General features: G+C 42.0%; 21 protein-coding genes across 31 annotated transcripts; 10 read left to right on the top strand and 11 right to left on the bottom strand.

The window, feature by feature from the left end:
* Positions 1-29680: 29680 nt before the first annotated feature.
* LOC117895556 (mpv17-like protein) lies at positions 29681-45743 on the bottom strand. 3 transcript variants are annotated; one of them, XM_034803265.1, is made up of 4 exons: positions 45739-45743; positions 42074-42078; positions 30334-30446; positions 29681-30208 (listed from the first exon to the last, which is right to left on the bottom strand). In XM_034803265.1, coding segments are annotated over exons 2-4 (336 nt in total). In that variant the 5' UTR covers positions 42076-42078; positions 45739-45743; the 3' UTR covers positions 29681-29987. The 3 variants fall into 3 exon arrangements, with proteins under 3 accessions (XP_034659156.1, XP_034659154.1, XP_034659155.1); XM_034803263.1 differs by lacking the exons at positions 42074-42078; positions 45739-45743 and adding exons at positions 32400-32491; positions 32567-32753; XM_034803264.1 differs by lacking the exons at positions 42074-42078; positions 45739-45743 and adding an exon at positions 32567-32743.
* On the top strand, positions 33698-34943 carry LOC117895550. The gene is made up of 2 exons (XM_034803253.1): positions 33698-34356; positions 34410-34943. Exons 1-2 carry the CDS (start codon positions 33833-33835, stop codon positions 34825-34827), a joined length of 942 nt encoding a protein of 313 aa, XP_034659144.1. The 5' UTR covers positions 33698-33832; the 3' UTR covers positions 34828-34943.
* Positions 39480-40212, top strand: LOC117895555 (tctex1 domain-containing protein 2). The gene has a single exon (XM_034803261.1). It carries the CDS (start codon positions 39614-39616, stop codon positions 40172-40174), a length of 561 nt encoding a protein of 186 aa, XP_034659152.1. The 5' UTR covers positions 39480-39613; the 3' UTR covers positions 40175-40212.
* A 3153-nt stretch (positions 45744-48896) lies between the features above and the next one.
* Positions 48897-50505, top strand: LOC117895548 (DDB1- and CUL4-associated factor 13). Its single transcript, XM_034803251.1, has 3 exons — positions 48897-49044; positions 49101-49815; positions 49883-50505. Exons 1-3 carry the CDS (start codon positions 48975-48977, stop codon positions 50433-50435), a joined length of 1338 nt encoding a protein of 445 aa, XP_034659142.1. The 5' UTR covers positions 48897-48974; the 3' UTR covers positions 50436-50505.
* Positions 50506-50599: 94 nt separating this feature from the next.
* LOC117895552 (sugar transporter SWEET1) lies at positions 50600-53177 on the top strand. Of its 2 annotated transcripts, none has more exons than XM_034803258.1 (3): positions 50600-50904; positions 52465-52870; positions 52935-53177. In XM_034803258.1, the coding sequence occupies exons 1-3, from the start codon at positions 50735-50737 to the stop codon at positions 53052-53054; spliced, it is 696 nt and encodes a 231-aa protein (XP_034659149.1). In that variant the 5' UTR covers positions 50600-50734; the 3' UTR covers positions 53055-53177. The 2 variants fall into 2 exon arrangements, with proteins under 2 accessions (XP_034659149.1, XP_034659150.1); XM_034803259.1 differs by lacking the exon at positions 50600-50904 and adding an exon at positions 51324-51454.
* Positions 53178-53308: 131 nt separating this feature from the next.
* Positions 53309-54415, bottom strand: LOC117895549 (deubiquitinase OTUD6B). Its single transcript, XM_034803252.1, has one exon. The coding sequence runs from the start codon at positions 54355-54357 to the stop codon at positions 53401-53403; it is 957 nt and encodes a 318-aa protein (XP_034659143.1). The 5' UTR covers positions 54358-54415; the 3' UTR covers positions 53309-53400.
* A 4035-nt stretch (positions 54416-58450) lies between these two features.
* LOC117895557 (MAPK regulated corepressor interacting protein 2) lies at positions 58451-62495 on the bottom strand. Its single transcript, XM_034803266.1, has 4 exons — positions 62019-62495; positions 61702-61801; positions 59409-59524; positions 58451-59330 (listed from the first exon to the last, which is right to left on the bottom strand). The coding sequence occupies exons 1-4, from the start codon at positions 62068-62070 to the stop codon at positions 59071-59073; spliced, it is 528 nt and encodes a 175-aa protein (XP_034659157.1). The 5' UTR covers positions 62071-62495; the 3' UTR covers positions 58451-59070.
* A 4449-nt stretch (positions 62496-66944) lies between these two features.
* On the top strand, positions 66945-67799 carry LOC117895558 (protein Z600). Its single transcript, XM_034803267.1, has one exon. The coding sequence runs from the start codon at positions 67406-67408 to the stop codon at positions 67649-67651; it is 246 nt and encodes an 81-aa protein (XP_034659158.1). The 5' UTR covers positions 66945-67405; the 3' UTR covers positions 67652-67799.
* A 75-nt stretch (positions 67800-67874) lies between these two features.
* Positions 67875-68769, top strand: LOC117895554 (gonadal protein gdl). Its single transcript, XM_034803260.1, has 3 exons — positions 67875-68075; positions 68132-68426; positions 68497-68769. The coding sequence occupies exons 1-3, from the start codon at positions 67918-67920 to the stop codon at positions 68638-68640; spliced, it is 597 nt and encodes a 198-aa protein (XP_034659151.1). The 5' UTR covers positions 67875-67917; the 3' UTR covers positions 68641-68769.
* Positions 68770-68892: 123 nt separating this feature from the next.
* Positions 68893-70682, top strand: LOC117895551 (peptide methionine sulfoxide reductase). Of its 4 annotated transcripts, none has more exons than XM_034803256.1 (4): positions 68893-69048; positions 69662-69843; positions 69980-70240; positions 70300-70682. In XM_034803256.1, the coding sequence occupies exons 1-4, from the start codon at positions 68998-69000 to the stop codon at positions 70532-70534; spliced, it is 729 nt and encodes a 242-aa protein (XP_034659147.1). In that variant the 5' UTR covers positions 68893-68997; the 3' UTR covers positions 70535-70682. The 4 variants fall into 4 exon arrangements, with proteins under 4 accessions (XP_034659147.1, XP_034659145.1, XP_034659148.1 ...); XM_034803254.1 differs by having other exon boundaries at positions 69662-69855; XM_034803257.1 differs by lacking the exon at positions 68893-69048 and adding an exon at positions 69151-69262 and having other exon boundaries at positions 69662-69855.
* An 8413-nt stretch (positions 70683-79095) lies between these two features.
* On the top strand, positions 79096-80760 carry LOC117893584. Its single transcript, XM_034800257.1, has 2 exons — positions 79096-79315; positions 79360-80760. Exons 1-2 carry the CDS (start codon positions 79257-79259, stop codon positions 80066-80068), a joined length of 768 nt encoding a protein of 255 aa, XP_034656148.1. The 5' UTR covers positions 79096-79256; the 3' UTR covers positions 80069-80760.
* LOC117893586 lies at positions 80222-89144 on the bottom strand. The gene is made up of 2 exons (XM_034800258.1): positions 89140-89144; positions 80222-80743 (listed from the first exon to the last, which is right to left on the bottom strand). Exon 2 carries the CDS (start codon positions 80614-80616, stop codon positions 80224-80226), a length of 393 nt encoding a protein of 130 aa, XP_034656149.1. The 5' UTR covers positions 80617-80743; positions 89140-89144; the 3' UTR covers positions 80222-80223.
* A 1033-nt stretch (positions 89145-90177) lies between these two features.
* On the bottom strand, positions 90178-90772 carry LOC117893587 (protein midgut expression 1). The gene is made up of 2 exons (XM_034800259.1): positions 90615-90772; positions 90178-90444 (listed from the first exon to the last, which is right to left on the bottom strand). Exons 1-2 carry the CDS (start codon positions 90665-90667, stop codon positions 90246-90248), a joined length of 252 nt encoding a protein of 83 aa, XP_034656150.1. The 5' UTR covers positions 90668-90772; the 3' UTR covers positions 90178-90245.
* A 751-nt stretch (positions 90773-91523) lies between these two features.
* On the top strand, positions 91524-92817 carry LOC117895122. The gene has a single exon (XM_034802531.1). The coding sequence runs from the start codon at positions 91679-91681 to the stop codon at positions 92780-92782; it is 1104 nt and encodes a 367-aa protein (XP_034658422.1). The 5' UTR covers positions 91524-91678; the 3' UTR covers positions 92783-92817.
* An 86-nt stretch (positions 92818-92903) lies between these two features.
* Positions 92904-94961, bottom strand: LOC117895125 (BAG family molecular chaperone regulator 2). 4 transcript variants are annotated; one of them, XM_034802535.1, is made up of 5 exons: positions 94811-94960; positions 93983-94435; positions 93634-93654; positions 93440-93582; positions 92997-93373 (listed from the first exon to the last, which is right to left on the bottom strand). In XM_034802535.1, exons 2-5 carry the CDS (start codon positions 94201-94203, stop codon positions 92997-92999), a joined length of 762 nt encoding a protein of 253 aa, XP_034658426.1. In that variant the 5' UTR covers positions 94204-94435; positions 94811-94960. The 4 variants fall into 4 exon arrangements, with proteins under 4 accessions (XP_034658427.1, XP_034658426.1, XP_034658425.1 ...); XM_034802534.1 differs by having other exon boundaries at positions 94743-94954; XM_034802536.1 differs by lacking the exon at positions 94811-94960 and having other exon boundaries at positions 92904-93373.
* Positions 94962-97363: 2402 nt separating this feature from the next.
* LOC117893182 (probable chitinase 10) lies at positions 97364-98224 on the bottom strand. Its single transcript, XM_034799675.1, has one exon. The coding sequence runs from the start codon at positions 98219-98221 to the stop codon at positions 97364-97366; it is 858 nt and encodes a 285-aa protein (XP_034655566.1). The 5' UTR covers positions 98222-98224.
* Positions 98225-98968: 744 nt separating this feature from the next.
* Positions 98969-99974, bottom strand: LOC117895123. The gene is made up of 2 exons (XM_034802532.1): positions 99246-99974; positions 98969-99180 (listed from the first exon to the last, which is right to left on the bottom strand). The coding sequence occupies exons 1-2, from the start codon at positions 99882-99884 to the stop codon at positions 98983-98985; spliced, it is 837 nt and encodes a 278-aa protein (XP_034658423.1). The 5' UTR covers positions 99885-99974; the 3' UTR covers positions 98969-98982.
* A 2-nt stretch (positions 99975-99976) lies between these two features.
* LOC117895127 lies at positions 99977-100594 on the bottom strand. Its single transcript, XM_034802538.1, has one exon. The coding sequence runs from the start codon at positions 100588-100590 to the stop codon at positions 100030-100032; it is 561 nt and encodes a 186-aa protein (XP_034658429.1). The 5' UTR covers positions 100591-100594; the 3' UTR covers positions 99977-100029.
* A 69-nt stretch (positions 100595-100663) lies between these two features.
* Positions 100664-101296, bottom strand: LOC117895128. Its single transcript, XM_034802540.1, has one exon. The coding sequence runs from the start codon at positions 101267-101269 to the stop codon at positions 100763-100765; it is 507 nt and encodes a 168-aa protein (XP_034658431.1). The 5' UTR covers positions 101270-101296; the 3' UTR covers positions 100664-100762.
* Positions 101297-101338: 42 nt separating this feature from the next.
* LOC117895124 (probable chitinase 10) lies at positions 101339-102582 on the bottom strand. Its single transcript, XM_034802533.1, has 2 exons — positions 101759-102582; positions 101339-101698 (listed from the first exon to the last, which is right to left on the bottom strand). The coding sequence occupies exons 1-2, from the start codon at positions 102314-102316 to the stop codon at positions 101489-101491; spliced, it is 768 nt and encodes a 255-aa protein (XP_034658424.1). The 5' UTR covers positions 102317-102582; the 3' UTR covers positions 101339-101488.
* Positions 102583-110813: 8231 nt separating this feature from the next.
* LOC117895121 (cyclic AMP response element-binding protein A) lies at positions 110814-125588 on the top strand. Of its 2 annotated transcripts, XM_034802530.1 has the most exons (7): positions 110814-111676; positions 120657-120867; positions 122686-123200; positions 123264-123495; positions 123571-123716; positions 123777-123920; positions 123990-125588. In XM_034802530.1, the coding sequence occupies exons 1-7, from the start codon at positions 111623-111625 to the stop codon at positions 124182-124184; spliced, it is 1497 nt and encodes a 498-aa protein (XP_034658421.1). In that variant the 5' UTR covers positions 110814-111622; the 3' UTR covers positions 124185-125588. The 2 variants fall into 2 exon arrangements, with proteins under 2 accessions (XP_034658421.1, XP_034658420.1); XM_034802529.1 differs by having other exon boundaries at positions 110815-111676; positions 123264-123716; positions 123990-125587.
* Positions 125589-132170: the final 6582 nt, after the last annotated feature.

Raw genomic sequence — 132170 nt, 5'->3', positions numbered from 1 at the left:
GATTCAGAGGTTGAACACGCTCTGAAGGTATGTATAGCAGGCCGCTCGGCAAAGTAGAATACTTTGTCGTTAGCACCGCTTAGCAAAATTGGGAGGTTAGTCCCAGGCTATCCGATGTGGACTGCCAGGCTAGCCCAGACGGACTGCCCCGATTCGATCCGGCGATCCTCCTTATATTGCCGGCGATCAGCTGTTGGAATTCGGGATTATGGGTTCGCACTAACGCGTTCTGGGCCCGGCTGTTTAGTGTGGCCGTTAGTCCGCGGTTGGATTGGCGCGCGCGCCTCTTTTGTTTGAATTTGAATGTGTAATTAGATGTGAGCTATATTTAAAAATAGCTTGTGACGCCTGCGCTTTGTGTTGCGGCGCTGGGCGTCACATACATATCTTCTTGAAGATACATTGTAGCCAGTGGATAGGTTGGTCCCCAGCCTTCTGAAGTTGAGCTGGGATGACCTTGTCTGGGCCTGGCGATTTGAACGGTTTGAAGCTGTTCACCGCCCAGCAAATATTCCGTTTTCTGAGTAGGTGCGCCATCAAGGTGACTGGGCCTTCACCGGGGCGTTCAGGTGGTTCGGTGGTTGTGCCCGCTGGGAAGTGGGTATAGGAGGATGTAGGATGTGTAGGGACTCCTTGCTGGAGTTGGTTCACGCACCATCTGTACTCTTGATGTATCCCACAGAGGTATTTGTTTTCGATAAGATCTTGCGCAGCCTTGCGGCTTCTGCCGTCTCTTCGATTTCGGTACAGAATTTTTGCCAGGAGGCTCTTTTCGCTCTCCTAGTTTATTATACCCGGTACTCGAAGAGTAAATAGGGTATATTGTATTTGTGCGAATAACGGTTGTATGTAACGCACAGAAGGAAACGTTTCCGACCCCATAAAGTATATATATTCTTGATCAGCATCAATAGCCGAGTCTATGTCTGTCTGTCTGTCTGTCTGTCTGTCCGTCTGTCCGTCCTGATGAGCGCCTAGTACTCAGAGACTATAAGAGCTAGAGCCACCAAATTTTGCATCCAGACTTCTGTATGCTCACACTGTTACAAGTGTATTTTAAAAATGAGCCCCGCCCCCTTCCGCCCCCGCAAAAGGGCGAAAACCTCCCAAATCTACAATTTTGAAGATAACAGAAAAAAAACGCCATTCCTTAGGGAATGACCATATCTGTCAGATCACCAAATTGGGATCCGATTGGATCAGTTTGTGGCCTCTGCCTCTGACACGTCTCTACGCCTGCCTCTGCCGCGACTCTGCCCTGACTCTGCAGTGTGTGTCTCTAGGGGAGGGTGGCGAGCTAAAGGAGCGTGTTGGCGTGAGTAGTGTTGTTGATGTAGATGACAGATGAAGAAAAAATGTAAAATTTGACAAAACACCGCTAAGGTGCAGTTGTTGTACTGAGTGCCGGGTATAAAAGTTGTGACGTGTAAGAAGCGTCTCACACGTCACTTTTCGTTTTGAGTTTGCAAGGGGCCATTGGCATACGTATTTCCTTCTTATCTTGAGTGGGGGGGGAGTGTAGTGCCAGATCTGGCCAACTCGTCTGCTATGCAGTTGCCTTCAATGTCCTGGTGTCCCGGGACCCATATTAGGCTAATAACATATTGCCTTGCCATCTCATGTAGAGATTTGCGACAATTTGCCACTGTGGTCGAATTCGACGAAATCGCGTTTAGTGATTTCAGTGCCGCCTGTCTGTCACTATAGATGTTGAGGTGAGTAGCCGCGACTGAGAAGGCATCTCTTGAAGGCATCTCAGCGCTTCATTTATAGCAATGACTTCCGCTTGGAAGACATTGGAAGGCGGAATGAATGCCTCATATTTAGTTGCCCGGAGTAGATTCCCCCGCCAACTTTGTTGTCTCGCTTGGATCCATCTGTAAAGATGTTTATGGCCCCCTTTGGGCCAGGTGTGCCCTCGAGCCATTCCTCTCTGGGGGGGGACTATAGCCTCGAAGGGGGTGGCTGTGTACTCTCTGGGAACGCAATAATCAGTTCTACGAGGTACTATGTTAGTGTCCCTAAAGATCGCCGAGTGACCATATAGTCGTGACGTCCAAAGGTCCGAGTCTCGCAGACGTATTGCTGCCCTTACTGCCTATTCCTTCCCTGCAAGGTCTATGCCCTGCAGGCATAGGATGGCATTTAGTGCATCATTTGGTGTGGTGCGGAGAGCGCCATTGATGCAAAGAGTGGCCGTTCGTTGGACTTTTACCAGTTGAGCGGTGATCGTCTTTTTTGACAGAGCCGGCCACCATAATGTGACTCCGTAGAGCAGTATTGGTTTGGCTACAGCTTGGTATATCCATTGGACTATACGTGGGTTCATGCCCCATTTTATTCCGATGGCTTTTTTGCAGGTGTATAGGGCCATTGTGGCCTTCTTCAGTCTTTCTTTCGTGTTTAGGTTCCAATTTAACTTCCTGTCTATTACCAACCCAATGTAAATGGCATTGTCGCTAAAGGTTAACATTTGTTTAGTGGTGGGGGGTAGAGTGGCGGAGTTTTGTAATTGTTAGTGAACAGTACAAGTTTCGTTTTCGAGGCATTTACACCTAATCCGCACGATCTTGTCCATTCTGATAATCGCGCAAGTTTTATGGTCATAAGATCACAGAGTGTTTGGGGGAATTTTCCCGTCCCACTACTTTGCGACGTTGTTAAAGGCTCCCTCAATATCGAGAAAAGCTGCTAGGGAGTATTCCTTAAGGTGTAGAGCTTTCTCTATACCTGAAATCACTTCATGTAGGGCCGTTTCCGTGGATTTACCTTTCCGGTATGCGTGTTGTGAGTCTGACAGCATCTGAGGGTTGATGATTGTCGTCAGATGTAGTCCGACTAATCTGTCGAATGTTTTTAGAAGAAAGGAGGTCAAACTAATCGGTCTGAAGTCCTTTGCCGTCGAGTAGGAGGCTTTTCCCGCTTTCGGGATGAAGACAATTTCTGGCTTGAGCCATGCCTTAGAAATCTTTCCTACCTTTAGTACTTGTGACGTCGCTTCGGACGGGGTATGCTCGCCGCGCCGGGTTCACAGAAATTTATTGGTTTCTGGATGTGGTAGCTGAAAGAGAGGTTTCCGTAAGCTCAATAATTAGGCGAGGATTAGGCGGTAAAAGTAGTGTCGTCTTTATTTGTCCTTGAGTTTACAAAGTATTGGATGTGGAGCCCTTCGGTGGGCCGGGCGGCGGTCTTCCTTCGGCTGGATGCGGCTACTCTGCGCGGAGATAGTGATGTCGAGATGTTGGACACGCTCTAAGGAGAAGATTTGTTGCGGAGGTTGAACACACTCCGAGGAGAAGATTCGGTTGTGGAGGTTAAACACACTCCAAGGAGAAGATTTGGTTGCGGAGGTTGAACACACTCCGAGGAGAAGATTCGGTTGTGGAGGTTGAACACACTTCGAGGCGAAGATTCGGTTGCGGAGGTTGAACACACTCCGAGGAGAAGATTCGGTTGCGGAGGTTGAACACACTCCGAAAGAAGATTCGGTTGCGGAGGTTGAACACACTCCGAGGAGAAGATTCGGTTGCGGAGGTTAAACACACTCCGAGGAGACGAGTAGCAGAGGTGGAGCCCACTCTGGAGAAGATTCCGAGATGGGAGACCACTTCTGGCGAGGATTCCGGGCTTGGAGCCCACTCTGGCGAGGATTCCAAGGTTGGAGTCCACTCTGGCGAGGCTTCCGAGGGGCAGGGCGCGCTCGGAAAGGCTGGCACAGAGGTGGAGCACTCTCGGAGAGGATGATTCAGAGGTGGAGCACGCTCTGGTGGGGATTTTCGAGGTAGGAGCCCACTCTGGCGAGGATTCCGAGGGGCAGGGCGCGCTCGGAAAGGCTGGCACAGAGGTGGAGCACTCTCGGAGAGGAGGATTCAGAGGTGAAGCACGCTCTGGTGGGGATTTTCGAGGTAGAAGTACACTCGGGGAGGAGGATTCAGAGGTGGAGCACGCTCTGGTGGGGATTTTCGAGGTAGAAGTACACTCGAAGAGGAAGATTCAGAGGTTGAACACGCTCTGAAGGTATGTATAGCAGGCCGCTCGGCAAAGTAGAATACTTTGTCGTTAGCACCGCTTTGCAAAATTGGGAGGTTAGTCCCAGGCTATCCGATGTGGACTGCCAGGCTAGCCCAGACGGACTGCCCCGATTCGATCCGGCGATCCTCCTTATATTGCCGGCGATCAGCTGTTGGAATTCGGGATTATGGGTTCGCACTAACGCGTTCTGGGCCCGGCTGTTTAGTGTGGCCGTTAGTCCGCGGTTGGATTGGCGCGCGCGCCTCTTTTGTTTGAATTTGAATGTGTAATTAGATGTGAGCTATATTTAAAAATAGCTTGGGACGCCTGCGCTTTGTGTTGCGGCGCTGGGCGTCACATACTTATCTTCTTGAAGATACATTGTAGCCAGTGGATAGGTTGGTCCCCAGCCTTCTGAAGTTGAGCTGGGATGACCTTGTCTGGGCCTGGCGATTTGAACGGTTTGAAGCTGTTCACCGCCCAGCAAATATTCCGTTTTCTGAGTAGGTGCGCCATCAAGGTGACTGGGCCTTCACCGGGGCGTTCAGGTGGTTCGGTGGTTGTGCCCGCTGGGAAGTGGGTATAGGAGGATGTAGGATGTGTAGGGACTCCTTGCTGGAGTTGGTTCACGCACCATCTGTACTCTTGATGTATCCCACTGTAAGGAAGCTTTCTGGCTGGGGTACATATCTCAGTCACGCCAGGGTCGAAATTACAGCAAAATTTATAATTTGCCGGGACTCCGAGCGTTTAGGGGGAGGAAAAGGTTCGCTAGGGATCGCTATTGGACGATAAAGGAGGGGGAGGAATACTCGGGGACGTCGATCAACGTCTACAAAGGCCAAGACTAACGCCGGACGGCGCTTTGATGGGCCCGAGAACTCCCTCGATACTACGGGAAAGGGGGGGAAGAATGCTCGGAGACGTCGGTCAACATCCGCAAAGGCCGAGACTATCGTCGGTCGGCACTAGGGGGCCCGTGCATTCGTTCAAACTACTGGGAGGAGGAGGTGAGAAGGAAATAAGGAATACCTGGAAAAATGCTACTACAAAAGATAGCAGAGATGTACAAGGAAGGCCCCAATATACCCTCAACACCCCAATATTAACACGCGGACTATCTGTCTGCAAACTAAATTCTTTATTTGTCACTTTTGCCTACCTACCGCACCGCCCAGCTTCCCCCTTACTCACAGTGTGAGACTCGCTTACCCTGCCTGCTCGAGTCGCCGTCTGGTGCCACGTTAGCGATGGATGCGTTGAGTTTCCTCGCCGGCTTGTCGTCTGTACTGGTCCGGTCGCGGCTATCTAGTCTCTCTCCTGGTCCTGTTGCTTTTCGTGTTCCTGGCTCTGGTCCCGCTGCTCACGTTTTGTCTCGCTGTAAGCACTTCACTACTTTTTACTTTTTCTCCGCAGACACGTCTGTCCAGTTTCAGTTCTCGCGATCGACTTCCTTGTCTTTTAATTTGCAGCCGGGCTCCTGGGTTTTCTGCCGGTCTTCTGCTGGCTTTCCGTCGGCGTCGGCGTCGGCGGCTCTGCGCTTTCGTTTTCTCTAGCCAGCGCTGTCGCTCTCTTCTCTCGGGTCGGCGGATCGGTCCGTTGCGTTCAGCGTCGGTGGCTCTCGGTCCCGCCTGGGGGCTGCCTGGGCGGCGACGTCGACGTCGGCATCGGCAGCTTCTCGCCTTTGCTTGGCCAGCAAGCCTTGCGATTGGCTGTCCGCACTCTCCCTGGCGGTGTCGCCTGCTATCCGTTCGCGCTTTACTCCTATCCGCTAATAACCGTTGGGCCTCGCTGCCGCTGTCATAAGGGTGCTCGCCTGGGCTCCTACGCTTTCGTTCTCCCTCTAGTATGTACCGCAATCTCGGCACTAGAGATGCCGCATCTCACCAGTGATGCCCGCGTGATCGCTCTTTCCTACCAAATGATAACATGACTCACGGACCTTTGAGGCAGTTCGTGCCGTGTAATAGAAAATTATAAATTCCAGGGGGGTAAATTCAACTTAAAAGTAGGGAACTAGAAATACTTAGCCTAAGATAATAGAAAACAAATGCCTTCGTGGCGACGGACCTTAAAGCTAAAGAAAAGAAATTAAATATCCAAAAACTAAATGCGTAAGTGGGTTCATTCCCAGGACGGCGCCGTCTACTGATTATATATGATACATGGGGGGGAACGGGGCAAAAATGTGGGGGAGCGTACGCTCCTTCACACGCCCTTCCTACTTCGGGGGTCCAAATCAGTCCTACTGCGCGGGGTCGGGAGCGTGGCTCTCCTCCTGGCGTCGGGGATACTCTGGCGTCCGTGGGGTCCTCATAGTGACGGTGACCTGGCGACGTCTGTTGATTTTTACACGGAAGGCGCGTCCGTCGTAGACCTCCAATCGGCGGATGCCTAACCGGGCCGTGGGGCTCCGCAGATAGACCGTTATGTCCGATATCAGTTCTGCGGGCAGGAGCCGATCGTGCGAGTCTAACCGCCAATGTAGCGGTGCTTCCGCCCAGGTCCCTTCGTGCTGCAACACTGGGAACCCGGGGTGGAGTCGGAGCAGTTCCAGCAAGTCCGCTGTGGCCACGAGGTTCTTGGGTATGCTGCACTCGGACCCCATATCTTCTAACTCCGCGATCCCGTAAAGGGCGTGTGGCATATGGTCGTCGACAGGCGGGATAGGCGGCGACAGGACGCAGTAGTTCGGCTCGCCGGGTGCTGATGCTGGCTCCCGTAGGCTGGGTTCGGCCTCTCCGGTCGACTGGGTTTCGACCTTGCGGGGCGCGGCTAGCTCCCAATCAGCCCACATTGTCGCCTCCCAATCCTCCGGGCGGGGTAGGGTGTCGGCGTGGGTATCGGCGTTGCTGTCAGAGGCGTAGGCTAACAGATGGTCAATCGATCCGGCATTGCCTATCGAAGGGGTCGTGGCCTCGTCCTCCGGGCCGGTGGTCGCGTTGTCATCATCGATTGCGGGGTCATACTCCAGGGTCCATCGCCGGTTCAGGGCTACCAGGTCCCTATGTGGCCTTTGTCGGCATCCTGACGTCGCGAAACGCCCGTCAGGCTCCACCTCCTCGGACGAGTCTCCTGCGGCAGCGTTTATGGGCTGCCTGTCCAGCCAACCTTGCACCGAGAGTAAGCGTTGCTCGAGGGGGAGTCGGTCGTACCTGGTGACACCGAGCCGCTCCACGCGGAATAAACGTGCTTGTCTCGACGTCGAGGGTCCCGTGGGGTCGAACTGCCAGTGAGTCGGCTGGGCCTGGTGGGGTACTGTCGTCGATGGGTTCCGGGCTCCTTCTGTGTGTCCTCGAGCGTTTCCCGTCGCGTCATCATGTGCTCCTAGGGGCCGGGCCATGCTACCGTCGCGTTGTCGCTTCATTTCGGTCAATTCCCTATAGGGAGAACCCCTAAAGATTAGTACTTTCCTACCTCAGCGGGTTTATGTCATACCCTTCCCCCTATCCTGCTTGGGCGGTGCGCTTGAGAAAGTTTTACAATGGTTGTGTTATCCTATCTTAACTAATCCCTTAAGGGGATGCATACGTAACTTACTACTTGTGCGTTTCGCCCCTTGCGGGACGAGGACGTTATGGCGGCGCGCCGCCATAAGTGGCCCTTGCGAAATTAGTAGCTCCTGTGCATGTCTCCGTCGTTGTCGGGGCTTCTTCGTTGTCTTCATTGCCGTGGAAAGCCTTTAGGTCTGCTAGGCTCGCGGTCTTCCTTTGTCGTCCTGGGTGCATCTGGAGTTTGACTATATTAGGGGACAATAATTTGATTACCCTGTACGGTCCTTCGTATTTCGGCGCAAGTTTCGCCGCGAACGCGTCGGCTGCCTTGGATAGGTGGTGTTGACGTAGGAGAACCAGCGATCCTAGTTCTGGTCGCCACTCGCGTCGGCGTAGGTCGTATGTCTTCTTCTGTGTCTGGGTCGCCCGTTGGGTGTTTTCTCGTACTACTTTGAAGATGTCCTGTAGCCGGGTGGCCTTGTCTTGCGCGGCTTCGGATTCATCTCCCAACCCCGGAGTTACCTCATCGTACAAGGAGCCGGGTAGCCTCGGTTCTCTACCGAATACCAGGAACGCCGGGCTGAAGCCGGTGGTGTCCGATGTGCTACTGTTCACTGCTAAGCTCAGCTCCGGTAGCAGATCATCCCAGGTACGTTGGTCTCCCTCGATGTACTGTGCGATCATTGTCTTGATGGTCCTATTGGCTCTTTCCGTCGGGTTTTGCTGGGGGGTGTATGGGGCGGTATGCTCCAGTTCCATTCTTGCCAGTTCGCAGAACCGGCGAAATGACCGACTCGTGAACTGTGTGCCGTTATCACACACGAACTTCCATGGGACGCCGAATCTGCTGAGGATCCTCTCCCTGAACGCTTTCTCTAGGTGAGCCGTGGTGGCTTTCCGAAGGGGTACCAATTCCACCCACTTGCAGAAAGAGTCGAAGAAGACGAGGAGCATCGTGTTGCCGTGTTTGGAGCGGGGCAATGGGCCGACGAAGTCCGCGCAAAGTATATCAAACGGGCCTTTTGCTTGTCGCGTGTACATCCGTCCTGCGGGTTTCCGTTGACTCACCTTGAACTTCTGGCAGTTTTCGCAGCGTTGCACGTATCGGGCTACGTCTCGGTAAAGTCCGGGCCAGTAATATCGCTGAATCACGCGGTTGATCGTCTTTCGTATCCCTTGATGTCCTGCGGTCGGATGGTCATGGCATTCTTGAAGTACCCGCTGGCGGTGGTCACGGGCGACGCACAATTTCCATTGGTGGGAGTCCTCCTCGTCCGGTCGGTTTCCTGGTCGCCGATATATTTGGCCGTTCTCGACTATGAATTCACTGCACTGCTCGGGTTGCGTCTGGATCCGTTTCAGTAATCTTTGTATCCACGAGCACTTGGGTGGTTCCTCTTGCGTTCGTTGTAGGGCTTCGACGGGTTGGCGAGAAAGGGCATCTGCTACGATGTTTTGACTCCCTCGTCGGTAGTGAACATCGAAGCGAAACTGTTGCAGCTCTAACGCCCATCTGGCTATGCGTCCGGTCGGGTTGTTGATGGAATTCAACCACTTCAAGGCGAGGTGATCCGTGATGACGTCGAAGTGGTAACCTTCTAAATAACACTGCAACTTCCTTATCGCCCAGACGATAGCTAAGCATTCTTTCTCTGTTGCCGAGTAGTTCTCCTCTTCTTTCAGGAGGCGGCAACTCGCGTATGCTATGACCCTCTCTTCTCCCGAGATCTGCTGTGTCAGGACGGCTCCAAGCCCGTATGCACTTGCGTCGGTTTGTAGGGTGAATCGCTCTGCGAAGTCGGGGCAGGCTAGGACTGGTGCTTGCGTCAATTTCTCCTTCAGTTCCTCGAATGCTGCTTGCTGTTCGCTGGTCCAGGCCCACTTATTATCTTTCTTCAGGAGGTTTGACATGGGCTGTACAATGGTAGCGAAGTTTGGAACGAACCTGCGATACCACGACGCCATTCCTAGGCATCGCCGTAGTTCCTTGACTGTGCTCGGGGGAGCTAACTTCCGGACTGCTACAATTTTCTGTGGGTCTGTGTGTATACCCTGCTCGCTGATGACATGACCCAAATATACGATGCTCCTTTGGAAGAAACTGCATTTGTCTTTGTTAAATCGGAGGTTCGCCTCCCTCAATCTCCGAAACACCTCTCGTAGGTTTTCGACATGGTCCTCTAGAGCTACTCCAATCACGATGATGTCGTCGAGATACGCAAAGGCGTGGGGTTCCATACGGGGTCCGATGACGCTGTCCAATGCCCGTTGAAACGTTGCTGCTGCAGAGTGAAGTCCGAACGGCATGACTTTCCAGTGGAAAAGGCCACGACCAGGAACGGTGAACGCTGTGCACTCCCTACTTCCCTCCGCCAAGGGGATCTGCCAATATCCGTTCTTGAGGTCCAACGTCGAAATGTAGTGTGCGTTGCGGAGTCTCTCGAGGATGTGGTTGATTCGAGGAAGCGGGTAGGCGTCCGGCACGGAGCGAGCGTTGAGTTGCCGGTAGTCTACACACATGCGCATATCCCCGGTTTTCTTTCCTACTAAAACGATAGGGGCACTATGAGGGCTCTTCGAGGGTTCGATGCGTCCGTCCAGGAGTAATTCGTCGACCTGGGCGTTGATGATCTTCTGCATTGCCGGATTTTTAGGGAAATACCTCTGTTTTATGGGTTTGTCGTCCTTCAGGATGATCGTATGCTGCGTTATGTGAGAGACGTTGCTCAGTCCTTCAAACTTCGCCAGCTCGCATCGCAAGAAATCGGTCACCCATGGTGCGAGCGAGGGTTCTCCGGCTGGGGGCTTCCGCGACGGGAGGTCTTCAGGTCTCGTCACCGTCATGATGGCCAGGTTCACCGTGCCGGTGTTCGTCGATTTCGTCCTACGAAAAGGATTGCGCTGTCGGGCAGCGGCGGCGTCGGCCAAGGGCGTTAAGTGGTAATCCGGGGAGTCGCCGAGGTTCGTGTTGTTAGCTTCGCATTCTCGGAAGACTACTATAGCTTCGTTACTGCATCTAGGTAAACCATCGTCAGACCTTGGGTACGTCGTCACATCGTCGTTGCGGTGTCCAATGTGGGGAAAAATTGGCTGCGTTGTCCGGGTGAGGTTGCTGGGTCGTGTGTGGTCAGGGCTGCGGTGCGTTGTCCTGGTCGTGCTGCTGGGTCCGGTGTGGTCGAGGCTGGGGTAAGTGGTCTGGATACTGCTTACTGAATACTGGCTTGAGAGTCCATGCTTCCTGTCGTCGTCTTGGTGATGTCGGTGGGTAGGCGGACTGGCCCTGGGTGTATCCAACGGTGTCGCAGTTGCCTCCATCCGTATTCCTGTGCTCCTGCTTGTCTCTGGCGATGAGTGGGGGGAAGGCAGACTGGCCCTGGGTGTATCCAGCGGTGTCGCAGTCGTCTCCATCCGTATTCCTGTGCTCCTGCTTGTCTCTGGCGTTGAGTGGGTGGAAGGCAGACTGGCCCTGGGCGTATCCAACGGTGTCGCAGTTGCCTCCATCCGTATTCCTGTGCTCCTGCTTGTCTCTGGCGATGAGTGGGTGGAAGGCAGACTGGCCCTGGGTGTGTCCAGCGGTGTCGCAGTCGTCTCCATCCGTATTCCTGTGCTCCTGCTTGTCTCTGGCGTTGAGTGGGTGGAAGGCAGACTGGCCCTGGGCGTATCGCAGCCGTCTCCATCCGTATTCCTGTGCTCCTGCTTGTCTCTGGCGATGAGTGGGTGGAAGGCAGACTGGCCCTGGGTGTATCGAGCGGTGTCGCAGTCGTCTCCATCCGTATTCCTGTGCTCCTGCTTGCTCCTGTTGTCGAGTGGGAGGAAGGCGGGCTGGCCCTGGGTGTGTCCAGCGGTATCTCAGTCTCCTCCGTCTTTGTCCTTTTGGCGTTGGGTCCGGCATGGTCAATGTCCTTTTGCGTTGTCCTGGTCGTGCGGCTGAGGTCGGTGTGTTCGTGGTCCGATGGTGTCGTCAGGGGGGCCTTGCTGGGTTTGGCGTGGTCGAGAGTGGGTTTCGTTGTCCTGGTGGCGTTGCTGGGTCCGGCGTGTTCGTACCGTAGTGAGTGCGTCGTTCTTTGTGGGCTGTTGGCTTTAGCGGGGTCGCATCGAGGCGAAGAGGTCGTCATGGCCAGGGGTGTACTCGCGAGGGGCTCGGTCGAGGGTGGCTCATCACGGAACGTCACCGTGCGAATCTGAGAAGGTGGCGACGGGGGAATACTGTTGAGGTCTCGTGTCAGCTGTAAATACGCTCGTCCGCATTGTAGTACCGCTTGGATCCCGCAAAGGAAGTCGAGTCCTAATATGACGTCGTCCGCCACTACGGGTAGCGCTAATAGGGACACCGGTGTTACTTGTTGATCCAAGCGTACCTCGACTGTCACTGCATGCGTCACCTCCTTCGTGCTCCCATCCGCCAGGCGGACCCTGGTCCTTACGTCCCGTACTCTTCCTTCCACTCGCAGCGCCTTCACCATTCGATGGCTGATAAAGGATCGTGTCGCCCCCGTATCCAAGGTTGCGGACAAAGGTCTTCCGTCGATGGTCACCAATGCTGCGATCCTCCCATTTTCCAACCTCAACGGGTGTGTTACTCCTGGGAGCTCTGGTCGTATGTCTCCACTCGGTTCCCTCCCGGGTAGAGACTCGATCCGTTTCCCGACACCTCTTGGCGGCAACAGTCGATGGTCCGGATACCTCGACGACCACACTCCCAACAGAACAGAACTCGTCGATTCCGGCAGGCACTGCTGAAGTGACCCTGTTCTCCGCAATTATGGCAGGCCCGGCGTATGTCCAAAGGTTTGTTCCCGTCTTGAGCCATCGCGCGGCTAGTCGTCTCGGCGCTTCGCGAAGGTCCGAGCTCCTCTGGTCTGTCCCGTTGTATGGTCGGCGATCCTGGTCCTGTATGCGATGGCATTCGGGTCCTCGTATCCGTGCGCTGGTTAGAGGGGTAGGCCTGTCCGCGATCCCTAGTCACTTCGTATGCGACTATCAACTGGGTGAGTTCTCTCAGCGTCGTGAACTCGTGTCTCCTGGTAAACAGCTGGTATTCAGGCCTGAGATTTTCATAGATCCTGTCTAGCTCGTTGTCCGGTGTATACTGGGCTCGCTGCATCATAAGGCGGAGGTCAATCAGGTAATCCTGAAATGCTTCGCCGGGTCGTTGGTACCGGCTTCGAATAGTGTCCTCGAGGCGTTGAAAATAGCGAGGGGGCAAAAAGAATTCCAAGAATTCCTTTCGGAATTCGGCCCAGGGCTTCCCTTGCATCTGGAACGTCCTAAACCATCCTTCTGCCTTGTGGGTCAGCAATCCTGAGATGACTCGAGGTAGTTGCTCCGGGCTCCCTCCGTAAGCTTCCACGCGCTCTTCCAACCGTTCGATGAAAGCCAATGCATCCGAATGTCCGTCGAACTTCAACCCCCAGTTACACAATTTGTCGGCCAATGATGCGTAGGAGATTTCTTCTCTGCCAGATCTTGAAGCTTGGAATTCCTTGGCAGGGTGGCGCGAGTATATACGTTGGCCAGGCCTGTAATCCGACATGGCTTCTTGGTGCTTGCTATCGTTAAGCGGGGTACTTCCGGCTATTCGAGGCACTTCGGGAATCACTATGGACAAAGGTTGCTCTAACTGGATACACTCTTTCTGCTCTCCACGGCTGGGCCCCGATGCCGACAATGCTGTCCACTGCGTCCTCGGGCTAGGTGCACTAGTATATTGCGTCCCCAGCTCCTCAATCCGCCTAGAAATCTCTGCTGGATGACCGGCGCGGGATATAAAAGCTGATATGCGACTCCGTAATTCCTCCACCGTGCCCGTCTCACCGAGGCCGAATTCAAACGCGATGGGCTGCATGCCCATGCCGAATCGTTGACCGATGAGCCTAAAAACTTATATTTCGAGGGAGTGGAAAGTCAATGATTAGGGTAGCGGCAGCACTTTTCCTGTCCGAAAATCGCACTGAAGAAACCGTGAGCGGATACGCTGATGCCTCGTGAGGGATTCCTTGTATTTAATCTCGGCACGGGGTATCCAGGTCACTATAGATTAACCGCACAGCACGATTAAGCAGCGTACGGCTCGTAGATGATGCTCCTTGGCTGATGCTGCTCCTTGGTATCCTGTGCGCGGTTCCTTGTTATCCTTAATAGTTGGTCCTTGGGGCTCGGTCCCGGCTCCTGGGCTTCGTTGGTCCTTGAGATGATGCTGGTATTCGGGGCGGAAATATTGATCCTCGCTGTCGTTGTTCCTGGTGAAGGTCCTTGTCGTTGATCCTGTCGGTAAGTCGTGTGTCCTCGTTGTGTTTTATTTCCTAGCTCCCTGTTCAGTGTCGACTGTCTCGCTTGAATGCCGCGGGCTAACTCCCTCCTTGTCGCGGGTCCGCGATATAAATATCGGACGCCCGGTCTGCTTCTCTCGACCCTTCGTTCGTCTCCCTCTCTCGATTGCTCTGCTTATGTGCTGCCGCTCTGCTGCCGTAGCGCCTCTGCTCGGCGCTCGCGGGGTGATCACGTGTGGACGCTATGAGGCCCTCTCTCCTCCACTGACGCTCTTCCGCTGCTGCTTTGGGGCAGTTCGTGCCGTGTAATAGAAAATTATAAATTCCAGGGGGGTAAATTCAACTTAAAAGTAGGGAACTAGAAATACTTAGCCTAAGATAATAGAAAACAAATGCCTTCGTGGCGACGGACCTTAAAGCTAAAGAAAAGAAATTAAATATCCAAAAACTAAATGCGTAAGTGGGTTCATTCCCAGGACGGCGTCGTCTACTGATTATATATGATACATGGGGGGGAACGGGGCAAAAATGTGGGGGAGCGTACGCTCCTTCACACCACAGAGGTATTTGTTTTCGATAAGATCTTGCGCAGCCTTGCGGCTTCTGCCGTCTCTTCGATTTCGGTACAGAATTTTTGCCAGGAGGCTCTTTTCGCTCTCCTAGTTTATTATACCCGGTACTCGAAGAGTAAATAGGGTATATTGTATTTGTGCGAATAACGGTTGTATGTAACGCACAGAAGGAAACGTTTCCGACCCCATAAAGTATATATATTCTTGATCAGCATCAATAGCCGAGTCTATGTATGTCTGTCTGTCTGTCTGTCTGTCTGTCTGTCCGTCTGTCCGTCCTGATGAGCGCCTAGTACTCAGAGACTATAAGAGCTAGAGCCACCAAATTTTGCATCCAGACTTCTGTATTCTCACACTGTTACAAGTGTATTTTAAAAATGAGCCCCGACCCCTTCCGCCCCTGCAAAAGGGCGAAAACCTCCCAAATCTACAATTTTGAAGATAGCAGAAAACTAAAAACGCCATTCCTTAGGGAATGACCATATCTATCAGATCACCAAATTCAGATACGATTGGATCATTATTATAGCCACAACGAAGAAATTAATTTTCAGTGGCCAAACCCACCCCGTCCCGCAGCATTAACACTCTGCTTCGCGCTGTTTATGGCCTCTGCCCCTGACACGTCTCTGCCTCTGCCTCTGCCACGACTCTGCAGTGTGTGTCTATAGGGGAGTGTGGCGAGCTAAAGGAGCGTGTTGGCGTGAGCAGTGTTGTTGATGTAGATGACAGATGAAGAAAAAATGTAAAATTTGACAAATAACCGCTAAAGTGCAGATGTAGTACTGAGTGCCGGGTATTAAAGTTGTGACGCGTAAGAAGCGTCTCACACGTCCCTTCTCGTTTTTTGTATAGAGCAAGGCTGGTCTTGTAGTCTGCCCATAGTACGTCTTCGTTCCTGTTTTTGGCTTTATTAGCCCTGCAGCTTTCACGTAGGACCACCAAGGGGGTTTCTTCTCGGTTTGATAGGGGGACACTAGGGTAAGGTCTATGACCTCCTGGCGGTTCTTTTTATTATTTGGTGCTACAATCAGCTTGTAGGACGAAGGACTACGTCGCTAATCCACAAACCTTGTCTCCAACCACCCAAGGCTTCTGGATTATTTTTTAGCTCAACCTTCTCTCCATAGATTTAAATTAGCAATGCCGTAAACGACGCCCATTTAATGCACATGTAAACAAAATACAGAACACCGAGTTCTTTAGGTCAAAATGTAGTAAAAAATACCTCACAAAAATCAATATTTTTGTATTTCAAAGCTTTACCCAGACGGTAGGCCAAAACCACTCAGAGCTTGGATCCATTTTAAAGCAGTATCAATCAACTTTTCAGATAATCAAAGTTCTTTACAACCATATCTAAGACAATTCAGTTATGTGAAAAAAAACAAAAGCTACCTCTAAAAAACCTTAAACAAAAAATTACAAACTTTAAAAATTCTTCCAAAGAAAGTTCTGCCACAGAAAATAAGCCCGAGTTTTGAAAGTCAAAATTTCATTTCAGACGTTAGGCCTAAACCACACAGAGTTTGGATCCACTTTATAGCAGTGTCAATAAACTTTTCAGATAATCAAAGATCTTTACAACCAGATCTAAGATACTTAAGTTATGTGGAAAAACAAACCGCTACCTCTGAAAAAACCTTAAACAAAAAATTACAAACTTTAAAAATTCTTAAAAAAAAGTTCTGCCATAGAAAATAAGCCCGACATTTTTGCATTTCAAAGCTTTATCCAGACGGTAAGGCAAACCCACAAAGTGTAAAACACTTTTTAGCTGCATCGATCAGCTTTTCAGATAATCAAATTTCGTTACAACGAGATCTCAGATACTTAAGTTATGTGAAAAAACAAACCGCTACCTCTAAAAAAAACCGTAAACAAAAAATTAACTACTTTAAAAATTTGTAAAAAAAAAATTCTGCAATAGAAAATAAACCCGACTTTTCCCGAGTTTTTAAAGCCAAAATTTCGTAAATAATATAGCACAAAAATCAACATTTTTGCCCAACCACAAAGTGATTGAATCTACGTTTTAGCTGCATCAATCAGCTTTTCAGATTATCAAAGTTTTTTACAACCAGATCTAAGATACTTAAGCTATGTGAAAAAACAAAACGTTCTGTGTACATGTGTACGTTGTGTGCGTTACGAATATTGCTGCGACTACATATACAATACACCTATGCACTCTTCGCGTACCGTGTACAAAAACCTTCATACTTCCCAGAATTTGGCAAAACATAGACAAAAGACAAAACTTGAAAATGTTCTCGAAAACATTTTATTTACATTCAACCCAAAAAATTCAACAAACGCAAGTCCCAGAAAGGAAAAACTGTGGTAAAAAAAAAAGACGAAAACAAATTTTAATTATTTTACAAAAAACCATTCCGAAATATGTAGGTAAAAATAACAAACAATAACACAAAATCCAAAGAGAAGCCCGTCGCAAAAGGCATTCGCTACTTTGGAAGACTACGAGTAACACCATTTACAGATGAAGCCACAATGAAGAAATTAATTTTCAGTGGCCAAACCCACCCCGTCCCGCAGCATTAACACTCTGCTTCGCGCTGTTTATGGCCTCTGACCCTGACACGTCTCTGCCTCTGCCTCTGCCACGACTCTGCAGTGTGTGTCTATAGGGGAGTGTGGCGAGCTAAAGGAGCGTGTCGGTGTGAGCAGTGTTGTTGATGTAGATGACAGATGAAGAAAAAATGTAAAATTTGACAAATAACCGCTAAAGTGCAGATGTAGTACTGAGTGCCGGGTATTAAAGTTGTGACGCGTAAGAAGCGTCTCACACGTCCCTTCTCGTTTTTTGTAAAGGGCAAGGCTGGTCTTGTAGTCTGCCCATAGTACGTCCTCGTTCCTGTTTTTGGCTTTATTAAAATTAGCCCTGCAGCTTTCACGTAGGACTTCAATGTTCTTCGACCACCAAGGGGGTTTCTTCTCGGTTTGATGGGGGGACACTAGGGTAAGGTCTATGACCTCCTGTCGGTTCTTTATATTATTTGGTGTTACAATCAGCTTGTAGGACAAAGGACTACGTCGCTAATCCACAGACCTTGTCTCCAACCACCCAAGGCTTCTGGATTATTTTTTAGCTCAACCTTCTCTCCATAGATTTAAATTAGCAATGCCGTAAACGACGCCCATTTAATGCACATGTCAACAAAAAAATACAGAACACCGAGTTCTTTAGGTCAAAATGTAGTAAAAAATACCGCACAAAAAATCAACATTTTTGCATTTCAAACCCTTATGTATATATGTCCTAGACGGTAAGCTAGATCCACAAAGTGTTTGGGTCTATTTCTTATCTGGCTTAATCAGCTTTCCAGATAAACAAAGTTATTTAAAGTTATGTAAAGTTATGTTTTACAAATTCCATAAAAAAAAAAATTGTCATCAGAACATTTCCATGTCCCATATTTCTCATAAAAAATGAGTTTCGTTCCTAGAGGAAAATCGAGTCGGGAAGTGTAATCAAAGTTATATACAACCAGATCTAAGATACTTAACTTATGTGAAAAAACAAACCGCTACCTCTAAAATAAAACCTTAAACAAAAAATTACAAACTTTAAAAACTCTTCAAAAGAAAGTTCTGTCATTGAAAATACGTCCGACTTTTCACCTATGCTTAAAGTCAAAATTTCGTAAAAAATACCTCACAAATATCAACATTTATTCATTTCAAAGCTGTATATTTCCCACACGGTAAGGCAAAACCACAAAGTGTTTGAATCCTTATAGCAGTATCAATAAACTTTTCAGATAATCAAAGTTCTATACAACCAGATCTAAGATACTTAAGTTATGTGAAAAAAGAAACCGCTACCTCTGAAAAAACCTTAACCAAAAAATTACATACTTAATAAATTCTTAAAAAAAAGTTCTGCCATAGAAAATAATCCCAACTTTTCCCGGGTTTTTCAAGTCAAAATTTCGAAAAAAATACCTCACAAAAATCAACATTTTTGCATTTCAAAGCTTTATCCAGACGGTAAGGCAAAACCACAAAGTGTAAAACACTTTTTAGCTGCATCGATCAGCTTTTCAGATAATCAAATTTCGTTACAACGAGATCTCAGATACTTAAGTTATGTGAAAAAACAAAGCGCTACCTCTAAAAAAAAAACGTAAACAAAAAACTACCTACTTTAAAAATTTGTAAAAAAAAGTTCTGCAATAGAAAATAAACCCGACTTTTCCCGAGTTTTTAAAGCCAAAATGTCGTAAATAATATAGCACAAAAATCAACATTTTTGCCCAACCACAAAGTGATTGAATCTACGTTTGAGCTGCATCAATCAGCTTTTCAGATTATCAAAGTTTTTTACATCCAGATCTAAGATACTTAAGCTATGTGAAAAAACAAAACGTTCTGTGTACATGTGTACGTTCTGTGCGTTACGAATATTGCTGCGACTACATATACAATACACCTATGCACTCTTCGCGTACCGTGTACAAAAACCTTCATACTTCCCAGAATTTGGCAAAACATAGACAAATAAAAAAACTTGAAAAAGTTCTCGAAAACATTGTATTTACATTCAACCCAAAAAATTCAACAAACGCAAGTCCCAGAAAGGAAAAACTGTGGTTTTAAAAAAAAGACGAAAACAAATTTTAATTATTTTACAAAAAGCCATTCCGAAATATGTAGGTAAAAATAACAAACAATAACACAAAATCCAAAGAGAAGCCCGTCGCAAAACGCATACGCTACTTTGGAAGACTACGAGTAACACCATTAACAGATGGGAATAGAGTTAAAAGTTTTCATGGACAATGAGATATAGCCCGGCGTACATTGCTGGCTCTGTTGTTGCTCTTGTCGTCGCCGCTTGATAATAAATGACCGACCATTAAATTGCAATTAAAAACTCAAATGGACGCATAAACTTTGCCCCAGCAAGCCAGCCGATCAGCTTAAAAATTAGCTTGTGGCCAAAAGACCATTAATGGAGCAGACGGAGCACAGAGTGTTACCAGCAGGAGTAAGGACTGGGTCCATCCATGGGCAGGATAATAACCCGAATAAAATTAGATTAAACAGTATGTTGTGCCTTCTAAGAGCTTCAATACCAGTAGCTTGGTAGCTACACATACATAAAGAAACTCGACTAAAAATGTGTGCATGGAGCTGCTCAAAGCGAGAACTTTTCTTACACAATTCACATAGTGTATGTATTATCACTAAGCAAACAACACATAGAGACTGCAAATCAAGTAAAAACTGGCTGCCTAATCAGTATAGTGGATCGGCTCCCATTGGCTTCGGCTCTTGGTGAGAGAGCCTTCGGCTGAGAGAATTTGGCGTTGGCTCTCTTGAATATTGAACCCAAAGCGACTCTCGCAAAAACAAAGTTTTGTTTCGTCTTCAAGTCTGCTTCGCAATTTCATGTGTGCGGTGACACATACATATGTACATACATACATGATGACAATGCGTGTATCCATTCTCGACTTCAATTTTTAGCGTTTGAGACGTCTGGCATTTTTCTGTTTTTCTGAGATCACATACCCTTTCTTTCAAACTTGCGACTTTATGAAGCAGCTTGCCCCAAATAAAAATAAATTGATTTTGTGTATCCCCTCTATGCTCATATATTTCTTAAATACATTTAGGACGAAAGGGATAAACGGTTATAAACATCTAAATATGTATACATATAACAACAATTGACTTGGCGTTGCAAAATATTTTCCATTAGAGTATTCAGCGTACACTGTGTGAATAAACATAGATAGACACACACGAGACTGCGAAAGCGACTTGAAAAGATAAACAAATAAATTCTTTTTCGGCACAGCTGCCATGACTCCACTTATAACTCTGTTTATTCACACAGTGTACGCTGAATACTCTAATGGAAAATATTTGCAACGCCAAGTCAATTGTTGTTATATGTATACATATTTAGATGTTTATAACCGTTTATCCCTTTCGTCCTAAATGTATTTAAGAAATATATGAGCATAGAGGGGATACACAAAATCAATTTATTTTTATTTGGGGCAAGCTGCTTCATAAAGTCGCAAGTTTGAAAGAAAGGGTATGTGATCTCAGAAAAACAGAAAAATGCCAGACGTCTCAAACGCTAAAAATTGAAGTCGAGAATGGATACACGCATTGCCATCATGTATGTATGTACATATGTATGTGTCACCGCACACATGAAATTGCGAAGCAGACTTCAAGAGGAAACAAAACTTTGTTTTTGCGAGAGTCGCGTTGGGTTCAATGTTCAAGAGAGCCAACGCCAAATTCTCTCAGCCGAAGGCTCTCTCACCAAGAGCCGAAGCCAATGGGAGCCGATCCACTATACTGATTAGGCAGCCAGTTTTAACTTGATTTGCAGTCTCTATGTGTTGTTTGCATAGTGGCCATACACAATACGTTCATATGTATGTGTACATATATGTACATTTGAATGTATGTATGTATGCACATATGTATGTACATATGTGAACGTACTCGTAACACGTAGGGCCATATGGCGGCGATATACTGCTTCATGCATGTCTTGGTATTGGAAAACCCTTTGATTTTTTGCCGCACCGCTGCAAACACCAATTTGGCAAATCCTTTCAGAATCAAAATTAACCGCAGGCGAAATTTTTCCGAAAGTTTCGCAGAAACGAGCTGCCTGCCTGCGCTACTAGTAAAAAAGTTGTTTAACATTTTTCAGAAATTTTAACGAGTGTGTATGTTGCGTCAGTTCAAAAATCGTTCGACGGTAAAAGGTTAAATTAGCGTTAAGTGTGGTACTTGTAGATTTTCTTTTTGCTAAAGTCCTTCTGCTGTTCCCATTCTGTTTCTGTTTGTGTTGCTGTAATTGCTAAGGTGGCTGTTTCTGTGCGCAGGTGCTTAAGCACTTTGCGAACTGTATTCAATTTGTCTGCCAGCCTCTGCACATTACGAATACACCGTCTGTTACATGCGCTTAAAAGTCAGACCAATACTTGCAGGCTGTTGCTGTTGTCTGAGTTGCCGCTATATTGTAGTTGCTGCTGCCGCTGCAGCTATTTGTGTAATGAAAACTTTTATAACGCCATATGCATGCTATTAAACAGCTCGCACGCACACGCAAGCATACGAGCAAAAAACGAACGAGCGCCTATGCAATCAAGCTCATTTATACTCATTAAGCGCTTATATGCAGTAATGAGGGAGGCGCATGTATGGGGTAGAGAGACCTAGAGAGTCTGTTGGTTCCTCTGTCCGTCTTGTTGAGCGCCTGGATCTCAGAGACTATAAAAGCTAGAGCCACCCAATTTTTCATTCAGATGGCTGTAAGCTCACACTGTTACAAGTGTATTTCACAATTTCGCCGCGCACCCTTCCGCCCACTCAAATCGCGAAAATATGCGGTATCCACAGTTTTGAATCTAAAAGAAATCTAAAAACGAAAAAAAACGAGAAGGGACGTCTGAGACGCTTCTTACGCGTCACAACTTTTATACCCGGCACTCAGTACTACATCTGCACCTTAGCGGTTATTTGTCAAATTTTACATTTTTTCTTCATCTGTCATCTACATCTATAACACTTCTCACGCCAAAACCACGCTCCTTTAGCTCGCCACCCTCCCCTAGAGCCACACACTGCAGAGGCAGAGGCCACACCCTGCAGAAGCAGAGTGTAAATGAGAGAACGTACAAAAAACAAAACAAACGAGAAGGGACGTGTGAGACGCTTCTTACGCGTCACAACTTTTATACCCGGCACTCAGTACTACATCTGCAACTTAGCGGTTATTTGTCAAATTTTACATTTTTTCTTCATCTGTCATCTACATCAACAACACTACTCACGCCAACACGCTCCTTTAGCTCGCCACCCTCCCCTATAGACACACACTGCAGAGTCGCGGCAGAGTCAGCGGCAGAGGCAGCGGCAGAGGCAGCGGCAGAGGCAGAGGCAGTGACGTGTCAGGGGCCAGGCCATAAACAGCGCGAAGCAGAGTGTTAATGCTGCGGGACGGGGTGGGTTTGGCTACTGCAAATTAATTTCTTCATTGTGGCTATAATAATTATCCAATCGGATCCCAATTTGGTGATCTGATAGATATGGTCATTCCCTACGGAATGGCGTTTTTAGTTTTCTGCTATCTGCAAAATTGTAGATTTGGGAGGTTTTCGCCCTTTTGCGGAGGCGGAAGGGGGCGTGGCTCATTTTTGAAATACACTTGTAACAGTGTGAGCATACAGAAGTCTGGATGCAAAATTTGGTGGCTCTAGCTCTTATAGTCTCTGAGTACTAGGCGCTCATCAGGACGGACAGACGGACAGACGGACAGACGGACAGACAGACAGACAGACAGAGACTCGGCTATTGATGCTGATCAAGAATATATATACTTTATGGGGTCGGAAACGTTTCCTTCTGTGCGTTACATACAACCGTTATGTGCACAAATACAATATACCCTATTTACTCTTCGAGTACCGGGTATAAAAAGCTGCGGGTTGAATAACAAATTAATTTCTTCATTCTGTCTGTAAAAATGATAAAACCGGATCTGATTCGGTTATCTGATAGATATGGATATTCCCTACGGAATGGCGTTTTTAGTTTTCTTTTTTTGAAATACACTTTTAACACTGTGCATACAGCCATCTGGATGCAACACTTGGTGGCTCTAGCTCTTATAGCCTCTGAGAACACTGACAGACGGACGGACAGACAGACATGGCTAAATCGACTCGGCTATGGATGCTGATCAAGAATTAAATATTCTTTATAGGGAGGAAACGTTTCCTTCTGTGCGTTACATACAACCGTTAATCCCCACAAATACAATATATACCCTATTTACTCTTCGAGTACCGAGTATAAAAATGAGCTAAGTTTGGGATGCCCACTACTCACTTTGTGATTTGTGCACTCAGTGAAGAGCATTGAACATTTTTATTTTCTGAGACAAACATGACCTAACTATGTGTGTGACCTCTCTTTAGGGTGAAGAAGAATCGATCCTCTGGGATGAAGTGGAAAATATGCCCTTAATGCCTACTCTCCAGTGTATAGGGAAGAAAAACACAAATGAGAAACCAAAAGAAGAGAACACTATTCTACGGAAGAAGAAGGAAATTCCTCGCGACTTGGTGTCTTAGGTGGCGGTGGTGTACATGCATATGTACATACATATGTATGTCTCTGGCTCTATCTAAAGGTAAAATTAAATGTAGCAGGAAAAAGGATAAAGGTATCAATGCGTGCATGGGCTTCCTGTGTCTGCTCCTCAGCGCCAAGCTTGATTATGCGTTTGCATGCACATAAAAGCAAAAGTCAAACACTGGACAAACCTCCACCCCTCCTAAAAACCTTTTTGGAACTTTTTTTACGCACGCATATTTACAGGAAAAGGACAGGAAAGCCTTCAAAGCCATGTCGGCTTTTGGGTGCTGATAGCGGGTGTTCCGGGCTTCTCAACGCAAAATCTAGGTGTACCTTTTCAGCATTTATTCGAACAAGGTTTCCGTTGTAATTGTTCAATATTCCATTCAGAGGGTTATTGTGCAAGAAAATGTCAGTACCGTGTGTACGCCATTTATAATTAATCGAACTGATATACATATGTACATATGTAAGTATGTACACATGTACGTATGTAGGTAATCCGTAATTGCTACATTTTATTTTCTATTGGCCATTTCACGCACTGATACGGAAAGATGAAATATCAAAGTACGATGATTGAGTGAGTGTTTTTTCAAGTACGGTTGTTTTTTTGGCGAGCTCCAGGATTTCCACACAAAATATCCGTGCAAAGCCTGCAAATCGAGGCAGAATTGCTTCACGAACGGAGTTGCCGGACAGCAGAGGATCGAAGTGAGGCTACCAGATGGTTAACCGGTTAAAAGCTGCGCGTGGAATTCAAAAGCCTAAGTCAATAGCCCATAGCGGCAGTTATGGAGGAGGAGGAAAAGTTGGCTTTCGAGCGGAAGACGAGCCTGCAACGTTCCCCACCGCAGGGGCAGACGCCCAGGGGCATCTGGCCGAGAGAGCATGCGATGGAGAAAGGGGCTCACTTATTCCTCGAGACTGGTTCCTCGCAAAAGGAGGCAAAAAAGATAAGGCAGCTGCCGACACTGACCGGCTCAGCCCCGGCAGAAGCCCCAATCAACCCGTTTGACTTCAGCGGTGCCACTTGCGAGAAGACTGTGTTAGAGGTGGTGAGCTTTGTAGAGAAGACAATAGAATTGTCGAAAATGTTGAGGGACGCTCGCTACCTCAACAAGGATACGAAGGAGCTAGCGCAGAAGGTAGTGCGGCTGCAGAAGTCTGCCCTACACATCTTCGACTCGAAATGCCGGAAGAAAGTGTGAGCCGAGAACAAGGACGAGGAGACCCTACAAAAAAACGGAGAATAAAGGAGTGTTGAGAGGTCCCCAGGATCACGCCAAAGCCACCCCTCAGAGTCCCGACGGTCGAAGACAGCTTCCCCATTCAGCGAGTGGACGGAATTCAAGGCCAAGACGCACAGTCGACAGCAACGACCGCGTGCAGATGCCATAATAATTAAGGCTAAAGACAATATAACATCACGCTAAAGTGCTCCAAGTGCTTGGCGCTGGGTCATTTCTTGTTTGTCGGCTAGTTCCCAGAAACTAGAAGAGCTCGAGCCACCGAATTTTTCTCTGCTTCTGCAGTGTGCGGCCTATGCCTCTGCCGTACCTCTGCAGTGTGGCTCTAGGGGAGGGGGGCGAGCTAAAAGAGTGTGTTGGCGTGAGAAGTGATGTAGATGACAGATGAAGAAAAAATTTAAAATTTGACAAAAAACCGCTAAGGTACAGATGTAGTACTGTTTGTTGTCGCATCGTTTTTCTAAAATTAGAAAACTACTTCAAGACAATTTAGATCTTATCTTTAGATGTACACTACTGCTATAGCCGCTATATAGTTTTTATAACACCATGTATATCTCAGAAAAAACCCATTCGACAAGGTAACACAGTTTTAAAATTTTAAGCACCCGACGGAAATTGTTCTGACCAGAGCTTGTCCGAGATACTCTGCAGTCCAGTCCCACTCTAGCCCTCAACAAGGGCCATAGCAACCCAAGCCGCTTAACTGCCAAATGTAAATATACTCCAAGCCAGGCATGGCATAAACCAAGCAAAAAATATAAAACTTTCTCAATAACAACGAGACCAAAAAAAGAGCCACCACCAACAGCTTCTGCGTTGCGAGAATCTGCTCGGTCCAAGGACCAGGCGAGGAAAATGCGCATTATTTTCAGCTTTTCAGAGCCCAACCAACAACCAAGCGCGGAAAAGGACCCTTGCTGCGGGGCCAACATTGGGAACTTCAAAACTTTAGCCATATCCCGCGGCTATGAACAACAGCAATCAATTTTCACATGCCGAGAAACAAATGTGCCGCACCAGGCTTTCCCAAAGCCCATCCTGTAGGCAGAGGGGTATTGGCGAGTGACAGAGGTATGTATCAGGGTAACATAGCAACATGGCGCAGAGGGCTAGAGAGAGGGAAGTAGATGAGATTTATAATGCGCCATCGAATCAGCCTAATGGAAGTATCATCTAAGGAGTGGAAGGGGCATGGAAGTTATTTTCGTTGCACCAAAGACAATATAATAGATGCAACTATTATGTTGTCTTTATACTTAACTATTATATTATCTTTGGTTGCACAATAAGAAAATACAAAATATAGACGCATTCATTCATTTTTATACCCGGTACTCGAAGAGTAAATAGGGTATATTGTATTTGTGCACAAAGTGGATGTACATATGTAACGCAGAGAAGGAAGCGTTTCCAACTACTTCATATATTCTTGATCAGCATCAAAAGTGGAATTACATTGACCCTGAATTGAAGCCACAATACTTTTAAAGTAAATTGACTTCATCCCCGCCATCTACCACCGGACTCTTTCTCACCCTCGCATCATCAATAAAGTTGGAAAATCAGTTTTCCGCTGGTCAGCAGGCTGTCGAAATGTAAAGCTGAGTGGTGTGGGAAGATGGTCACCGGCATACTGGTAATGCGAAAAGACTACGGAATACTTTTTTAAGATAAACGGAAACAAGCTAAGATGGAATTAATTTTCCGCTTTGAACAAACAAGCGGATGTAAATGAAAAAAAAACAGTAAAATATATATTCTTACCAAAGCAAGAGAAATAGCAGTACGGGGAGCCAGAACCAGCGGCATCCTAGAGCAACCAGGGAAGGCCACGCCGCCAAAGTTAAAGTCAAGGGGAAAAGTTTGTACAGAGGAAAATGAAGTAGCTAAAGAGGAGGCGTCGTCACAGCTGAGACTGTGCTTCTTGTTGTTTTCCAATAAGCTGAAGATGAAGATGGTAGAAGGTCGCCCAGAAGGGTGTCTGCCAAGTTTAGTCTGCCCAAGGGCTGGTCCTACGTTATGTGCTGTTAATGACTGAGAAGAAGTTTAATTGTGGGTCTCGCTAGGCAGGGTCTGCACTTTGGAGTCTTTCAAGAGAAGTGGAGTTAAGCGTCGCTGGGGAGAGGAATGGGCGTGGGCATGTGATAATGCTGCATACACACATATTGACAAATTGCCATTTAAATAGACAGAAATAAGTTAAACGCAACTACACACGCGCATTATGAATGGGAGGAGTAGAATTTGATACTAAGCAGTGGGCCTTCAAAAACACGCCATGTCTAATTGGTTTAGCACTGTTCTTGGTGAGGGGTGGACAGTGGAGGCCATGGGCTAAGATCCTAGAGATGAGCAATAATTAGGAAAAAGATATTGCGCTAAGGGTACATATAAATGATACGAAACATATGGGAATATGTGGATGCATAGGTGCCTGCTTAGAGAACTAATGACGGAAACCCTACTACTCTTCTGGTATATTCACTAGATCCAAATGGATGATCACTAAAATCACAATCATACGTCTATCTTAAATGTAACTTCTAGTATTAATAAATTAACTGCCTACTGACAATAAATTTTTGTCGATCAATTTAATCAATTCAATATTTTAATTGAAACTTCTGAATATACTGACGTCATTGAAGGCACAAAACATTTTTTACAATGTACTTGACACAATTTTTGACACGTGTGTCCCACTCTCATGTCCGACTAGATCTGCGAAACCTCCTTGGTTCACCAAAGAGTTATCCAGTCTTAAGAGCCTAAAATCAAGACTATTTAAAAAATCTCAAGAAATTGGTTCTCCCTCTTCTCTTTCTAATTACTTAATAGCTCGGTCAAATTTCACTCTTCTTAATGCTCAATGCTATAGGAACTTCGATGCAGGATACGTTTTTCACAGGACCCTAAACAGTTCTACAGCTTTGTAAACAGTAAGCGTAGAACGTCCGCACATCCATCCTTGCTATCATTTTTGAATATGTCGGCAAACAATGATCAGGCAATCGCCGATCTTTTTGCACATTTTTTTCAAACCACCTATTTCCAGGAAAGCTACCCAGGCCATATGTATCCATATAGTTTACCAAGGTCGAATGGCATTTTCTGCCCTTTGTTTAATGAAGGCTCCTTACTTTATGAACTTAAATTAGTTAAGCTGGTATATTCACCGGGCCCTGACGGAGTTTCCGGCTATATACTCAGGTACTGTGCCGAGTCTCTGTGTGGACCTTTGCTTAACCTGTTCACTCTATCCATAAATTCTTCTATCTTTCCCCCCATCTGGAAGGAATCCTTTATAATTCCTCTCCATAAGAAAGGTAGCAAGTCTGACGCTAAAAACTATAGAGGTATATCTAAGTTATCCGCTATTCCTAAAATGTTCGAGAAAATTTTAACTCCGCACTTGCAACATCTTTGCAAATCACTTATATCTCCAGCTCAGCATAGACTTATAAGGCGACGATCAACAACCACTAATCTTTTAGAGTTCACCTTCTTTGTCATTAAAGGATTCCAAGGTAACTTGCAGACGGATGTTATTTACACTGACTTCAGTAAGGCATTCGATTCTGTAAACCACTCTCTTCTTGCACAAAAGCTCGACCTTCTAGGGTTTCCGCCCAATCTGTTGAGATGGATTTCTAGCTACCTGTGATCTAGGTCTCAAAGGGTCCTTTTCAAAAACTCCTTATCTTTACCTGTTATGGTTTCTTCTGGAGTACCACAGGGTAGCCATTTAGGCCCCTTACTTTTTACACTCTTTATTAATGACCTGCCTTCTGTCTTAACAAATTCTCGAATACTTATGTATGCGGATGATGTTAAGCTCTGTGTCCAGTATAAGGACATTTCATTTCACTCTCGCTTGCAATCTGATCTCAATAGCTTTCAGTCATGGTGTTGTGCAAATATGTTACACCTTAATGCCTCGAAGTGCAAAGTAATGACTTTTCATCGCTCCAGCCCCTTACTGGCACCTTACACCCTCTGCGGTAGTTCTCTTGAGAGAATCTTGGTTTGATGATCAGTTGATGATCTTGGTGTTAAACTAGACCCCAAGTTAAAGTTTTCTGAACACATTTCTACCATGGTAAATAAAGCCATACGTGTGCTTGGGTTTATAAAGAGGTGGTCAAAGGAATTTGATGACCCCTATATAACGAAGACTCTCCATATCTCGCTTGTTCGTCCGATTTTAGAATACGGCTCATGTGTATGGTGCCCTCAGTACAACATACATCAGGACCGTATTGAATCAGTACAGAAAAACTTTTTATTATTTGCCCTACGGGGCCTCAACTGGGATGCAACTGTGAGACTGCCATCCTACCTTAGTAGACTTCTTTTAATAAATCTTCCATCATTAGTTAGTCGTAGAAAAATGCTTGGTTTAATTTTTATGCACAACTTGATCAAGGGGGATGTAGACAGCCCTGACTTGTTGAGCCGCGTAAACTTTACGATTCCCATTAGACCCACTAGAAACTATATTCCTTTGTTCCTTCCAATGTGTAGATCGAATTATGCCTTGCACGAGCCCTTTAGAGTGTTATGCTCGGATTCTAATTCCCTCTATCGACTCACTCCCTTCCTCTTCTTAAATCTCTTATACTAGCCTACCTCTCCCGTAGTTAATTTAATTTTGGACTTTGATCATTTTGCTTGCTTAGCTATAGTTGCTCTAGTTTAGTTGTGTTTAGTTCTAATTTTCCTCGAATATTAGCCTAACATCTATCTTTCCTGCATGCTCCCGACCGGTTCGGTTAATCGCGCCGCGCGTCATGCGGCAGCGCCCCTCGGTCGGTTGGGCGGGAGGAGGGCTGCGTTCTGCTGGGTTCCGCGCGTAACAGGCTTTGGCTTGGTGTCGCATTGGCCACTTGATGGTGCAGTCATTGCATATCAACGTCCAGACAAACTGAAATATACCTCTGTTCTCATTATTAAAAACTGAAATTTATTATTTTTTGGATCCAATCATATTTTTCAATGTTGATGGAAACAGTTATGCACACACCCATCCCAACATAAATATGGGGCTAAAAAGTTGAACAAGATGTGCGGAGCATAAGTATTAATTAATGGCGTTCCGAAAAATTGGTAGTCAGGTAAACCACATACAAACATAGCTCCATATATGTATGTATGTATGTACATATGTATGTAGCTATGCATAGAGCATGGCTAATATTCCCAGTAGTTTCCAGGTCTGTCTTTATTTGGTGTGACTTCGTTTGAAGTTGTTTATATTATTGTGGACAAACTCTGTCGCTTGATCCAGCAGAGAATATTAACCCAAATCAAGCCGCAAACGCCCATATAGATGACACGAAAGCGTGGAGCAACCAGTGAAAAATTCAGAACCTGAGCAGGCAGCCAGAAAATGCAAGAACGTACAAAAGTCGGCAGGAACTTCTCTCGCAATTCCAGAAAAATATCCTCAGAGCCCTCCATGATGGACATGCCTGAAAGATACATTAATTAAAGTTAATAATAAGTCTTTTGAATACTATTTAAAAAGGTAATGCACTAGTATTGGGTGCACTACCGTACCACACGTTGGCTGCCTGCCTTGGAAAATTATGCTTACCCGCATAAAAAACTGTCAATAGATAAGGCGTTAGTATAAATTGATCCAGGACCAATTTCCTAAAAATGATGGTCTTGGTGGTACCAGGAAAGGTTTTATCTAACCATTTATACCTAAAACGGGGGTTTACAATAACATATTATTTCAATTATTTTAAGGGATTGTACAATATTTTCAGAAGAACCAAAATGCTAAATGTGCGTGCATGTGCAGTGTTAATAAAATTAATAACATTTAATTGTGTTCTGTTTCAGTGATTTATTGTGGATTCACCTGATTTTCCATATTTATCCACTTATGTACATATATTATGTATGTATGTACATATGTACATACAATTATTACAAGTCGGATAGCTGCACTGGAAACGAGAAAACAAGAAAAACGAGACACAAAAAAAACGTACTTATTAATTTTAGTGCTTGCGCTGAGACGCCTCATCAACTGAAAAGAGTTCTAGAGCAAACCAATTGATTCCAGAACTACTTGTACAGAAGGCAAAAAGTGGGCAGAAAATCAAAAGACATTTCGATCATGGTATACAGTGGACTGTACTACATACATACATATGTACATATGTACATGCAAAATTATCAAAGTTTCTGAGAGAGTAGAGTATGTCTGGCTTAAGAGAGAAAAAACGAGAAGGGACGTGTGAGACGCTTCTTACGCGTCAGAACTTTTATACCCGGCACTCAGTACTACATCTGCACTTTAGCGGTTATTTGTCAAATTTTACATTTTTTCTTCATCTGTCATCTACATCAACAACACTGCTCACGCCAACACGCTCCTTTAGCTCGCCACCCTCCCCTATAGACACACACTGCAGAGTTGCGGCAGAGGCAGAGGCATAGGCAGAGACTTGTCAGGGGTAGAGGCCATAAGCAGAGTGTGAATGCTGCGGGACGGGGTGGGTTTGGCCACTGCAAATTAATTTCTTCACTGTGACTAAAATAATGATCCAATCGTATCCCAATTTGGTGATCTGATAGATATAGTCATTCCCTACGGAATGGCGTTTTTAGTTTTCTGCTATCTTCAAAATTGGGAGGTCGATTTGGGAGGTTTTCGCCCTTTGCGGAGGCGGAAGGGGGCGTGGCTCATTTTTGAAATACACTTGTAACAGTGTGAGCATACAGAAGTATGCATGCAAAATTTGGTGGCTCTAGCTCTTATAGTCTCTGAGTACTAGGCGCTCATCAGGACGGACAGACGGACAGACAGACAGACAGACAGACATAGACTCGGCTATTGATGCTGAACAAATATATATATACTTTATGGGGTCGGAAACGTTTCCTTCTGTGCGTTACATACAACCGTTATTCGCACAAATACAATATACCCTATTTACTCTTCGAGTACCGGGTATAAAAACACCATGGATGGATTTGATCTTAAGGTTCTTTTAGACGATGAGTCTGTATCGCAGATTCATGTGTACGCGTGACGCTCACAATCTCATTTCACGCATAACGCATACAATCTCAATGATTCATAGAATACTTAATCGGTTTAGATATTTGCGCAAAGTCATGCGCTCGGAGCTTTCGGCTATGTCTCTCTCGTTCTGCCCTTTCCTAAGATCCACGTTCATGCCAAACGATTTAACTCGTGAACAAAGCGTGAGTCCACACATACATGAAAGCTCTACGCGATTCAGACTCAGCGTCTAAAACGAACTTTAAATAGCAAAATATACCTAAATACCCGTAATATACCAGAGCCGATTCACAAGAAGTTCGCGCGTGCAATTCAAATTGAAATCAATTATTAAACATACAAAATGTATGTACAAAATATTTTCTTGTAGAAGCGAATGAAAATATGAATAATAATTTTTATTATTAATATTATTGCTTGTGCTCTGGTGCTGGATGGGTGGTGCTCTAAAGAGAGGCAGAGCATATGATGAACGTGCTGAAAAGCTTTCCAAATAGTAAATAAATTGATAAAGTCCCGAACAAATGGGACAGTATGCACATGTAAATATGATATGATAATACGTAGTGGGGGTTGTTATGTACACACGTATTCTAATTCAGATGCTATTGGACACAAACCAAGCATATAATGTTGGGGCATAGACAGCGGTACCCATCACTGCATATCTTCCTATCGTTACATAATCGATTTCCTCACGCTCTGACGCAGGCTACAAGACACATACATAAATCTTATTAGAAATTCCACTCCTTTCCCCAATACCGCCCGCGACACAATTGCTTACCGCCAGCCAGCGTTTGGACAGAATCTGCTGCGAGAACTCGGCCCCCACATACAGGCTTCCGTAGATGGCACTGTTGGTCACAAATGGGTAGCGACGCAAGATTCCACGAGCTCCAGCAATCAAGCGAGCCATCGTCAGTATATTTCTTCGACCAGCCGCGAGCGCAGTTGAAGCTCAACTGTTTCAAAAGACAGTTGGCGAGCAAGAGAGCGAACAGAGAGCGTGCTAGAAAGCAAATGCATTGAGAGCAGGAAATTACATAAAAAAGTTATTTGAGTCAAAACACAAGTCCATACATACATACATATGTACATATGTATGTATGTACATATGTATGTACATATATGGCGCTCGTTGATTCGGAAAAGCTTGACAATGCAGTTAACTTTAGTAGCTAACCCAACTGTGAGAGCTGCTTAACACATAATATATGTAGATAAGATTATTAATATGAATAGATAATAAATAGCAATTCCAATAATAAATGCAAGCTAGCTTATTTGTAAATTCATACATATTGTAATACTTACATACATACATATGAAAATAACTCATTTATTATTTAAATAAATAAATTGTATGCAATCTTATCGTATTCTTATGACGAAATGGGTCTCCCGTGCTTCGCATCTAGAATAATCGATTACATTTGTTCATTCGGCGCACTGGACTTTACATACATGCAATTAGTTTTCTGAACATTCGACATTATTGTGACTATAGTTAGTTTATATCATTAAGATATTCATATTGGAGAAAACCTCCCCCATGAGATCCACCTCTATCAAGGTCATGCAACTTTAAGTCGCTCTCCCTCGCTCAATCGAACAGAAAAGAAAAAGTAAAAGACGGCAAAACTTTTTGCATAAAAATGCAGTAAGTATGAGTGTATCAAGTCTTGGAAAACCCTTTTTGCCTAATGGCAATTTACGCACGACTAACAATCGCACTGCACAGTGGAAGTGGGAAGAGAAGGAGAGCATGGACTGTCAAACATATGCGGAGCCTACAAGAAGGAGCCTCAGAAACGTCAACTTTGATTGAGTGTCCGGGAAACTGGAGGCAGAGGTGTTAAAACTGAAACCAATTTAAAAGTTGTGCTGAACCATATGGAAAGTGAGCTGAAGGGGAAAAGCCTTACTGTTTGTGTGTGTTGGCCTAAGTAGGCACAGGCATCACGTGCTGACAAACCAGATACAGTCAACATTCACGCACTGACATATACCAAAGTCACACAAAGTTAGGTGGCAAAACGAAGTGCCCAGTATGAACCTGAGTGCCATAGTCAGGAGTCTGCGCAAAAACTTAGGGCTCGACCCCTCGAGTGCCACGAAGCAGCAGCCAGCCAAGTCTGAGCAATGTCGAAACTCTACTTCCGCGTGCAGTTCCAAATCCCCTTCGAATTTCCCCAGCGAGGACGAACTCGAAAACACTTTTGGTGAAGATCGCCTGCTCCTTTCAGTTTGCAAGCTCAATCAGCGCCGTCATCCCTTCAAAAAGATGATCGAGCAGATCCTCTATCAGGTCAGTGAGCTGCAGCACACGTTCTACGAGGATCAGAGGCAGGAATTCAAGCTGCGCTTGGCCCTAGAGCGACAATCAGACAGAATACAGGAGCTCTACTTCTCCCTGGACACAGAGAAGCAGCGCAATAGCCGACTGGTGCAGCTGCTCCGCGGCATGGAAACCTCGGGCGAGAGCGACTCGGAGGAGAGGACGCCAAGTGGGTACCATGTGAAGTCCATTGGAAATCTATATGAGTCTATTAGTCCACTGCTCATGCAACAACGGTATGTTAAGCCTGAATACATCCACTATCCCAAGTGATCGTTGTGTCCCACAGCTATGATGAGCTTTCTGTTTCTCATCGCCAGAGTCGCCGACAGCTTGCCAGAAAGGAAAAGGACCATAGACTTCTTAAATGCGAGACGGAGCAACTTCAAGCCAAATACGACCATCTCTTCGATGAGTACCGCAACGAGCAGCGACGCGTCGAGACGCTCTGTTCCCGGTTCATGCAAATTCACTCAATAAAAAAGAAGCAGATTCACAATCTCAAGAAATCATTGGGCCATGCCAGCGACTGCATCTACCATGCCCAAGTGGCTATCGAGGATTTTTCCCAGCGGAAAGGTTCGTGTATTGCTATTGAACCCTTTCATAACTTTCAAAATACTCTGGACAACTTTGTGGACTCATTTCGGAACTGTGACTGTGAGCGAGAAAAAGATAAAGAACAGGAGTTGCCCCTCGGACCTTAACTCTGGAATGGGCCGGGAAAAAATAGTGAAGCACCGTCATTCTCAAACCGAAAATATCGCATATCCTACAGGCTTGAAATTGTTGTTAGGCGTTAATCCCTTAGTGTTGGGTTAATAGTGATACAAAATTCTTGAATTCGACTAAATGTAAATATACCATAAAAATGTTCTTGCAAAATAAACTGTAGGAACTGTAGGTAGACTACATCTCTCAACACTTTTTCAATACATAAATTTCAGTCACCTCAACGCGGTTTTGGAGATTTACAAAATGTTGTCGACTTCTTTACATAGTCAAAAGATCTACCCAACCACTTCTACTAAACGGGAAGGGACGTTTGAGCCGCTTTTTACGCGTCGCAACTTTTATGTACTCAGCTAGTAAATGTACCTTATTTTTTTGTCATTGAGAGAGACTTCATGACTACTTGAGAGACTAAATGAAGCTACCGAACTCCTGCAGAGTGAGCTAAGCCTAATTGAAGACTGTCTTCTTCGATGGAAAATTAGAATCAACTCCCTGAAATCCGTCCAAATAACGTTTTCATTAAGACCAGGTTCCAAAATGTTACACTTAACTAATTCCACAAAGTACCTGTGTGAAGTATCTCGGCTTGCATCTCGACCGCAGATTAACATGGAAAAACCACATTAAAGCAAAATGTCAACAACTCAGACTTAAAACACTAAAATTGTCCTGGTTGATAAGTCGAAAATCAGAAACCACTTTGGAAAACAAAATTCGCCTCTACAACTCCATACTGAAGGCTGTTTGGACCTACGCTATACAGCTCTGGGGGACTGCTAGCAATTCAAATATTGAGATACTTCAGCGTTACCAATCAAAAACTTTGCGACACATCGTCAATGCTTCCTTTCTAATGCAAATATCCACAAAGATCTTAATATTCCAACCATCAAAGAAGAAATAAAAAAAACTAGTGGGAAATACATCGACAGACTCCACAACCACGAAAATAATTTAGCCTTAAGTCTATTAGACAATAGCTTAACAGTAAGAAGACTGAAGAGATACCACATTCTCGATCTCCCTGACAGATAAATCCAATAAACAGAAAAGATGTTATATATAATAGCAGGAAAATAATATAGCGGAAATATTAATTACACAATTTACTTATTGTTTAAACGAACAGATCTATATTATTAAAAGAAAGTCGTATTTGTTACAATACTTATAACTCGAGAACGGCTGGACCGATTGCCATGGTTTTTGATTTGTTGGATTTGTTTCCGCCCCGAGTAGCAGAATACATATTAAAAACAACTTATGGCCTGTTTGTTGCGGCCTTAAAGCAAAAAATTTATTTTTTTCTGAAGACATCATGTGTGTTGTTTTATTTATTTGTTTAATTTTGTATTAATCATTTTAATAACAATGCCAAGTCCTAGAAGATCTAATCTTTCCCAGCGAAGCCGTAATGCAATTAGGCAACGGAATATCGCGAGTCAATTATCTTATGGAGAACGAGAAATTGCAAGAGAACAGCGCCGCGTTAGTATGGAGCAAAGAAGGGCCTTACTTCGTGCTTCTCAAACACAAGAGCAAAGAGAGAGAAATCGTCGAGCTTATCGTACAGATGAACAGAGGAATAATTTTCGAAGTGCAAGAAGAAATGGTTCAAGTATTGATTTGAATCGAGCAGCGTTTCTGTATGATTGCACCATCGACTACAGCTTGCATCGTTTAGTTTGCATTGGTCCAATGGACGTTGTTTGCCAGCATTTTGGAGCATTGAAGTTTGCTGGTGAAACGCCTGGTTTGTGCTGCCTTAGTGGTAAAGTGAAATTGCCATTATTGGTCCCGCCACCAGAGCCATTGTGCTCCCTGCTTTATGGCGTAACCAGACTTTGCTCTTGATCGAAGATACATATGTGTTACCTCATGTGCGGCAGTTTGTTAGTTAGGTTAGGAATGCCAGCGCCAGATCGCGGAATGAATGACGAATTGAATAGAGAATTGGAACGTGAACGTGAATATGATGCACATGAACTAATCCAATCAGTTCAAACGAATGTACCTCTGTTGAATCCTAAGCAGAGGGAAGTCTATGATACACTGATTAATGCAATTGATGATGGAAATGGCGGCCTATTTTTTTTGGATGGCCCCGGTGGAACTGGGAAGACATTCCTCATGTCATTGCGGTAGCAATTGCTTCTTCTGGAATAGCGGCCACATTGTTAGACGGATGCCGTACGGCTCGCTCAGCGTTAAAATTGCCATTAAACCTTCAAACTACTGAACAACCGACATGTAACCTTTCGAAACACTCCGCAATGGCCAAAGTTTTAGTAGCATCAAAAATCATCATATGGGACGAATGCACAATGGCGCACAAACGCGCATTGGAAGCACTAGACCGAACATTAAAAGATCTGCGCAATGACTCGAGATGTTTCCGATTTCCGACAAACACTACCAGTCATTCCAAGATCTACTGCTTCAGACGAAATAAACGCTTGCCTCAAAGCATCAAATCTGTGGCGATATGTAAAGAAACTTCAACTGTCTGTAAATATGAGAGTTGCATTGTTGAACGATCTATCTGCTGATGATTTCTCGAAGCAATTGCTGACTATCGGTAATGGCCGTGTTCCTGTTGACAAATCGAGCGGTTTGATTTCATTTCCTCCAAATTTTTGCAATTTCGTATCATCAAAAGACGATTTTATCAACAAAGTATTCCCGGATATCATTGCTAACCACAAAAATACTAAATGGTTAAGTGAGCGAGCAATTTTGGCCGCTAAAAATAAAGATGTAGATGACCTCAATCTTATAATTCAAAATCAAATCGTAGGTACTCTGTATTCATTCAAATCTATCGACTGTGTAACAAACGAAGAAGAAGCCACTAATTATCCAACTGAATTTTTAAACTCCTTGGATGTGCCTGGTTTACCACCGCACAATCTAAAACTTAAAGTTGGCTCGGTAGTCATCATGCTTAGAAATTTAAACCAACCAAAACTGTGTAATGGAACGCGTTTTGTGATAAGAAAACTGATGAGCAATGTGATTCACGCGTCGATACTTAAAGGAAAATTTAAAGATGAGGAAGTTCTTATTCCAAGGATTCCGATGATCCCAACGGATATGCCCTTTGAGTTTAAACGAATTCAATTCCCGATTCGTCTTGCCTTCGCCATGACGATCAACAAATCACAGGGCCAATCCTTGACTATTTGTGGCCTCAATCTAGAAAATGCATGTTTTTCTCATGGTCAATTGTACGTGGCATGCTTACGTGTCGGCAAACCATCCGCTTTATTTGTTCTTGCGCCTGACCAAAAAACAAAGAATGTCATTTACCACAAAAGGCTTGAATGAAAATCCTATTACCATCGCATTGGATCATTGCAACCTATAGAAGATGCACAGCATAAATTCTTGAAAATATACTTCATGGGCAATATGGAACAAGAAGAACTTGACAGGCGTCAAGGGATCAACACAGCTACGAAGAGAGCAATTCTCCAAGATCTGCAGCAAATGCTTCATGAACATCATGCATTGGTCAGGCTGTTCAAGACTGCTTTAGAGCGCATGCCAAGTGATTGCAATTCGGTCAAGTCAACTAAATACATTTGCAAATATGTCACGAAAGGGAGCGACATGGCGGTTTTTGGTATCCAAACATCCAATACCAACGATGAAATCACGCGCTATCAAGTTGGTACTTTTTTGTTTCTATCTATATAAACATTTTGTATCATTGTTTTACTTTTATCAAAGCCTAAATTAGTTCAGCTAAAAAGTAACACGACATTCATTGACTGTTAGGCGGTGCAAAGTTCGCCGGGTCAGCTAGTTGTAAATAAAAAGAGAGAGAAAAAAAAGAAAAATTTGTTTGTCGAATTTTACATTAGACATTTTACATTTTTTCTACACATTTTATCTACCTCTACACCTCTTCTTACGCCAAAAAGATTTTTTAGCTCGCCCCCCTCCCCTAGAGAAGCACACTACACGAAGCAGAGTTTGGAATGAGAAAATGTGCAAATAATAAAAATAAAACTGCTGGGCGGGGTGGGGATAGCCACTGTCATATAGTCATTCCCTATGGAATGGCATTTTTAGTTTTCTTTTATCTTCAAAATTGTGGATGCCACAGAATGCTATAGCCCTTTGTTTGGGGCAGAATGGGGCGGGTCGAAATTTAGAAATACACTTGTAACAGTGTAAGCATACAGAAGTCTGGATGCAAAAGTTGCTTGCCATATCCCTTACGGTCTCTGATCACTAGGCGCTCATAAGGACTGACGGACGGACATATCTAGATCACCTCGGCTATTGATACTCATCAAGAATATATGTATATACTTTGTGGGTCGGAAACGCTTCCTTATGTGTGCTATTTGTTACCCACAAATACAATAAACTCTATTTACTCTTCGAGTACCGGGATTAAAAAAAGCATTGAGGAGCATTGCCATTCACAATTTTGTAGTATCGAAAATACCGAAAAACTTGCAGCCAAATGCATTTTTACTAATCATCATACCCATCATGATCAAGGTTTTAAAACCATTTGAAATCAAACATTTTAACAATTCGGTATTATACATGGTAATTTTCTCCAGTTTCAAAATAACCTTGTTATAACCAGTTTTATATAACCTTTTTAACATACAAGGCCAGGACTCTTAGACGTATCTTTCAGTCGCCAATGATCGGATACTATCGTCGAAAAGAAACTTTCAACACCGATTTAATTCGATCCGAAATCATCCGAAGAGAAATCTTACAATAAAAACAAAAATGTCGCAGAATAGGCCCAAGACTGGCAGTGTGACAGAAAACAAATGGGAGGAACAGACACAGGAGTCTCAGGGAAGTGGAGACGTTTTGACCGAGGACAACCCCGATGCGTCTCCCAATGCGTCAATTATCGTTGAACAAGCTGATTCAGCTGGTGGATGTGCAATACACGATGAGATAAGACCTGCAAAGGACGTGACTATTTTCAGTGGCTACAATATGGGGCCTGCTTTTGGCAACAAGTTTCCTTGTCCATACATACGCTACATACTGCAACGAGTGCTTACGGAGAGACTGACTAATAAAACGTATGCTGCTGCAGATGCTGTCAAGTGGACCCGCGAAATAGCCGACGATATCAATATGAAGATGAAGGGACAGGGTCAGTACCCACGTTACAAGCACGTGGTCAACGTAATGCTCTATCAGCAGAATGGTGGTGGCTGTTTCTATGGGGCTCGTGCTATATGGGATCTACTCTCAGATGATTATGTTACCCAAGTCTTTGACGGTAGTAACTTTGTTTGTATTGCGAGCGTGTTCGGTTGTTATACATATTAATTTAGGCACAGATGCAATAAACATTAAGAAGTAACGTACATAAGCTGAAAAATTTTTCAAATGTTAAGCGTGGACACGCAAGGCAGCTGCGATATTTTGGCTGCCCAAACAATGTGCGCCCAGAATGTCGTAGTAAAGGCTGACAAGCCAAGTTGTGCTAACCGGTTTTCAAAGAGTAAATTGGAGGACAATTTTGTCAGAAATGGTTTTTTCTAAAAACTTCGTGCCATTTGTCTATTTGGAACACTCATACCTTCATTTGCTGTTTTTTTATCGGATCAATTGACAAATTAAATTTCGGAGCCATTTTTAAATGTCCAAAGCATTCTTGGATTGAAAATACTGAGAATTGAGTATTTACTAGAAACCGTCATTACTTGCCAAAAATGTTGTACTGAAAATCGCCTTTTCAGCATGAAATATTGATTTTTCGAGGAGTATATTCATATAAAACTGAAGGTACATGTTTATGTTTAGTGTCGATGGTAATTAAAAGCATCTTAATTGTCCTTTTCTGGCATCGAAACCCACTTTTTAGTATTTTTAATTACAGTTTTTGTGTTAATGATTTTTTTAGAGATAGCGGTTTGATTTAACTTGTATCTTAGATTTGGTTGTAAAGAACACTGACATTCTGAAAAGCTACTTAATGCAGCTAAAAATTGCAAAAATGAAAATGGTCAACAAAGTTTAGCTCAGCCGACTCCACATAAGCAATACCTTAAGAAACGCCAAATTAATGACCCTGTATACAATTCCTGAGTTTTTAAATTCAAAATTTCGTAAAAAATACCATACAAAAATCATCGTTTTTCATTTAAAAGCGTAGTATTTCCCAGACGGTAAGCTAAAACCACAAAGTGTTTAGGTATAGATGCATTAAAAAAGTTTATTAAAATCAGATGTAAGACACTTAAGGCACTTTAGGAAAAAAAGAGCTACCTCTAAAATGAGCCTTCGTACGCGTTACAACTTTTATACCCAGTACTCAGTCAGAGTATTTGAACCTTAGTGGTTTTTTTCGAATTTTATATTTAACATATTTTCTACATCTGTCATATATGTACATATGTACATCTACATACATCACTTCTCCCGCCAACACGTTATTTTAGCTCGTTATCCCCTACCCCAGTGACACACACTTCAAGAGGCAGAGTGTGAGAGCGAGCGAGGGCGAGTGAGAGCGAGAGCCCCTGGATGGGGTGGGGGTAGCCACTGCAATGATCCAATCTAATCCCAATGCGGGGATCTGATAATTTCATATGTACATACGTACATTTGTATGTACATATGTATGTACATATGTATGTACATATGTATGTACATATGTATGTACATATGTATGTACATATGTATGTACATATGTATGTACATATGTATGTACATATGTATGTACATATGTATGTACATACATACATATACATACATATATTAATTCTCTACGGAAGTGCGTTTTTATACCCGGTACTCGAAGAGTAAATAGGGTATATTGTATTTGTGAGGAATAACGGTTGTATGTAACGCACAGAAGGAAAAGTTCCCGATCCCATAAAGTATATATATTCTTGATCAGCATCAATAGCCGAGTCGATTGAGCCATGTCTGTCTGTCCGTCCGTCCGTCCGTCCTTATGAGCGCCTGGATCTCAGAGACCATAAGAGCTAGAGCCACCAAATTTTGCATCCAGACTTCTGTATGCTCACACTGTTACAAGTGTATTTCAAAAATGAGCCCCGCCCCCTTCCGCCACCGCGGAAGCCATTCCGTAGGGAATGACCATATCTATCAGATCACCAAATTGGGATCCGATTGGACCAATATTATAGTCAGAATGAGGAAATTAATTTGCAGTGGCTAAACCCACCCCGTCCCGCAGCTTATATTTGTTTTTTGTACATTCTCTCATTCACACTCTTCTTCGAAGGAGTCACTTCACACCATAAACCCGCATGTATTAAAATAGAACGTAGAAACAAATATTAACACCAATATGATAAAATATTTTAATTTGAATAATAATACACTGCGCCCAACAAGCTCCATTCCACATACACATACACATACACAGACCCAATCATTCACTCCAGCCTCATTCGCACTTTATATACATATTTATTCCCGGAACACTTAGTCAATTCACACTTATCACATATATTTTCGTTTGACTTAATATTCCACAAAACAAATCGAATCACATGAAATAAAATTAAAATAAATAAAACAAAAAGAAGAACAACAAAAAACAATATTTTAGAATAGTTTTCCGTTAAGTTCCGTTTAGTTCATCAATGTAAGCGGAGTCTATTTTCCCCCACCCGAACGACACACCCGTTTTCCAATTTATACACGTACAATGCAATGACTACTACAAAAGCGCTCTTTTTAGTTTAAGTTAACGATTTAAACTTGCATTTAAATTTATACTAGCTGACCCGGCGAACTTCGCAACGCCTAACAGTCAATGAATGTCGTGTTTCTTTTTAGCTGAACTAATTTAGGCTTTGACGAACGTAAAACAATGATACAAAATAATATGTTTATATAGATAGAAACAAAAAAGTACCAACTTGATAGCGCGTGATTTCATCGTTGGTATTGGATGTTTGGATACCAAAAACCGCCATGTCGCTCCCTTTCGTGACATATTTGCAAATGTATTTAATCGACTTGACCGAATTGCAATCACTTGGCATGCGCTCTAATGCAGTCTTGAACAGCCTGACCAATGCATGATGCTCATGAAGCATTTGCTGCAGATCTTGGAGAATTGCTCTCTTCGTAGCTGTGTTGATCCCTTGACGCCTGTCAAGTTGTTCTTCCATATTGCCCATGAAGTATATTTTCAAGAATTTATGCTGTGCATCTTCTATAGGTTGCAATGATCCAATGCGATGGTAAATCTGGCCTTGAATCTGTAAAGTCAAAACCATAGGTATAGTAAGACTTTCTTTTATATATATAGAAAGGATTACCTTAAATGTCGGATTATATCTGTGTTCTTCGATAATTTCCGCCCCAAATGAAGTCATTTGGAAACAGACATTGTATTTTTGAGTGTTCGCTAGAAAATGCCGTGATTCTAGTGGTTCGCCATAAAGCAGGGAGCACATGTTATGTTTGAGAAGCACGAATTAAGGCCCTTCTTACCTCCATATTAACGCGTCGCTGTTCTCGTGCAATTTCAAATAATTGACTCGCGATATTCCGTTGCCTAATTGCATTACGGCTTCGCTGGGAAAGATTAGATCTTCTAGGACGCGGAATTGTTATTAATGCAAAATTAAACAAATAAAACAAATATTAAATATGAATAAACAAATACAAATGAAAAACAAATGAACAATTGAACTTTTTAGACAAATTTCTGAACACACACATGATGTCTTCAGAAAAAAATAAAGTTTTGGCTTTAAGGCCGCAACAAACAGGCCATAAGTTGTTTTTAATATGTATTCTGCTACTCGCGACGGAAACAAATCCAACAAATCAAAAACCATGGCAATCGGTCCAGCCGTTCTCGAGTTATAAGTGTTGAACCAAATACGACTTTCTTTTGTAAATATATAGATTACAGCCGTGTTTGTTTACCTTAAATTGGAGATGCCACCTTGGGCGAAAAAATAGAATCCGTGCGAATTTTCTTTTGATGTCAGTATTTTTATGTTAGTATTTATTTATTTCGCAAGGTAATAGTCAGTCGAGGTGAAAATGTTATAGGAATTAAGTAGATTTATAAAATTAAATAAATAAAGAATTATATTGGAATATTTGAAGAGAACAATGAACATGGAGTAGAAATCCTTACTTTGGGTGGGACGAGAGAGTGCGGAAGAGTGGAACCGAATTTTTTGTAATGGGAGCTGTTACGAACCTGTTTTGGTGTTGGGGCAAGGCCGACTAGCCAGTCATCCCAGGGCCGAGTTTTTCCCAGGCCCCCAGGTCGCACAACAAACCAACTGTTCGGACATCTCGAACAAATACCAAAACAAAACGACAATTCGAACAAAAATGCAAAGGACTTTTCTCTACATCTAACGGACAAACATCTCTACGACACAGACGCGGACAAGTCTGAGGTGCCGATGGTCTACCTCCTACGTACCCTACCTGAGATCCGACTCAGAATACTCGAATCTCCTTTTCATGTGCAGCGGCCTTCCCCCATCTCGCCGTTGTGGTCCAATTTCAACCCAAATCCAAGGAGGCCAGCCTGTTCTATATTTTCCGTAAGAGTTTTCCAATAGTAACCGTTTTGCTTGGATTCGGTTAAAATTCTCTGGATTGTCCGGCCCGTCAGTCTGTTTTTCTTCTTCCCGATTTGGTCCCGATTTTCTGTTCCGCGGTCACACACAAAAACGCTCTAACGCTGCCGATGTTTATGTTCTACTAACTGCACGCTCAGCGTAGCTGCCCTATACAGTCCCTCTCACTGCAGCTGATCCCATCTCTTCTCTTGAACTTGGTTCAAGGGCATGGCATGGCATTTCTTTCAGGGTGTGGGTGAGCTGGCTCGTGGATCCCGCAATCTTTTCGAGCCTCTCTTCGATTTCCCTTCTCTCTCTCTCTCTCACCGGCTAAATCTATCACCTTGCCCCTTCGACTATCGCCCTGCCAACTTCCAAAAAAATACTTCTACATCCAGTATTTTGCCGATCGATTTCCTTCGACTGCAACAGAGCGCTCAACAGTTTGAACGCTCAAGGAAGGGAGGAACTCGCGATGGCCAAATATGACACCAACTGACCCCGCCGAATAGAGTGCCAACGTAGTCGCGTGAAAATAGATCTGTCCGTTAAGCCTAGTACTCAGATCGAAACAAAAACTTGCAAGCAAAATTTGCAATATATTTTGCTAGCCGCAGAGTGTGACCAGAGGTGAAAACCGCATTCCGTACGGTTACACTTCTCAGGCAGCTGTGTTGTTTTGTTTACCTTTTTGAAAATGTGTGAATAAAACAATGAATGCAAAATGGATCCATGCAGGAGATTATTTTAGTGAGACTGGCGGCTCTTGCAAGATCGGAGGAGGAGGACAATCAACGAAATAAGCGACGACAACTTTGATTAAACCCATATCTGCAGGAAAGAAACCAGGACGGTCGTTGTCCATACATTTGAGTATTATCCATATATATAAAAGAAAGTCGTTTTTTGTGCAACACTTACATATAACTCGAGAACGGCTGGACCGATTGCCATGGTTTTTGATTTGTTTCCGTCGCGAGTACCAGAATACGTATTAAAAACAACCTTTGGCCTGTTTGTTGCGACCTTAAAGTCAAAACTTTATTTTTTTCTGAAGACATCATGTGTGTGTTCAGAAATTTGTCTAAAAAGCTCATTTGTTCAATTGTTTTTCATTTGTATTTGTATTTAATATTTGTTTTATTTATTTGTTTAATTTTGTAATAATCATTTTAATAACAATGCCGCGTCCTAGAAGATCCAATCTTTCCCAGCTAAGCCGTAATGCAATTAGGCAACGGAATATCGCAAGTCAAATGTTCGAAGGCCAACATCATTTGAATCACTGCGAACTGTTAATGGTATCGTGTGCCCCACATTTCGTGCAGCATGTCAAGAGCTAAATTTGCTTGAAAACGATACTCATTGGGACACGACAATCGCTGAAGCAATTATTTCTGCATCTCCAAGTCAGATACGCACATTATTTGCTATCATCATTTCAACATGCTTCCCATCGAACCCACTTGACCTGTGGAACAAAAACAAAGATAACATGTCCGAAGATATTTCGCATCGAATTCGCGTCAGCTCAAGAAATTACGATCTTGAGGTGAATGAGGAGATCCATAACCAGACTTTGCTCTTGATCGAAGATATGTGTTACCTCATGTGCGGCAGTTTGTTAGTTAGGTTAGGAATGCCAGCGCCAGATCGCGGAATGAATGACGCATTTAATAGAGAATTGGAACGTGAACATGAATATGATCCACATAAACTAATCCAATCAGTTCAAACGAATGTACCTCTGTTGAATCCTAAGCAGATGGAAGTCTATGATACATGGATGCCCCCGGTGGAACTGGGAAGACATTCCTCATGTCATTGATTTTGGCCACTGTATGTGCGAGATCCGAAATTGCGGTACAAACCGCTTCTTCTGGAATAGCGGCCATATTGTTAGACGGATGCCGTACGGCTCGCTCAGCGTTAAAATTGCCATTAAACCTTCAAACTACTGAACAACCGACATGTAACCTTTCGAAACACTCCGCAATGGCCAAAGTTTTAGTAGCATCAAAAATCATCATATGGGACGAATGCACAATGGCGCACAAACGCGCATTGGAAGCACTAGACCGAACATTAAAAGATCTGCGCAATGACTCGAGATGTTTCCGATTTCCGACAAACACTACCAGTCATTCCAAGATCTACTGCTTCAGACGAAATAAACGCTTGCCTCAAAGCATCAAATCTGTGGCGATATGTAAAGAAACTTCAACTGTCTGTAAATATGAGAGTTGCATTGTTGAACGATCTATCTGCTGATGATTTCTCGAAGCAATTGCTGACTATCGGTAATGGCCGTGTTCCTGTTGACAAATCGAGCGGTTTGATTTCATTTCCTCCAAATTTTTGCAATTTCGTATCATCAAAAGACGATCTTATCAACAAAGTATTCCCGGATATCATTGCTAACCACAAAAATACTAAATGGTTAAGTGAGCGAGCAATTTTGGCCGCTAAAAATAAAGATGTAGATGACCTCAATCTTATAATTCAAAATCAAATCGTAGGTACTCTGTATTCATTCAAATCTATCGACTGTGTAACAAACGAAGAAGAAGCCACTAATTATCCAACTGAATTTTTAAACTCCTTGGATGTGCCTGGTTTACCACCGCACAATCTAAAACTTAAAGTTGGCTCGGTAGTCATCATGCTTAGAAATTTAAACCAACCAAAACTGTGTAATGGAACGCGTTTTGTGATAAGAAAACTGATGAGCAATGTGATTCACGCGTCGATACTTAAAGGAAAATTTAAAGATGAATAAGTTCTTATTCCAAGGATTCCGATGATCCCAACGGATATGCCCTTTGAGTTTAAACGAATTCAATTCCCGATTCGTCTTGCCTTCGCCATGACGATCAACAAATCACAGGGCCAATCCTTGACTATTTGTGGCCTCAATCTAGAAAATGCATGTTTTTCTCATGGTCAATTGTACGTGGCATGCTTACGTGTCGGCAAACCATCCGCTTTATTTGTTCTTGCGCCTGACCAAAAAACAAAGAATGTCGTTTACCACAAAGTGCTTGAATGAAAATCCTATTACCATCGCATTGGATCATTGCAACCTACAGAAGATGCACAGCATAAATTCTTGCAAATATACTTCATGGTCAATATGGAAGAACAACTTGACAGGCTTCAAGGGATCAACACATCTACGAAGAGAGTAATTCTCCAAGATCTGCAGCAAATGCTTCATGAACATCATGCATTGGTCAGGCTGTTCAATACTGCTTTAGAGCGCATGCCAAGTGATTGCAATTCGGTCAAGTCGATTAAATACATTTGCAAATATGTCACGAAAGGGAGCGACTTGGCGGTTTTTGGTATCCAAACATCCAATACCAACGATGAAATCACGCGCTGTCAAGTTGGTACTTTTTTGTTTCTATCTATATAAACATATTATTTTGTATCATTGTTTTACGTTCGTCAAAGCCTAAATTAGTTCAGCTAAAAAGTAACACGACATTCATTGACTGTTAGGCGGTACGAAATTCGCCGGGTCAGCTAGTAAATCATATAAATATGTGTTCATATATGGAAACCCATTAAACGATACCCTTTGCATATTCCGCACTTTGAAAATATGACAGAGAATTTGCATATGGCTGTGAATAACATCTGCAGACTTCTTTGATTGGTGGAGCAGCTAGGCCGTGCCAATGAATATGTGCGCCCGTGGCAAAGTTGTAAATCGGCGCCTCCAAGCACCCTTCCTATTCAAAATTGGATAGCATCGAACCCAGATTGTCGCCATCGCCCCTTGGCACGACCCTGTGGAGTAGCACTTGGTCCCAAAAGGAAAACAACCTCAAACATTTTGTTAACAGCCCAGCCGGGTCTGTGTCGTATAGCATACCTATATATATGGTTAGTGGTACTGCCTGGCGTACAGCCGCTAGAAAGTAACTTGTGCGCGCAAAAATTTCTTATCGGTTCCATACGAATATCATCCCTGATTTGTTTTGCGACCCCTTTTTTTCAATCTGAGTACTAGGCTTTAGACGCTCTAGTTTTTTTTTTTTTTGATATTTAATCGCTACAGCGAAATTGGTTGGTCGCAGAGATGAGTCCGCATTGACCAGGTACTTCAGTTTTGTGTTGAATATTATAAAAAGTTACTGAAAATTTTGAACTCAAAAAAGAGTTGTTTGCCGAACGAGCACTAGAATTAGGATGAGTATTTTTTTTGTTAAATCCGTCCCCTGGATATCGGTTCAAAAACACCCCTGACTTCCCCGAGAGCACTAACCAAATAGTATAAATAGTATTATACTATTTGGTTAGTGCCGGGAACGATAGACCAGGGCGGCAAAAAGACGGTTCATAACAACATATGCATTTGTATAAAAGTTTTGACATGTTCCAGTGTCTCATATCGTTCCTCATCGACTTTTTGGTATATTTACGGTATTTTTTGACATTTAAATGTATGTTTTGAAATATTTCAATACGACAGCGGTACGGTAACACTGGTCACGTGCGCACATGTTTGTTTTCATTTTCGATTGGCGGCCTAAATAAATGCAAACATGAAGGTCAAAATGATGAGTCGCAACCCGGACAACTATGTCCGGGAAACAAAGCTGCAGCAGCACAAGCGTGAGTACACAACTAGTATCAGCAGGCGCCTTAATAAGTTCTTCCGGAAAGTGTAGTGCCCCGCAACTATGATCCATCACTGCATCCACTGGAGGGTCCCAGGGAATATGTGCGTGCACTAAATGCCACCAAACTGGATCGCGTGTTTGCCAAACCTTTCGTCTGCAATTTAAGTGGACATCGCGATGGCGTTTCCTGCTTTGGAAAACATCCCAAGCTGCTGTCCGCGCTAGCTACCGGAGCCTATGACGGCGAGGTGCGTATCTGGGACTTGGCGAATCGCTTGAGTGTACGGAGCTTTGTCGCCCACAATGGATTTGTACGAGGAATCGCATATGCGAAAAATGGAGAACGTATCTTCACCGTCGGTGATGACAAAACCATTAAGGTTTGGAACTCACTGGCACCGGAGGTAGGCGAGGAAGAAGAGCCGGTCAACACAGTACAAAGTCGATATGGTCTGCATGGCATTTCACACAACCGCAAGGACAACAGCTTTGCGACGTGTGGCGAGGTGTGCGCCATTTGGGATGAGCAGCACAATGATCCTCTGAAGACGCTTAAATGGGGAGTGGACACTCTGCACACGATTTCGTACAATCCCGTGGAAACCGATGTGCTAGCCTGCTGTGCGAGTGATCGTAGTATCATCCTGTACGATCAACGCGAGGCTCAACCGCTGCGCAGGGTAGTATTAACCATGAAGAGCAACAAGCTGGCCTGGAACCCCATGGAGGCGTTCAACTTTACAGTGGCCAACGAAGACTGCAAGTAAGTAGTGGGAGGGGGACGGGTCGATTGGGGAGTCGTATAGACTTAATAACTTGTTCCTTTTCAGTCTCTATACCTTCGACACGCGTAAACTTCAAACTCCTCTAAAGGTGCACTTCGATCACGTTTCCGCTGTAACCGATGTGGATTATGCACCCACAGGAAGAGAATTTGTCTCGGCCAGCTATGACAAGACAATACGTATCTATCATGCCCATCAGAGTCACTCCCGTGACATATATCATACCAAGCGCATGCAACATGTGGTCTGTGTTGCCTGGTCGTTGGATAATCGATATATTTTCTCCGGCTCCGATGAAATGAACGTGCGCATGTGGAAATCTAACGCATCGGAGAAGTTGGGAATCATTCGCCCAAGAGAGCGTTCCAATTTCAACTATCAGGAGGCTCTCAAGGAGAAGTATGCTGCCCATCCGCAAATCAAACGAATTGCACGCCATCGTCAGGTACCGCGGCATGTTCTCAATGCCCAGAGAAAGATGCGAGCAGTCAAGGAGAAGGACCAAGTGAAAGAGGGGAATGTGCGAAAACACTCTAAGCCTGGGAAAGTACCCTACGTCAGCGAGAAGAAGAAGCATGTACTGAAGGAAGAAGTCTAAACACGTTTATAAACCATGTAGTTAATAATGAAAAGAAAGCGACGAATAACGAAATATGTTTTGGAAACGATAAGCTCAAGCGGGCGATAACGATAACAGCTGGGGGAAACGTGTCCAAATCTGGAACATTTTTGTTTATAAAAGGTGGACAGCCCTGCCAGTGGGAGCTCATTGTTACGGTGCCAGTCGGTCGTTAAGTTTTTGTTTTCGTTGTTGATTTGTTTACACTCGCGTAGACTCGCCTCATTCGGTCCGCTCGCAAAACTCGTTTACGTTTGGCACATAAAACCCAGTTAAACATGGAAGCACTGGGCGATCTTTTGGCTCCCCACAGCGAGCTCATTGCCAAGGTAGCCGGCACAATTACTACCCTGCAATTTCTATCCGGTATAGCGCTGCTTAACGACATCCGTAAGAAGGGCAGCAGTGATGTTTATCCAGTCGGACCGTTTTTAGGCGGCGTGGTACTGTAAGTACTTGCCCTGCACTGCACGCACTGCCGTCGAGGAGTGCATCTGTGTATGCATTGATTATATTTTATGAATTGTCGCCATGACACTGCAAAATCGGTTCTCTCAAGGACGTAACTAAAATCGCTTTACTTTGTACTCAATAAGACAACAATTGGCGATTACATCACACGCAAATGAGAGCGGAACAACGCTTCGATCATCTGTCAGTAGACCATTACAATTAAAATAACTGCTTTTGACCTTGTCATACAAGAATCTGCCATTGCTTATCAATGGCAAGACCCAGCCAGCACGTACCTCTTATCTAATGTACATAGGTATAATTGTAAAATTCTGACTTAGTATGCCGATCTGCCAGTCTGCTCAATGGGGGATAGTGGGGATATGAGACAAGCCCCGATAAGCGACTCGCCCTCCCCACGTGCACGGAATGAGAAATCAGAAATCACATTTTCTGTGCTCGTTGGTGTTGGTACACGGTAGCCGCAAACCATGCAACAGTTGGGTAAATACAGCTGGACTGTTGCAAAGTTATCTATCGGCAAGGTAAATGTTGCTTTAGGACCGGTTTCGTACAATTTCAACCCACTCGAAATTATTTCACCACCGTGGAGGCATTTGTGATATCATGGTAATGCTGATTATTTATGTAGCCAACTTTTAGCAGAAGAGACTGATAATTTTTCATAAAACAAAATATCTAGACTAGATATTTTGACTAGATTGTTTTTCTCAGTAAAATGCATTCAAATATCTATATGTACATACATAAATCTCCGGTTAGTCGTATACGGACCAAAACCACATAATCTGGCTCCAATCGGATCATTTTTATAGCATAAACAAAGAAACTAATTTTTATCTATAAAACAGCCCAGCAGCTTTTTTATTTTTTGCACATTCTCTCATTCCAAACTCTGCTTCGTGTAGTGTGCGGCTCTAGGAGAGGTAAAAGAGCGTGTTTGAGTGAGAAGTGATGTAGAAGTTGAAATGATTTAAAATTTGAAAAAAACCGATGTTATACTGAGTACCGCGTATAAAAGTTGTGACGCGCAAGAAGCGTCTCACACGTCCCTTCTGGTTTTATTTTTGGCCCATTCTCTCTCACTCTGCTCCGTGTAGTGTGCGACTCTCTAAAAGAGCGTGTTGGTGTAAGAAGTGTTGTGGATGTAGATGACTGACGCAGAAAAAATGTAACATGTCAAATGTAAAATACGAAAAAAACCACAAAGGTACAGATGTCTACTGAGTAACGGGTATAAAAGTTGTGACGCGTAAGAAGCGTCTCACACGTCCCTTCTCGTTTCGAGTTAAACTAACACTATATTTCAAGATTCTGGCTATGTATGTATGTATGTACATATGTATGTACATACCTGCATTACATACAAAATGCCTACATAAATATGCAAAATTATTCGTTCTCGAATTTCCTGAAAGAGGTTCCGGTTTGAACTTGGTTGATTAACGGAATTACACAATTTTAAGTTGATTCGTAGAAAGACCGAAAATGGTCTACACTTCCATTAATCCAAACCCATTTTGTTACATTCCAGAACAGTGCTCAGTTTGAAGCTGGCTACTATCATGAATGATGCTGCCATGATAAACACTAATTTAATTGGATTGGTTATTAACTTTGTGTTTCTTGGCGGATTCTATTACTATGCCTCCAGTGGTAGCAGGGGAATAATCTGGAAGCAGTTTGGATACGCTTCCCTATTTCTGTTGGTCTGCACTGCATATGCAAACTTCGAGGATCCTAAGAAGATTGAGTTCCGTCTAGGAATGCTAATCACTGGAATCCTCGTCTGGCTGGTAGGCTCACCCCTGCTACATCTTCCTAAAATAATTGAAAAGAAGAGCACCGAGGGCATGCCCTTTCCTATTATATTGTCTGGTAACCTGGTGGCAACCTCCTGGATGCTGTACGCTATATCCATAAAGAATACTGTGATGGTGGTAAGTTGAGAGCGGAACGGTTTTAATAAGATCAATTATCTATTTGATGTACGATACATTTTAGCTTCAAAATTTGTTGCTTCTGGTCTTGGGTGGAATTCAGCTGTCAATGTTTGCCATTTACCCGAATAAGCCAACTGCCAAGAAGCCGGCCGCAAAGAATGAAAGTAAGAAGGAGAAATAATTGTGCGAGCGGACTAAATATGGAAAAATGCAAAACCGATTACCAATTAATATGTAGCTAGGACTCAGAAATATTCGCATTGCATATTTCTTGAATTTACACTAATTCAGCATCACAAAATCAGAAAACGTAATTTAATAATTTTTTTTTTTTATGTATATACATACATACATACATATAAGTATGTATGTATGACCGGCCGTCATCAGCCCTGAAGTCGGCTCTGTACATACATAGCTACCAAATACTTGCAATTTTTGACAATAATTCAGAACTTCCAACGCATATTTATAAATAAAAATATTTAAAGTGTTACAAATTCAATAATTATCTGGCTCTTCCATGTCTAGATTTCTACTGGCACTGTGGAGTTATAGTGGGCACCCAACTGGTACATATGACGATGGAAGCATAGTACCAGGGGTGCACCGCCAAATTCCTCTTGCCCTAGCAATGTAGGAGCTCCATCGGCTTGGATGACTTCAATTGGAACCTTCAGTAATGAGGACATTGCCTTCAGTTCGATATGTCCACCCCATGCATGGTTCTCGTCTATGTCTTTGCAGTATTGCTCGAACTGCTCTTCATTTAAAAGATCTCCAGACTCCGGATGTGTCATATAGCTAACGAATGTGTCCTTTTGGGCGCGCACATAGTTGGCCGTTTCCTTCCGCAGCTCTTGCACACTGTGGCCGGGCAGAGAATTTACATTTAACTGATGGAGCACAGCATGGTACAAGCAGTCTCCATCAGAGGCTATGGAGTGCAGGGCCAGCTGTCGACCGGCCAATTTTGCTGTGATCTGTTGAAGTTCGACCAATTTTATGGATGGTCCATCATTGGCTGCATTCTGGAGCTCCACGCGGATTTCCTCCTCGCGTTCGCGGGCCTCTCGTGCTTTCCTGTCGCGTCGCTTTTGGGCTTTAGAGACACGCTGCGTGCCTGGTTCCAGTCGTTTCTCTTCGTCTTCCTTGCTTTTGGCTGGTTGACATGCTGCAGTCGGCACTCCTGCAAAGTGTTGATTCTTGGACAGCTCAGACGCGTCTTTGCTGTTGTCTGCCTGTAGCTCGACTTTTTGACGCTGCTCCAGCTCATTCTCAAGGCGTGACATCTCATCCAGGAACTCCTTGCGCTTAGTTTTGTTGTTCTTGGGCGCATTCTTCTTCATTGCCTGCAACTTGGCCTGAAGTTCTTTGCGCTCACGGCGATGGCGAGAGGCAACATCCTCTAGATGTATCTCTTTTAACTTTGGTTCCATCTTAAATATTTCCAGCCCTCCCTTTGCCATCATCGCAACCTTCATTTAATTATAATTTTAAATAATTTAATTTAATTTTTCATTTAATTAAGGAAACTGTTTCAGTGTGACCGCGTAATTATCTATCAAATATACCGATTGACCCTCTGAGATATACCGAAATATACCCTCAAAATATACTGTAAATATACCGTAAATCTTAAATCATTTTTCTCAACTTTGATCTTCCGTTTAATATTACCAGCTGGTTAGGAATCTCAGCTTTAAAACTGCAATTTTTCTTGAATCATCATTCAATTCAACACATTCATGGCTTATCTTTTTTGGGTTGATTGCAAAATAAGGTTACAACTTAAAAGGTCAACAAAAAAAAATAGCATTAAATGTTACAACACAGATTGATTTGTTTTTGCATTGATTGGAGCCAGAGATTTCAAAAAATTTCCTCAATTCAAGGATATATATCCCTTAAGGATACTAAATGTTTATCTATCAGCGATTTGCTGCTACGAATGTTGCTGTATTAATATAACTTATCCTTCTGCAACTCATCCTGCTGATGGCGCCTTTAGAATCATTCCCATTATCTCGAATTTTCTGTAGTTTATGCGGCTGATTTTGAGGGGAAGTCTTCACGACATTGAAAAATATTTCTGTACCATCTTCCTGATACCACTCACCTCAACCTTATTTCCATCGCATGTTACTGTTTTTTCGAAGACCTCTTGCCAATTACACTTCTCGACTGAATCGAAATTTTTTTCCTCAATGAACCAAACCAACTTTTTCTGATAGATTCGGGCATTAAAATTTGTAATGAACTAGGGTTTTTTACTATGGCAGAACTTTTTTTTAAGAATTTTTAAGGTCTGGTAATTTCTACTTAAATTATTTTTTTAGGGAAGCGGTTTGTTTTTTTACATAACTTCAGTATCTTAGATATGGTTGTAAAGAACATTGCTCATCAGAAAAGCTGATTGATGCAGCTAAAAAGTATACCCAAACACTTTATGGTTTTAGCGTACCGTCTGGGAAATATTAAAGCCTAGTACTCAGATCGATAAAACAAACTTGCTAGCAAAATGTGCAATATATTTAGCTAGCAGCAGGGTGTGACCAGAGGTGAAACCCGCATTCCGTACGGTTACACTTCTCAGGCTGTATTTGTTTTGTTTTGTTTACCTTTTTGAAAATGTGTGAAAATTGCATAAAAGGTTAATAAAACAATGAATGGATCCATGCAGGAGATTATTTTAGTGAGACTGGCTTCTATTGCATGATCGCAGGAGGAGGACAATCAACGAAATAAGCGACAACTTTGATTAAACCCATATCTCCAGGAAAGAATCCAGGACGGTCGTTGTCTATACATTGGAGTATTATAAATCATATAAATATGTGTTCATTTATGGAAACCCATGCAACGATACCCTTTGCATATTCCGCAGTTTGTAAATATGACAGAGAATTGGCATATGGCTGGGAATAACATCTGCAGACTTCTTTGATTGGTGGAGCAGCAAGGCCGTGCCAAGGAATATTTGCGCCCGTTGCAAAGTTGTAAAACGGCGCCTCCAAGCACCCTTCCTATTCATCATTGGATAGTTTCGAGCCCAGATTGTCGCCATCGCCCCTTGCCTCGACCCTGTGGAGCAGAACTTGGACCCAAAAGGAAAACAACTTAAAACATTTTGTTAACAGCCCAGCCGGGTCTGTGTCGTATACCATACCTATATATATGGTTAGTGGTACTGCCTGGCGTACAGCCGCTAGAAAGTAACTTGTGCGCGCAAAAATTTCTTATCGGTTCCATACGAATATCATCCCTGATTTTTCTAGCGGCCTCTTTTTTCGATCATACAGTGCACTGTATGTAGAGTATGCTGTGTGGTTAGTGACAGATTTTGATTAGCAATACCTTAAACGACGCCCATTTAGGGCACCTGGCCCTACAAAATATAGGACACAATATATAATTTATATATTTTGCATATCAAAGCTTAATATTTCCCAGACTGCACGATAAAACCACCCAGTGTTTGTGTCTACTTTTTAGCTGCACCAACCAAAGTTGTTCGGATCAGCAGAAATACATAATTATTAAGATCAGCTCGTCTTGTTTATCTCTTTTACTTATGTACATAAACAAAGTTGTTCGGATCATCAGCAATACATAATTATTAAGATCAGCTCGTCTTGTTTATCTCTTTTACTTATGTATATGCTATTTTATATGCATATAAAAGCACGCATATGTATTTAGCTTCCCTTCGTACTGCTTATATTGCAGTGTTACGCCCATTTGAAAAAGTAGTCTAAAATATCGCAGTGCATCTCTCCGAGCAGTCAAATTTTTCTATGGCCAACGCGAACCCGTTACATTTATAATCGAACTCTCAACTATTGTACAATTTAATACACCGAACCTTAGTTCACGGCCACGGCCTTTAAATTGTATTTAATCGTTAAATAATAAACAAAAATAATAGACTAAATACGGAGAAAAATTGCCGTAAATTTGGAGTCAGAGTAGCCGAAAAAGCTCGGCAGCTCCCAACAAAATTTCTTTACACCAGATCTAAGATACTTAAATAATGCGTAAAAAACAAACTCTACCTCTAAAAAAAACCTTTAAAAAAATACTAGCTTTCAAGACGGACGGACAGACAGATATACATAGACTCGGCTATTGATGTTGATCAAGAATATATGTATGTATATACTTTATGGGGTCGGAAACGTTTCCTTCTGTGTGTCACACATCCAATTTTGTGCACAAATACAATATACTCTATTTACTCCTCGAGTATCTATTTAATTAACATCTGAAATGAGAAAAAATACTCAGGCCCGTGATGGGGAACAAGTTGCTACATGGTTCTACATGCTGCGTGTTCTACACGCATAATACACTTGTAGCTGGGGCCTCAGGAACCTCACTACGCACACTGAGCGGTGACGTTTCGCTTGCTTCGTGTGTCCGGTCACTAACCATATAGTATATACTATATATGTACATATATATATATATATATATGTATATATATACATACTATACTATATGGTTAGTGGTCCGGTCTAGTATAATGTTTAATTAGTGATGGTGCCAACCGTAACATCAGCATTGCTGCGCTGAAATCTCCCAAGTTGCGGGGAAATTTCTCTCCATCCCTCCAGTATTTTGTGGTGGTTTGGGCCATGTTTTTTTTTATAACCGGTACTCGAAGAGAAATAGGGTATATTGTATTTGTGGGGACTAACGGTTGTAGGTAACGCACAGAAGGAAACGTTTCCGAACCCATAAAGTATATATATTCTTGATCAGCAGCAATAACCGTGATGATTGAGCCATGTCTGTCTGTCCTTCCGTCTGTCCTTCCTGAAGAGCACCTAGTACTCAGAGACCATAACAGCTGGAGCCACCATATTTTGCATCCAGACTTCTGTATGCTCACACTGTTACAAGTGTATTTCAAAAAAAAAAAATGAGCCCTGCCCCTTCCACCCCCGCAAAAAGGCGAAAACCTACCAAAGCTACAATATTAAAGATACAAGAAAACTAAAAACTCCATTCCGTAGGGAATGACCATATCTATCAGATCACCGAATTTGGATCCGATTGGGATCATTATTATAGCCAGAATAAAGAAATTAATTTTCAGTGGCTAAAGTGGACGGGGTGTCCAGCAGCTTTTATTTGTTTTTTGCACATTCTCTCATTCACACTCTGCTTCTGCAGTGTGTGGCCTCTGCCTCTGCAGTGCATCTTCAGTGTGCGGTTGTTGGGGAGGGGGCGAGCTAAAGGAGCGTGTTGGCGTGAGAAGTGATGTAGATTTAGATGTAGAAAAAATGTAAAATGTAAAATATGAAAAAAACCGTTAAGGTACAGATGTTCTCCTGAGTACCGGGTATAAAAGTTGTGACGCGTAAGAAGCTTCTCACACGTCCCTTCTCGTTTTGCATATATATCTTGTCAATACAAGAGAAAAATTCTCTAAAATTCTGGCAGCACTATTAGTAGAGATGTGACTTTTTTGCAACTGTACCAAAAACCATAAAAATGTTTTAAGTTTCAGGTATAAAATTGCATCTTTTATGTATTTCAAACAATATATATCATTTTGGCGCGAAATTATCACGTTGAAATAAAGTATAATTGTTAGTCTTCTTTTATTTTGTTTATGGTAAATAAAAAGGATTGATGATAAGGAACTGTATACTCGTAGTTAGTACTAGTTCTGAAAGGGATCAGCCAATTCGAAATGAACAAAAAGGCTTTATCTAGAAGAAAGAACGAAATAGCACTAAAGATTTCAAAGCTTTTCTATTTGTAAGTTGTCTTCATTTTCGTAAATGATTCTTGAGACTGCCAAGAGTTTACTACATATTTAAAAATCTAATGCACAAAAATACATATGTATATGTACATATGTATGTATGTACATACATATACATATATATATACATATGCCAATTGGCGAATAGTAACAACTAGTTATTTGCTTCCTTAACTTGATAATAGAAAACTATAGCTAAGACGACATACATACATACATATGTATTACCATATGTATTATCAACCAAAATTATATTACTTATCGCACAACTCGCTCGCTTATATAAATATACATATATGTACAAATATAGTACATATGTATATATTGTGTGATTTTCCTATTAGAAATCATCAAAGGAAGAACTGGCCAGCTATTAATAAGTCCCTCAGCAAGCCCTACCTAACCCGCCTAGCGATACAAATTAGAGGCTCTTAGTAATGTTTTGGAACAAGCGACGACCCCACCAGGATTCCAGATCGAAGGGCTTGAAGTCTTGCAACGCTGGGCTAGGTGGTTCTACCCAAACAGCCGCCGATGCAGAGGTTGCAAATGGTTTATTGGCGATAATACATTCCACTGGATTAGTTGCATTGTTATTGTTAGCATCTGCCACTGGTTTCTCGCAGGGCTTGTCCAATGTACTCGAATCATACGGATTTGGTGCGACTAACATGTTCCAAGCTATAAGGAAAATGTTGTCATTTAAATCTATCGTATCACCTGAATGCATGCGCATTGATTCTAATTTTTTCAACTTACAATCATTTATATAGCGTATGATTTCTTCATGCTGCGGTGTTATCACCTCATCCTCGATCAGCTTGGTGGGTGTTGTCCGTTTTGAGACACTCTGTTGAAAAAACGGTCGCGGGATACTGTTAAAAAAAAAAATTACATTTTAACAACAATTCCACTAAAAATTACATATTTACGACGCGGCACTTCTTCAAACTATTCTACGCTACTACATACGGTTCAAATTGATATATTTACATAGACAGATAGCCACATTAAACTTATACTTAGGTTTGATAGTTAATTTGAAGATATGTACATACATTTTACATATATTTATTTATATATACATACTAGATGACCCGGCGAACTTCGTACCGCCTAACAATCAATAAAAAAAAAAAAAATAATAATAATAATTCAAACTCATGTCAGAAAGAAATGATTGAAAACTTTGTTGTGCAGATTGGGAGTCCAAGGAGTTTAAAAATTCAGTTGGATAATTAGTGGCTTCTCCTTCGTGTGTTACACAGTCGATAGATTTGTATGAATACAGAGTACCTACGATTTAATTTTTGAATTATAAGATTGAGGTCATCTACATCTTCATTTTTAGCGGCCAAAATTGCTCGCTCACTTAACCTTTTAGTATTTTTGTGTTTAGCAATGATATCCGGGAATTTTTTGTTGATAAGCTCGTCTTTTGATGATACAAAATTGCAAAAAATTTGCACGGCCATTACCGATAGTCAGCAATTGCTTCGAGAAATCATCAGCAGATAGATCGTTCAACAATGCAACTCTCATATTTACAGACAGTTGAAGTTTCTTTACATATCGCCACAAATTTGATGCTTTGAGGCAAGCGTTTATTTCGTCGGCAGCAGTAGATCTTGGAATGACTGGTAGTGTTTGTCGGAAATCGCCAGATAATAGAATCATTGCACCACCAAAACATCTCGAGTCATTCCGCAGATCTTTTAATGTTCGGCCTAGTGCTTCCAATGCGCGTTTGTGCGCCATTGTGCATTCGTCCCATATGATGATTTTTGATGCTACTAAAACTTTGGCCATTGCGGAGTGTTTCGAAAGGTTACATGTCGGTTGTTCAGTAGTTTGAAGGTTTAATGGCAATTTTAACGCTGAGTGAGCCGTACGGCATCCGTCTAACAATATGGCCGCTATTCCAGAAGAAGTGGTTTGTACCGCAATTTCGGATCTCGCACATACAGTGGCCAAAGTCAATGACATGAGGAATGTCTTCCCAGTTCCACCGGGGGCATCCAAAAAAAATAAGCCTCCATTTCCATCATCAATTGCATTAATCAGTGTATCATAGACTTCCCTCTGCTTAGGATTCAACAGAGGTAAATTCGTTTGAACTGATTGGATTAGTTCATGTGGATCATATTCACGATCACGTTCCAATTCTCTATTAAATGCGTCATTCATTCCGCGATCTGGCGCTGGCATTCCTAACCTAACTAACAAACTGCCGCACATGAGGTAACACATATCTTCGATCAAGAGCAAAGTCTGGTTACGCCATAAAGCACGGAGCACAATGGCTCTGGTGGCGGGACCAATAATGGCAATTTCACTTTACCACTAAGGCAGCACAAACCAGGCGTTTCACCAGCAAACTTCAATGCTCCACAATGCTGGCAAACAACGTCCATTGGACCAATGCAAACTAAACGATGCAAGCTGTAGTCGATGGTGCAATCATACAGAAACGCTGCTCGATTCAAATCAATACTTGAACCATTTCTTCTTGCACTTCGAAGATTATTCCTCTGTTCATCTGTACGATAAGCTCGACGATTTCTCTCTCTTTGCTCTTGTGTTTGAGAAGCACGAATTAAGGCCCTTCTTTGCTCCATATTAACGCGTCGCTGTTCTCGTGCAATTTCAAATAATTGACTCGCGATATTCCGTTGCCTATTGCATTACGGCTTCGCTGGGAAAGATTAGATCTTCTAGGTCGCGGCATTGTTATTAAAATGTGCACTCGCATAAAACCACCAAATATGCACCCTAAACTGTCTGTTGCTGTGGCTCCCATTTATCTCGCTTAAGAGCTTGTGACGTAACGGGCGGAAAAGGCATTGCCTTTGGGAGTAGCCGATAACCAATGCTTGACCCACGTGTTGCCTCCTACTGGGAGAGCTCTGCTCCGCTGTTCAATAAGCATAAACTGCTAGCTACTTTTCTTGTCTCTTGCGATAAACTGTCAAGATAAGACGAGGGTCCCTCCCTCCCTTTCCAACACATTTCCAACATGTGCGCATTGTTTGCATAAGCAGTGTTCTCTTACTTGTTGTGCTCTGATGTCCCGGGACTGTTCAAATCGAAGCTACCGTTCTTCCTGCTGCTCTCCTTGATGCTTTCGAACTTTTCAAAGTTTTGGACCATACCTGAAAAAAAACGGGGAGAATGATGCATATGCCAGTATCATATTAAAAATGCCGGCAAAACAATGTTCGAGAGAGAGAGAGAGCGAGAGAGTGCGAGTGCGCGCTCCCGCTCAACGTATTGTTGTGACATAACAGTTCGGAAACAATTCCGTGCCCGGCCTCTGAGTTTTTTTACTTTTCCCCATTAATGTACATTTAAATTCACTGTACTAATTACCTCGTCGCGTCTTAGCAACTATTTTGCTGGGTCCCTTGCTGATAGTGTACATGGTTTGGTTCTTTATTTAATTGTTTATTTTAATCCTCTCTGATTTTGCTGTTGTCTGCCTGTTACCTGCTAGATGTTTTTCTGGCAGAAAATTCTTCTTTGATATTTTCGTTAATGCACTGTTTTCTCTGTTCCGTTGTGTGCTTTTTGACGTAGATTAATAGGTATTTAAGAACTTATATGATCACAGTTTCCCCGCGTTCCTTTATTTGCCTCATCTTTTACGCAGTTACACAATAATCATTTTAATTCAGAGCACTTTGTTCGGTTCTCGCGATGTCAAAGCAAATCAATTTCTTTAATTTTTGGCTGTTGGCTATTATTGTTCTGGTAGGTATTTAAAAGTATCATTCGCGATTAACTGAAACCAGAATTGTAACGCCTAACATATGATATAACAGTGGGACACATATGGTTGTTACCGTCGACAAATCATGTTATTAGTATGTTTTAGTATATGTTAAATAGGCATATATCGATATTTATTTTTTGATTATATATGTACATATATCAGGGGCAGCTCTTATAGCACGCAGCTCTAGTCTAGTGACTATTTTTCGATACAATTTTCAACGTTTAAATTTCGTATTTAAAAATGTACTATGGCCTTAATCTTCAAATTTCCGTTTTGACTTAAACTTTAAAGTTTCAAATATTTACGGACCGAGCTTTCGTCAAATTCCTTGAATTAAGAGAAAGAGTACTATAGCTACATATGGGCAATTCCGTGGTACACATTGCAATCTGTAGAACGGTCAAAATAAGACGGATTTTCTAAACTATTTTATAACTGGTGCTAAAGTCGATTCGCACGGGACAAAGGCGGAAGTGGATTCGCAGCGACCGACTTAAACTTAAATTTCAACGAAAGTTTATGCAATATGTTAATGCGACTTTCAAATATACATATGTAGTCCATTCATGCCTTTATAAGGTGTCAATAATTTACAATACAATTACAATACAAAATAAATTTTTGTTCTTTGATACAATTAATTAAAGCCTCTGTCGCACTGTACCAAAATTACTTGGGTTTGAATAGTACACGAAAATACACAGTCGCGTATATTAAAAAATTAATATTGTATTTTGTTTTATATTTTAATATGTTACTAAGTCTTTGTAGAAGATCTCAAGAATCGTATAGAAGATAACAGCACTACGCGACACGATTTTTTCTCAAGGAACCATGAAAACTTTTTCTGAAAGATAAGATCTTAGAAATTGTCTGATGATATTTTTGTTGTTGTTATGGATTTAATTTTTTTTTAAATTGTTTTAAAAAACTGGTATTTCTTGTATGCTTTCAGTTTTAGCTGTATGTTTTTATACCCGGTACTCGAAGAGTAAATAGAGTATATTGTATTTGTGCACAAAGTGAATGTATGTAACGCACAGAAGTAAACGTTTCCGACGGACGGGGTGGGTTTGGCCACTGCTAATTAATTTCTTCATTGTGGCTATTGTGGCACAATTACAAATAATTCTCCAATCGGATCCCAATTTGTTGATCTGATAGATACGGTCATTCCCTACGGAATGTTTAGTTTTCTTTTATCTTCAAAATTGAAGATTTGGGAGGTTTTCGCTCTTTTGCGGGGCGGAAGGGGGCGGGGCTCATGTTTGAAATACACTTGTAACAGTGTGAGCATATAGAAGTCTGAATGCAAAATTTGGTGGCTCTAGCTTTTATAGTCTCTGAGATCCAGGCACTCAACAAGACGGACGGACAGACAGACATGGCTCTATCGACTCGTCTATTGATGCTGATCAAGAACATATGTATATACTTTATGGGGTCGGAAACGTTTCCTTCTGTGCGTTACACACAACCGTTATTCCCCACAATTACAATATACCCTATTTACTCTTCGAGTACCAGGTATAATAACTAAAACATTCCGTAGGGAATGACCATATCTATCAGATCACCAAATTGGGATACGATTGGATCATTATTATAGCCACAATCACTAAGCAAACAACACATAGAGACTGCAAATCAAGTCAAAACTGGCTGCCTAATCAGTATAGTGGATCGGCTCCCATTGGCTTCGGCTCTTGGTGAGAGAGCCTTCGGCTGAGAGAATTTGGCGTTGGCTCTCTTGAACATTGAACCCAAAGCGACTCTCGCAAAAAAAAAGTTTTGTTTCCTCTTCAAGTCTGCATCGCAATTTCATGTGTGCGGTGACACATACATACATATGTACATACATACATGATGGCAATGCGTGTATCCATTCTCGACTTCAATTTTTAGCGTTTGAGACGTCTGGCATTTTTCTGTTTTTCTGAGATCACATACCCTTTTTTTCAAACTTGCGACTTTATGAAGCAGCTTGCCCCAAATAAAAATAAATTGATTTTGTGTATCCCCTCTATGCTCATATATTTCTTAAGTACATTTAGGACGAAAGGGATAAACGGTTATAAACATCTAAATATGTATACATATAACAACAATTGACTTGGCGTTGCAAATATTTTCCATTAGAGTATTCAGCGTACACTGTGTGAATAAACATAGATAGACACACACGAGACTGCGAAAGCGACTTGAAAAGATAAACAAATAAATTCTTTTTCGGCACAGCTGCCATGACTCCACTTATAACTCTGTTTATTCACACAGTGTACGCTGAATACTCTAATGGAAAATATTTGCAACGCCAAGTCAATTGTTGTTATATGTATACATATTTAGATGTTTATAACCGTTTATCCCTTTCGTCCTAAATGTACTTAAGAAATATATGAGCATAGAGGGGATACACAAAATCAATTTATTTTTATTTGGGGCAAGCTGCTTCATAAAGTCGCAAGTTTGAAAAAAAGGGTATGTGATCTCAGAAAAACAGAAAAATGCCAGACGTCTCAAACGCTAAAAATTGAAGTCGAGAATGGATACACGCATTGCCATCATGTATGTATGTACATATGTATGTGTCACCGCACACATGAAATTACGAAGCAGATTTGAAGACGAAACAAAACTTTGTTTTTGCGAGAGTCGCTTTGGGTTCAATGTTCAAGAGAGCCAACGCCAAATTCTCTCAGCCGAAGGCTCTCTCACCAAGAGCCGAAGCCAATGGGAGCCGATCCACTATACTGATTAGGCAGCCAGTTTTGACTTGATTTGCAGTCTCTATGTGTTGTTTGCTTAGTGCCACAATGAAGAAATTAATTTGCAGTGGCCAAACCCACCCCGTCCTGCAGCTTATATTTGTTTCTTGCACATTATCTCATTCACACTCTGCTTCGTGCAGTGTGTGGCGTCTGCCCCTGCCGTTCCTCGACCTCTGCCACAGTCGTGGCTAAAGCCACCCCGCCCCGCAGCTTATATTTGTTTTTTTTTTTGCACATTCTCTCATTCACACTCTGCTTCGCGCAGTTTGTGGCCTCTACCCCTGACACGTCTCTGCCTTTGCCTCTGCCGCGACTTTGCTCTGACTCTGCAGTGTTTGTCTCTAGGGGAGAGTGGCGAGCTAAAGGAGCGTGCTGGCGTGATTAGTGTTGTTGATGTAGATGACAGATGAAGAAAAAATGTAAAATTTGACAAATAACCACCAAGTTGCAGATATTGTACTGAATGCCGGATATAAAAGTTGTGACGAGTAAGAAGCGTCTCATACTTCCCTTCTCGTCTTTTATCTTTAAAATTGTGAATACAGCAGATTTTTGCGATTTGCGGGGGGTGAAGGGGGCGGGTCACAAGTTTGAAAAACACTTGTAACAGTGTGATACAAAAGTACGGAATCAAAATTGGGCGGCTCTAGCTTTTATAATCTCTGAGATCCAAGCGCTCATCAAGACGGACGGATGGACGGTCAGACAGATATGTAGACATGGCTATATCGACTTTGCTATTGATGCTGATCAAGATACATATATTCAACAATATAAACTTTGTGGGGTTGGAAACGTTGCCTTCTCTGCGTTACAAACATCCGTTATACCACACAAATGCAATACACCCAATTTAATCTTCGAGTACTGGGTATAAATAAAATATACAACAACAACGGGTATCCACGTTTGTGAGACGCTTCGTACGCGTCACAACTTTTATACCATGTACTCAGTATATATGTATGTACATATGTACATATGCAAACTTGGTGTGACACACATGTACATACATACATACATAAGTCCACTGTTGATTTTTTCGAATTTTACATTTTAAATTTTGTCTACATCTGTCATCTATGTACATAATGGCTCAGGCCAACACGCACTTTTGGCTCGACCCCCTACCCAGAGCCCCGGCAGAGTGTGCGAGCGAGATAGTAAGAGCAAACAAAGCTGTTGAAAGTGGTGGTATAGTATACGACGCAGACCCGGCTGGGCTGTTAACAAAATGTTTTAAGTTGTTTTCCTTTTGGAACCAAGTACTGCTCCAGAGGGTCGAGGCAAGGGGCGATGGCGACAATCTGGGCTCGAAACTATCCAATGATGAATAGGAAGGGTGCTTGGAGGCGCCGTTTTACATATTTGCAACGGGCGCAAATATTCCTAGGCACGGCCTTGCTGCTCCACCAATCAAAGAAGTCTGCAGATGTTATTCCCAGCCATATGCCAATTCTCTGTCATATTTACAAACTGCGGAATATGCAAAGGGTATCGTTGCATGGGTTTCCATAAATGAACACATATTTATATGATTTATAATACTCCAATGTATAGACAACGACCGTCCTGGATTCTTTCCTGCAGATATGGGTTTAATCAAAGTTGTCGCTTATTTCGTTGATTGTCCTCCTCCTGCGATCATGCAATAGAAGCCAGTCTCACTAAAATAATCTCCTGCATGGATTCATTTTGCATTCATTGTTTTATTAACCTTTTATGCAATTTTCACACATAACACATAACGTAACCGTACGGAATGCGGGTTTCACCTCTGGTCACACCCTGCTGCTAGCTAAATATATTGCACATTTTGCTAGCAAGTTTGTTTTATCGATCTGAGTACTAGGCTTTAAGTCGAGATATGTTGATAATTGGGAGATGTACATACCTGAAAGTTCTCTTGAAAACATACCGTCTGTGGATTATAAGACAGCTCCTAACTCCCTTTGGGCGTAATTTAAAGAGCGTTAAAATAGGATTAGTGGTAATTTTCAGCGAAAAACTGTACAATTTGGCAGGTAATGCCATAAAACGGCAGATGTAGGAAAAAGGAAAGGTTTTTCCATGACGATATTTATGACTGCGTAGACATTGCACACCAATCACTGGCATATAAATAGTTGCCTGAGGCTAATGGAAATCAGTTGCATGCCAACAATTTCAAGCAACGCAATATTGCCTTTCCGAATATTAAGCCTTATATAATGTCGAGCACCAAGACGGAGACCACCCAAATTTTGCAACGCCTTAACAGCCTAAGAATTGTAGAAGCGAGGGACGACATCAAAAGAGAATGCTTCTCATCATTGGCACCAGCTACTCCCAGCGGCGGGGGACAAGGAAAATTTCAAACGGAGCCCAAGAAACGACGCAAGATAAAACTAAATCGAGTCTACACCTATGAGACGGATGCGCACTTTATCAAGGCTCGCAAGTCTTTAAACTTTTAATCAAGAAAAATACAACAAAATCCTGATGTAATCATTATATTGTAAGCAGCACTGATTTCAAATCAAAAATACGTGTTCAGCACAATTACAATAAAGAATATTTTAAATATAACAAGGTTCGCGGCTTTTGTCTGTCATCGATATTTCCTGTTATTGCAGTCCTGAACAACAGCTGAAACTCATTCATGTAGTGCAAAACTGAGCAGACTATTGATTTTTCTAAATAGTATAAAACTATAAATAAAAAAGAAAGCAATAAACACAATATGACTGACATTACTGTGTCCAATGAGGGACATGTGAAGGAAAGTGAGCCGGTGGCCGTGGCAGAAGACCCATATCCGCAACCATCTCCGGAATTCTTACAACGCAAAATCTATTTTCTCGTGGATCAGCTTAGAAAAATGCACGCCGAACTGCCAGAGTACATAAGTTAAATAGGCTCTAAAACACTTAAATAACGTTCGATTTTGCTTACAGAAACCTGCAAACCCGAATTTCCTACGATCTCCTTACAGAACTGGCCAATTGTGTGCTCAATGACAGCATTTTCGTCATAGTCAAGGCACTAATGGAACTCCAGCATGAGACTGAGAGGCATTTGATAAAAATGCGTACGCAGGTAGAAAACGAATATGGAATTGAATTGGACGACTGGCAGGCCAAAATTAAGGATCCCGAGGAACTTCTGCACATTCTGGGCCTAATGAAACTTAAACATTCAAAAAAACTAGTCGAGTCCGATAAGAAGATTATTGAAATTCTAGATCAAAAGGCAGGTTTGCACAATACATGGTTTGCTGGTGTTCCCTTTTATTTAATTGCATCCCCTGCTTTTGCCCCAGGTTAATGACCAGCAATCCACTTTGCAGAAGGCTGGCGTGCCTGGCTTCTATGTCACAGAAAATCCTAAGGAGATCAAAATACAAATGTTTTTGCTGGATTTCATTTTACGTCTGAGTCGTATTAAGTACGAGCCAAGCAAGTAGCAGCTCCCGAAGTATAGCACTTGAACTATTAAACTTTAATCCTGTGTTAATCCTGTTATACATATTCTAATGTATATAAACATATAAATTATTAACCACGATCAAATGTCCAGATCAACGAACTAAAAACCTCTCGTGCTGCGCAGTTAATCAGTGAGGAATTGTGAGAGTGCCAAAGAGAGAAAGAGAGTAGGAGAACATGGGAGAGCATAGAGACAAAGATAGAGATAGCGCCTCTTTTACTACCGGCGAGCGTAGTAAGCTGAGAGCCGGCGCTATAAAATGTGGCGACCAGATACGGATGCATCAGTTTGTCTTGAAATTTCAAAAGAAAAATAAAAAAAACTTGTGTGTAAAATGTCGCTTACAATCAAGACAGCTGTTTCACATCCTGAGCTTAAGGATCTTGTGAGTTTTTCTCAATTGTATTTAGTTTTCGCAAGATCTGGCAAGGTCAGCCGACCAGTTTGGTCATAAATAGCAGTTTAATAAAGTCGAAAGCATTTGCTCTTTTTAGCTAGGGAATTCGTATTGCTTAGTTTTGGCCAACCATGCTTAGTTGCTTACCAACAGCCAACCTGCTCGGCACGAAATGTTTCCGCATTTTTTTCGTAATTTCAAGGCAAGAAAAGTACAATATATAATTATTTTACTTGTTTACATCAGTGTCTTGTAATGTTTATTTTTTATCAAACGTGAGAAATAAGCATGAAAAACTTGAGTTTTCTTGAAAATTAGTTTAAACCATCGACCTTGATTTTGGTTTTGTAATGTGTGTGGATGCAATCAGCTGTTTTGTCGAAAGCACAAAAGCACACAAAGAAAGAGAAAGTGAGAGAATGAATTGCTAGAGAAGCGCACGAGAAATTGTAAAAAATGTACAAGTGTGAATTGTTGAAAAATGCGCTGGCTGCTGCGATTTGGTTACAGTCTCAAATTTATGTTCTTGGTGTGACCTACAATGCAAAGAAATTTAAACCATTACTCACTCTTCTATTATTTTGTTGTCGCCAACTTTCAGAGAACTGTTCGAAATGAACAAAAGGAACTCAGCATATTGCCTGTGCACCATGTTAACATTCCCAAAGCCACAGCTACCTTCGGGATGGGATGCTTCTGGGGAGCCGAATCGCTGTATGGAGCGACCCGGGGCGTTTTGAGGACTACTGTGGGCTATGCCGGGGGCAGCTCTGAATTGCCAACGTACCGTAAACTGTAAGATTAGAGAAATTTTTCATTGATCATTCTAACCCGAATATCTTTTTTTTTATTCGCACACATCTACTAAACCCTACACCAACCACTCTCCGACGCCTTACTAACCCTCAATTCTCAACAGGGGCGATCACACGGAGGTTCTGGAAATTGACTACGATCCCACAGTGATCAGCTTCAAGGAGCTATTGGATCTGTTCTGGAACAATCATGAGTACGGGCTGACGACACCAATCAAGCGTCAGTACGCCTCCTTGATTCTCTACCATGATGATGAGCAGAAGAAAATGGCTGTAACCTCCAAGCTGGAGGAGCAGGAGCGTCGGGCACCCGAGCTTATTACTACTGAGGTGGCACCCAAGGTGAACTTTTATGCGGCCGAAGCGTAAGTTGAAACAATACGTCATCTCCGTCAAGGCTAATGAACACTCTAAATTCCCATAGCTATCATCAAAAATATAGACTGCAGGGTCACAAGGATCTAGCCACCTCTCTAAACCTCAACCCCACGCTGTTGCAGAGCAGCTATGTGGCCACCAAACTGAATGGCTATCTGGCTGGTGTCGGGGGCATGGAGCAGTTCAAATCGGAGGTGGATACATTAGGACTCACGCCCACCCAGCGTCAGTACTGTAGCTATCACGTAGAGCAAAACGAGGGTCAGGGCCTCTACTGCTGACATGGACGTCTCTGCATAGATGTTAAGCTAATATCGTAAAAAAAGGGGGCATAAAGTAATGACAAGATTTTATTTGTTTATTTGCTACAAAAAATGCGTATTATGTAGATTACGAATATCAAAACAAATATTAAATATATACAAAATATTTTATAACAAAGTTATCTCAAATGGAATTCACGACTCTTTTATTCTGTCGAAAGATAGAAATAGAGAAATCTTGAGTCGCCTACGTGCTTGCATTATTTGGCTTCACCCTAGGTAATTGAAAAAAAAACCACAGGGATGATAAAAATTTGGTAGTCATATAATAATTTCGACGCAGAATGATAACAACTTTGCGGGGTCATATGGCTAGATGCCCCCATTGTGTCTACGATCTGATCAAGCGAGTCGCGAATGGCTTGTTAACTCCAGCTATTCATTGATTATGGTGTGATGCCATTCAAATTATATTCTCATATACATAGATATACTATGTACATATTCAAATTGTTATTCGATTTATTTTTGATGTGTATGCTTTGTACACAAATTTGGCATTTAGGAAGGATTTCAGTTTTACATTTTCCAAACCATACTCCCGTTTAGATGAAATCTAAGTACGATTCAAGGTTTATCAATCTTAAACCTTTACAGAAATGCTAAGTGAAAATTTGAAGGACCTTTGACGAGAGGCTGTAAAGACTAGCAAAATATAGCATTTAAAATAAAAATTAAACCACCTAGTCATTGTCTCTCTATTTCTAGAGTTTCAAAAATATAATATATGATACGGCGGCGTTTTCAAATCAAACAACTTTTATTATATCCGGGGCCTTCAACCCACACCCCATAGCTTTGACCGCTCTTTTATTAATTTATAAGCACATGTTTTTCCCAGTCACCCTCTTCTCTTATCCTCTCTTATTGAATGAATGGCAAGCCAGAAAGCTGCGCAACTATCAGACAACGCTCTCTTCTCTCCGTCTTCGTCTCTTCCCCTCTATTATTCGTTCATAGCGTCGAACAGGCGTGCGATAAAGCCAGCAAACAGAAAAGTATTTTGTTTACTGCAAATGCAATATTTAATTTGTATTTTGGTAAATGATTTCTCTACAAAAGGATGTACGAAATCGCATGCAATTTGGTCTAGGCATACCCTTTAAGCTAAAGTACCTGATTCCTCAAAAATCATTAAAATTGAAGCACCCATTGGGGGCTTGCGAACTTTTGCGCTTTAAGGGATTCTTAGCTAGGATATCAGTCTTTACTTCGAGTATAGAACAGCTTGGTCTAGGATCCATCAGCTGCAAAAATTTGGTAAAGAAATCTATAACCGTTTATCACCAGTGATTTTTACAAGATTTTGAGTTATACGTTTAAGCCCAGAAGAGGAAGAGTAGCATTTCCCAAAGCACACGAGATCGTCAAAAGCGCGACTAGACATAATAACAAAACAAAAGCTATTAATGACGACGAGCTTTAATTGTATTAGTCGCACGGGTTCAGTTGATAATAATTTCTCTGGTTGTGTTTTATAAAAAACGAGGAGGAACGTTGTGAGACGCGTCTTAAGCCGCGTCACAACTCTTATACCCGGTACTCAGTACTACATCTGCACCTTAGCGGTTATTTGTCAAATTTTACATTTTCTCTTCATCTGTCATCTACATCAACAACACTACTCACGCCAACACGCTCCTTTAGCTCGCCACCCTCCCCTAGAGACACACACTGCAGAGTCAGGGCAGAGGCAGCGGCAGAGTCGTGGCAGAGGATGAGTCAGAGACGTGTCAGGGGAAGAGGCCTCTGCCACTGCGCGAAGCAGAGTGTGAATGAGAGAATGTGTAAAAGCAACAAAAGCTGCTGGACAGGGTGGGTTTAGCCACTGCAACTTAATTTCTTCATTGTGGCCATAATAATGATCCAATCGGATCCCAATTTGGTGATCAGATAGATATGGTCATTCCCTACGGAATGGCGTTTTTAGTTTTCTTTTATCTTTAAAATTGTAGATTTGGGAGGTTTTCGCCCTTTTGCGGGGGCGGAAGAGGGCGTGGCTGATTTTTGAAATACACTTGTAACAGTGTGAGCATACAGAAGTCTGGATGCAAAATTTGGTGGCTCTAGCTTTTATGGTCTCTGAGATCCAGGCGCTCAACAAGACGGACGGACAGACGGACAGACGGACAGACGGACGGACAGACAGACATGGCTCAATCGACTCGGCTATTGATGCTGATCAAGAATATATATACTTTATGGGGTCGGAGACGTTTCCTTCTGTGCGTTACATACAACCGTTATGTGCACAAATACAATATACCCTATTTACTCTTCGAGTACCGGGTATAAAAAACCGGCCAATGAGTTTACAAAAAATTCGCTTGAATATTGCGCAAGTCAGTCCGTAACTGGCAGTCTCAGAAAGGCCATTGAGGCTTTTTTTACACACATATATTTTTGTTTATATGTACATAAGTATGTACATATGCATGTATGTACATTTGCATGTAATCAATTTGATATGCATTAATTCTTTACACCCTGGTATGGTGAAGATGTTTCTAATACCGATACTAATCTCTTAATGATTTCCAAACGTCGTTCTTTTATCTAATCTAATGAAATGTTATGCAAATTGAAAATGTTAACGATTTAAACAATACATATAGTATTGTACATATGTATGTATGTATACTACCGCCATGCAAGGCATACAAGTTTTCGACCACGCACCCAGCCGCCTTCCTTTCTTCTATAGCGCACGTAGGCACTAATTTTCAAATCATCCTACTTGCATTCTGAATTAGATTTTTTTTTTAATCAAATAGATGTCGTACATTTACAATTACTGCCAGTCATGCATGGCTTTGATAAGGTTTATTGGCAATAAGTATTGTTGATGTTGATACTCTTTAAGGTTATTTTCACATTCCGTAACCTAGTATGCTGGGTTCTCTTAGTTTTAAAGTTTAGTCTAGAGTTTTCGGCTAACGAAAACGGGTAAAACTTAACTCAATTAATGGGATTAACTTAATATTTATTAAAGATTAGCTATTTGTAGGTACATACATATGTATGTATGTATGTATGTAAGCTCATGTAGAGATCAATACCGATACGTATTATCGATTCGAATGGTTCTCATAAAATACAACGTATGTATGTACATATGTACATACATGTATTTTTGGCCATTTGATAAAAAGAGAATTCAGTTTTGTTACCAGGTCGTCAGGGAATACATCGTTTTAAAGCTTTGCTGTAAATTAGAGGTATTAGCCATCAAATGTGACGGAATTAATAAAGGTGGTTTTACCATTATCAAAAATATAAAAGGAGATCTTGTGATCTGATTGCGATCTGATGGTTTCCGGGGTTGGCTGCTTTGCGTGCTGACGCCTCGCATGGATATCCGGTCGTGTACGACGTCCATGTACGAGTTTTTCGGAGAATCTTTAAGGGTCAATATGATGCAACTCTTTAGGATTATAAATGAAACTCATCCTGAAATTCTTTCGCATCCGTTGCCAGCCATTACATTATTCAGCGAGTGCTGGGCATCTTGGTGTGCTTGACGGACCCCAAGAACTGGCGTTTAGTTGTTGTTTTAAGATTTATTCTCATTATATTTGTGTTCGGTATCGAACAATTTGAATTTCCTAAATATCGACTTTTAGGGCAGTTTTGCGTTTTTCAGCTTTGAAAATTTCAAATTTGATAAGGACTGAAAAAAACAATTTTTTTTTGTATCCAATATTTTGTTGTGTTTCTTACATTTTTTTTGTGTTTGCAACACGTTTGGGAACAATTGTATATCTATAATAAATGGAAATCTTGAATTTGTAATAAAATGTCAAGTCATATGAAATCCGAACGACAAAGTTCTATTCGAGCAGATCGCTTTATCGGCATTATTTAATCATTATTATTATTTCTTACGCTGCCAACTCGTCGAGAAGTTTTAGCTGGCGTTGCCAGACTCGTGAGACTTGTTTCTATAAATTGTTCTTACATTTACATGAAAAAATTACATATGACGCCCAGTACTCAGACACGCAAAATATTCTTGTGACAGAATCAAGGAGGATTTTCCCATACAAGCGACAAGCAATCAGTTGTTTTCTGTTCGACTAAATATTTTGTCACAAAAATTTTGCAGTTTAAAGCCTAGTACTGTTACGAACCTGTTTTGGTTTTGGGGCAAGGCCGGCTAGCCAGTCATTCCAGGGCTGGATTCTTCCCAGGCCCCCAGGTCGCACAACAAACCAACTGTTCGGACATCTCGAACAAACAAACGATTATTCAAAAAAACAAACCAACGGACTTTACTCTAACTCTCGCGGACAATCATCTCTCCGACGCGGAACAACTACAAATCTCCTCTTCAAGCGCAGCGGCCATCCTCCATTTCGCCGCTGTGGTCCCCCTTCCGCACCATGCTAAACACTCTAGCACTTCATATCATAATATCGTTATAATTTGTATAATTAATATTCCCTACACTAAAACTTGGTGGCGCGTCCGCCTACTACCGCCTTCTCAACTTAATTTAATGGGAGGAAAGTTTATAAGATTACGAAAAAAAAAAGAAATAAAAATAAATAAATAAATATAGAAATACTACATTTAAATGTTTACATAAATATGGGTATGTGAATATGAATATAAATGGGGACGGCTAATAAATTAAATATTAAAATATTATGTTTAATATATATATATGTGTTTATGTGTATTTATGTATGCATGTTGGTTGGTTTATCAGGTCGTATTATTTAATTAATTTGTTGTTGCTGCGGTGGCGGGCTCGCGCCCGGGCAGGGGTGTGACCAATGTTCGCGGGCCGGGGGGATGGAAATTTTGCCCATATGCGGGAGGCCAACCGGTTCAAGTAATCCCTATGGGTTTTAAAAAATATTCAATCAGGGATTCTTTCCCTTTTTGCTGGACTCACTTTTTATTTAGATTCAAAAAAAAGAAGTCCTCTAAATATTCCGCCGGTCTGTTTCTCTTCTCGCTTTGTTTCCCGATTTTTTTTTCCACGGTCACACACAAAACGCTCTCACACTGCCGATGTTTATTTTTCAACTACCTGCATTGTAGCTTCCCTATGCAGTCTCCTCGCTGCAGCTGATCAAATCTCTTCTATTGCCCTTCAACCAAGTTCAAGGGCATGGCATGGCATTCTTGAGGGTGTGGGTTAGCTGGCTCGTAAATCCCGCAATATTCGAGCCTCGCCTCTCTTAAATTCTCCCCTCTCTTTCTCACCGGCACCGTTGATCGCCTTGCCCCTTCGCCTATCGACTTGTAACCTCCAAAAAAATACTGCTAAATCCAGTATTTCGCCGATTGATTTCCATCGAATGCAACACCTCGCGAAAATTCAGGCGTACCTGGACGGAAGAATTATTCGCAAACATCGACGGAAATTGAACTCTAACGGCTTACCCTAAGATCTTGCAGCGCCCAACGTATGCTCACACCCACTCGGGTTGTACATGAGTGCCCTATTCTTCTTCCCTTCTCCTTCTAAAGCTTTCCCACTACAATTTCAGGTCTTTGGCGTGAAAAATCCCCACCGGCTTCCCCGCCAGATCTTCAAGTTCGTAGGCATTATTTCCAACCGGGCATACGACTCGGCACTTCAGGAACTTCCGGGCGAACTTAGCGTTGTAGCCCTTCCCAAAGGAACTGAGGGTGAAGTTGCGCCTGTATACTTCTTGCCCAGGTTTGGCAAAGAATATTCGGGCCCGTTTGTTGTAGCGCTGGCTGCTGCTCTCACACGCTTGGTGAAGGTTGGCCTTAATACGTTCCCGGATGATGTGGCATTTATCCGCGGGGTCTAGAGCGTGCACCCCATGCTCCGTCAGCGACTGCAGCTTCCTCGCCAACTTATAGCAGTTCCCATTAAGGAACCTTTGCTGTCCAAAAACTGCAAAAAACGGCGTCACGCCTGTGGCTTCGTGCACTGAGTCACGGATCGACACTTCAATCTCCGGTAGGTACATATCCCAGTCTCGATGATCCTTATCTAAATACGTCCTGATTGCAGCTAATATTGTCCGGTTCACCCTCTCGGAGGCATTGCTCTGTGGTGAGTAGACTGCTGTGGATGTCGGACGCCAAAGGTGCTGATCATATCCTGGAAGATCTTCGACAGGAACTGCTTTCCGTTGTCGGAGTGGATCACCTCGGGCACCCCAAACTTGTAGAACACTTCCTGTACTAGGAATTGAACTACGTTCGCCGCGGTCGCCTCTCTCATTGCTTTCAGGAAGGTGAACTTAGAGAAGTGGTCTACGACGACAAAAATCCAGGCTTGTCCCCTTTTCGACCAGGGAAACTTTCCCAGAAAATCGATGTATAATTTCTGGAACGGTCTCTCCGTTACGACTTCCTGACCGATCCCTACCTGGCTTCGATAATTGTGTGCTTTGGACTCCTTACATGCATCGCAGTTCCGGACATACTCCCGCACTTGTGTCGTCATCGCTGGCCAGTAGAATTGCCTTCTAAGCCGATGCAGGGTCTTCTTAAGTCCACCGTGTCCAGCTCGGTGGTCTTTGTGGGCCTTGGAGATGAGAGTTTCCGTCAGTGACGCGGGAATCCATAATTTCCAAATGGACCCTTCGTCTTGGTCGTCCATTTGCGTGAAGGCCATCCGCCTGAATATCAAATCCCCTTCCACTCGTAAGTCGCCCAACATGTTTTGATTCTTTCCGATTTCTCCTTTCAGCTCCTGATATCCTGAAGACTCAAACTCTGTCGTTTGGAATCCGAGGATCTCCGTTGGATCTATCACCACTTCGTCGATGCAGCGTGAGAGTGTATCCGCCACGACGTTATCGACTCCTTTCCGGTGTTCGATCCTAAAGGCAAACCTCTGCAGTCGCAATGACCACCTCGCAAGACGTCCGTTTAGATCCTTCAATGACAGGAGCCATTTCAGGCTGGCGTGATCCGTGATAAACGTAAAGGGCATCAATTCAACGTACGTTCTGAATTTCTCAATGGCCAACACCGCAGCTAAACACTCTTTTTCCGTTACAGAATAATTAAGCTGATGCTTGTTTAACTTGGCGGAGAAGAATGCCACCGGACGCTCGGCTCCTTCGACGTCCAACTGAAACAACACCGCTCCCACTCCGTAATTCGATGCGTCGCACTGTACGTAAAAAGGCTTCTTGAAATCCGCATGACTCAGTGCCTTGGTGAGTGCCTTCTTCAGGGATCCTATCGCCGTCTCGGCCTCCGTCGACAGGGAAAACTTTCCACGCGGATGCTTCTTCAGCGCGTCTGTCAGCGGCACTGCAATGGAAGCGTAATCCTTGATGAAGCGCCAGTACCATCCTGCGGTTCCTAGGAAGCTTCTTAGTTCCTTCACCGAGCTCAGATTGGGAATCCTTTGAATGGCGAAAACTCTCGCAGGATCCATCTGCAAAGTGCCACCTCCGATGATAAATCCCAGGTATTTCAGTGACCTAAAGCAAAATTTTGATTTTTTCAAGCCTATTGTTAAATTTGCTTTTCGCAAGCACTGGGCCACCAACCGAAGGTACCGGAGATGCGTCTGGAAATCGGGAGCTCTCACCAAGAGATCATCCAGATAGACGAAAACGTTTGATCTCAACTGCGTCGGGATCACTTTGTCCATCACCCGGCATAGCCTCTGTGCAGCGTTACACAGGCCGAAGGGCATCATTACAAAATGGTAAAGCGGGCGACCTGGAACGGTAAACGCGGTACACTTCCTGCTTTCTGGATCCAACTTGATCTGCCAGAACGCGAATTTAAGGTCTACACTTGAAATGTAATGCGTCTGGTCGATCCTGGACAGTATTCCCTCGATGCTAGGAAGAGGGTAAGCGTCTTTGACGGTGAGTTGATTCAGCTTTCGCGCGTCCAAACAAAATCTATTTTTGATAGGTTTCCGCACTACCGTCGTCCTATTGCTCCACGGACTATCGCTAACCTCTATCACTCCTAGTTCCAGCATCTTGTCCACTTCGGTCCAGACCACTTTCTGCATAGCTGGGGATTGGGGGTAGTGTCGATCTTTAAAAGGCTCCGCGCCCTCTACCAATTGGATCCGATGCTCCTCTATCGTCGTTGCCCCTAATCCGGCATCTTCGTAAGTTAGGAACTCCTTCTTCACCTCCTCCAGTTCTTCAGCTTCTTTCTCTTCCAGGTCCCACGCGTCCACATGTACGTTCTCCTGGTGGTCTTCGACATATTGGCTGATCTGTGACATCTGGACTTCGGATATCTTGGCATCACTGGGCAAACTTGGATACGGTCCGAGGACTGTGGGAGCCAACGCGAACGACCTCCAAAAATCTACACCAAAGTACATGACTTGCTCCAGGTATGGACTGATGTAAAACAGAATGTCCTTTCTGCTTCCTTTGTACTCCACAGGGATTCTCGCCTTGCCGATTATGGCCCTGTCCTCTCCTGCGGCGGTTTTGACGATCGAGACATAGTTGTCCATCTACACCCCGAGGTCGTCTAGGAGCTCACGACTGCCCTTTCCGAGGACACTTACGGACGCCCCAGTATCCAGGAGTCCGAAAATCTTCCGTCCTAGGATTTGCACCTCGGCAAAAACCCTTGGGTCACGTCCTGCTCCGCGCCTGACTGCTTCAGCCACCGCCTTGCGAGTCTGTCTCCTTTGCCGGATGCGTGCACGGGCCTTCTGGAGTCTACGGCTGACACCTCGCATTCCACTCAGCTGATGTCCGTCAAGGATACGATTTCGGACTTGTTTATATCTCCTCATCCTCTCTTCGGCCGGTAAGAATTTTAAACTATGTTTTTCTACACTACTTGGGTTATAGCGCATCCTTCACTTTCTCGCGGGCCTCCGTCCCGAGCTCTGATATCCCGCCTTCATCATGCTCGTTCTTGCGTTTCCCGAGCAGTTGGGACACTTCGGCGTGTACGTTTCGGGCTTTCCGCAGAGGTAGCAGAATACTCTGCGTTCCTTTGCCATACACTCTCGGAACCCGTGGTCAACTTCTCCGCAATTCCAGCAGCCCAGCCTCGGCTTCGCTGTCAGGTGGGTTTCCTCAACCATCACCTCTTCCTATCCTTCCAACAGCTCCGAATCTGGCTCTATCTCCTCGACTCGCTTCCCGGATTGTTGGAACTTCTGCGACGGGCGAAAAGCTGACCTTCGCTCGCGTCTGCGGAAATGGTACTCCACCTCTTCCCACTCTTCCCTCAGCTGCTCCAGGTTCCGGACTCGGATCGCGTACACATCGCGATCTCCTCCTCGAGTCCCTTCTTGACGACTCTGACCATTTCGGAATCCGCTATTGGTGTGTTCAATCTTGCTGCCAGCCTCCGCATCGCTCGAAAGTAGTCTTCCACCGATTCTTCAGGTTCTTGGCGTCGCTCATGCAACGCACGCAGCCGCTCGTACTGCCCACCTACTGCACGGAATCGTCCACCAACTCGTCCTTTAAGTCCTCCCAGACTTCTGGAGGCCTCTCTCGTACAAACTGCCAGTACCACTCGGCAGCCCGTCCTCTCACCAGATGGTGAAAATTATCCAGGACTTCGTCCCACGAGCGTCGACTCTGCCTCTGGAGAAATTCGACCCGAAAGACAAAATCCTCCACCGTCAGTTTGGCTGGGTCTGGGTCGCCGTCGAAGTGGATGTCCCACTTGTCGACGCGTCCCCATCTCGGCTCTCTTCACTAGTCTCGCCTCTCGTAGGGCGTCGTGAATCGCCGAGCTCCGCTTTCTCCTGCTGGTTCCCGTTCCAGTCCTCTCGGTCTCGTCTCCAGATCGCCATCTTCCACCCTGCGGGACCAATTTAGGCTCAGTCTCTCCGGCTTCCTCGGAGGCGCTTGTGGAATATGCTCCTGTTGTTCCACGGAACCTTTGGGTCTGGTGCCGGTACTCTGTCTTCGCCATTCTGGAGCCGCCGGACCGCCTTCTCTGCCATTTGGAACATTCTCCCAGTCCAGATCATGGATCAATTCTCCCTTCTGGCGCAGGGGCGTCATTGCCTCCGTTATGGCACCCATCAGCTCCATAAATCCTCGACGGATCTCCTCTTGCAACGTCCTGCTGATGGTGTCCGCCATAGCACCTCTCTGCGTCTCATGCGCTTGCGCTATGGCGACGTTTATGCCCGAAAGAATTTCAGACGGCAATTCTTTTGTGGTCTTCGGCAGATTCCAGCTGTCGTTCTCGCCTCCTTCTGCGCCCTGGCTATCTCCTCCTCGCTTCTGTTCAGGCAGTCCTGACGGAGGAGTCCTGCGAGTCATTTTCACCTTTGACCGTAAATTGTAACTGCTCATATACTTTATCTTCCTAACTAACTTTTCTGTCTTCCACAGAAACTCGAAAACTCAAACAAAACTCAACACGGAACTTCAAAATACTGCAAGATCAACACTAAGAGGGGAAAGTAACCACAACTGCTACTGAAGCCATCTGCGCCTGGTTCCCTACGTCTTTGCTTGTCCAACGTCTTCAACTTCGCGAGCGCTGTCGACCTCTCATCTTCTACAGAAGATTAAGAGTCAAGGGCGCTCACTCTGCTACCTAGCTGCTTCTGTCCCACTACTCTACTGAAGGATATTTTCGGGATCCTCTAGCTGCTCCAGGTGCATCGCGTGGCCGACTAAATGTCCCCACGGGCCACCTACAGCAAAAATCTCTACGAGATACTACCGTCCCGGCCTCCTCCAGAGGTAAGTAGGGGAAGCAGCACAAAAAAACTACTCGAACTTAACTAAATTTGGGTATTTTTTCCTTTCCAGGCTCTCTTTTGTCCACCAGGCAACGGGCCGTTTGCAAACTGGCTTGAGAACTCTCCTCAACCAGTGCCAACCTCACCCCTTTGAGAGCTCCGGCTTCCCTATGTCAGATAAGTTTACACAAACACAAACTACAAAAAAAAAACAATTTACTTTGTGGATTCCTACATTTCCAGATCCCTCAGTGCCGTGCATCTGCGAGCCAACCTTCACAGCTCCTCACAGGCCACCGGAACACAGACGGACCCTGACTGCAGATTACCACTCGAGATCGTTCCTCTCGGCTGGACATTTATAAACTCCTCGACTTTTATGATTCGCAGCAGTACTCTCCCACTTTCGTGTTCGAGAACGGACTGCGACTCATAAATTTGTCTTAAATTGGACGCCATTATTGTTACGAACCTGTTTTGGTTTTGGGGGCCTGGGAAGAATCCAGCCCTGGAATGACTGGCTTCCCGGCCTTGCCCCAAAACCAAAACAGGTTTGTAACAGTAATCAGATCGAAAAAAGGGGTCTCAAAAAAAATCAGGGATGATATTCGTATGGAACCGATAAGAAAATGTTGTGCGCACAAGTTACTTTCTAGCGGCTGTTCGCCAGGCAGTACTCAGATCGAAAAAAAAACAGGACGAACAAATCTAGAAAGTCAGACGATAGTATTTTGTGGTAGCGATAGTATTCGTTGGTATGTTGCTAGCAGCTCGAAAAATAAAGATTTCTAGTGTTCGTTCGGCAAACAACTCTTTTTTGAGTTCAAAATTGGTAACATTTGTACCTTGTCAATGCAAACTCATCGTCTGCGACCAACTAATTTCGCTGTAGCGATGAAATTAAAAAAAATATATTTAAAGATTTGTTTTATATTCCGAGAGGGTACCTAGCAAGCACAGAGTGAAGTCTCAATCAAATGGAGGCAACAATACAGCTGAAGTTGAAAGATAAATGACCACCGTGCTTCTAAACGAGCTTAAGGCCATCAAACGGCAAAAAAGGAAACAATTATTGTAGATTAATGAGATTATATTGAATTTATTTGCATTTTAAATTTGTTTAACTTATTTGTTTTACTTATTAACGCCAGTATCTTCATGTTGCCAAGACACTGACCGGGCTTTGCTGTTAACAAAATGTTCCTTTTGGCACCAGGTACTGCCAAACGTCTCAAGCGCTAAAAATTGAAGTCGAGAATGGATACACGCATTGCCATCATGTATGTATGTACATATGTGTCACCGCACACATGAAATTACGAAGCAGACTTGAAAAGGAAACAAAACTTTGTTTTAGCGAGAGTAGCTTTGCGTTCAATGATCAAGAGAGCCAACGCCAAGCTCTCTCTCTCTGGGAGCCGATCCACTAAACTGATTAGGCAGCCAGTTTGAAGTCGATTTGCAGCCTCTACCAGTTGTTTGCTTAGTGCTAGTACTCAGATCTAAAAACAAACTTGCTAGCAAACTGTGCAATATATTTTGCTAGCAGCAGGGTGTGACCAGAGGTGAAACCCGCATTCCGTACGGTTACACTTCTCAGGCAGCTGTATTGTTTTGTTTACCTTTTTGAAAATGTGTGAAAATTGAATAAAATGTTCATAAAACAATGAATGCAAAATGGATCTATGCAGGATATTATTTTAGTGAGACTGGCTTCTCTTGCATGATCGCAGGAGGAGGACAATCAACGAAATAATCGACAACTTTGATTAAACCCATATCTGCAGCAAAGAAACCAGGAAGGTCGTTGAACATACATTTGAGTATTATAAATCATATAAATATGTGTTCATTTATGGAAACCCATGAAACGATGCCCTTTGCATATTCCGCACTTTGAAAATATGACAGAGAATTTGCATATGGCTGGGAATAACATCTGCAGTCTTCTTTGATTGGTGGAGCAGTAAGGCCGTGCCAAGGAATATTTGCGCCCGTTGCAAAGGTGTAAATCTGCGCCGTCAAGCACCCTTCATATTCAACATTGGATAGTTTCGAGCCCAGATTGTCGCCATCGCCCCTTGGCACGACCCTGTGGAGCAGTACTTGGTGCCAAAAGGAAAAAAACTTAAAACATTTTGTTAACAGCCCAGCCGGGTCTGTGTCTTGGCAACATGAAGATACTGGCGTTCAAATAAGTTAAACAAATTTAAAATGCAAATAAATTCAATATAATCTTATTAATCCATAATAATTATTTTATCTTATGGTAATTTATCTTTCAACTTCAGCGGCATTGTTGCCTCCATTTTATCGAGACTTGACTCTCTGTGTGCTAGGTACCCTCTCGGAATATAAAACAGATCTATATTTGTCGAGCTGCTAGCAACATTCCACCTGCTACATATACATACATATGTACATATGTACATGCCTGCGTACAGCCGCTAGAAAGTAACTTGTGTGCGACAACATTTTTTATCGGTTCAATACGAATATCACCCCTGATTTTTCTTGTGGCCCCTTTCTTTCGATCTGAGGACTAGGCTTGTTGTGTTATTATTTATATTTTATGAAATAATAAGGAATTAATGTATAGGTAGTGCAACACTGGTGAGGCGCGTATCTTCGTTTTTAGCGCGAAAAGTAAAAAATTAGCTTATTTCTTGAAATTGAGACTTAACTCGCTTATAATAAGCAATAATCCGATAACCTGTGTTTACCCCACAACCTGATAAAGACGGCAGGACAAAATTGGCAGTAGATCCGTAGTTTTTTCGGATAACCTTACCTCGCCGCAATGGCGGCCCAGAAAAACCAGTAACACGGAGTCTGGTGCAGCGTAATCCGGAACCATGGCTGGCATGGGAAGGACCAGGATGGCCACGTTGAAGGCGACAGGATCAAGGATCCTAGTGGAGTATCACAAGAAGAGAGAAGGAGACGCCAGACTGGCTATTACGGCAGGCGTAAAGAAAGCGGTAAAATCTACAGCGACCTTGGTCTCGAAACCAACGCAAACGAGAAGGGACGTGTGAGACGCTTCTTACGCGTCACAAATTTTATACCCGGCACTCAGTCCTACATTTGCACCTTAGCGGTGTTTTGTCAAATTTTACATTTTTTCTTCATCTGTCATCTACATCTACAACACTTCTCACACCAACACGCTCCTTTAGCTTTAATAATGATTCAATCGTATCCCAATTTGGTGATCTGATAGATATGGGCATTCCCTAAGGAATGGCGTTTTTTTTTATCTTCAAAATTGTAGATTTGGGAGGTTTTTGCCCTTCTGCGGGGGCGGAAGAGGGCGTGTCTCATTTTTGAAATACACTTGTAACAGTGTGAGCATACGGAAGTCTGGATGCAAAATTTGGTGGCTCTAGCTTTTATGGTCTCTGAGATCCAGGCGCTCAACAAGACGGACGAATAATAAAACCACCAAAACGATTACGAAGAAGAGACAGAACCTCGGGGGAAAGGGTACCCACCGGCATGGTTAAACACTGGTTTAGAGGGGAGCAGCTGCCCAAGGAAATCAAGTTCCTGTAAGCCAAGGTAGTAGTGAAACCCTTCGTTCAGTTTAGCCAATGCTTCAGGTGCTTTAGGTTCGGCCATATGGCGCAGCACTGCAAGAGCGGGGCAAGATGTTTCAAATGTGGTCAGGACCACAGCAGCGACTCGCTCGGGGTTAAGCAGTGCTAACTGCAAGGGTAACCACGCGGCTACGCACCCGCAATGCGAGGCGAGAAGAAAAGCGTATGCCATTCAAAAAAGCATGACGCTGGAAAACCTATCACGGGCTGAGGTCAAAGCTAGGTACCCGACACTTTTTGGTAGATCTTCACCCAGCCTTGGTGACCCAGGGGAGTTTCCCCAACCCACTTGGCAAAATGGCATCCTCCCCGAACTCCAAAACAACAACACAGAGGCAGCTAGGGAAATTCACTCGGTTACTTCGTTCGAGTTGGCAGCTGCCAACATGGCAGAATGGAGGTACGCGATCAAAGCAGATAGCCCTCAATTGAGTGAGAAATTTGTGAGAACATCGCCCGTGGTTTCATCTGGGACCCAGGAAAAGCTTAACGCACTGGGATCCATGCTTACAGCGTTCCTTGTGGAACCAAGCAATATGTCAAAGGGGGAATTGGTGCAGAAGTGTTTTCAACAGATTTTGGAGTATGTTAGCACCTCCAATGCTGAACTCGACCGTTTACAAATTATACAGGGGATGGAAGCGGGATATCCAAACAACAAACAATGAAGATTCTTCAACTAAACATTTAAAGTCTGACTTACAACAACAACAAACAGCTCCTCAATATGTTTCTAATGAACAACGAAATAGACATTGCAATCCTCTCGGAGATCTGGGTGGTAAATAATGCGGACAGCAGTATCTTAGATTATAACTTCATCGGCAAGCCCAGAGAAGACGGCTACGGCGGAGTAGGAATCTATATTAGAAAGAAAATTAGATTTAGCATTCTGAAAATAGACAGTGATCTAGAGATCGTAGGTATGAAGACCTTGAACCTCAAAAAAAACGTCAACATTCTTAGCGCATATGCTGATCCTTCAATGACACTTTCCCAATTCTAATCGGGCATTAAAAAGGTGTTCGAGCTTGCGGAGTCACTTGACTACCCTTCAGTCGTAGGAGGAGATTTCAGCGCCAAGTCTTCCATCTGGGGAAACTCTTTTAGTGACCGCAAGGGCCGCAGCTACTCGTGAGGCGGGTTTTATCTGTCTTAACGACGTCTCTCCAACCTTCTCCAGGAACCCTTCCCAATTCTCAGTTCTTGACCTCACCTTTTCCAATCACATTAACGGTAGAAATGACTGGCCCTTAAATCCAAAATAACCAACAGCAACCACTTCCCAATCGTCATAACAGTCGAAGGTTTAGATGCCTCCATTCAAGAAAAGAAAGTGCTGCACAATAGAATAAATCGCATTTTAGGAGCAAGCAGCTTTACCAATCTGTAAGAGCTCAACGATAAGGTCAAATCCCTGACCAGTAAGAACACAGTTACCATTCCCAGTAACAACAAGTATATTGCCAAAAAATGGTGGACCGAGGGGATAGAGAGACTATTTCGCGTGAGAAATACGTGCAGGCAAAAATACTATTACATCAAAAAATTGGAGGATGCCAGAGTCACTATAGAGGCCGACCGCAACCTGCAAAATGAGACTAAAAATTGCAGAAGGTTAAACTTCTCAAAGTTCATAGAAGAGGTTTCCTCTTCGCCCTCCATGTGGAGCAGAGTAAATAACCTAAAGAAATACGGACAAGTCAAAAACGTAGGGAACACATGGACAGACGTAAACGACAAGGGCTTTCTAAAAATGGCCAAAGACATCCCCTCCACTGCAAGCAGTACAGCCCCAGAGAACTTTCCACCTCTGATTGGACCAGGCGACCCTGAACCTTTGGACATGGGGGAATTTCTGTCCTTCCTGAAATCCAGGAACCCAAATTCGGCGATAGGCCCAGATGGCATATCGTTCAGGATGCTGCAGCAACTTCCTGTGGGGAAAAAACATAGCATCTTTGAAATTATAAACTGCCTGGATTGCCAGCTTCCTGAGCAGGCGTCTACTCATCAAGGGCAAGAGTGAGGTTGAGGTGAACAGGGGAGTTAGTCAGGGCAGCTGTCTCAGTCCAACTCTGTTCAACTTGTACACCGCAGAACTGCACGAGATAAACGATGGCAATTGCTTACTGTTTCAGTATGCGGACGACTTCTTTATTATTTGCTTCCACAAAGTGATTTCTATTGCCAAACGTATGCTCGTAGGCAAAATAGACAGCTTTGAGGCAAGATGCAACAAGCTTAACCTTGCTTTCAACCCAGCCAAATCCAAAGTGATTCACTTCAGCATCCGAAGAACCGAGCTGAACGTTGAGCACCAATGAGTTGAGATTAGGCAAGTAGATCAGATCAAATATCTTGGCAGAACAATTTCAGCGAACCACTCAGCCGCAGTGCACATCGAGAAGTCCATTTCGGAGTCAAACAGAAACTGTGCGTTTCTAAGACTACTCAGTGGGTGCCATTACGGTATCAGCCCAAAGAGAGGGCTCATAGTTTACAAGGCCTTTGTCAGAAGTAGACTAGAATACGCTTGCTCGTCTTCCAGCAACTTGTCCAAATCCGCTCTAGCCAAAATCAAATCTCATTGTAACCACCACCTCAGAAACACACTAGGCATAATCATTTGCTCTGCAATCCCGATTATGTACAACATTGGCGGGAGAACTTCCCCCGGAATACAGAATGAGATTCCTAGCGGCAAAAGATTTAGCCAAGGCATTTGCGTACAGCCTCCTAGCAAGTAGGACGGTGTCCCTAAACAGGGACATAAACACGGGCTACGCCAAGGCATTTCGCGAGTTCGGTGATATTCTGGAGATAATCGAAGTCTTTGAGAGTACAACTTCGCATTGCACCAAAATTAGGTCAGACTTAGACTTTTTTAAGGAGTCTGCTGATAACAAGCACAGCTTAGACCAGGCGGGCATATTAGTTCTCCATAGGGAAAAAAGGGCACTCCTGACCAGGGGAGGCTTCGAGATCTACTACACTGATGGATCAGTAGCTAACAGACATTCTAGCGCAGCTTTCCTACACGACAGCTCAGGTTTCATAGATAGCTTTTACGCGCAAAAAACCTTGTCATCTCTGTCCAATGCTATTTCGCGCGGGTTTTCTCGTATCGCCATCCTAACGGACAGCAGAAACGGGGCTCTAATACTGGCAAGGAGCATTCAGGATAATTGTATCGCTTATAAAATCAGGGAGAAGATCCGTCAAGCCCAATACCTAAAGAAGGTAGAAATCCATTTCATACCCGGCCACGCCAACATCCCTCAGAACACGGCAGTAGACTCAGCAGCCAAAGAAGCACACAGACTGGGAAAATATACAGTCGTTAAATGGAATCTTAAAGATGCAATATGTGAGATACACCGAATACTGAAAGAAGAATGGGAGAGAGTATGCCGAGTTTGCCAGCGTTAAACGCAGAGGATACTGCTCACTTTTTCCCTCTATCTCAGCAAAACCATGGTTCCTAAATAGAAATAAGCTAAAAGCCATTGACGCTAAAAGGATCAATAGACTGCTTAGCGGCAGTGCATTTGATAGGCACACACTTGCCAAAATGCACGTAGTCGCAAGTAACATTTGTGATACTTGCGATACTATCGATGACGCATCGCATATAATATTTAATTGTACCAAGTACAACACAACAAGACTAAGCTACCCATCGCTAAGGAAATATAATAACATCTATAAATTCTTCGAAAAAGAACAAATTAGCTCGTACCAAACATTAATCGAGTTCATCGACAAAATTGGAGTAAAACTGTTACAAGTTACATATCTCGACGTGGCGATTTCCACCTTGTAAAGGCGGGCGGCCAAATAAAATGAAATTAGAATGCAAATCTAACCTATTTTACTATGCTGTCAATGTTAACCATATTAAATTTATATTATGATAGGAATGATCCAGAGTGACTCACGGGTGACTCGTTCACTCACGGACTCAGGGCCAGTCTTCTATCCTGATTATCAATAACGCATCAATAACAATTCATCCCTGTGGTTTCGGTTTGCTGACAAACTCCTCATGGCCACGGTGCAAAAGCCAGAAGGCATGGCAAAAAGCTCGCATTGGTACCGTTGCGGCTGTAAAGGCGAAATCTGGATCACAACCTGATTGCCCTTGCCGCCTCGCAGAGATATCCCGTCCTGTACGACCTCCATTTTTTTAGGAACAGAATGTGGACATTGCCTTCGCCTTAACACAATTGGGTATAATTGGGAGTATTAGTTCCCAACCATTGACGAGGTCAATCCACCGGACAATGCACACGCCGTTCACGTTTAGGAACTCCAGCAAGTTCTGGATGTAGTGCGATGCATGTTGGCCCTGGATGGAGTTCCATTCAGCCTGAGACAGCTGGAATCTTTCGGAGAATCTTTAAGGGTCAATATGCTGCAGCTATTCAGATTATAAATAAAACATCCAGCTGTTACCAGCCGTAAAACTATTCAGCTGGGTGCTGGGCATCTTGGTGAGTTTGACGGACCACAAGGACTGGCGTTAAGTTGTTGGTTCAAGATTTCTTCGCATTAGGTTTGTAATTTTGTAACTAAAACTAAATTGGTGTCGTTGGTATAACACAAAAAATTCATTGCATCAAAAAAACTTTTTAAAAATTGGTCACCATGGTTTGGCAGAGCAGCACAATGTACATAATTATGCACATGTACATATGTACATACATATATACTGACGGTCCGAGTATAAAAGCAGTGACACGTAAGAACACGACTCACAAAGTTCGATTAGGTCGATTAGGACTTAAGTTGACCTAAGATCTTCTCATCTGAGTGTAGAGCTTCCGTGTTAGTTTAATTATTATCTATAAGGTTTTTTAACTATTGTATGTATCTACATATATACAGAATTAATAGAGATCGTGCGTCATTGGATTCTTTAAGCCTTTTTTAAAATTCAGATTGGCAATTGTGCTATTTGTTTTGCTAATGCGAACGTATGTCCGTAAGATTAAGAAATATGAAGATTCTGTTTTAAAAATGTGTATAGACCCTCGTCGAGGACCGACTACCTGATAATACAAAAGGATCGGCAATCGAAGAGAAAATGGTACTTACAACCAATGCAGTCTCCATATTGAATTTGTCACAACAGAAAAATAAACGAAAAACTCATAGTGTCTATGAATCACATTTCCCTCTTTCTTTATCAGCAAAGCCTAAAGATAACAACCCGCTAAAAAAAAGTTCGACAAATTCTAAATTGCCATACCTACGACCATAGAACTCAGTCAGAACAATCGTAGATAAGGAAAAATCCCACTATAAGCATTGGGTTCGATTAGATTAAATAAACATATTTTCCCGGATTCGGTTAATTTAGTTTTTTTTCTGGGAATTATTAATGTTGTCTATGGTATAAATTCATCGCCCTAGATCAATATTCCTTATTAAAATAGTCGCGTATGCTGCGCTTTACAATGGGCGTGAGTTGGGAGACCTGCTGCTGAATGTCTTTGGTATCCTTATCCTTGTGATAATATACCGTGAAGTAAACAATTAATCCAATGACGACCAGCAAGACAATAACAGAGCAGAAAATGCTCATCAGCATTTTGCAGGCGCAGGAACAGCAGCTAAAATAGATAAGAGATTAATTATTAAGTTGCCACTGCGATCCCACTCGATCAAAACACAATTTAAAAATTATTGTCTTGAACTGACCCCTTTTCAATTTTTTTTTTTATGAGGAAATTAAGGTTTTATGGAACGAATGAGTAAATAATCAGTCACAGTCAGAACTTACCAGCAAACAACTTTGCCGGGGCATTTCAGACATTCGCACAGAGCGTTGCACATGTTAAATGCAGCCGACGGGTACTATGTATTAACCTACAGGAATTCGATGTGTCGATGGCCAAAAGACATTAACAACTGAAATGTTTGCTGCTCGCATTGCCCACAAGCCAGGCCGACCGGTATTGGGAAACTCAGCGAAAGCTTTAATCATATCGGTTCAAAGAGGAGAGATTGTACTGATAACGAGTCGGTCATATTTAACTCGAACGCAGAGGTGACGGGAAGATAGAAAAATGAGCTTGCGAACTTAAGCTTTTACTTTCTATATTTTACGGGTGTGTTTCCAATATACATTGTTTGGCTAATATACTGAAAGCTGAAAAGTATGTTGACGATCAACATTAACTTCAATCACGGACTTATAACATATCTATGTAAATCCAAACTCATTACCTCAACCAAACAATAGGGGATACATCTTGAGTTATTTAAGAAGGAAACATCTCTTGTTTTATGATCTCTGTATATACATACATACATACATATAACTTCAGCGTATTTGATTAATTTCTAGGTACATATCTAAGAAAACTGACAAAGGGGCCTTGAAGGGGCCAGAAGCACTCCAATGGCAGTGGCACATGGTTCAGAAATAACCTAACCAGGAGATAACCTTTTCAAACCTAAATTCAAAGCAAGAAAGAGCCAAACTTTTTCGGATGAGCCGTTTTCTATTATTGAATACCTAATCACCAAGAAACATCTTGTAAGAAGTTATTTAGGAGCCCTCTTGAAAGGTTTGCTATTTGCGATGAACATTATTCGGGGATTTACCTTGGCCAAGTGTATTATAATTTACTTGTAGAATTCTAGTGAAATAAGAACGGAAATATTAGCGCACTAGTCAGTTATACTAATGCGTTTCACAAACATTAGGACCCGACAAACCCACAATAACCAACATAAGTACTAAAGCGAATGAACCAAAATATTAGTCCACATTAATGCAGGTCGCTAAAATTCATATTTTTGAGCGACACATGAAACCAATTGCTGATCTAAGCGATTTGTATGCTCTTCAGCAAACCAAACACTTCAAGCTCAGTTGTATATAGTCTGCATTCGAAGATGGTCACACAGATAGTTCCCTTCGTTTTGCTTGTTCTTGCTCAGGCAACTCCAAATGCATCGTGGCGGCTTTTGACAAAGACTGGATTCAACGAGTCAAGTTACAGTGTGCGTCACCTTTCGATGCATTACTCGCGAGTATTTCTCAGTATCTCCGTAAAAGGGAACGATTCCCCCACACTTATTGAGACCCAGTGGCAGGTTTCGCACTTTCCAATGACAACTGTGATATTTCCTCACCGGAATATACATGCCAATGGAGCTCATTCCGATTGTACATTGCTGCAGCAAGCACATTGGTCGCAGGTGGACGGCCTGAGTCGCCTGTGGGTTATGGATATCGGTTGGCCGGACAGCAGGTGCCCACCCAGGCTGTTTGTTTTTGATTTGATACGCAATAATGCAGAGCTCCTGAGAATTGACTGCGGTCAGCACATAGACTTCAACGACACCCAAAGTTTGGTTGTAAGATTCGGACCCAAGGCAAAGAGCTCCAAACTTGAACGACACATATACTTTATTCTGGGCCATGGCCCGCATATTCTGACCTACGACATACTAGAGCAGACCTGGAAAAGTCGATCCTTGAAGAGTCACAAGTACGAGAGCATGCAACAGTCCTTCCCCATCAAGCCAATTGACTTTACCTTTGGTCTTCAGGGCGAATTAATAGTTGCCGATAAAGATGGTGGGATCTATAGATCCTTGGACAGTCTGCAATGGGAAGATAGCTCTGAATTATCCTCGAGTTCTTTAAAATCACACATACAACTCACCCCCCTGGGCACTCTTTTGGGAAACGGTCGCAGCATGATCATGGACAGCTTGGGCACCTTGTACTATGTCATACCAAAGTTTGGAGCGGTTGTGCGGTGTGTCCAGCTGGTTAACATCACTGCTGAGGGAAACGAAATCATCTATATGACATCGAAAAACTTACAGCAAATATTTTTTGGAAACAATGGCGCCGTGTGGGTACTAAGTGATCGTGTCTTGAAAACGCAACAAATGTGTTTTCCGGGAATGCCGTATAACGATGTATTTTAACTTTTATTTACAGTAATTTAGTATATTAACCAAAAGTACAGCAAAAAACAAAAATTTAAAATCTTTTCGACGCTGATTTTAGCGTTCATAAAATATTTCGAATGGTTTTTATTCAGTGTATTTTTTCACTTGTTTTTATTTGGTAATGTGATTCGTTTTGGTTTGATAATAATGCTATGTATGTATATACTTAAAAAGATCAAAAACAATCTAATTAATGGCTAACAGTTTGCTTGTTTAAGTAACCCATTAAAGCCTGCAATCGCTTCTTTATATTCTTCTGGTCGTCCAAGGTACAACCAAGTAGGGCGCTCTCAAATTTCTTGTCGATCGGGCCGACATCAGCCTCGTACAAGGTGTCCAGATGTCCAGACGGGTCCATGGCACTAGTGCAGCAGGCGTTCAAGTACAGCTGGCAACGTTGGCGGGCGATCACAGGATCCCCCACTTTTATCATAGTGTCGATCAAAGAATTGATTTGACTAAGCGAGTCCTCCTGAGAGTTGTCACGCACAGTGCGCACATTTAATTCAACCGTTCCTAGGCGTGAACTGACTCGTTGTATGTACAGCATGACCTCCTCGCGCTCGGCTACAGTGGAACAGAGGCACTAAATTGTTTTTCTTTGCCGTATTGTGTTAGGAATGAGACACTCACACTCTCTCATCTTCTGAAGCATTTCGTTGCTCTTAATCAGATCCATAGACATTAAGAGATAGTCTTTCATCTCTTGTAAATTAAGAGCATCTTTGCGAAGCTTCTCTACACGTGCATCAATCTGATCCAATATGTTAACAAATCTGAAAATTCAGGGCTTAGTCAAGGTTTGTAAGTGTAGAATTAATATTTACCTCTCATTGGTATTTATTGTTCTGTCCCCAAGTTGATTTAATGTTTTCATCGGGATCATTGGTTTTTATATGAAAAGAAACAATAAAATGTAGAATGTTAGACCTCTCTGCTTCGGCTCAGCTCTTCAGCTAAACATAAATATACACTAAGCCCTACAAATAATGACCGCCAACACACAAGTTCAAACACTGTGAAGGTGACTTCCTGAGGTTCTTTATCACAATAATGTTAGACAACAATAAACAAATTAAGCTGGTTGCAGTGCGGGGTAGGGAATAAAAAAAATATTAAATATTTGTGCTGGTCGCTAAAAGTTTTGATTGATTTTATGTAGGATGGAATAACAACCTGTCCAGTGCTCTACTGTCGTCGACTAGTCCATATGAGTTGTTGCTTGCATTGTCACTGGGGCCAGAGGCTGCTGTGGATGTGGAAGGCACAGTGCCTGAACGAAGACCGTGCAAATAGTCGAAATTCATTGATGACTCCGAGTGGGCAACGCTGAATGAGTTTTGTCGATAAAGATTATTCTCGCTGGGTCGTTGCGCTGATTGCGCATCAATTTCCATCTCCTGCGGCTGATCCAGTGTGAATTTAAACTGCCTGCGTTTGCGATTTCCAAACAAGTGTTAATCGCTCTGGAACTCCCTGCTGCTTGCTGCTTGCTGCCTACTGTGGCTTCAGTTTCGGCAAATGGATGGCCTATTTTGGAATGCTTAAGCTTTTTGAGTAGGTGTCTATGAAGTGTTTGATGCTTTTGCTTATACTTTTATATTTTGCTTATACACATACACACGCAAGCTGGAAGAGAGAGAGACAGAGTGCTTATTTAGTATTTAATTACCTATCGGCTGGTGTGATGTTAAAATATGCTTCCGGCCAGGCGACACTATAGTCATCATTGCACCCCGGCCTCCCCTCATCATCCTCACATGACTGAAGGATTTTAGGGTCCTCAGACGGCGGTGGCGTTTCTTCACTGCAGTGTCGACGTTTGCGAAAAATACTTCGCAAATTGTCCAGCATAATTTATAATCCGATTTCCAATTATGTTTCCTTTTGTTTCTTACGTGTGCACAAATGAGAGTCAATTTTAGGCAATAACCACCTAGGTTGCCTCGTTCGATCCAGGGTCTCGGTTTCGCTGTTCGTATGATAGTTAAATAGATTGATTACCTGAGGCTTAGTAACAATTTGAAGGATTCGAATTCGCTTTGTGAGTACTAGACTGCTTTTAATGCTTTTGAGCGATCGAATCTCCACATTCCATTCTTATTTTTTAATTTGAAGTTTTTTTATAAAACAATTTAGACAATGTTATTAGCAGTGGGACCACGGAGTTATTAAAAAATAAGCCGCCTAACCTAAACAAAAAATACCGAAATATACCTTTACATTCTCAAAATATACCGTATATTTTCTTGCGACAGAAAATACTATATTTTTGGCTCTGTTTTTAGTATGACTAAAGTGGGCAAAGTACATGCTCTCTAGGTACACTGTTTTATGTTTGTTCACAAAACAAAATCCGTTAAACATTCAAATTTTGCATGAAAGCAGGATGAGTGTGTTATTTCAGAGTGGATATGGAGCTCGAAACACAACAATGAATGGATAAAGCACCGCATTATTGGATCCGTTAGCAAAGCTATTGGAAGGGATGGGGGTAGCCACTGCAAACTAATTTCTTCATTCTGGCTATAATAATGATATAATCTAATCCCATCACAATATACTCTATTTACTTTTCGTGTACCGGGTATAAAAAATAGGTGTGCACATTACACTACTCGACAAAATCTACCATTTTTTTCCGCTTCGAACCAAACCAGCTTTTTCCGATAGAATAAGGACTTTACATTTTTTGAAAAAATTATGGTTTTTTTCTATAACAAATTTTTTTTTTATATTTTAAAGTTTGGACATTTTTTTTAACGGTTTCTTTAGAGGTAGCGCCTCTTTTTTCACATAACTTAAGTATCTTACATCTGGTTGTAATGAACTTAACCATTCTGTAAAGCGGATGAACGCATCTATAATGTACGTATACCCAAAAACTTTGTGGTTGAAGATTACCGTTTGAATAATATTATGCTTTGAAGTGCAAAAATATTTTTTTTTGTGAGGAATATTTTACGAAATTTTGACATTTATTTTTTGTGTACAGGAGCATTATTAGGGCGTCGTTTATGGTATTGCTCCTCAAAATCTATGGAGATTCGGCAGATCTAACATTTTTAAACAAATCCTAAAAAAATAAAAATATCAACAACAAAAAATACGTGTTGATTGGTTGCGCGAGAAAGTACCAGAGTATTTCTGGCTTCAAGCACTAACCAGATAGTATACATTCACTTACATTACGTGTCCGTGTGAATCAAGTCAAAACCGGTTTGAAGAGCTTAAAAATAACAAGCAATACATATGCATCATTGTCTGCGTGTCCCACACGTACTAATACATACACACACCGATGTGGGGTACTCACAACGCACAATGAGCGGTAACGTTTCGCTTCCAGACTGTGTCGAATCTAGTATACTAACCATATAAGTGCTTCAAGCTCAGTACTCATACACGCAAAATAATCTTGCGACAGAATCAGGGATGATTTTCCGATTCAAACGATAAGAAATCAACCCTGTTTTTTGTTCGACAGAATATTTTGTCGCAAGAATTTTGCAGCAGTTCAGCAGAAAATATTCGAGAAAACCAGCCGATTAAATACTACCAACACCGCAGCAAAAAAAACCATAAATCTATCCTTTGTCGACAGAAACAAGAAACACGGAAGGAAACAATCTAAACAAGCGCAAGAGGGCTAGAAAAAAGCATTCATTAAGACGACTTAAAACTTATTAATGCAGTCGAACGAAAACTGATTATATGGAATTTATAATTTATTATACTCTGTACTCATTTTATACATTTATAAAGCGATAAAACACATGTTTATTGATGTGCAATTTTTTGCACATTCTTTCATTTCACACTGTGCTTCGTGCAGTGTGCGGCTCTAGGGAAGGGGGCGAGCTAAAAGAGCGTGTTGTCGTGAGAAGTGATGTAGATTGCACATGCAGAAAATATGTAAAATGTAAAATTCGAAACATAAAACAATGAGGGACAGATATACTGACTGAGTACGAGATATAAAAGTTGTGACGCGTACGAAGCGTCTCACACGTTCATACTCGTTTTCAATTTCATTACGTGTGATGGCATTCCAGGCAGATCAAGTGTATTCCTCAATTCCGTTAAGTTTTAGCATCTTCAAGCCTGGCTGCACAGTTTTCTGCTGGTTCCATAATAATCCTCTGCATTTGTCGTAGCCGATCCGCCTCTCGCTTCGATTACCGCTCTTCCTCAGTACTATTTGAAACATTTATTCTCGAAATTTCTGCGTATTTTCTAGTAGGTCGACCCTAACTATTTTTTTTTAGGCAAAACGAACCTCTGGATTACTGTTATCCGTCCTGTAGGACGGCTTGTGTGCGCCTAAAGAGGAAAAATTTGTGACTTTTTCATTGACCTTTCCTGACTGCTGTAATATCTGCTGGTTTTTGCCTGGCCATAGTCATCTGAGGCTCTTCAGGCGTCTTTTCCATCGACCCTATCCGCTCTATGGCTTCCTCGTAGACCCTGAAGTCGTTTCTTGAAAGCACCACCGAGCTTGTGTGAAACGATCGACAGCACAAGTGAAGCAAGTGAAGCAGCACAAAAGTAGTAGATTCAGGGTTGTATTTTTATTTGGGGCGGCAAATTTAAATCTCGTACACACAAAGCTGTGCGCGACCACTGACAGCTTTTTGAGGTAATATCAAAGTAATAATAAAACGGACACTGCTGCAAAGTGGGATGTCCTTTCACACAGTAAATAAAAAACTCGCATCGCTGCATATGTGGATACAGATGTTGTCCGTAAGTGGGACAATGGATAAAGTCATTCCAAACATCTACACCCGAGTTTATGTTAGCATTGGGAGGAGTTGAATGGGTCGGAGGATCTTCTTTCTGAGCACCCAAGGTGCATTGAGCCCTCTCCGGTAAATCGCATTTACCAGTCAACGCATTCCAATGCAATTCAGAGCTGCACTCCTGCAGAATAGCCTGTCCATAATAGCAGATGTAATAGGTGCTGCAGCTACTAGAACTGCCTATATAAACGATCAGATCGTTAGACTGCCTTTGAGTTAACGTGGCACAGTATGAAGCCGCATCCGTGATAATGTTGTTAAGATCGCTGTCACCGGCGTTCGGTGGCATTGTGTTTTCCATGCCGGTCTCTGTCCCGTTTCTGCATTTCACATTTCCCGCTGTATCGCAGAGCTTACTATCAGAATTGAAAAGCATTGTAGGTGGACAGGAGGCCAATACAGCATCACCGTTCTCTACGCACAGATAAAACAGTTGGCAGTCTTCAGAATGCTGTAAAAATTCACCAACCAGGTGATTCGCACACAAGTTACCGCCATTCTGTCTTATGGTCACTGAGTTAGTAGGTTTCCACAGCTTCCAGTTTTTCTGGGCCGAGGCAATATAACTGAGCACTAAAATACTAGTTACTGCTGGAAGGGGAAAAACAGTCATTATTGTAATTAACATCACATTATTGTATCTACTTGTATTGAACTTCATCGTGTGTCAAGCTCGACTAACGCACAGTTTTATTCTAATATTGTAATACCCGAAGAACTTGGCATATATGTGATACAAGGGACGTCTAGAGGCCTCGCCCTCAATATCAGAAAATTAACATTTTCAAGTGCGTGTTGACGAAGTCGATAACGGGTCCAAACCAAAAAACATATCATTCAAGATACTATTTTTTTCTTTTGCAAAAAAAATCCGTTTTTTCCCCTCTAACCAATTACGTGATGGCATTGAGACGCATCCTACACCATTCATTTCAGAACAACAACAAAAAATGGAATGCCGAGATTAACTCTGAAAGAATTTTAGGCCTTGTCAAGTAAATAGCTCAAATCTGTCAATGGTTCCTTTTTTCCTACAGTTAAAGAACTTATGTATTATTGTGAAATGATTTTAGTTTTGGTTGAAGGTTATCTGCAAAGAAATGTAATGAGTCGATATGATTCACAACGAGTCTGCGAAAATTTATTTTCAAGCCCTTTTAGCGCTCTTGATGATGCTACAAGAAGGGACTTTCCAGTAATATCTTTTCATTCTCGTTTCTTGTAAATATATTAATATCCTTAAATCCAGTAAATCCTATTTTCTAAAATTATTTTGATTTAAGTTGATTTAAGAATGAGAATTTAAAAATCAAACTATAAGTATCCCCAACGCTTAGAGGCTAAAAGGACACAATAAAGCTTTATTGTTATAATTCAAAATTGATTATAGCACTTTGCCTTGCTTAGAACCACACATGATCGTTTCTCATGGTCCCAGCCATACAAGAAAGGGCACTGTTGCACAATTAAATATCCCAGTCGACATTGGTAGAAATAATTGCAGTTATCTGGATGGGGATAGATATCCATTGTGTGCCGTTTGCATTGCTCCCTGGGATTAATTGTCGTCGCCTAAAATAATACAAAATCATTTTTGAGGGTTTTCTTGTATAAATAAGTCTTCTATCAAAACCCACCAGACATCGCACATTTTCGGGATGGTCGCATTTGCCAGTGCGGTGATTAAAATGCAAAGAGACCGCACAGTTCATGGGGTACGGTTGACCCTGATAACAAACATAGTAGTCCGTGCAAGACTTTTGACTTGCCATTAATATGATGCGGCTTTTATTATCGTCGCGGGGGCAAATACTGGCCACAATTATGTCAACACTCGGGGGGAATATTGTCGTGTTGCTGTCTGGTCCATCGGCGTATGTTGGCGGTGGTGTAACGTTCAGTGAAGTGGCTGCTAAAGTGGTATTAAGAGTCGTGGATGCTACAGAATCGCCCACTAAAATCGATTCAGTATTGACAATTATTAAGTTATCAGTACTAGACTCTAATGATGATGTATTATCTGTCTCCACAGCCATCCCTGTGCGACAGTCAATATCGCCCATTGGCTCACACATTTCAGTATCGGAACTAAAGTATTCGCCATCAGGGCATTCACCATCATATGAATCATTTCCGTTACAGAAAATGTAGTGCGCACAGCTCTTTGCAGAGGATATAAATCCCGATTCATTCCCATTGCACTCGACGAAATTGTCTGCCTGGCATATGCCAAAAATAAGGACCATTACAATCAGGAAAACACAAAAGTTTGACATCTTCTCTGTATCGTTTCCAATATTCAACTGCTCAGGCTACTGTTTAATCAACGTTGTTTTCTTCCAGTTATTTTAGATTTATAAGCATTTAATTTGCTTGAGAACAGGGCTGGTATCTTCTTTATTTACGACTCTCTGAGGAATCTTACACGAATAGCCGTATCATAAGATAAGGTTTCGTCGCAGTACACCGTTCTTGTACGGCCTCGAAATGAAAATTCTGCGGGCACTGCTGCAGAAGAAGATAACCCGATATACATTGATAGTAGTAATTACTATTGGCCGGATAGGGATAGACACCGTTTCTTCCGCTCGTCTTGCAGATTACGTGGACACTGGAGCTAGAAATGGTTGTTCCTGCTGCTATTGTAGCTGATGAAGAAGGGGGATATGATGGGCTAGGAGTAAAAATCGTTGGGGTAGATCTTTCTGCTAGCATGGGGTCTTGCGGTGCGACGGGTGCCGATGAAGAGGGAATTTTGTTTTCTGCACTGGTTTCTTCCATTGCACCATAACAATCAATAGGCTCCCAGCAATCGCCATTGCAATAGTAGGAATCATCTCCGTTACAGTGAACGAACTCGCTGCACGCCTGGTTTGGATTTGTCACCTTATTAATAATGACTCCCTGACATTCTTGCAAAAATGCCGCCGACACCTGATGGGCAGGCAGCAGGCAGCCAAAGACTATAAACAACTTCCACATAAAGGCTTTCGACTGTTTTCATCTACCAGGTCAGGGCCTCCTTTATAGGTGGGAATCTGGTTCGGTTCGCTTGTTCATTGATAAGGCTCTAAGCTAAATTTATTTGTAAGCTAAATTGATTTTCATGGACAAGAAACGGGGCTAATTAAAAATGTTTTCTTTCTCCGGTACTCTACTTCAGCGTACAGTCCATGGAACCCCGCATACGTCCACCACAAGCTCCACTTGAGGCATCGAACGCATATCCAAAGGGACACTGCTCTACCAGCAGAAAGCCATCCACACAGTAGTAAAAGTAGTTACAGTTTTGGGGATAGCTGAACCTTTTGGTTACACCCTGACGACACTGCTCTCGTACATTCAACGGCGAGGCTGTGGAGAGACCCGTATTCGGCGACTCTGACGTTGACGTTGATGAATTATTAGGTGAAACCGTTGGAATACCCGAAACGATTGTCTCGTTGCAATTAAAGGCAGCATTGCAGGTGCTGTTGTCCACACAAAACATCGAATCCTGGCCCGAGCAGTTGATGTAAGGGTAGCTGCAGTTGGGCCGAGTGTTGTTTATGAATCCAAATTGGTTATTACATTCTGTAATGCTTAGGCCATGGATGCCACAGACCACGGCAATAACACCACAAGCGATCAGTCCAAATTCAAAGCGCAAAGAGGGCCCCATAGTCGATCTGTATGGATGTGGGGCTGTGTGCTTAGCTTTTTATAGTCAATACTGTTCAGTCGGTGAAAATCAAGATAATTGAAATAAGTTATATTTAATTAAACGACTCTTGTCTCGACAAAGCTGTAACTTATCAATAATTATCCCCTCTTATCTCCTAGGTGTACACAACGCCATTGAACTGAAATGAGTTTTTCTGGCTGTTTTGGAGTTTCCGGTCTATCTTTTTTCTCGACGGGAGTTTCCAAAGCATTTCGCCACATTTATCTGCACACAACTCCTTCGTTCGATGTCCCAGCCGTAGTAGAAGGGGCACTGCTGAATGGTGAGAAATCCCTTGATGCAATAATAGAAATAATTGCATTTGTCAGGGTGTGGAAAGAACTCTGTCATATGGGGCAGGCATTTGTGAACCCGTGGATCTTCCAGCTGAAAAATGATTCAATGTAAATGTGAACAGCTCGATCGATGTCTTTCAATGAAACCTACCGCACACTGAACGTTATCCGCATGGTCGCATTGCCCGGTGAGAGCATTGAAGTACAAATTGTTGTTACAGTGCATTTCCATGGCATGTCCGTGATAGCAAAGATAATAACTTGTGCATGATTCGTTGCTGGCCATTAATATGACCTGGCTGGGATCGTCGATGATCGGGCAATTAGGCTTCACAACAGGCGCAATATTGAGGATATCCACTTCGCTTGGCTGATCCACCGTATATGTAGGATCGGTTGGAGGTTCCGTGGCTGGTGTAGAATCTTCCTCTTCTGGCTCCTGCTCTGCGCCAGGCTCGTCGACTTCATCCAAAAAGCATTGCACGTTGGCGGCATCATCACATCCCCCTGACTCGGCATCAAAGTATTCACCATCATCGCAGTCACCCTTTAACGAGTCCTCGCCCATGCAATACACATAAGACTGACAGCTTTCCAAGCTCTGGACAAACGATTCGTCGGCCATTCCATCACATTCATCAAAGTGATCTCCATAGGACTTGCCGCTCCACAGCAAAACTACGCAAAAGTACGATAAATATTTTGACATTTTGTGGTCTTCAGGTAAGTTCTTCAACTAAGGGAGTCCAGAAGCTTCTCCATTATATTTATGCGGATATTTTCGTCACATTTGCCGAAAATACCAGCAGACATGCATTTCATTTTACTCTAATTGAATACCTTTTTATCAAGAGACCTTCCAGATATGTATCTTTAGACGACTACCCGTGAGGTTCTTTGTATTACAAAATATTGTAGCCCCCATGAATCACCTTAGAATACCCGTACCCGTGCTGCTTTTCAGCTGTTTTCCATTATGAAATCATTTGCGTGCAGTCGAGTGTATGTACATATGTAGTTCGATGGTGCCACATGGCAAAACTTAAAAATTCATAGTCACTGTTTTCCCCCACACATCCACTCTTGTACCAAGTCACACAATAGCGTCAAGAGCGTAAAAAACAACGTAACAGAAAGCGTTGACCTTAGCATACGCCGCATTGTCCGTATTTTGCCTATGGATAGCCACAATCGGAAACACAAAAACGCTAACGTGGCCCTACTAGGAGATACCCTATAAATTAACATTTGATTATACAGATACATGTTTTTATGTATACATATGTACATATATGTACATACTTACATATGTATGTACATATGTTCGCATCCATGGTGAAAATAAGTGACCTACACTTATTGACTTCTCAAAATGAGTATAAGAGTAGAGTACATAGAGTTCGATAGTCTGTTTCTTTTTTATAACCGGTACTCGAAGAGTAAATAGGGTATATTGTATTTGTGCGAATAACGGTTGTATGTAACGCACAGAAGGAAACGTTTCCGACCCCATAAAGTATATATATTCTTGATCAGCATCAATAGCCGAGTCGATTGAGCCATGTCTGTCTGTCCGTCTGTCTGTCCGTCTGTCCGTCCTGATGAGCGCCTAGTACTCAGAGACTATAAGAGCTAGAGCCACCAAATTTTGCATCCAGACTTCTGTATGCTCACACTGTTACAAGTGTATTTAAAAAAATGAGCCACGCCCCCTTCCGCCTCCGCAAAAGGGCGAAAACCTTCCAAATATCTATCAGATCACCAAATTGGGATACGATTGGATCATTATTATAGCCACAATGAAGAAATTAATTTGCAGTGGCCAAACCCACCCCGTCCCGCAGCATTCACACTCTGCTTCGCGCTGTTTATGGCCTCTGCCCCTGACACGTCTCTGCCTCTGCAGTGTGTGTCTATAGGGGAGGGTGGCGAGCTAAAGGAGCGTGTTGACGTGAGCAGTGTTGTTGATGTAGATGACAGATGAAGAAAAAATTTAAAATTTAACAAATAACCGCTAAAGTGCAGATGTAGTACTGGTACTGAGTGCCGGGTATAAAAGTTGTGAAGCGTAAGAAGCGTCTCACACGTCCCTTCTCGTTCTTTCAGCGTTTGTTATGATATAAATCACACGAACCTCCAATTTGCTTGAAGGTTTTTGCTCCTTCAGTTATTGACTATATTTGCACGATCATGGCGGAGACCATCGAGTAGAGTGGCTGGGACAATTTGCACAAATTCTAAAATACATATTGTCAAGCATTTCTAGCGACGATAAGACATAAATACGCCCTGCCGGTTTATGCTGGTCAGCTTTATCGTGCACCTGTAAGAGGAAAGAATATATAAAAAATACGTTTAAAGTAAAAATAAATAAAAACAAACACAAGCACAGGTACACATACATACAGGTAAGAAGTGGAAGTTCTTTATCAAAGTATTTAAACAAGTGCAAACGTAACCAATCTTCTGTTGTTGTGCTGTCTTTTGTGCTGTAGACATTTCTTATAAGGGATATTTGACTTAAATGCAATCGACAGATGAACCGAATGGATGGTGGAAGATCGATCAAGCCAGATCAAAAGACAGCTCAATCCACATTGTGGGGAAAGACGAGCGACGAGACGCTCACGGCGCGCTGATGATATGTACATACATACATATGTACATACATATGTACATATGTGGATTCAGTTGTAAAGACAAGACAATGACGCGACGTCGAAATGTCTGCTAGCCTGTCTCATATTTACCACCCTTACACAAATACTCATATGCTCGTATAATACATTTTTCGATCTACGCAGTGTATACTTAATTTACAATCCACATGTGCATTTATTTACAGCTGAATGTTAATATTGTTGGCCACCGTTTAAAGATATATACCTTTTCATGAAGCCAAAACAAGTGATATGAAAAATAACGATGACTCAATCGAATACTGAACATGCCATGAGAGAGGGGAGCCGAGTGAGATCTTTTATTATATTTGGTAAAAAGTAAATAAGAAGGGTGTCTGCAAATGGCGGGTACGATACAGAGGGCGAGTTTCAAAGTGATAATGAGAAACTAGCTAAGAAAGTGCATAAATACATATGTACATATGTATTTAGTATTTAAAGAATTATGGTTTTTTTTCTTTGGCAGAACCGGTAACGGTTTTTTTTAGAGGTGGCGTTTCTTTTTTTCACATATGTAGGTTAAGTAGCTTACATCTGGTTGTAATTAACTTAGCCATCCTATAAAACTGATAAATGCATCTATAATGTTTACCCAAGCACTTTGGGGTTTTAGCTTACCGTTTGGAAAATAATAAGCTTTGAAATGCAAAAATGTTGATTTTTGTGAGGCGAAAATCTGCTGTATCCACAATTTTTAAGATAAAAGAAAACTAACGAGAAGGGACATGTGAGACGCTTCTTACGCGTCACAACTTTTATACCCGGTATTCAGTACTACATCTGTACCTTAGCGGTTTTTTGTCAAATTTTAAATTTTTTCTTCATCTGTCATCTACATCTACAACACTTCTCACACCAACACGCTCCTTTAGCTCGCCCCCCTTCCCTAGAACAGCACACTGCAGACTCGCGGCAGAGGCAGAGGCCGCATACTGCAGAAGCAGAGTGTGAATGAGAGAATGTGCAAAAAAACAAATATAAGCTGCGGGACGGGGTGGGTTTTGCCACTGCAAATTGTAAGAAGTGACGTAGTTGCAGATGAAAAATGAAGAAAAAACTTTAACAAAAAACCACTAAAGTACAGATGTAGTACTGAATACCGGGTATAAAAGTTGTGACGCGTAAGAAGCGTCTGACACGTCCCTTTTCGTTTTTTTTTTTTGTTTTTTGCACATTATATGTAAGTGATGTAGATGCAGATGACATTTGAAGAACAATTTTAAAATTTGAAAAAAAACCTTGGTGAGAAAGGATGTAGATGTAGATGTCAAATGTAGAAAAATAAGGAAAATTTAAATTTACCACAAGGTACAGACGGTACTACTGAGTACCGGGTAAAAAGTTGTGAGCGTAGGAAACGTCTCTCGCATCCTTCCTCATTTTTTTATGTACAGGTGCATTATTTGGGCGACGGTCAAGTAATGCACCAAAACATAAAAAAATAGAGGACACAATATATAATTTTTTTTCGACCTTTTCTGAGTTTTAAAGTCAAAATTTCGTTAAAAATACCACACAAAAATGAATGTTTTCGTATTTCAAAGCTTATCCAGACGGTAAGCTTAAACCACAAAGTGGAGCTGAGGAAACTCATGGCGGCATCAGGCGTTGCCCCTGCCCCGGCCTTTGCTTTATTCCGTTCTTATCAAAAAAAGTTGTGAGCGTAGGAAACGTCTCTCGCATCCTTCCTCGTTTTTTTATGTACAGGTGCATTACTGTGCATACGGCGACGGTCAAGGAATGCACCAAAACATAAAAAACGAGAAGGGACGTGTGAGACGCTTCTTACGCGTCACAACTTTTATACCCGGCACTCAGTACCAGTACTACATCTGCACTTCAGCGGTTATTTGTCAAATGTTTTCTTCATCTGTCATCCACATCAACAACACTACTCACGCCAACACGCTAGAGACACACACTGCAGAGTCATGGCAGAGTCGCGGCAGAGACACGGCAGAGGCAGAGACGTGTCAGGGGCAGAGGCCATAAACTGCGCGAAGCAGAGTGTGAATGAGAGAATATGTAAAAAAACAATATAAGCCGCGGGATAATAATGCTATAATAATGATCCAATCGTATCCCAATTCGGTGATCTGATAGATATGGTCATTCCCTACGGAATGGCGTTTTTAGTTTTCTGTTATCTTTTAAATTGTAGATTTGGGAGGTTTTCGCCCTTTTGCGGGGGCGGAAAGGGGCGGGGCTCATTTTTTAAATACACTTGTAACAGAGTGAGCATACAGAAGGATGCAAAATTTGGTGGCTCTAGCTTTTATAGTCTCTGAGATCCAGGCGCTCAACAAGACGGACGGACGGACGGACAGACGGACAGACGGCCAGACGGACAGACAGACATGGCTCTATCGACTCGGCTATTGGTGCTGATCAAGAATATATATACTTTATGGGGTCGGAAACGTTTCCTTCAGTGCGTTACATACAACCGTTATTCCCCACATATACAAAATACCCTATTTACTCTTCGAATACAGGGTATAAAAAGTCGGTTTGTTTCTTTAAGGAAAAAAAAGTTTGATTTTGTCGAGTAGTGTTATCAAAACATGACAGCAAAGGAATCTAATCAAGAGATTATGTTATAATTCGAAATTATATTTTAAAGAAAATCTCAATCTCACAGATTATATTTCTGTCACAAGTTAAAAAGAAACAAACCACTAACGAGAGTGTCCAGACGAACCTTCGACGTCGCTCCATATTCTATTGTTCGCTCAACAGAATAACAATAACTTTTCGATGTGATTCACAAATCAAATAATAAATTCACATGAAAGTGTATAAATACATACATATGTACATATATGTATGTATGCACATGTATGTATGTGTGCATGCATAATAAAAACGAGTAAGAGCGTTTGTGAGGCGCTTCGTACGCGTCACAACGTTTATACCCGGTAGTCTCTATGCTTAGTATTTTTTCGAGTTTTACATTTTTCATACATATGTACATCTGTCATCTACATCTCATCACTTCTCCCGCTAACACACCCTTTAAGCTCGCCACCGTCCCCCAGTGACGAACACTGCATGAGGCTGAGTGTGCGAGCGAGAAAGAATGACAACAATGGTCAAGCCAATGCAAAGCTACTGGACGGAGTGGGGAAAGCCACTGCAAATTAATTTCTTCATTCTGGCTATAATACTAATCAATTCGGAGATCTAATAAGCCATTCTCTAGGGAATTGCGTTTTAGTTTTCTCTTATCTTTAAAACTGCGTATAAGAGATATACTCGCCCGTTGCGGTGGTGGGAGGAGGCACGGCGAAGTTTTGAAACAAATTTGTAACAGTGTGATTGTAACATGTCTATCTGTGCTTTACGCACATTGCTATGACCACAAATACAATATATGTAACCTATTTACTCTTCGAGTACCTAGTAAAGCAAAAAGTAAAATAAAGAGAAGTCTACGAGAAAACATCAGAGGCAAAATATATTTGTATTTATACCCGGTACTCGAAGAGTAAATAGGGTATATTGTATTTGTGCTGAAACGTGGATGGATGTAAAAAGTTCTCAACACCACAAAGTACATACATATATTCTTGATCAGCATCAATATATCTGTCTGTCTGTCCGCCAGTCCGACTGTCCGTCTGGCCGTATTGTTTTGACGCCTCGTTCTCAGAGACTATAAGAGCTAGAGTCACTAAAGTTTGTGTGAAGACAAGTTTGTTTCAAAATGTAGCCACGCTTTTAATGTAATGTAATATTCGAAAAAAAAACCACTAAGGTACAGATATACTGACTGAGTACCGGTTAAAAAAGTTGTAACGCATACGAAGCGTCTCACAAACGTTCTTACTCGTTTTATCTACATATACATATTTACATATACATATTTACATATATGTACATACATACGTATGTATGTATATGTACGCATGCTATATAACTGTAAAAGATCGCCACTGTCTGTTAAGAGAACAAAGGAGAATCGAAAAGCCACGCGAAGAGAGGTTTGGTTTTGATTCACCCACATCTACATATGTACGGTCTGCTTCTTTATAATAACCTCAAGGAAAATCCTGAACAGAGTCTCCCTAAGCAACCCCACAGAAAGCGTCACTTGACTAAGATAGAAATGTGTGACATACATCTGTAAATATGTATGTACATACATACATATGTACATATGTACATACATACATATGTACATATGTACATATGTATGAAAGAATATGCGGGTTCAAATGCGGCCAGCTTGACGAATAATGTAAAAGTACAATATGAGCGCAATACATTCATCCCGAGAAGTACATGTACATATTTACATATGTGTGCATACACACTCGCACACAATGCACATTAATAATGAGATCGTGATTAAATTCACGTATTTATGAACGTATGTACATATGTATGTATGTATGTATGTAAATATGTACACATAACATGCATACATACGCAAAACATTCCTGAGAATTTTTTTGATCCAGTCAATTTACGAAAGTGGTTCGATACGCACAAAGCTAAGATGCTGTGGTTTGATAGATATGGTCATTCCCTACGGAATGGCATTTTTATTTTCTCTTAACTTCAAAATTGTCTGCATATATGTACATATGTACATACATCCGATTTTTTATGGGGTCGGAATCGCTTCCTTCTGTGTGTTACCTTTTTTTACCACAAATACAATATACCCTATTTACTCTTCGAGTACCGGGAATAAAAATAATTTACTCTGGCCCCCTTGAATGTATGAATATGTACATATGTATGTACATTGTACATATGTACATATATGTATGTACATTCATATGTACTTATGCATGCACTACATAATCTATATGTACCGACTTTCTGGGTTAATCCAAGTGTTTTTTTATGGGCATTTTTTAGCCGATCCTAAACTTAGCTATCATACAATATACAAAGGCATTTAAAAAGTTTAAGCTTAACAAAATTGAGTGCATAAAGTTGTTCTCAAAACAAATCATTGTTTCTATGTTTAATGTTGTGTCATGTTGAAAACATTTGAAATGCATGGGAAGGGGCCAATCTTTTCGATACATACATACATATGTACATATGTACATACATATGTATTACACAAGCAGTATCTCTTGCTCATTCAAAGGTTTCTTTAAACCGGATCTTTGCTTCGAAAGTACATTCACTTTATGCTCTGACGCCGCTACTGCAGACCGGCCCTAAGCCCGGCAATGGCTCCGACAACAGCCTGAATGCCTTCAAATGACAAAGCAAAAGTCTAGCTATGTACATATGAATGTATACATATGTAAGTGTCGACTGAACATGTGCATAGTTCAAATAACTTGGTCAAGTTGACAAGATCAACCGATCGCAACTCTAGAGCCGGCTCTGGGGCTGCCAAGCGGCAGCCGAGTGACAACCAAAGCTAGGTCTGGTGGCAGAGGGAAACGGAACCCTTGCAGGCCAAATCGAATACCAACAAAAAATCTATAATAAAAAACAGGTTAACAAATGTTGCCACAACGCAACGCAACGCAACGCGTCGGAAGAAACTTGTTTTCTTTCCTATGCCGAGAGTCGCGGCTCGACGTAAAAGCCGGCTTACATTCGCTTTAGACCAGGCTTCAAAGAGCGTGAAATGTATCCAAAGAGATCGTTTTCTCTTTTGCTCGGTGAATTATACATACAGACAATCCACTTTAAGGCTGTATAAAATTTACTAAGAATCTCTAAGAGACGTGACTGGCCCTTACCAGTCAAAACGGTCGACTACCCATAGACATACACTTTTTCTACTTGGGTTGGCTACTATGGGCACTCTCCACCAAGCGTGGCACCCTTTTGAATCTTTCAGATCGCTCTGATCGCGCCTTCACTTTACCTCTGACTCTGACATGCAGGCCATCAGCTCCTCTGAAGGTGTGGTTCTTTCTGAAACTCTTGTTGCTGTATAGGGGATTGGCGACAGCACCGAACTAGTGTATGCCGTATAAAGATACTTATCGACAGATAGCTTACTATTATGATCTTCCTGGTGACGACTGGGCCGCCCACCAAGCGTTGATGTCAGCCTCCTCGCATATCTGCCTAAGGAATGATAGCTTGCTGATCTTACAGAGTGTTGTGGCATTAAATTGCCGCTATCTTTGGGAGGCGCTTCCTGGCTTTCCTATAAGCCACATTAATATATATATATACACTCCATTTATTCCTTTCACTTTAATAAAAAGGGTAAACTTAGGCCATCAAAGTGGCCGTACCTACCATCAGTTTTCCATGGCAGTTGAACTAGCAAGGGGTAGTAGCTAAACAAGGTGGCTCTTGTCAACATGCCAGCAACATGCGAATATTGCGAAGCACCACCTCGTTGTTCTAATACTCCCTTCGTGATTACAGCAACATGTTCTCTAGCAACATGAGCAGTAAAAATGTAGCCAGAATTTGGAAAATGGTCTCACAAAAATTTTAGCCACGAATAATGAAGCAACAGAATTAGTGTCGAATTTTGGTAGAAAATAAAGATCCGCGTATACCGCAAAAACAAAAATATATTTCTGAAAAAAATATCCAATCATAATAATATCTCGTTTCGTTTTTGGCTGCGGTCGCACTACGGGAACTCAAATTGTTAATAAAATTAAACACACATATTAAGTGCCACTCTTCATGGTTCCGGAAAATTCACAGTACCATAAATAGAGTCCAATCGAAAAAATTAAACCAAATCATTTTATATGGCAATCCAACACAAAACACGATAAAAAATATATCAGATAAACTTATTACCAGGTACTTAAAACGAAAGCAAAAATATAAAATTCATAATTTTTATGAAAAACGAGTGTTTTTGAAACGGAAAAGAGTTAACAATTCAATAAATTCTTAAGAAAAATAAATGTACTAGGAGGCGAAAGAAGAATGCAACAAGTTGAATCGGGCCGCAAGTTGTAAAGCAAGTTAGATCCGCACTCAGATACACACTTATTCATACGCGAACGAATGCCCGGCCCGGAACACACTCGCACACTCAATCATAGGCAGTATCACAGTGCGCACACACAGATACAAACAAACACACATAACAATGTCAAGTGAAAACATTCTCTGGAAGCAACAGGTTTCCATTTAATAAGAGAAGAGAAAATAAACAAGAGAGCGCAAAGAGAAAATATAAAAAGAATAAATACAACAGAATTGAGGCACGGAAATTATAAAATTCTATGAGAGTATTATAATTATGAGCATTAAGCTGATAGTCCTATAAGTGGGTTAGCATAGAAACGACACACTTGGAACCAAATCTACCTACAACACCCAACCGGCACATCATTAGTTCTTAGATCGCAACAAAAAATCAACCTTAAATAACCATGGAATTCTACGATGGTGACCTCAAAGACATATGGGACTCCGACTTAGATCCGGTGAGTGTTTCGTTTATTAGCAGTGCATGCGTTTCTCTATCGATTGATACTCGAGAACTTTTGTTACAGAAAATATGCTTGATATGAACAAAGAGTAGGTAGTATATGAGGAAAGCCATAACCTAACACTTCGGCGAAACGATAAGGCAATGTTCGTCAACAATTTACCAGAAAAAAGTGGAAATGTTTCTGTTTTAGCATTTGACTAAGTATTGGCCCAAACTTTGAGCTGTAATCCCTGACCGATGACAGGGATTCATATCTGAAGGGTTCAGGTTTCTTGTTTATATGAAAACGAAACTGCATTTAAAAATCAGAAGAAAAACCCTTTAAAGACACACATTAAGCTTATCAGTTGGGGGGAAAACGTGAACTTATTCATGAGTTGAATGCGACAGAAAAAAACGAAATGAAGTTGGGAATCCCTACTGATGGTCTTCCTTCTTTCTCTTCATTTTAAAAAGATCAAATTTGTATGTGTGCGTTCACCATAGATAACTCCAATCTCAAAGCAGCCACTCGAACAAACCTGTCTCTGTCTAAAAACAGTCCCATAAAAAAGTCAACATTTCACCAACGCTCACAAACATCAATTTCATCAACGCTCACCAACAGACCGAATACAAAAATCTAATCGAATTGCCCGGCTACCAAACATCAGACACCAAAATATACAACACACCCGAATTTTAGTTGGGTTTGTGGTTTATGAAGGGGCGTTCCGGGAGGAACACGCACATTGGCGTCCCTCAAGAAAGCTTTCGCCAAAAAGTTAAATATGATTTGACATGACAGAACAGGGGAGAACAAAACCGAACCCGAAGAGCTACAGGCATCGGAAACGACGCTCAAGGCCTTTATCTGAGCAGCTACTCCATTCCATTTAGGAAAAAAAGGCAATTTTTAGTGATTTTCCGTGTTCAAATATATCAATTTACATGGTTTTGATAACAGTAGAGTTATATACGGCATTGCTCTTCGTAAGTTAGATGTTTTGCTCTACGTGAGCGATAATGATAATTTAAGATTTCCAAGAAATTAAAAGAAATTTATCATTATCGAGCGATTCCACCCATTTCAGTTTTGTATTTCTCTATCGCCCCCACAAACCAATCTAGCAGTAGAAGTAAAAATGTTTCCATATAATGAAATGTTTTCATATGCGTGCTGGGGCTGCGGCTGCGTTGAACTTTGTTTACGGAGTAGAAGAGATGTCGACGTCTTTTGCTTATCGCAGCGGAAACAGTAATGAGTACATGTCGCCCGTCCGACCGTCCAGCCTTTCACTGAAATTGCCTCACTGTCTTGTAGGGGAAGCACGCTGAGGCAAAAAAGAAGAATCTATTACGGCTTGTGCGGAGGACACATGGAGCCTTGATAAGCGGTCGAGCTAGTCCGAGGCGCCGCTATCAGCTGGTCTAAATGCAAAGTAATGACTTTTTCGCTTGCTGCTGTTGCACTTTGCCGTGTGTCAACTCGGTACACGGTACGGTTCCCCAGTGTCATTACTATTCGGAAGATAATGTGCCCGAGCGAATTAACTCTACATGACAATGTAGGCAATGTGAATAGCCCCGCTACCCGGGAAAATACGCTCATGGCTTGCTTTTTGTGTTTTTCCGAAGTAAACCTTACAATATACCAGTGCACCCCGGGCGTGCGCTCATTTAGATCATCTCTCGAATGCAATTTTATCCGTGTAATTGTGAACGCGAATGTGTTATTAATCCGTTCGTAAAATCTTTGTTCCAATACTCTTTCTCGATATGATTCCAAACGCTCCTCTTCAATCTATTCAATGGTATATGTCGGTCCATGACCAAGGTCTTATGAGTGTTCTATGGCAGGTTGCTCTTTACTATTTCTTTCTCATTTTAGAGTATTTTAATAATACCTATATATTATCATTCCAAAGACTCTTCAGGCATATCAAGAATCTTATCATAAAATATTTTGTAACCAAAAAGCAAAAGCGAAAAAAACAGATAAGGGCTAAAATGCTTATTTCTGATTAGGTTAGTGCACCGCTTTCCACTTAAAGATGGGGACAAAAAATTAAAGTGAATAATAATATTGATTCCCTGAGTTTTTTCCCCCGACGAACCATAACAAAAAAACTATAAATAATTATACGTACAGATAATCAGTTTTAATAAAAGGGAAATCCAAACATTGATAAGGGTAGAAAATTGGCCAGAACGGGATATGGTTGTCAGGTTTTATGAGTCCTACGAATTACGAGCATTGTCCAGCCCAGATCCCGACTATTGTTATCACCCTTTCCATTTCATTAAGAGATATTTGAGTGCTACCCCTATCAGTTGAATGCCTGGAAGAGTTCCCAGACCAAAGGCATCATTAAAATGTCTCGTAATCGCTAAATTCATCATATTGTATACATGCAAATGTACATATGTACATATGTACATACTATGTGTGTTTAAGAACAGGGGAATTTCGTTGAAGTCATTTGGTAGGGAAAAAACCAGCAACTGCTTTGATTACGGGTCAGGTCACACAATCTGTGGGGTTTTACATGGAAAGTCGACTCAAACGTGTTTAGGAAACAACGCACTTCATGTTCAAACAATGTACATTTTCTATCGAAAGATTTTTTATTCTTGTGGATTATTTAAGTGATAAGAAATACAAATTTTTGCCACCGAACGCTCAAAATAATGTTTAAACTTTACACATCTCGATGATAAGGGGCGTCCAGAGCACTTGGAAACAGGAAAAATGCCTCATATGCGGATTTAGAACCATGCAATCTTCTCTATTGCTGTATGTACATACATACATATATACATACATACATCCATTCATACATACATATGTACATGTCCGTACATATGAACATTTAGTGACGCTGAAAAAGCAAAGGGATGCGTTGAAGAAGAATTAACTGAAATCTGAAATACAGCCAAAATAAGCTTCATTTAAAATCGGATGCAATCGCCTCGAAAAGCAAAAACAGTGTCCAGACAACTTGTTAATGCTTAAACACCAAAATGATTACCTTGGGTCTACGGCGATGTAAGCTGCATATAAGAAAACCGGCAGTCCCCTTCACAAAAGAATGCTGACCAACGTCAAAGCATTTCGACTTTCTTAAGCTTTTGTATGGCCAAAACGAAGAGGGGTACAGGGGGAGGATAGCCATAAAACCAGAAGGTTGTCTGCATGCTAAGAAGTCAGCAACTTTTTTCTTTCATTTAGATAGAAAAAAAAGCATTTTAAATTTATAAATTCGACATTTCAAGATTTTTTGTGGGCTAACTTTCGCTTATATAAGCAGAAAATGTCAGCAAGTCGCCGAGAAAATACTGTCCGAGCATAATGATATTAACAACTATTTGATATCAATTTGACACCCTTTATGGTCTACCGTGAACCACTGTGCATGCAAATGTGCAACACGTTGTGGTTAGGTTTACATTTCTAACGGCTTAAGGCAAGGCCCGCTATTTGAAATGCATACTAGAACAACAAAACAACGGAAAACAACACAACTTCGAAAAAACGTGCTTGACAACAGTCTTCGTCTCGACTCTCGAGAGCAGCATATTTGAATAACTTGTTCGGGCCATGCATGAAACTTTCAATATGGTCTATAAGCCGATCTGTGTGTGTATTGTGATTGCTTAACTTTGACATTTCCAATACACCGATGCGAGCGTTGCAATCTGCGAAACAGGTTAACACACACCAATCCAAGCCAATGCAGAGGAATGGGAGACTATTGCAAATTAAGCGTGCTACAACGGCAACATTTCTATGCCAAAATCATACCATATGGCGGTCCCACAAAAAACGCGTAATCACGAAACATCCCTTCTCTCCAAAGCCCACATGCTAGTATCGCTCTTCTCTTCGTTTAAGTCCACGGCCATTCAGCTCCGTTTGCGTTCATTCATGCGAACTTGGCCACGCGCTGCGTCAAACAGGATGCGCAGTGTTTACTCGATTTCTCTTTGCCTAGTTGGCTCTCTTCCAAGGCTCTCTTACCACTGGTCAGAGTGGGTGGCTGTCGGTCGACAGCTGTTTAGGCCATGTTTTACTGACGTCAATGTAAGGATGGCGCGAAGTGGTTGTGGTAAGGAAATATGTGAATTATTCATAGACTTTTAGCAAGACTACAATATGTTCCACACCCAGGATGGAAGACAGTTTTCTTGGGGGGCTAGCTGGGTGTTTGAGTTGGCTTTAGTTGGGTTGATTGGATGAGTAATAGGAGTGGGCGTAGGAACATATTGTGAGCGTTGATGAAGTGTTATCCGATAAGTGTGACAGCGGGCATCTGGAAGCAACAGTTGGAGACATTTTTCGGGAAAGCAAACGAAGATATTCAACTTTTCCTAAAAACATCTTTAAGTACATATATACAGCAAAATCAGTTTCCGAGTGAAAATTTGCAAGTATCGTCAAATAAACGTTGGGTCAACTCCAACGTAAAAACTATTGGCCACAGGGCCGTACATATGTACATATGTACATATGTACATGCATATGTTAAGGCCAAGAATATCGTAATTACCAAGGTACGGCATATTTATTTGGTTTACTCTTTCCAAGAAACGTTGAAAGATAATTCATTCTGGGCTTTCAAAAAAGGCTACCCGGTTCTTTCTCACCAATGACATATGTACGTATGTATGTACATATACAGAATGCAGATTTAGCTTAGGCTTAAGATTCCGCAAATCAAAGATTTTGTGAAAGGACTACGTGAAAACTGATAGCAGAAGTTGTGTGTTTTGCTGGCTACTTTCACATTTCTTTCCGTTTGGCGAATAGTTGTTGGGGCCGTTAGACGTACTGCGACCATGCGACTGCTTACGTACTTTGTTCATTCCTCTCACATAAACTAAAGTACACACAAACATACTACTCGTAGGTTGTTGATAAGCTTCTGACCGCTCGGACAGACACCTCCCACTCCACAGACAGACATGGCTCAATCGACTTGGCTATTGTTGCTGATCAAAAATATATACATATACTTTATAGGGTCGGAAACGTTTCCTTCTATGCGTTACAAACATCCGTTATTCCCCACAAATACAATATTTAATTTTCGAGTACCGGGTATAAAAATGCCATTCCGTAGAGAATGGCCACATCTATCAGATCACCGAATTATGATTAGATTGAATCATTATTATAGCCAGAAGGAAAAAATTAGTTTTTAGTGGCCACACCTACCCCGTCCAGCAGCTTTGCTTATTTTTTGCACATTCTCTCTTTCCACAGTCTGCTTCGGGATGTGTGCGGCTCTTGGGGAGGGGGGCGTAGATGTTAATGAAATATGTAGAAAAAATGTACAGATGTGAATATGTATGTACTTTTGAGTGCCGGGTATAAAAGGTGTGACGCGTAAGAAGCGGTTAACACGTCCCTCCTCGTTTGAATTGTGGGAGCGAGCACCTTTCACTTTGCCAACGGCGAATGATGCAGCATGGGCATAAAAATTGAAAAAAAAATAAAGACCGCTAAAAATGCTGTGCACAACACAAAGAAAGCGATAAAAAAACCATATATATATTACATATTTACATATGTGTGTATGTGTTTATGTACACATGTATGTACATATGTATGTAAATACATACATACATATATACGATACATAATGATTGTCTCACACTCCAGCACACCGGAACACATACATACATACATACACATACATCTGCCTTTTTGTAAATGTGAAAGGTTTTCGCTTGCTGCACCATTATTTAATCAATCCAATTTGTGGAGCATGCAAAAAAATAAGCAAAACCGAAAGAGGTATGGCAAAACCGTCAATATCAGAGCCAAAAGGAGATAGGGAGAAATGCCAAGAGAAAGAGTGATGAAACGAAAAGAAAAAACTATAACCAATTGAATTATTTAATGAAATTTAATGAAATACATATACATATACTATGTATGTACATATGTATGTATGTATGTATGTACGTACTATGGATGTACATATGTATGTTGGTCTTTTTCACGCCTTTTCACCTGATGGCAAATAGAGAGAATTGAATGAGGATGAGGGGACCTGAATACTGTAAATATTAATAAAATTGTATAATGAGCAAACCGGTAACCGGCAATCCATACTTAAACACTTTTATCCGCTCAAACATGTCCACGTTAATTTAATTCCGTAAGATAAAGAAAAAGGCTATGGCGACTGTTTTGGTTTTTGTTACTTTTATTTGTTTTCAAAGTGGTTTGCTTGATTGGGTTACAAAATAAATGAAAAGTTCTCAGAGAATATTTTTAGTTACTCGCACTGGCAAGGGAATGCAACAGGTTCTACTCTTCACAAGTATCGACTTTGAAATGGGGTCAATCGATTGCATTTCGAAGGCAGACTCCAACTCGGACTGTGACTCCAGCTCCAGCTACGCTATACGGTTAGGCAATCGATTGGCCCCAAGTCAGGTTAAGGCGCTTAAGCTGTTTTTGTGGTTTAAGAAACATCACTTGAAGTATCAAGCACCAGGAACACACCAAACTGCTTTCCACTTGAGAAGTCGCCCTTAGCCATTTTACCGTACAACCGAGCTTTCAGTGAAAACAAAAATCTGAGAGGCAGTGAGGAAAGGAGAAAAAGAAACCCCACCTGAAACTTGCAACAAATGATGCTCTCTCTCCCCGTAGCTCGCATCCCACAAGCAACATACAAAAGAAGTAGTAAATGCCTGCGAGCAATTTTGCCGTCTTTTTCTCTTAGCTTTCTTTCTTCCATCCTCATCATCATCATCATCACCAGCACCAGTGCGCCATCATCCACAGCCAAGTCACAACTAAACGGATCGTACACAAATACATACATATGTTACACACGCGCACACCTGTGGTGTGTGTGTGTGTGGCCCGTTTTGGTAGCATTTTTCAAGAATTGCTAATTCTCAACAGTTCCCGCGGTTCGTTGAACTCATCATAAACTCACACACACACCACAACCACCACTACACAACACGAGAGGCACGCACAGACACACTTGGGCTTAGCTTACACCGCCTATGTATGCATGCATGTACATATATATGTATATGTGTACATATGTATGTTTCTGGTGCTGCTTGGTGATTCTTGGCCTGATGTGCGGAGACAGAGACGGCTAAAATGCGGAGAAAGCACGTGTGTATTTGTGTTTAAATGCACTGTCCTACGAAACGAGCCGAAATGTGTGAGGGCAAGCGCATTAAAATGCAATTTTTTTAACTTTCTGCTTAATGATTCAATATTCTTATATGTACATAAATACATACATATGTACATATGTACAAATGTATAAAGCGAAGCTCGATCAGTGGATTTGGTGGCCCAATGATGCCATCACCTAGTCACCTATAGTCTTCCCATCACCTTCGCATACACATACGAAATTCTAAATTCGTACATACATACATACATACATACTCATATGTACATACATATGTATACATATGTACATACATACATATGTACACAGAAGTGTGCACGTATGGACTGTACAATGCTTGCCAATGCTTAGGCCAATGCTTGCCTAAACATGTATGTACATACATATGTACATATGCACATGTGCAAGAGGTAATCAATGTTTTAGGATATATGTATGTAAATACATATGTAAATACTCACATATATACATTTGCACAGAGTAAGTAGTAAGCCTGAAAAGAAAACGAAAAAAGAGAGAAAGAGACCAGTGAAATAGTGAAGAATCTCATACCTTTCCTCAAAATTAAACGCCGTCGACATTCCCTTTTTTATGGCCAAAACTGGATTCGATTCCATTTTAAAATTATCTGGCTTAGAATATCGATGTAAACTAGGGGAAACGCCGAGCTAGCCAGCAAATTTTTATGAACAAATGTGCTTTTAAAGTGTAATTACTTAGATGCACCTCTTTATCACACATATGCATACGCATGTACATACATACATATGTACATATGTATATAGGACACTTGCATACATATGTACATACATATGCCAGAGAATGACGATTTTTAATGGGTAAACAATTTATGGCACGGCTGTAGATTGGTTGGCGGCAATTAAGTAAATTCGGTCCAAAACTAAATGTGGCACATTTCGGATTACATCATCTGGCTTTAAATAAATTTAAGCCAAATTTATTCTGAACGTTGGTTTTTTGTTCCCCCCGACTTGTTGCTGGCAAACAGAAAATAGCTGAGAACTTGTTCCCAAGATCAACAGGAGAGCTATCTGATGCACTGTGAGGGATTTTCATTGTTTATTTTAAATTACTTTGAATCCGTTAGCTATAATTTACACTCCTCTTACGACTCACACCTTTTTTAATTACAAAGACTAGGAAAAATACGTAATTGTAAAGTATTGCATGTCATGTCATGTCCTTATTAAGACTGTCTGATAGTCACACACCTAACCTTACCTTCCTTACCTTCACCTTACCTTTTAAAAGTAATTCAAATCATTCAATCGAAATGGGAATTTGCAAGTCCCATAAAATATTGACCCAACCATTGATAACTTGAACACAATTTTCTTTCCTAATTGATTGTGGAGTACAGCAACAAGCATTTCAAGGGTACGCTGGAATTGCTGAGCGTTGTCTTCTGATAAGATTGACAACAAAAATATATACTGCATAGCCCATAGCCTCCTCATGTCATAAAAAAGGCCACACTCAAGTCAGATCTAGCGAGAATGTATTTTTCAAATAAGTGGTATACATACATACATACATAAGTACATTTTTATGTACATATGTACATATGTATGTCGCTGGTCTACTGTTGCGTTTTGGGGGATTTGTGTGATTTTGCTCTACATGGGTCGTAGTTAATATACATATGTACAAATGTATGAAGTTAAGTTGTACTTTTGTTTTTTTTTATATTATTCGGAAATTATATAAGCGTGTTATCGCCGTGCAACACGACTATGAATGACTTTTGCACATTTACTAATTGCCAACCCAACAATTTATTTGCTTGTGCTTTTACAGGAATCCTTGAAAATTGGCGGCGATCACGATATGCACGACTGGCTGTTCGATCGCGATGTCAAAGATCCCACCGTTATACTCAATGACAAGCTCATCTCGGATGCGCTACTCAATGGTACGCTGCCCATCAAAACCGAGCATTCCTATAGCCTAAACAGCGACGTTGATTCCCTGCCAGATTCCCCAAAAAGCCTGCAGGCCAAAATCGAGGGTAAGTACTTTCTGATAAATAATTGTGGTCGACTGGTACACTTATGGTACATTTGCGAATCATATTGCATAGAGACGACTGCGTTTAAGCGTATTCTGCCAGATAGGCCCTAAACCCAATTCTAAAACAGCTTTCAGCTGGTCTATTTAGGCCATGCATAAATTGAAAACAGCAACCATAAGAATTTCTTTGACTAGAATAACAATTGAAAAATAGTTTATATTCTGTTTTGTGCTGTTCTCTGTATTATATTTGTATTTAGTGTCGCGGTAGAATTAAATTATTTAACGCAATACTCGGGCATGAAACGAATATCAGTGGTACGGAGAGCACAAAAAATTTAATTGTGTGAGTGTTTGTATACAAGTAATGAGTGTGAGAGAAAAGAGTGTATAATTGAGGTTGACTGCGGTCTGGTCTGGGACTAGTCTCTTTTCGAGCTTTTATCTGTAATTTTATAGAGACTGAACTGTACAACTGTCCAAATAAAATTAAAACGATCCAAATTCGAGTGAGGAACTGGAAAGAAAGCTTTTTGCCAGAAAACAGAAAAAACTGAAAAAACAATATTTTAAATGCAAACACATGTGTGCATTGTGAGCCTATCCGACGCGTGCCCCGGCCAGCCTTATTTTTATTAAATAAACGGTCTGATGTTTGAATAGTTACAGAATATTATTGAAGTTGTTGCACAATATTTGTTAAATTGTGGAGTACGGAACAAAGAGTTCTCTATAGACGTACATACATATATACATACATATGTATGTATAGTATGGAGAATATGTAGGTTAGACCAGACTCAACAATGTTTACCCAAAATATTTTGCGCAAATATGAATGTACATACATGTGTATTTATGCATACATATGTACATATGTATATATAGTACTCGTATATCCCATGCAGTAAGGGTCATCGATGTGGAAGCGGCAACACATCGATGCCAGTCGCGATGACTTCCTAATCAACAAAATGATGTTGTTAACATGGAGATGTCCTAGGAGCGTAAGTGATGACGTGTCATCCAGAGAAAACAAGCTTACAAGTGATAATCACGAAAAAGTCAGGCCATTATATTTGTTGAATTTTACTGAGAAGTAAGGCCCGTATAAGTGATGAATTTCACCAAAAAGGAAGCCATTTATAAGTGAATGTTTTTGAATGTGAATGTGGCTATTCTGAGGAAAAAGACTTGTGCAAGTTGAGTATACAAATATTTTTTTCCATTTATTTAAAAAAAATTATAATTACATTCAGTTTTGTTTTGTTATTATATCGAAGAGTAAAAAGTGTATATTATATTTGTGTTCGGAGCAATTTGCGTAACGCACAGAAGGAAACGTTGAAATGCATTTTCATCAGTGTGAGCATACAAAAGTCTGGATGCTAAACTTGGTTGCCCTACCTATTATATTACAGACATGGCTATATCGACTCGGCTATTGATGCTGATCAAGAATATATGTACTTTATGGGGTCGGAAACGTTTCCTTCTGTGCGTTACATACAACCGTTATTCGCACAAATACAGTATACCCTATTTACTCTTCGCGTACCGGGTATAAAAAGTGTTTGGTTTGACCGAAGCGTTGACTTCGTGTTCCGCTCGGTTAACTTACTTCTAAAACTTCAGGGTCTTTTTCAATTGAGCGAAACTGACCCAAAGAAGCCAACAAGTATGGACCAATTCTGACATAGTTAAAGCTTAAATCTATTTTGGGAAAATAACAGCAACATCTAATCTGATTAAACCCGGGATAGTCACCTGCAAAAGCTTGATTTAAATATAACGTTTATTTTCCCCTTTCCAACAGACATGGATGATGAATGTTTCCCCGCAATTTCACTGAAGTCGGCAACCAGTGTGCGGGCTACCATCGATCCCAAATGCCTCACCCTGCATCCGCAATCGCACACACCCGCCACACACTGCAGCCGACTAAGCTGCAATCCCGCCCGGAGCACAGAGCTGAGCACAGCCACAGCGACTTTGACACGGGCCGGCCTCCATACGCACGCGCATCACCTGCAGACCGGGAGTAACAGTAACAGCTCCAGTCACGTGGTCGCTACTATGGAGCCCTATCAACTACCTCACTTGTACGACAATGACTGCAGCTCGTCGTTGTCGTCGATTCGATCTGGAAGCATTTCGCCGGACTTATGCTCCGATATTGAGATCGACGAGTCGGCAATCAAAGATGAGCCTATGTCTCCCGACTCCAGCTGCCCCGCTAGTCCCAACTCACAGGGAAGCAGCAGCTCCCATCAGCACCAGATGACCCACAATCTGGCTCATCTACAGACGGAAATGCTCTTTGAGCAGAAGGTAGGCTATTCCTAAAAAACGAGGATGAAGTTCAACTGTACTCAATGTCTTACCACTAAATAGCACGGCGGACTCTTGCTGACCAGCAGCAGCAACAATCACCTCATTAAGTCCCAGCAGAGTAACCAGCACACGCTTCTGGGACAGGGCGATCTGATAATGGCCAAAATGGAGATCAAGAGCGAAAAACAAAACACCAGCAACAGCAGCACCACTAGCAGCAGCTCGGGCAAGTCACATGCTTACGGCATTCCCCTGACGCCGCCATCATCTCTTCCCAGCGACGATTCCGAAGGTAACTTGACACCGGAACATTTGTTTTCGCCATTGTCGCCCAACGCTTCCGTTTCTATATCCGTGGCAAATGCAGCCAATGGTGAGACTTCGACCATGGTGCGACGAAACGTTACCGGCATCACGCGCTCTGCCAGCTGCGGCGGTTCCGGCTCAAGCTCCAGCAACAGCAATACCACAACAAGGCAGCCCATACACACGCCGCTGATAAGCTCACAGCCGGTACGTTCGACCCGCTCCCGATATTTAGCAACAAAACTTATCAAATCCTTGGACTTGCAGAAGGGCTCTACAGGCACGCTACTGCTGACAGAAGAGGAGAAACGTACCTTGCTCGCCGAGGGTTATCCGATTCCGCAGAAGCTCCCTCTAACAAAAGCCGAAGAGAAATCGCTGAAGAAGATTCGACGAAAAATTAAAAATAAAGTAAGGCGGACTGTAAAAAATATCCAACTAAAACTATAACTATAATGTGATTTATACTCCCTTTCATAGATATCTGCTCAGGAAAGTCGTCGAAAGAAGAAGGAATATATGGACCAGCTAGAGAGGCGCGTGGAAATTCTTGTCACTGAGAATCACGACTACAAGAAGCGCCTCGAGTCGCTGGAAGAGACCAATGCCAATCTACTTAGTCAGCTGCACAAATTGCAAGCCCTAGTTAGCAAGCACAATGTAAAAAAGACCTAAGCCAGGGACCCAGGACGTGTGCCGGTTCCTTTTCTTGTTTGCCCGCCTTCCCGAAATACCTAAACCTATAACTACATATATACATATTACTATAAATTTTAAATTGATGTAAGAAATTGTGTCCGTCTCCCTCCTACTCTGCGAGTTCTCCTACTCCTACAGCCACTCTTGCAGCCCTCTCCCCATCTATATTCAAACGATTTTGCACCTAGATGCCCATAACTAATACCATATCATTTGTATGTATGGATGTGTGCCCTAGCTACCCGTAGAACGTTTCTTATATATAGATATGTAAATTAGTCATGCATTCCTGTTATATACATTTTACCTAGATTGTAGACACTTACCAACTCCAACTGCGACCACAACAGAAATGATGTCGATCATAAGAGATGCTAACTAACATTATTGTACACGTAATTGAACGAACTCAAGAGACCAAAAAAACAAAAGAGAAACGTAAAGAAGAAAATCTACAAAAAATCGGATATGGCAAGCTTAGATGTGGGCTCTGTTCGATCTGATCTGATATAATTTAGCTTAATCCACATAAGAGCCGCGATATATGTACATATGCATACATTATGTTTTAGTAATGATTGATAATGATTGAAAACAATGAATGAACGGAAGACTGTTGGAGCTGCATCTCTGTACTGTCTTTGCCACGACTCTTGTTCCTTTAAACGTCATTTCTCAAGCTAACAAATGTTTCGAAAGTATATACATAAAAAATTGCATAATGGAGGTAGATAGCATAATTTCATAACGAAGTACATATGCATATATGCATCATTTTAAAAGCTGCAAACGCAAAAAAGCCAATGCATAGTAAGAATCGTGAAATGGTTCTCTAAGGCGTTAAACAATTTCCGAGCCAATTATGAAAATGAATTTTTGTTTGTTAAGTTTAATATTATAAGAGCTCAAAAGTCCGAAGGCAACCCCCAAGGTAATCAATGTTTTACCAACTTGTTTTTAAATGAATATACTTCAATTTTACTTTTCAGTGCAGTTTTTTTTGCATAACTAGTAATGCAGATGTTTCGCGCTCTTCCCGTGGCGTTAAAAAATGAGTCATTCTAGTTTAAATTAGTTTCAATTATCTTTCAAAAATACTTAAGTGAAGTTTGAAGCGTAAACAGATGATTTCCTATTATTTGGATGAGTATGTACTAACTACACAAAATATTTGTGCGTGTAAAGATTACACTGTAAACCAAGCGGAGTTGTGCAATTGTTAGTAAAATTATACAACAAAGAAAACCTTATAGATAATTATTGAGACATTGTCGAAGTTTACATAGAAAAAGTTTGTGCAATTACAAAAACTTTACTATAAAAAAACTTCATACAAAGAAGATGCGATTAAAGAAGTCCACGAGAACAGCAGTCTTAACGAAAAATGTAAATTACAAATATAAATAGGATTCAAACGAAAACCAGAAAATATACAAAAAAATTGTAAAACTTTTATGAATTGCTGTAATTTTTAATAAAAAAATGCAATTTAAAATAGATTGCAAACAACTATTAGAACAGCACCGATATGCGAAACTCATTTTCTTTTTTGACTACTTATCTGTCCTAGGACTCCCGAAACGGGCTCAGCCATTTTATATTAAATTTAAATCTAATTTTTATGAAATTCTGCAAATGGCATTTATAGCGCTGCACACAAGGGGGACGAACGTTCTCTTAAACTTTAAGACTTAAAGGTATAATTGAACCACAAATGCGATGCAGGAAATGCGATTAAGGGATACAAGATATATGAAAACTCCGTATACATCCAGATGTGTTGATTGAAATAGTTGGCCGCTCCTCACTAATTTAAAAACTTACAGACTGGAATACTTAGACTTGAAAAGATTGGAATGTGAGCAATAGAAAACCGACAAAATCCCGATTAATTGTATGTTTATTTTCTTGATTTTTAAGACTTTAGACATATCCTCATATAAGTTGCTGTTCATCATAGTGTTAATTTATACCCGGTACACGAAGAGTAAATAGGGTATATTGTATTTGTGGGGAAAAAATGTAACACACAGAAGGAAACGTTTCCGACCCCATAAAGTATATATATTCTTGATCAGCATCAATAGCTGAGTCGATTGAGCCATGTCTGTCCATCTGTACGTCTGTCCGTCCGTCTTGTTGAGCGCCTGGATCTAAGAGACATTAAAGCTAGAGCCAACAAATTTTCCATCCAGACTTTTCACACACGTATGCTCACACTGTTACAAGTGTGTTTAAAAAATAAGCCCCGCCCCTTCCGTCACCACAATAGGCAAAAATCTCCCAAAAGCTAAAATTTTGAAGATAAAAGAAAACTAAAAACGCCCTTCCGTACGGAGGGACTATATCTATCAGATCGCCGAATTGGAATCAAGCTAATTTGCAGTAAACGCAAATAAAATTTGAAATTTTAAATTATTTTAAAAGAGCGTGTTCGAGTAAGAAGTGATGTAGATGAAGATGACGTATGTAAAACAAATGTATAATGTCAAATGTAAAATTCGAAAAAAAAACGGTTTTTTTGCGTTGCCGTGTGGTATATATACATACATACATTCTATTTCTAGTGTTCGTTCGGCAAAAAACTCTTTTTTGAGCTCCAAATTTTTAGTAACATTTTTACCTGGTCAATGCGGACTCATCGTCTGTGACCAACCAATTTCGCTGTAGCGATTAAATTAAAAAAAAAAAGTATTAATACATGTATATACTTACATACATACATGTACATGTGTACATATGAGTACCGGGTATAAAAGTTGTGACATGTAAGAAGCGTCACACACTTCCCTTCTCGTTTAATATTTAAAACAAAGGATCTTAAAATCATAATCATCATAATAAAATAGCATTTGTTATTAATTGTTTTCCAGATTGGCAAGCATGTACCTTATGGTTCAAGATTCAACGCTCTAGTTGATAAAGAAAAGTTTAATTTATCATGTACATATGTAAGTAGCTTGGCTGTCTAGCATAGATTATTCGAAGCAGAAGAATGATTGTTCTGTACCCTGTTCATGTCCTGAAATCCATTTTAAAAATTTGTTTTGAAAAAATCAAGATATGAACGCTTGTCGTGTATTATAAATATAACGGGTATTGTTTTAAATGTAACTTTTAGTTTTCTTTGAGATTCAGTAACATAATGTCCAAATATCTCATTTCCATAAAATAAACTAGCCGTCAAATACATATGTATTTATTTATCATTATTTTGAGGCTATCTGGTAGGGATTTTCTCTTAGCTTTTGCTACCAAGAAAGCGTATTGTTAAATATGATTCCTAAAGTCTTCTGCATGATCTACATAATTGATTTCTCTTTCTTAAATTACAAACTTGGGGTAGTTCGTCGTATTAAGTGGTTTCTTATATATTACTGCACTTTAACATTTATCTGCATTAAGTAGCAATCCATTACGCTCGCCCAGTCAATAACATTTAACAACTCACTGTTGCATACACTTCTACGCTCAGCAATTTGACTCAATAGACAGCTAACATATGTACATTTTGACATCCTCTGCATACATAATATGACTCTTACATTTTAAAAAGACATTTGGCAGGTCGTTCACATATGTATAATTAAACGAGAAGGGACGTGAGAGACGCTTCTTACGCGTCACAACTTTTATACCAGGCACTCAGTACTACATCTGCAACTTAGCGGTTATTTGTCAAATTTTACATTTTTTCTTCATCTGTCATCTACATCAACAACACTACTCACGCCAACACGCTCCTTTAGCTCGCCACCCTCCCCTATAGACACACACTGCAGAGTCGCTGCAGAGGCAGCGGCAGAGGCAGCGGCAGAAGCAGCGGCAGAGGCAGCGGCAGAGATGTGTCAGTGGGCAGAGGCCATAAACAGCGCGAAGCAGAGTGTGAATGCTGCGGGACGGGGTGGGTTTGGCCACTGAAAATTAATTTCTCCATTGTGGCTATAATAATGATCCAATCGTATCCCAATTTGGTGATCTGATAGATATGGCCATTCCCTACGGAATGGCGTTTTTAGTTTTTTGTTATCTTCAAAATTGTAGATTTGGGAGGTTTTCGCCCTTTTGCGGAGGCGGAAAGGGGCGTGGCTCATTTTTGAAATACACTGGTTTCAGTGTGAGCATACAGCAGTCTGGAGCCAAAATTTGGTGGCTCTAGCTCTTATAGTCTCTGAGAACTAGCCGACAAACAAGACGGACAGACGGACAGACGGACGGACGGACAGACAGACATGGCTCAATCGACTCGGCTATTGATGCTGATCAAGAATATATATACTTTATGGGGTCGGAAACGTTTCCTTCTGTGCTTTACATACATTCACTTTGTGCACAAATACAATAACCCTATTTACTCTTCGAGTACCGGGTATAAAAAGGAGCGTGTGATGTTCATTATTGACGAGATTCTATTTGATTTACAACTGCCTCTCTTCTTTCAGATAAATACGATACCAATAGCTTTATTTCTGGCTTACAAAATTTGAAAAACTTGCATAATTTACTTAATAAGATCTCGTGATTAACCATGTCAAATGATTTACGGAAGTCAAGTGGTAGCAATAAGCAATAACGAAACTTTTGCTTCATCCTTTTTTATTCGAATGTCTTCTGAAATATTTACTATGGCTGTAGTACAGCTTCTTTGTATCCTGTTTGTCACTTAGTGGTTAATTGTCTTTAAAATTGTTCAACCAACCCTAAAACCCCAAAAAAAAACGCATTAAAGACCGACAAAGTTTAGGAATTTTTGTAATTTTAGCATTCTTTTTTTCATTATTTTTCTAGTCTGAAGACAGAAATACTCTGACAGTTGGGCGCGGCACCCTCCAACAGGTAAATTTTTTGGATGTTGTAATCTTTTTAGGGTTGGTTGAACAATTTTAGCTCAGGCGCCTCCCTATAGATTTTAACGAGCGATAACCTAAACAACGCTCAATCAGTGCACCTCATGTATTCATAAAAATAATAGACACATGATTTATTTTTTCGACTTTTCCCGAGTATTTAAAGTCAAAATTTCGTAAAAAATTTTATAAGATAACTGAAATAAGATTGCCAAGTACCCAAAGAGGAAATTTAATAATTGTCTGCGAAAACAGATCTTAAATAAAGTTGAAACACGGCTCAAAAAAAAAAAAAAAAGTTACTCCATTTATATATCCAATTCATCAATTTTTATGTTTTTCACTCTCTTTCCTATTCCCAAGTTTTTTAATTCTCTCCACGTCTCTTGGTGATAGTGCGTTCTGAAACCCCAGAGAAAATAAAGATTTTCTAGCTGTCAGTATCTTATAATGAGCAGTCGTTTTGTAGCGTTTCCATTGCACTATTGGTAAAAAGCCCGAATTTTTGGCATTTATGTAATTTTTATACCCGGTACTCGAAGAGTAAATAGGGTATATTGTATTTGTGTGGAATAACGGTTGTATGTAACGCACAGAAGGAAACGTTTTCGACCCCATAAAGCATATATATTCTTGATCAGCATCAATAGGCGAGTCGATAGAGCCATGTCTGTCTGTCCGTCTGTCCATCTGTCCGTCCGTCTTGTTGAGCGCCTGGATCTCAGAGACTATAAAAGCTAGAGGCACCAAATTTTGCATCCAGACTTCTATATGTTCACAATGTTACAAGTGTATTTCAAAAATGAGCCCCGCCCCCGCGAAATGGCGAAAATGGCTTTATCTTTTAAAGATAAAAGAAAACTGAAACGCTATTCCGTAGGGAATGACCATATCAGATCACTAAATTGGGATCCGATTGGACCATTATTATAGCCACAATGAAGAAATCCCACCCCGTCCCGCAGCTTTTGTTGTTTTTTTCACATTCTTCTCATTTTCCTCATTCACACTCTGCTTCGCGCAGTGTGCGGCCTCTGCCACTGCCTCTGCCGCGAGTCTGCAGTGTGTGGGTCTAGGGAAGGGGAGCGAGCTAAAGAAGCTTGTTGGTGTGAGAAGTTGTAGATGTAGATGACAGATTAAACACAAAACACCGCTAAGGTGCAGATGTAGTACTGGGTGCCGGGTATAAAAGTTGTGACGCGTAAGAAGCGTCTCACACGTCCCTTCTCGTTTTTTTTTCCCAATCTGCACAACATAGTTTTCAATCATTTTTTTTCTGACATGAGTTTGAAGTACTTAATTATTATTTTTTATTTATTTTTATTTTTATTCTCATTCTGTATGTATGTATGTTTTCATCATCATTCATCATAATAAAATCCGTTTTTGTTTCTATCTATATAAATATATTATTTTGTATCATTGTTTTACGTTCATCAAATGATACATTAGTTCAGCTAAAAAGTAACACGACATTCATTGACTGTTAGGCGGTACGAAGTTAGCCGGGTCAGCTAGTATTAAATAGTTTAAACTAAAAGAAGCACCCTGAAAAATGATTTTTTATGCGAAAAAATTGTCTTTTAGTCGATGGTCGAAGATGGTTGAAGGCAAGACCAAGGTCTTCAATATCCTTAAAAGTTATGAAAACAATTTTATATCCCTCTGAAAGTGTTTTGATAGTTAATACACGACTGATTACACCACCAAATATGTTACACCTTAATGCCTCGAAGTTCAAAGTAATGACTTTTCATAGCTCCAGCCCCTTACTGGCACCTTACACCCTCTGCGGTAGTTCTCTTGAGAGAATTATATTAGTTGATGATCTTGGTGTTAAACTAGACCCCAAGTTAAAGTTTTCTGAACACATTTCTACCATGGTAAATAAAGCCATGGGTGTGCTTGGGTTTATAAAGAGGTGGTCAAAGGAATTTGATGACCCCTATATAACGAAGACTCTCTATATCTCGCTTGTTCGTCCGATTTTAGAATACGGCTCATGTGTATGGTGCCCTCAGAACAACATACATCAGGACCGTATTGAATCAGTGCAGAACAACTTTTTATACCCGGTACTCGAAGAGTAAATAGGGTATATTGTATTTGTGCGAATAACGGTTGTATGTAACGCACAGATGGAAAAATTCAGACCACATAAAGTATATATACTCTTGATCATGTCTGTCTGTCCGTCCGTCTGTCCGTCCGTCTTGTTGAGCGCCTGGATCTCAGAGACCATAAAAGCTAGAGCCACAAAATTTTGCATCCAGATTTGCAGTGGCTAAACCCACCCCGTCCCGCAGCTTATATGTTTATTGCACATTCTCTCATTCACACTCTGCTTCGCGCAGAGTGCGCCCACTGCCGTGAGTCTGCAGTGTGTGGGTCTAGGGAAGGGTGGCGAGCTAAAGGAGCGTGTTGGTGTGAGAAGTGTTGTAGATGTAGATGACAAATGAAGAAAAAATTTAAAATTTGACAAATAACCGCTAAGGTGTAGATGTAGTACTGAGTGCCGGGTATAAAAGTTGTGACGCGTAAGAAGCGTCTCACACGTCCCTTCTCGTTATTTTTGTCTTGTTTCAGATTTTGGTAATTTTGCTTGCCTAGCTCTAGTTGCTCTAGTTTAGTTGTGTTTAGCTCTAATTTTCCTAGAATATTAGCCTAAAATCTATCTTTCGTGCATGTTAGCGATCGGTTCGGTTAATCGCGACACGCCTCATGCGGCGTACTGCTGCGTTCCGCGCGTAACAGGCTTTGGCTTGATATCGCATGGGCCACTTGATGGTGCAGCGATTACATATCAACGTCCAGATATAGAAATACCATTTTTCAAAGGTGGTTTCGGGGGATATTAAATGGTACAAGTAATTATAATTATGGCATAAAACCCGGAAAGGTTCAGCTGAGCGTATTTAGATCTGAATATGGGTAATCGGATGGGGCGGAAAGTACGGGTTTGTCTGGAGGGAACCGCAAAGTCGATTTGTCCCAAAAGAGTTTGGGAGCGATGGTGTAAAGAGGGTAGGTCCACTTGTTTTAGCCTAGATCGGTATGTTGGTAAGAGTCTGTCAGAGTTTGTTTTTGAACGGATTCAACAAGAATTTGTTGCTCC

This window comes from Drosophila subobscura, chromosome J (assembly GCF_008121235.1).
Source record: "Drosophila subobscura isolate 14011-0131.10 chromosome J, UCBerk_Dsub_1.0, whole genome shotgun sequence".
In the NCBI taxonomy this organism is placed as follows: Eukaryota; Metazoa; Arthropoda; class Insecta; order Diptera; family Drosophilidae; genus Drosophila; species Drosophila subobscura.
Note: the sequence above shows the minus strand (reverse complement) of the source record. Positions and strands in the feature narration are given on the sequence as shown.

Coding starts and splice junctions, on each gene's coding strand:
- LOC117895548 (XM_034803251.1), top strand. CDS start 48,975: ATGAAGGTCAAAATGATGAGTCGCAACCCGGACAACTATGTCCGGGAA. Junction 49,045..49,100: donor AAAGCTGCAGCAGCACAAGC/GTGAGTACACAA, acceptor CGGAAAGTGTAG/TGCCCCGCAACTATGATCCA. Junction 49,816..49,882: donor GTGGCCAACGAAGACTGCAA/GTAAGTAGTGGG, acceptor GTTCCTTTTCAG/TCTCTATACCTTCGACACGC.
- LOC117893182 (XM_034799675.1), bottom strand. CDS start 98,221: ATGACTGTTTTTCCCCTTCCAGCAGTAACTAGTATTTTAGTGCTCAGT.
- LOC117895555 (XM_034803261.1), top strand. CDS start 39,614: ATGTCGCAGAATAGGCCCAAGACTGGCAGTGTGACAGAAAACAAATGG.
- LOC117895125 (XM_034802535.1), bottom strand. CDS start 94,203: ATGGAAATTGATGCGCAATCAGCGCAACGACCCAGCGAGAATAATCTT. Junction 93,655..93,982: donor GACAGTAGAGCACTGGACAG/GTTGTTATTCCA, acceptor ACTTGGGGACAG/AACAATAAATACCAATGAGA. Junction 93,583..93,633: donor ACAATAAATACCAATGAGAG/GTAAATATTAAT, acceptor CTGAATTTTCAG/ATTTGTTAACATATTGGATC.
- LOC117895556 (XM_034803263.1), bottom strand. CDS start 32,698: ATGGCTCGCTTGATTGCTGGAGCTCGTGGAATCTTGCGTCGCTACCCA. Junction 32,492..32,566: donor TGTCCAAACGCTGGCTGGCG/GTAAGCAATTGT, acceptor TGTGTCTTGTAG/CCTGCGTCAGAGCGTGAGGA. Junction 30,447..32,399: donor GCCCCAACATTATATGCTTG/GTTTGTGTCCAA, acceptor CCCCCGTTTTAG/GTATAAATGGTTAGATAAAA.
- LOC117895549 (XM_034803252.1), bottom strand. CDS start 54,357: ATGAAGGTTGCGATGATGGCAAAGGGAGGGCTGGAAATATTTAAGATG.
- LOC117893586 (XM_034800258.1), bottom strand. CDS start 80,616: ATGGCGGACACCATCAGCAGGACGTTGCAAGAGGAGATCCGTCGAGGA.
- LOC117895128 (XM_034802540.1), bottom strand. CDS start 101,269: ATGGGGCCCTCTTTGCGCTTTGAATTTGGACTGATCGCTTGTGGTGTT.
- LOC117893584 (XM_034800257.1), top strand. CDS start 79,257: ATGTCCGTCAAGGATACGATTTCGGACTTGTTTATATCTCCTCATCCT. Junction 79,316..79,359: donor CCTCATCCTCTCTTCGGCCG/GTAAGAATTTTA, acceptor CTTGGGTTATAG/CGCATCCTTCACTTTCTCGC.
- LOC117895554 (XM_034803260.1), top strand. CDS start 67,918: ATGACTGACATTACTGTGTCCAATGAGGGACATGTGAAGGAAAGTGAG. Junction 68,076..68,131: donor ATGCACGCCGAACTGCCAGA/GTACATAAGTTA, acceptor TTTTGCTTACAG/AAACCTGCAAACCCGAATTT. Junction 68,427..68,496: donor TTGAAATTCTAGATCAAAAG/GCAGGTTTGCAC, acceptor CTTTTGCCCCAG/GTTAATGACCAGCAATCCAC.
- LOC117895127 (XM_034802538.1), bottom strand. CDS start 100,590: ATGTGGAAGTTGTTTATAGTCTTTGGCTGCCTGCTGCCTGCCCATCAG.
- LOC117895558 (XM_034803267.1), top strand. CDS start 67,406: ATGTCGAGCACCAAGACGGAGACCACCCAAATTTTGCAACGCCTTAAC.
- LOC117895124 (XM_034802533.1), bottom strand. CDS start 102,316: ATGTCAAAATATTTATCGTACTTTTGCGTAGTTTTGCTGTGGAGCGGC. Junction 101,699..101,758: donor CGGATAACGTTCAGTGTGCG/GTAGGTTTCATT, acceptor ATCATTTTTCAG/CTGGAAGATCCACGGGTTCA.
- LOC117895121 (XM_034802529.1), top strand. CDS start 111,623: ATGGAATTCTACGATGGTGACCTCAAAGACATATGGGACTCCGACTTA. Junction 120,868..122,685: donor CCTGCAGGCCAAAATCGAGG/GTAAGTACTTTC, acceptor CCTTTCCAACAG/ACATGGATGATGAATGTTTC. Junction 123,717..123,776: donor CGCTGATAAGCTCACAGCCG/GTACGTTCGACC, acceptor TTGGACTTGCAG/AAGGGCTCTACAGGCACGCT.
- LOC117893587 (XM_034800259.1), bottom strand. CDS start 90,667: ATGTGCAACGCTCTGTGCGAATGTCTGAAATGCCCCGGCAAAGTTGTT. Junction 90,445..90,614: donor CCCGGCAAAGTTGTTTGCTG/GTAAGTTCTGAC, acceptor TATCTATTTTAG/CTGCTGTTCCTGCGCCTGCA.
- LOC117895122 (XM_034802531.1), top strand. CDS start 91,679: ATGCTCTTCAGCAAACCAAACACTTCAAGCTCAGTTGTATATAGTCTG.
- LOC117895557 (XM_034803266.1), bottom strand. CDS start 62,070: ATGTACACTATCAGCAAGGGACCCAGCAAAATAGTTGCTAAGACGCGA. Junction 59,525..61,701: donor GGGACATCAGAGCACAACAA/GTAAGAGAACAC, acceptor TTTTTTTAACAG/TATCCCGCGACCGTTTTTTC. Junction 59,331..59,408: donor CATACGCTATATAAATGATT/GTAAGTTGAAAA, acceptor TTTTCCTTATAG/CTTGGAACATGTTAGTCGCA.
- LOC117895550 (XM_034803253.1), top strand. CDS start 33,833: ATGAACCTGAGTGCCATAGTCAGGAGTCTGCGCAAAAACTTAGGGCTC. Junction 34,357..34,409: donor CCACTGCTCATGCAACAACG/GTATGTTAAGCC, acceptor TGTGTCCCACAG/CTATGATGAGCTTTCTGTTT.
- LOC117895551 (XM_034803254.1), top strand. CDS start 68,998: ATGTCGCTTACAATCAAGACAGCTGTTTCACATCCTGAGCTTAAGGAT. Junction 69,856..69,979: donor TTGCCAACGTACCGTAAACT/GTAAGATTAGAG, acceptor AATTCTCAACAG/GGGCGATCACACGGAGGTTC. Junction 70,241..70,299: donor AACTTTTATGCGGCCGAAGC/GTAAGTTGAAAC, acceptor AAATTCCCATAG/CTATCATCAAAAATATAGAC.
- LOC117895552 (XM_034803258.1), top strand. CDS start 50,735: ATGGAAGCACTGGGCGATCTTTTGGCTCCCCACAGCGAGCTCATTGCC. Junction 50,905..52,464: donor TTTTTAGGCGGCGTGGTACT/GTAAGTACTTGC, acceptor GTTACATTCCAG/AACAGTGCTCAGTTTGAAGC. Junction 52,871..52,934: donor TAAAGAATACTGTGATGGTG/GTAAGTTGAGAG, acceptor GATACATTTTAG/CTTCAAAATTTGTTGCTTCT.
- LOC117895123 (XM_034802532.1), bottom strand. CDS start 99,884: ATGTCAAACTTTTGTGTTTTCCTGATTGTAATGGTCCTTATTTTTGGC. Junction 99,181..99,245: donor CCGAAAATGTGCGATGTCTG/GTGGGTTTTGAT, acceptor GTATTATTTTAG/GCGACGACAATTAATCCCAG.